Source organism: Melanerpes formicivorus, unplaced genomic scaffold (genome assembly GCF_026170545.1).
Source record: "Melanerpes formicivorus ecotype bairdi unplaced genomic scaffold, bMelFor1.0.p_v2 SCAF_1, whole genome shotgun sequence".
Taxonomy (NCBI): Eukaryota; Metazoa; Chordata; class Aves; order Piciformes; family Picidae; genus Melanerpes; species Melanerpes formicivorus.
In genome coordinates, this window is record NW_027142353.1 from 59,318,652 (window position 1) to 59,462,830 (window position 144,179).

Here is a 144,179-nt window from a genome sequence, read left to right on the forward strand (position 1 = left end):
CAGAAACCTAGAGAATAATTTCTCATGGTAGACTAAAACAAGCAAACAAAACCCCACAAAAATCTAAACCACAACAACAAACCCAACCCCAAACAACAACAAAACACCAACCAAACAAAAAACCCACACCAAACCAAACAAAACTTTATATCCACAGAGGACAACTGCTTTCTGGTAAGAACTACCTGTAGATTGCTACATTCTTCAGTCCTAACCCTCATATCAGGCAAATCTTGAAAGCAGGACGGTAATTGTCTCCTGTTGTTAGGAAGGGGGACTGAATTTATTTATTTACTGGGTTTTCCAGAGCCCTTTATTGCAAGGCTGCATTCTCCTGATTCTGGACATTCACTATGGGCTAAGGTTAGCACTAGCAATCCAGGTAGCCACTTGCATTCTAGGATATTTCATGTACCCCACAAATGTTAGATGTTATTTTTGGTAAGTTTTGAGGTTGTTGCTTTACAACCTATATGCCACTCCTCAGACACACAGCAGGGCTGAAATCCAAAGACATGGATAATTATCATAGCTGAAAATCCGTCAGTTGCACAGACAAGACCGTTGAATGATATATCAACAACATTAATGAAAGGACTTTATTATTAGTTTGATTTCTTTATTCATATAAAACAATTAATACAGTTAAAAAATACAGGATTTTTGATGATGTGATCCAAACTTCCTGTGTCAGCAATATACATGCCTTATATCTTTTTGTCTCAGAGCTATAAAGTTAAACAATCTACACAACAGACTGATGCTTTGATACATTTGCAAATGTTTTGCGTATATAAAATGCATTCAATTCTAAATCTGCAGACTTATCAAGGATAAGAACCCCCCAGCAGTATCTAATACATATACACCCTCCTGGATACTCTCCTTTGTACTTGCATCTCTCCTTTGTACTTGTGCATAGTGCACAAGCCCTATGAGGAGAGGTTGTGGGAGCTGGGATTGTTTAGCCTGGAGAAGAGGAGGCTCAGGGGAGACCTTATTGCTGTCTACAACTACCTGAAGGGAGGTTGTAGCCAGGCAGGGGTTGGTCTCTTCTCCCAGGCAACCAGCACCAGAACAAGAGGACACAGTCTTAAGCTGCACCAGGGGAGGTTTAGGCTGGATGTTAGGAAGAAATTCTTCATAGAGAGAGTGGTTGGCCATTGGAAAGTGCTGCCCAGGGATGTGGTGGAGTCACCATCACTGGAGGTGTTTAGGAGGAGACTTGATGGGATGTTTGGTGACATGGTTTAGTTTATTAGATAGTGTTGGATGATATGTTGGACACGATGATCTCAAAGGTCTCTTCCAACTTGGTTTGTTCTGTTCTATTCTATTCTATTCTATTCTATTCTATTCTATTCTATTCTATTCTATTCTATTCTATTCTATTCTATTCTATTCTATTCCATTCCATTCCATTCCATTCCATTCCATTCCATTCCATTCCATTCCATTCCATTCTCCATTCTATTCTATTTTCCATTCTATTCTATCTTCTTGTTAACCAAATAATTTATTGTGAAGTGCCATTTGTTTGGGAGCTCAGCAATAGTTCCATGTAAATCTGTCACTGAAATTGATCAAACAGTCTGCTGGAAGGAACACAGTTTTGAAACACAGATGAAACACTGAATTAGAAGCAATTACAATGCAGCTGATCTGAACAGACAGCACATCTACAGAAGAAAAAATAAAATCAGAGTAAATAATTTCTATTCAGCTTGTGACTGATGTTTCCTTTTTCGCTGTCAATCTAGCACACCAAGGCAAACTTCTGAAAAATGAGTATTTAGAAGAAATTGTTGAATAATCCAAAAACTTTTTAGAAGCCAAAGTCAAGTTGTCAAAGCAAGTGTCACCACCATCTTGGATGATTGTTGTAGTGTGGTTTAGCCCAACCACACCAACAAAAAGCTCAGCAGAACTCAGCCAGAGAAGCGAATGAATGCTGTATTTTACAAGCAATAATGAAATATAATGAATGTATACAAAATATGCACTGTTTACAATATTATATAAGAATTTACAGGAAAGTAACAACACAAAAATCCCCCTTAGAGGAAGATCCCACCTTGGATTTCCCTGAAAGCTCTCTCTCCCTCCCCTTTCCCTCTAGTGAGGAGAGGTTCGGAGAGGAGAGGAGAGGAGAGGTTCGGAGAGGAGAGGTTCGGAGAGGAGAGGAGAGGAGAGGTTCGGAGAGGAGAGGAGAGGAGAGGTTCGGAGAGGAGAGGAGAGGTTCGGAGAGGAGAGGAGAGGTTCGGAGAGGAGAGGTTCGGAGAGGAGAGGTTCGGAGAGGAGAGGTTCGGAGAGGTTCGGAGAGGAGAGGAGAGGAGAGGAGAGGAGAGGAGAGGAGAGGAGAGGAGAGGAGAGGAGAGGAGAGGAGAGGAGAGGAGAGGAGAGGAGAGGAGAGGAGAGGAGAGGAGAGGAGAGGAGAGGAGAGGAGAGGAGAGGAGAGGAGAGGAGAGGAGAGGAGAGGAGAGGAGAGGAGAGGAGAGACCTTCAAGATCATCACATCCAGCCTATCATCCAACACCACCTAATCAACTAAACCATGCAACCAAGCACCCTATCAAGTCTCCTCCTAAACACCTCCAATGATGGTGACTCCACCACCTCCGTGGGCAGCCCATTCCAATGGGCAATCACTCCCTCTGTGTAGTTAATTAGAAGAAAAGAGAAGAGCAGGGGAAAAAAGATGTTAGGAGAATTTCAGGTAGCTCAAAGCAGTTGTTAAGAAGTTAGTTTTTCTTATCTGAAGGTTCACTAGATAAAAGGCCTTTCTGTCCAAGGTTGGCATGCATTCCAGCCAAGAGAAAAGACAGAAGCTGGAGTGAGAACAGAATGTAAGATCGTAAAACTACATCCCACTCATCTACCTATGCAATTAGTTTAGAATTGTCTTCCTTTTGTTTTCCTTTTTACACCCAAACATTCATCTAGAGAATTCTGCAGCTATCCTTTCTTAAAGGCACAGCCTAAACTATCACAACAATTTGAAGGCTATGTTTACACATGACCCCATTCATAGTGTCTCTAGACATTTGGAGCTATCCAGGGCAGATACCCAGGTACCAGATGTGAATCAGAATAGGTCAAGACACAGAGCTATTGCTTTGCTTGTGGGCAGGATTACACTAAGCATACATTTAAGTTTGAAAGCAAATTAGTTTCAAGATTATGCTTTGCCATGTGAATTGATGAACTTAGGGCTTTATTAATTCATTACCCTCCAAATCAGACTCCATTTCAGATCTGTAGGCACACACTAGATGCAAAAATGCACAATGCCATAGGAAAATGTCCTACTCTTTTATAGCAGTCTCCAAAAGGAAATTTGCCACTGTATCTGTATGCGTCTGCTTCTAATTGTAAGCTTGCTACTTACAAATGTTTTTAACAGAAAACAAAACAAAACCAAACCCAAACCAACAAACAGAACTTTTTTCACCTCATTTCCAGCTGTGGTGAGTCACTGTAGCGCAGCACACAGCCCACTGCACAAGAATGAAAGACATTTTTTCTATTTTTCAATAGACCTGATTGGGTGACTAAGGAAAGTAATTTTATGTGCATATGCCTTAGCTTATTTATTTATGAATAGAATAGAATAGAATAGAATAGAATAGAATAGAATAGAATAGAATAGAATAGACCAGACCAGGTTGGAAAATACCGTTGAGATCATCAAGTCCAACCTATCACCCAACACCATCTAATCAACTAAACCATGGCAACAAGTGCCTCATCCAGTCCCCTTTTAAACACCCCCAGTGATGGTGACTCCACCACCTCCCTGGGCAGACCATTCCAATGGCCAATCACTCTTTCTGTGAAGAACTTCTTCCTAACATCCAACCTAAACCTCCCCTGGTGGAGCTTGAGACTGTGTCCTCTTGTTCTGGTGCTGGTTGCCTGGGAGAAGACACCAACCTGCACCTGGCTACAACCTCCCTAGGCAGCAATAAGGTCTCCCCTGAGCCTCCTCTTCTCCAGGCTAAGCAACCCCAGCTCCCTCAGCCTCTCCTCATACAGCTTGTGCTCCAAAATTGTTGTTTGTTTGTTTCTCTATAATACAGTGCTTTGATTTAAATATCTCTTTTTTACGTTGTGCTTATCCTTTGGCATATTTATGCATGGGCCTCTCAGTTTCTCTCAGTGAAGCTTTCCTCTCCCTTTGGCACTGCCAAGAGATGACCACAGGGGAAGAACACCAGAGGAAGTCTCACAAATGCCACCATAAGCATTAATACTTCTCACAAAAGTCATTAACATTTCTCTACCTCCACTGAGCTTCAGTCTGCAGGGAGAAAGACTAGTAGCCTCTGCTGGAAACACCTCTCCCAGCATTCCTTAGGAACAACTTTACTTTTTTCTCAGAAATCACAGAAACATTCAGGTTGGAAAAGACCCACATGATCACCAAATCTAACTGATAGCCCTGCTCTACAAGGTTCACTCCTAAACCATATCCCCAAGCACCACATCCAAATGATCCAAATACATCCAGGGTTAGTGACTCAACCACCTCCCTGGGCAGCACATTCCAATGCCTGACCACTCTTCCCAGGAAGAATTTTCCCTAATGTCCAGTCTAAACCTACCCAGTTGTAGCTTGAGGCCATTCCCTTTTGTTCTATCACCAATTACCTAGGAGAGGAGACCAGCACCAGCCTCTCTACAATGTCTTTTCAGGTAGTTATAGACAGCAATGAGGTCTCCCCCTTAGCCTCCTCTTTTTCAAATTAAACAGCCTCAGCTCTTTCAGTCACTCTTCATAAGATTTATTCTCCCTTCACCAGTTCTGTTGCCCTCCTCTGCACTCACTCCAGCACCTCCACATCTCTCTTGTATTGAGGGGCCCAAAACTGAACACAATACTCAATGTGTGGCCTCACCAGAGCTGAGTACCTACTGCTCCATGGTAGCTCCAAGGATACCTGTGCTCACATAGCACCATTTCTCTGCCTTTTTCATCTGTAGCTGATTAATTCCTTATTAGCCAAGAAAGCCTTGATAGGAGTCCTTTAGCACAGGACCTTTCATTTTCATACACCATTAAATTTAACCCCGCTTCCATCAGTGCGCTCTTCAACATGCTGCTGTTCTTCCTGACCGGTATTCATGCTATCAGAAAGTTTTATCATCACATACTCACTTTTGAGCGATGATGATTAATGAAAATATTCATGTGAATTAATAAGTGAATCTTAGAAGCAATTTTTGAGGACCTTCATTTTTACTTTTCTCTGGTGGCTTACCTTCTGGAAAACACCATTTGCAGTTTCTTTTCTTGAAGTTCCCTGCCTACCTTACCTTAGCTGCATTTACCATTTACCCACATTACATGTAGTTCTCTTATTCTTCACCCTCACCACAATTTTCTTACTCTAAAGTGCCTACTGTATTTAATTTCAGATATAATTTTCTTTTTCAAAGAAAAGTCATTATTGCTTGACAGAACCAAACCTTGACAACAATGTTACCTTTTTCTGTTTACTTCTGTGCTGTTTGTAATTTTTTTTCCCTTCAAAATCTGTTTCAAAGCCATAAAGTCTAATCCATCCTTCAGATTTAAACACTTGACTTAAACTTCGAAATTTTAAGTGCCCAATGAATCAGTTCCCCTAAAACTACCTAAAACAACTACATACAAGAGAGAAAAGGTACTTTAGAAAGTCTTCAGAGGAAAAGCCTGCCTGCTTTAATATGGTGTTAAAACACAGGCCCTCTAAAAGGCTTCAAATACCATGTAAAATAGTAAGAAAAGCTTTTATGTAATTTTATATCATTAACTTGTTTTTCCTCTTTTCATGGGTCTTAAATCTGTATTTCTTTAATTGTTTCCCCCCCATAATTTCCCCCCATATGACATTGAAATTCAACTCAATCTTAATTGTCCAAAATATATGTGCCTAGTAGAAGGCAGTGATCCCAACAGTGAAAAGAGGGACTAGAGCTTCTCAAAACCAGCCTACTCTAATTGTTCAAGATAGGTGAGATGTATTTGATTTTGGCTATAATATATTTCTGTCCACTGGCTACACAGGCGGATGATGGTCTCTTCTCCCAGGCACCCAGTACCAGAACAAGAGGACACAGTCTCAGGCTGCACCAGGGGAGGTTCAGGTTGGATGTTAGGAAGAAGTTCTATACAGAAAGAGTGATTGCCCATTGGAATGGGCTGCCCAAGGAGGTGGTGGAGTCACCATCATTGGAGGTGTTTAGGAGACTTGATGGGGTGCTTGGTGCCATGGGTTAGCTGTTTGGGTGGGTTGGATTGGTTGATGGGTTGGACACGATGATCTTGAAGGTTCCAACCTGGTTTGGTTTATTCTAATTTTATTCTAATTTCAAAATTAGCTTGAAATTAGATGCTTAAATGATTGAAGTTTTAAATGGTTTAAATGGGTGAAAATAGACAAGATGAATTCTACCCTAAAAGGTCATTTTGTTTTATCAAATCACAGAATCAATAAGATTGGAAGAGACCTCAAAGATCATCAAGTCCAACCTGTCACCACAGACCTCATGACTAAACCATGGCACGAAGTGCAACATCCCCTTCTGTTTGTTTGGTTTTTTTTCATACTACCACACATGTGTCCTAAGTTGTTTTGTGTTAGTTCTGTGTCCTTCCTGCTGTCATATCGTTATTCTATTTACTGTTATTCAGGTAGATGTTATTTACCCATGCTTTTACATTACTATGGATAAAAGGAGTAACTCTAATGTTAACACTTGTATTCATAGAATCATAGAATCAATAAGGTTGGAAGAGACCTCAAAGATCATCAAGTCCAACCTGTCACCCAACACCTCATGACTACTAAACCATGGCACCAAGTGCCACATCCAATCCCCTCTTGAACCCCTCCAGGGATGGTGACTCCACCACCTCCCTGGGTAGCCCATTCCAATGGCTAACAACTCTCTCGGTGAAGAACTTTCTCCTCACCTTCAGCCTAAACTTCCCCTGGTACAGCTTGAGACTGTGTCCTCTTGTTCTGCTGCTGGTTGCCTGGAAGCAGAGACTAACCCCTTCCTGGCTACAACCTCCCTTCAGGTAGTTGTAGAGAACAATGAGGTCTCCCCTGAACCTCCTCTTCTCCAGGCTAAACAACCCCAGCTCCCTCAGCCTCTCCTCATAGGACTTGTGCTCGAGGCCTCTCCCCAGCCTTGTTGCTCTTCTCTGGACACGTTCAAGAGTCTCAATGTCCTTCTTAAAATGAGGGACCCAGAACTGGACACAGGACTCAAGGTGTGGCGTAACCAGTGCAGAGTACCAGGGCACAATGACTTCCTTGCTCCTGCTGGCCACACAATTAGTCTACCTGTCTTCATATAGGCCCTTTCCTTGTTCTTTTCTTTGACTGACTTTCAGTTTTCTTTTCAAGAAATGTGCATTATTTATGTGCAAGGAGATTTGAGTGGTTTAGCACATTTCAGCTACTCTCCATGGCTGTAGCTGTGGCTTCTGTCAGAATTACAAAAAAGATCAGATCAATAGGGAAGTACTGAAAGTATTCAAATTCAGCATCAAGGCTCATAAAATCGGCCAGTTCCCATTTGAACTGAAGAGATTAATAACTACACGGTCTGGAATCAATTTTCCTCGTGTTTTTTAAGTCTTTGAAAATTGCAATCCAATACATTTTCTCCACAAGGTTATAGAAAATGTGAAATATTCATAAATGTCAAAAAGAGAGATAAAGTCAGTGGAGAAGCTACAGAATAGCACAACTTCCAAAACTAAAGTTTTAAATATAATTTCATCTTAAAACACTGAGTCATGGCAACAATGCTTGAGAATATTGCTGCTTCTTAGTTTTCCCTAACTCCTTTTCTGGATGACAGTGTTTTCAAATAATCCTTAACACAGTTCTAAGAGCTCTTAAAATCTCCATTAATGCAATTCTGGTTGGTTTATGGCATACTACATTTCAGAACACCTTAGTCCAACTGCTAGATTTTCTCCCCCAAATAATCCTGTATTCAGTTCTATTCTGAAGTAAATCTGTGCTGCTGAGCTTGAGGTCTACATGTCTCCTAGTGAGTTTGACACAATGACACCCCCCTCTGAGGATCCCATTGAAGGTTCAGAGCTTCATGTAATTTTCATATATGCCTCAGTCTGCTAAACCTTTTCACGATGCTCGAAGAACCAATGTATCCAGGCTGGGTAATAAGGGAAGCCTTACTAAATTCCCTTTAAGAGTCTGTCCTAATCTAGGTGATTGTTAAGAAAAGAAAAGTTCAAGAACAACAAAACATCGTTTGAAAAATAAGATACAATGATGGGCTCTCTATGGATGTAAGAAAAAACATAGGCTGACAGGTAAGTTAATAGGCACACATCTGTTTAGACAGACCCACAGGGATGGATCAGCCTGGCAGTCCCCCTACACTTCTGAACTGGTCCTTCATTAGAGATGTTAGTTATTATTATCTATTTGTGCTACACAGCACTAGGAGACTCCTGCTGAGACTTCAGTACCATTGTCATAAGTATGAGCACATCGCAAAGAGTAGAATAGAATCATAGAATCAATAAGGTTGGAAGAGACCTCAAAGATCATCAAGTCCAACCTATCGCCCAACAACTCACGACTACTAAACCGTGGCACCAAGTGCCATGTCCAATCCCCTGTTGAACACCTCCAGGGATGGTGACTCCACCACCTCCCTGGGCAACACATTCCAGCAGCTAACAACTCTCTCTGTGAAGAACTTTCTCCTCACCAGGAGCCACCTTGAGGAATGATCCCCTCAACACATTTCTAGTTTCAGTGATCAGAGGAAAGCAAATCATTCTATTTATCCTGGTGTGGGCAGGAAGTGGAGGCACCCAAAGATGAAAGAATTTGCTCTGCATTTTTTCAAGTGTCTGCAGTGGAGCTCAGCTTGGAGTCACTGCTTAGGATGTATTCATCTGCCAGGCAGACAGTCCCCCTGCAAGTTACATAAACCTAGAGTTCAGCTTTTTCCTTCTTTTTTTCAAGTTATTCAATACTACACAGGGACATAGGTGTGTTTGCCCTTGGAGAGTTAAATCTGTGTATCAGAGGAAGGACAAATGCTGTAAGCTGAGTATGGTGCATCAGGGAAGAACCATGCTAAGGTAGCTGCACAGCTGCTGATAGCCAAGCCAGCTCATAACGTTGCAGCAGTGCCATGCTGTAGTTCTGTCGTTGGAGTTTCAAAGACTCTCCAATAAGAGAGATCATTTCCATGACTTTTCTGAGTTGAATATCTGAAGAATGTGGTGTAGGCAGCAACTGTGCCTGGAATAGACATCTCAAAGTTTCAGCTCATGGAAAAACCTAATTGTCTTTCTCTTTGGCATTTCACTTATATTTGTATCTCCTTTTAGCCTGTTGTTAGAGACTTCTGGAGAAAAGAAATGCTTCCCAAAGAAAGATAAATGAGGTAAGTTACCAAATTAGTTCATTTCAGATGCTTTTGTTCAAGTGACAGCTCAAAAGGACAGCAGGCTAAGTGACTCAGAAGCGTGAGAAGAATTTGAGTGTGATTTATTATCTTGACACCCATTATATAATCTTTGTTTTGTGCTGTACTTCAGAAACTGCCTCATTAATTAAATTTCCAAACATTTCATTATTGTTTAAAACTTAAATCTATTTTTGAGCTATATTTTCAACTTGTAAAGATTCTGGGTTTTTTTTTCCTTTTTGTTACAGACATTTGAGGACAGTTGACAGGGTTTTCATACAGGTTTTTATCATATGCTGCATACACAGCAGAGGCACCCGTTTCAGAATTGCAGGTTTAATAGTTTTTGTCAAGTTTTGACCCCTGTCTTTTTTCAGATTCAAGCTCTGCTAACAAGTTCATATGCATTGGATTCTCTCTCATCTTTCAATTCAGGTTATCCCAGTCTGGTCACTGGCATCATTTTCAGTTTTCCTTTTCTCTCCTTGTCAAGGTCAGTTTTTGGGAGCTGAACTGGAAGACCTGAACAGCAGCATGCACTTTGCCTGTGCTTCTGTAGGTTGCATGGGGTGCAGGCAGAAAAAAGCCTACCAGAGCTGTGTATGAATGACAGGTCTGAGACTCTTGACTTGAGTGGTGGTGAATGGTGCCACATCCAGCTGGCGGTCAGTCACCAGTGGCATCCCCCAGGGATCAGTGCTGGGGCCCATCCTCTTTAACATCTTCATTGATGACCTGGATGAGGGGGTCGAGTCAGTCATCAGCAAGTTTGCAGATGACACCGAGTTAGGAGCAGATGTTAGTCAGTTAGAGGGTAGAAAGGCTCTGCAGAGGGACCTCGACCAACTGGACAGATGGGCAGAATCCAATGGGCATTCAACAAATCCAAGTGCCGAGTGCTGCACTTTGGCTACGGCAATCCCATGCAGAGCTACAGGCTGGGGTCGGAGTGGCTGGAGAGCTCCCAAGCAGAGAGGGACCTGGGGGTGCTGATTGACAGCCGCCTGAATATGAGCCAGCAGTGTGCCCAGGTGGCCAAGAGGGCCAATGGCATCCTGGCCTGCATTAGGAATAGTGTGGCCAGCAGGAGCAGGGAGGTCATTGTGCCCCTGGACTCTGCATTGGTTAGGCCACACCTTGAGTACTGTGTCCAGTTCTGGGCCCCTCAGTTTAAGAAGGACATTGAAACACTTGAAGATGTCCAGAGAAGGGCAACAAGGCTGGTGAGAGGTCTGGAACACAAGCCCCATGAGGAGAGGCTGAGGGAGCTGGAATTGTTTAGCCTGGAGAAGAGGAGGCTCAGGGGTGACCTCATTGCCCCCTACAACTACCTAAAAGGTGGCTGTAGCCAGGAAGGGGTTGGTCTCTTCTCCCAGGCAACCAGCACCAGAACAAGGGGACACAGTCTCAAGCTGCGCCAGGGGAGGTTTAGACTCGAGGTGAGGAGAAAGTTCTTCACTGAGTCATTCGTCATTGGAATGTGCTGCCCAGGGAGGTGGTGGAGTCACCGTCCCTGGAGGCATTCAAGAGGGGATTGGACGTGGCACTTGGTGCCATGGTCTAGTCATGGGTCTGTGTTGACAGGTTGGACTCGATGATCCTCGAGGTCTCTTCCAACCTTAGTTATACTGTGATACTGTGATACTGTGACTTCTTTTATCTGCGCTGTTTGAAGTGAATCAGGCTGGGCATCAACTTTATCCATAATTAAACAAGAAGCTGAACTTAATAAGAGAACATATGGAAACTGCAGTGATTGCCTAGCATAAAAAGTTGTAGAATAAGACATTACAAATCTTGACAAAGGCACAGAGACCAGGAGGTTAAATATCCTAATGGTCTATACCTTTAACCGCACAAAAGTCTATTCTGTTGCCTGTGTTTCCTTTTCAGTCTAGCTTATTTCACCACTGTTAAAAAGATCATGGAAAAGAAAAGTAGAGCATATGCAATAATACAGCTGGTACTTTGCCATTTATCGGGTGAGCATGTTTTTGCTTATCTTACATGAGAATGGCTACACTGGGTCAAACCACCTGCCTTCCAGGAGCGGTCAAAAAGCTTGGAGCACTGTATGGGAACAAACATACACTGTATTTTTCTGATGATTCGCAGAGCTTAGTACTATTCACAGCTCAGCCACTTCCTGAACTGGGGATAGTTTCTATTAAATCAGCAGTTCTTGGTGTACTCTTCAGTCCAGCTAAGTGCTGTTTGTTTTGAGCCTAATTTCTAGCACTCACTTGTACCTACCTCTATAATGTGTCTTGAGGAGCTACTCCGTTATAGAATGCAGCATTTTGTAGGAGGCTGTAAGCATTGTAGTCAGGTCCCAAGTGAGAACAGGTGAGCAAGCTGGAGCTCCATCTCATCATTAAAATATCTGAAGAACTTGAAAGTGCATCTCTGCTATTGAAAGGAAGGAGATTTGCCTACAGTGATCAGAACAGTTATAGTTAAATATAACTCTAACACCTCTTCAGTGTGCCTCTAGTCTCATAGTTTGGGAAAACAGATACTGCAAGTATTGTTACATTTAAATAAACACCTTAATACCTGTAATAATGCTGCAGCTGTGTCATAACCAGAAAAGACTAATTTTAATGATTTAAGAATAAAACAAGCAGAACAAAAGATTTAATGCTTAAATATAACTTTGCATGGACAAAAAAAGCAGAAGTGCTACATATCAGGCTTTGACAATCCATTGATGCCAGCAAAATGTAGCAGCATATCTCAAACTCAGTTCTCCAAACACCTGCTTAAGAAAATATCTGCCCAAACTCTTGAGTCTCTTCTTGCTTATTGATTTTGCGCATCCTCTTCTGACAAACTTTGTTTTTTTGCAGTCATTCCAGTGCATTGCAATAAATAAGGCACTGGTGAAAACACCAGTAGTCATGCTTGTTAACTGTCTCCATAAGAAACTGGTTTCCCTTTCTTCCTTTTCTTTCAGACTTCCCATTTTCTGTTGCAGGGAGATGACCAACATGAGGGAAAAGCTAACGATGAGCAAATGAATGTAAGGAATTGAGTTTTAATGTACCACATCAGGGACTGACAGCAAGATGAGAGATACCTTTGGGATCTTTAGTAGTCAAATCATTATTCTATTATCCTGCAGGCTTCCATGATTTGCTATGCATAATTGCAGACAACTAGATCTTTCTAAAGGTTAAGAACCTACTAGTGTGTTAACAACATATTGAAACAGCTCAGTCCTCATTGGCCACTATGAAATTGCAGATATCTCACTGCTCTTGTTACTGTAGTAAGTAATAAATTTTCTGGAATAGTTCTTGAAAGGTAGTGATTAAAAGAAATGAAAGTCAAAAGGTAAACTGGAAGTTTCTCCAGGACTTCAGTTTTATTGCCAGACAGTGGTATTGGAGAGCAAAGCACTTCCTAATGGTGAACATTCACTAACTGCATGGTACTTAAAAATGAATGCTGAGAAGTTCAAAATGCCAAAGGATTTCAGACAGTCAATTTTCTATGAAATTACTGGGTTGTCTGTCAAAGGAAATGTGAAAACCTCCACCACAGAGGTTATTGTCCATGTGGATTTTCAGATTGTAATGAGAACCAGAAGGAAATTGTAAAAAGAACTGAGGGAGGCATCACTAATACTGTTTTATGGAAATGCTGGAACAGAGTAATTGAAGTTCCAGCTACTAAAAGGACAGATTGTTTAGTGTGACACCCTGGAGAAGAGAGACTTACTCTGAATTCACTACTGTGAAGCGCAGCTTCCCAACAGACCATTGCGTCGGTGGTGGAGACCGCACCAGAAGCCTCGGGGAGTTGTCTGGGGGTTGGCTACCCTCCCTCTGGAAAACACTACCTTATTTATAGTCTGAATTTATCTTTCACTTTTCAGTCACTAGGTCTTGTTGTGCTTCATTCACTAGATTTCAAACGGGAACAGTGACCTCCTCCTTCCAAATCTTTCTGAAGCCACTCAGCACAAGTGCTGCTCCTCTGCCTCTGCCCATCCTGACATTCTTCTCATCCCAGATATTTATGGTTCCTCCTGCCCATTACTGTGGCCCCCATAGTAGATCTGGTGTAAGTGCTGGTCCTTTGCTCTCACAGAGCTAGCTAGCTAAATGTAAAAGGCAAAGCACCGCTGTTTAGGGCAAACATTTTAAACACAAAGCCTATACATTTCCATTCTTTTTCAGGGCTATTTCCCCTCCCATAATGCAGGCTGATGCTTCACTGCCATCATCAGGCTTTGAGAGAAAATTTTCATCAACCCATCCAAACTGGCCAAGGCAGACATGGCACTGTGGAGCCTTCCTGGCATTTTTCCCCCTGCATATCTCTTTGTGTTAACTCTAATTTAGATTATTTCATTCACAAAAACTTCAATTCCTCCATGAAGACAGGATCCAGACTGTCCACAGAGGCACATGTAATTCCTATTTGTCCTATAGAACAGTTTCTGAGTTACATTTAATATTTATCTACTTAATATTATGGAACCAATTATTCCCTGAGTTTCTACCATTCAGAATGCATATTCCCAAAGCTTTTACCCATGTGTTTCAATTCCCATTTCCTTAGTTTCCTTCTCATTGGTATGAAATGAATCAGAAAAGGATGTACTTCACCATTGGGAAGATTACTTCTTGTATCTTAACTGGAAAGCAAGAACTGCTGTTGTCCCAAAAGGAAAGCATGGGTGAATCATTGTGAAGGAAACAATAACTGGCCTGAATGGTAATGCAGACCTACTGAAGGGGCTGCAAAAACTAGGTTCAGAATGTGAGTTTGTACCTCTCTAGAAAAGTCCAAAAGCGTTGCCATGTAAAGGGATTAAATCACATCCAGCCCTCAAAGACAATCCTGCTTTATAGCACCAGCTAGATCTCCAGGGACATGAGGATCTCACTGACTTGCCTCTAGTGTTTGAGTTAACCATGAAATTAATGTGTGTGTCTGCTTAATAGCATTTAAAACAAGGGTGACAAAATCCCACCTTATATAAAGTCCATGTGACTCCCCAGGGAGAGCAGAGTATTTAGACACACTAACTTCATAACACTGCACTGCTTTAAACCCAGAACATTGTCAATCCACCTCCCTTATTATAATAACCTGATGCTTAATGCCTTGACTCCTCTTGTAATGCAGTAGAGTAACAGTTCAGCACGGGAGGCAGACTGACTCATCCATAACAAGCTCAACCAAGTAGGAAAGAGAAAAAAAAGGACTGTGACTTTCTCTGCTAATAATGCATGAACATTTCCTGGAAAACAAGATCTCAGCTCCTGGACCATCTTTATCTTGGCTGAGTACCTTCATTTGGAGATGACATTTGCCACTGACTTTGCTTTAGATGGCATCCTTGGCTCTGTAGCAGCACTTGACTTCTCTGCCGGTAGCGGTTTAGTTAATTCATCTAGATTGGCTTCTGGAGGCTTTCTGAGATGTCTGCCAGGATGTCTGGTGGGACACTCAGACTTTCTTCAAGCTCTCACACTTTGATATTGCAGTTCTTAATTCCAGGCTGGATGAGGCTCTGATCTAGTGTGGGGTGTCCCTGCCCATGGCAGGGGGGTTGGAACTAGACGATCCTTGTGGTCCCTTCCAACCCTGACTGATACTATGATACTATGCTGTTCTCTTGTCTAAGATAGTCCTAATTCAAGACAGCATCCAGCTGTGTTTGAGCACTTTATTGAACAGGTTTGAAAGCATGACTAAGCTGAGCCTTGTATTGGGATCTTTTTGGCACTGAGTCAAATTGAAAATCTGCGAAATAGAGCTCTAATTTTCATCAAAAATAGAGAAAGGTATTTTTCATTTTGCACTTTTCTCCTTCAGAGTGCTTTCAAAATATTAATTAGTTAATCCCACAGTGATTCTGGTATTCAAACCTTTCCTACAACAGTGATAAAAATTTCTGTAAATGTTAATGTGCCTCTGAACTTTGAAAAATGTAGAGAATATACTGTAAAAGGGATGTATTCTGTCAAAAAAAAACCCAGAAAGCTCTATCTGAAGCATAAAGGGTAAAGAATGAAAGATTATGCATAATAATGTTGTTCAGAGATATTTAAAGGTCAGACATAAATTTTGAAGCTTTCCCTTTCTGGGGAGAAAAGTGTCCCCCCTTTGAAGTGTTGTTATCAAACCCTTCTCAGGGCTTTCTATGATCCAGCCCTTCCATTTTATCTCATTGTGTTCAATGTCACCCAGTTCTAAAAATGAGTGTTCCTTATATTGATCCAAGCTCAGTGAAATCCTTCTGCAACAAGAAAAAGCAAAACAAACCAAAATAGACACTTCATCATTTCCAGATCAAGTTTAGTGTAATCAAAATGCTAACATGCTACTGGAACTTGTCCTAATCTTTGCTCTTTTTTTATCCACTGAATGGCCCACCCACCAAACCCATGCTGCACCAGCATGGAGACCGGGATGTGGTGCGGGACAGTGTCAAAGGCTTTGCTCAGGTCCAGGTAAATGACATCAGTTGCTTGGCATTCATCTATTAATGTTGTGACCTTGTCATAGAAGACCACCAGATTTGTCAGGCAGGATTTGCCCTTGGTGAAGCTGTGCTGATTGTACCAAATCACCTCTTCATTATTCTTCTGCCTCAGCAGTGCCTCCAGGAGGATCTGCTCCATGATCTTACTGGGCACAGAGGTGAGACTAAGTGGCCCATAGTTCCCTGGGTCAGCCCTCTTTCCCTTTTTGAAAATGGGAGTTATGTTTCCCCTTTTACAGTCAGTGGGGAGAGCCATGACTTTTGGAATATGATAGAGAGCAGTTTAGCAACCTCCTCTGCCAGTTCCCTCAGCACCCGTGGGTGTATCTCATTGGGTCCCATGGACCTGAACACTTGCACCTTCTTCAGGTGGTCACAAACCTGATCTTCACTCACAATGGGCAGTTACTTCTTCCAGTCCCTGCCATTATCTTCCTTTATTCTGGGAGGGTGGCTGGAGCCCTTGCCAGTGAAGACTGAGGTAAAGAAGTCATTGAGACCCTCAGCCTTCTCCATGTCACTCATCACCAGCTCACCTGTTCCCTTTCTGAGGGGGTCCACACCTTCCCTAGTCTTCTTTATACCATTAACATACCTGCAGATATTTTTACTGTTCCACTTGATCTCCCTGGCTAGATTTAATTCTAACTGACCTTTAGCTTTTCTAACCAGGTCTCTTGCTGCTTGGGCAGCTTCTTTATATGCCTCCCATTCCAGCTGTGCTTTCTTCCACTCCTTGTAGAGTTTCTTTTTGTGTGCCCACGTGTCCAGGAGCTCCTTGCTCATCTAGGCAGATCTCCTAGCATTCTTTCCTGCTTTCCTCTTTGTGGGTGTACTCTGCTCCTGGGCACAGAGAAGGTGATCCTTGAACACTGACCAACTGTCCTGGGGCCCTCTTCCCCAGAACTGAATGAACAGCTCACATATGGTTTCAATCACAGAATGGTAGGCTGGAAAGGACCTCTGGAGATGATCTACTCCTACCCCACAGCTAACACAGGTATACCTAGATCAGGTTGCACAAGTTTTGAAAGTCTCCAGAGGAGGAGACTCTACAAACTTTCAGGGCAGCCTGCTCTCTAGCTCTCAAAGTGAACAAGTTCAAGTGAGCCCCATCCTTGTGACCTCCACCTTTGAAGCATTTATATGCATTTATGATGACCTCCTCTCAGTCTTCTCCATGCTAAAGAGCTCCAAGTCTTTCAGCCTCTCATAGCAAGAGAGATGCTCCGGTCCCCTAAGCACCTTTGTAACCCTTCATTGTACACTTTCCACTAGTTTTCTGTGTCTCTTGAACTGAGGAGCCCAGAACTGGATGCAGTGCTCCAGATGTGGCCCTTCCAGGGCAGAGCAGAGGAGGAAGAGAACCTCCCTCAACCTGCTGGACACATTCTTCTTATGCATTCCAGAATACTGTTTGCCCTTTTGGCCACAAGAGCACATTGCTGGCTCATGGTGAACTTGCTGTGCACAAGCGCTCCCAGGTCTTTCTCTACCGAGATACTTTCCAGAAGGCCAATGCCTAACCTGTAGTAGTGCATGGATTATTCATCCTTAGGTGCAGAATTCTACTTGCAGCAGAGTCTTCTGGTGTCTCCAGCCACTCCTCCTAGTTTTGTAATGTCAGCAAACCTGCTGAGAATAGACTCTGCTCCTTCATCCAGGCTGTCGATGAATAGATTGAAAAAGACTGGACCCAGAACTGAATGCTGAGGAAGCCCACTAGTCACAGGCCTCTGTCCAGACCCTGCACTATTGATCACAAGCCTCTGCACTCTATCATTCAGTCAGTTCTCAGTTCACCTCACTATCCACTCATCTAACCAACACTTTCTGACCTTATCTATGAGGATGTTTTGGAAGGCAGTGTCAAAAGCCTTGCTGAAGTTGAGGTAGACAACATCCACTGCTCTCCCCTCATCTACCCAGAAGGCTATCAGAATGGTCAAGCATGATTTCCCCTTCATGAATCCACGCTGACTATTTCTGATAATCTTTTCCTTTACATGCTTAGAGATGATCTCCAGAATGAGCTCTTCCATTACCTTTCCAGGGCTGGAGATAAGACTGACTGGTCTGTAGTTTCCTGAGTCCTCCTTATTACCCTTTTTGAAGATATAAGTGACATTGACTTTCCTTCAATCCTCAGGTGCCTCCCCTGGTCTCCAAAACCTTTCAAAAATGATAGAGAATGGCTTAGCAATAACATTAGCAAGCTCTCTCAGCACTCGTGGGTGCATTCCATTGGGGCCCACGGATTTGTGGGTGTCCAGCTTACATAGGTAAGAAATAATCTCCTTCTGCTTTTGATTTAACTTCCTGAGGAAATATTTGCAGCTGGTGACCAATGGAAGATATTTTCTTAGGGATAAAAGAGGATTTTCTCTTAATAGGCTTACTGAAATTCTGCTGTGGCAAATTCCTGGAGATATGGGGACAAGGTAACCCAGCTTGCTCTAGAAGACAGACTGCAGACCGAAAAATGAGTTAGATCTGAAAGCAGAGCAAATGATGCAGTGTTATCCCTTGCAGAGATGTTGAATTATTTGCAGTGATTCCTTTTGATGAATTTAGATGTTTTTAATTTTTGCTGAATGGTTGTGAGCAGGTGGTGCCTTCAACTTTTTTTCAGGTTTATTTGATTCTATTTATTCAATAAATCCACTGGATTCATAGGAGCTGTGAAGTGCTGCTACAAGTCTGAAACATGTGCCATGCGACTGTCATCCAACCACACAACCACAGGAAAAGCCAAACACAACAGCAAAACTCCCAAACCCTATATTTTCTATATCTTTGGAGAACTGGCAGGAACTGGATGCCTTTAAAAAGGAACCACAAAGCAATCTGTCTTGCTCTAAACCATGACAGATTACTAGGGGAGAAGGGTCGTCATACAGATGATCTTCTTTAGAGTAATTTTTCCTGTGGGAATGAGGCAAGGATAGTATAGGATAGAATAGGATAGGATAGGATAGGATAGAATAGAATAGAATAGAATAGAATAGAATAGAATAGAATAGAATAGAATAGAATAGAATAGAATAGAATAGAATAGAATAGAATAGAATAGAATAGAATAGAATAGAATGGACCAGGTTGGAAGAGACCTTTGAGATCATCAAGTCCAACCCATCATCCAACACTATCTGATCAACTAAACCATGGCACGAAGCACCCCATCAAGTCTCTCCCTCTCAATCCCATCCTTTACAGCCTTGCAGGTGTCTGTAAGCCTCTGCAACAAAGCTCCAAAAGGTACATCTGATAGAGTGCAGCTGGCAGCATAGCTTGCACCATGCACTCATAGATTCCAGGGGAAAATCAAGGAGACTATTCAAGCACAACAAAGTGATCACTCTATGGTCATGCTGGATAAGTGGATGCATTACAGCTGGCCATTACAGGTCAGAGCAGTCTCTGATGCTGTGCCAGCAGATTAAAGCAGACATCATCCAAATTACCTCAGGAGGCCATGTTACAGCCCAGCATTCTGTGCTGAGCTCTTTGCTAATGAGTAATCTGGCTTTGATGACTGCTTGGACTTAACTACTTGCTAAAATTGCAGGTTTAGCATTCAGGCTTCCAAAAATGTAATTCAGAGCTGTGGTTCCCTGTGTTCTTAATCTTGCAGTGTATTATGTTCTTAACATTGCACAGATGTGGTACCAAGATTATGCCACGTTCCTTTGTCTGGCTTGATCTGTAACCACTCTTAGATGGGTACAAGTGCCACAGTGTTCCCATTGCCTATCAGTGCAAAGGGACAGTGTGTGTATTTGTACACCAAATTCTGCTGGCATGGAGCAGAGTGAGTCAGAGACCTTTTGAGGTTTTCCCTGATTGTGTCAGCTATCTTCATTATGGTCACCAGAAATGGGGGAAGAATTCATCCTCATGCAATAGAAGGTTATGCACTTTAACACACATTCCATTATGTGACCAAACTTCTGAAACTAGCCAGACACTGACTTGATAGTGCTGGTATTTTTCCCATAGTTTGAATTTTCAAGCATGGATTACCATTCTGGCAAGCCCAGTGGAGTCAAAAGGTAGCAATGTTAAGTGACATGCTGCTATTAAGCTACCACAGGAGTGAGAAGAGTCTTTTCAATACACAGATTGTCTCTCGGTGCTACAAGTCTTCACAGGCTCTCCCTGAAGCATGATTTGTAAGCAATTATCTTTTCTGTGTAAGAAACATTCTTGCAGCCTACAGGGTGTTTTGTTCTCTGTGAGGAAACAAGCTAATTCTGCAAAAGACAGGCATAGCACTTCTGATCCTGAGTTTATTATAAATAAGAAATTATTCACTGTCAGGGAAAAGCCTGATCAAATTTAAAGAGGTGAAAGTCAACAACAGTTAAAACTGCAGCGTCTCAGCCAAAGCAATACATGTTTTAAGGATAAACAAACTCAAATGGTTGAATTAAGCAGCTGTATCTATCTAATCCTCTTTGATCTTCAAACTGGTTTTCTTGGTGAGCTCCTAACACAACACTGAAATGCATTACTGGACTCCTTAATCTGGCAGTTAAGATCATAACAACGCACAATGGTGAAAAGTTGAGGCAAATGAAATTCAAACTGGAATACAGTGAACCTTTTAATAGTGATTGTCATATATTTTGGTCAGATTATGCCTCATAAATTATATATAGAAAAAAAAGTCCATTTAAGTTTTAAAATGTGAATTCCCTGATATCTTTTCCTCTCCAGAGGAGATCATGTCCCTAAAAAATGTGTTAAATGCATTAAATCAGTGGCCACTTGAGAAAGCAGTAGTTCTGTCACTGATAGAAAGCAATGATCTTATTGTTCACCTACTACTCAGTTCATTTCCCTGCTGCTGATATGTCCCTAAAGCAAATTGTCCATTGTCAGAAGTGTTCACCACATCTACCCATTCTGAAGTATGGCTTGGAGGTAGGAAAGGAACCACACATCTGGAGGCAGGGTATCTGTCTGTGCCGTGTCCTCATCTTGGTGAGCTGGAGACAAGCTCCATAAAGGTCCACAGCTCCAGTGGCAAAAGACAAAACAGACAAATGTATGGAGACACATGTGAAGAGAGAGGGAGAGGGAGAGGGAGAGGGAGAGGGAGAGGGAGAGGGAGAGGGAGAGGGAGAGGGAGAGGGAGAGGGAGAGGGAGAGGGAGAGGGAGAGGGAGAGGGAGAGGGAGAGGGAGAGGGAGAGGGAGAGGGAGAGGGAGAGGGAGAGGGAGAGGGAGAGGGAGAGGGAGAGGAGTAATGCCAATTGGAAAGGGCCTGCAATGATTATCTAACTGCCTGACCAACTGCCTCACCAAATTGGAACTGTGCAACAGTGAAAGCATATTGTTGAATGCATTGTCCAAATACTTCTTAAACACTGATGTACGTGGGGCATTAACCCCCTGTCTTGGAAGCCTGTTCCTGTGTTTGACCACCCTGTTGGAAGAGAAATGCTTCCTAATGACCAGTGTAAATTCCCCCTGGCACAGGTTTGAAGCATTCCCACACATTCTATCCCTGGATACCGGGGAGAGGAGCTCAGCATCCCCCTTTCCACTTCCCCTCCTCAGGGAGCTGTAGAGAACAATGAGGTCATCCCTCAGTCTCGTTTTCTCTAAACTCAACAAACTCAAAGTCAGCTCAAATGTGTGAACTTCAGAAAATGTTCAGAATTCAGAAGTTTGGACCCTTTTTGTCTTCTGTAATGACTAGAAGTGTTTATCAGCAAGGAATCCTTATGGATTGACATACAATTAAGTCCTGATCTCGTTAGGATCCATCCAAGGGAGAAGATGTGATAGCAACCCACAGGTGATGATCATAGGTATGTGAACATAGGTAATGATAGGGGCAGAATTGCCTATTTTTATGGCTTCTTCAGGAGTTTTTTCAATAATAGACAGATAAATAATAGCACAGTTCTGTTTCCTAGGGAGCCCAACTGTTCAGCAAACTCATTCCCCTTGTCAAGGCCATCAGCAGCTCCCCATGTGCTCATTTTGCTGGGGAAATGGCATCACTCCTAAGAGTGCTTTCTATCTTCTTTATTTGCAGCACTTTATCCATTTCTACAAGACACAGTGACCACACCTATGAAGACTGGTTGCAATCTGATTGCAAAGTGGCCAGTTTACAATCTGTTTAACTGGTCCTGCTGAAGAGTTTTCATAATGGACTGTAGGCTTGCTGAATAATTTTCTTATTCCTGATAGAATCATAGAATGGTTTGGGTTGGAAGGGACCTTTAGAGATCATCTAGTTCAACTCCCTGCAGTAAGAAGGGACATCTTCAACTAGATCAGGTTGCTCAAAGTCCTGTCCAGCCTGACTTGGAATGTTACCAGGAATGGGGTGTCTACCATCCCTTTTGGCAACCTGGGCACCCTGAATCTAGGCTGTCTGTGTTCAGTCTGTTACACCACAGGGATTTTTTCAGACTGAAACAACAAGCGTATTGGAAAGATTTTTATGCAATGGCAGACAAACAATGGCCTGGATATTCCCTAGCAGATAATGAGTTGCATCCCTGTGATGAGTACATATGCTTAGCACCAGCAACTGCTAAGAGAGGAATATTTTCTTTTAGTAAACAGAGTGGAACATAGCCACACAGCAGTCATCTCTCTGTGACAAATGACGTGAGATGAGCAGACTTCTGCAGGTGAGTTGCAGATTGGAGAAGTATGTGAGCATGTGAAATCCAAGTTAAGCCACACAGCCCGCACTAAAGTGCAGTGCAAGCTTTAGTTTGGGACACGTTCCTAAAGGGTCAATGGTTGAGCTAGCTTCACACCAAAGAAGACTGGATGCAGCTCACACTTTGGAATTATATTTAAATGTTTGCACTGACTGCAAGTAGAAAGTTACTGACAGAAATTTTGCTGGACTCATTAGAAGAAGAGGCCATCCAGAGGGACCCTGACAGGCTGGAGAGATGGGCACAAGCCAACCTCATGAAGTTCAATAAGAGCAAGTGCAGGGTCCTGTGTCTGGGTCGAGGCAATCCCAGGCACAAATCCAGGCTGGGCAGTAACTGGCTGGAAAGTAGCCCTGAGAAGAGAGACTTGGGGGTGCTGGTGGACAAAAAGCTCAACATGAGCTCTCAGTGTGCACTTGCAGCCCACAAAGCCAATCAGATCCTGGGCTGCATCAGGAGAAGTGTGGCTAGCAGGTCGAGGGAGGTGATCCTCCCCCTCTACTCAGCCCTGGTGAGACCCCACCTGGAGTACTGTGTCCAGTTCTGGAGCCCCTATTACAAGAGGGATGTGGAGGTGCTGGAACGTGTCCAGAGAAGGGCCACAAGGATGATCAGAGGGCTGGAGCACCTCTCCTATGAGGACAGACTGAAGGAGTTGGGGCTGTTCAGTCTGCAGAAGAGAAGGCTCCGAGGTGACCTAATTGTGGCTTTCCAGTATCTGAAAGGGGCCTACAAGAAGGCTGGGGAAGGACTTCTCAGGATCTCAGGTAGTGATAGGACTAGGGGGAATGGAATGAAGCTGGAGGTGGGGAGATTCAGGCTAGATGTGAGGAGGAGGTTCTTCACCATGAGAGTGGTGAAACCCTGGAATGGGCTGTCCAGGGAGGTGATTGAGGCCCCGTCCCTGGAGGTGTTTAAGAGCAGGCTGGATGAGGCTGTGGCCAGCCTGATCTAGTGTGGGGTGTCCCTGCCCATGGCAGGGGGTTTGGAACTAGATGATCCTTGTGGTCCCTTCCAACCCTGAATGAAACTATGAAACTATGAAACCATTTTCTGTAGTGTTCAACCATTCTTATCACATCAGAATTTGTAGTAGGCCATTCCGGCAGACTAAGGCATCTGTTGTCTGTATTGATGATTTTCTGTGAGTAAAAAGGCAGTGGCTAATCAAAATGCAGAAGGTCAATGAGAATGGCAATAGAGAATGCATCAACATGTTGTTGACTTACCATCTTTTTACATCTTATTGTTTTGGTTTTCCAAAAGACCTTGCTATGACTAGACAGCTCTGCGGCAATGTTTTAATCTCTGAAAGCTGAGATGTATAACCTTTGCTAAACAGTACAAGTAATCAACAAAATTTATTTATAGTTGCTATATCTCTACTGAAACCTATCTGGACTGGTTATTAAAACAATCTCCACCTCTGTCATATCTGCTGGAGGGTGACTTGGTCCAGTATTCAAAGCTTACCAGGAGGGGATATCAGGAAACTGTTTGACTCGTTGCATATTGCTGGATAGCATAAGGAGCACAGAATGTCAAAGGTCTTTGAAAGTTTCCAGTCTCTGAAAGTATGAAATTGCTGCTAATACATGTTTTCACCTGGGTGTTCCAAAGGTGTCAGAGGCCTGACTGACTACACTCTTGTCCCTGTTTACCTGCTTAAATGGGTTTGGTCGCCTGTGTTCAAAGCCTGCCCTGATTCACTGTGGCTGTGTAACCTCAGATCAGACTTGTAGAAGAGCTGTAAGGTGCCTCTTCACTCAGGACCTATATTAATGAATCACACAGAATCACAGAATCATCAAGGTTGGAAGAAACCTCAAAGATCATCAAGTCCAACCTGTCACCACAGACCTCATGACTAAACCATGGCTTCAAGTGCCACATCCAATCCCCTCTTGAACACCTCCAGGGATGGTGACTCCACCACCTCCCTGGGCAGCACATTCCAATGGCCAATCACTCTTTCTGTGAAGAATTTCTTCCTAACATCCAGCCTAAACCTTGCCTGGTGCAGCTTGAGACTGTGTCCTCTCATTCTGTCACAGGTTGCCTGGAGAAGAGACCAACCCCTACCTGGCTACAACCTCCCTTCAGGTAGTTGTAAGGTCTCCCCTGAGCTCAGCCCTCCAGCCAGTTCCTAACCCAATGCAGAGTGCTGCTGTCCAAGCCACAAGCTGACAGCTTGGCCAAGAGTTTTCTGTGGAGTATGGTGTCAAAGGCCTTGCTGAAGCCCAGGTAGACTACATCCACAGCCTTCCCCACAGTGCGCCACCACTCCAGTGAGCCAAAACTGTTGAAAAATGATGGAAAGCGGCTTGGCCAGGTCTTCTGCCAGCTCTCTAAGTACCCTAGGATGGATCCCATCCAGTCCCATGGACTTGTGGGGATTCAAGTGGCTGAGCAGGTTTCTGATTTCTTCCTCCTGGATTACAGGGGAACTATACTGCTCCTTGACTCCATCTGCCAGCTCAGGAGTCCAGTTGTCCTGAAGACAACCTATCTTGCTATTGAAAATTAAGGCTAAGAAGGCATTAAGTACCTCTGCCTTTTCCTCATCTTTTGTTGCTATATTCCCCTCCATGTCCACTAAGGAGTGGAGGTTGTCCTTGCCCCTCCTCTTGCCATTAATATACTTATAAAAACATGTCTTATTGTCCTTCACAGCAGAGGCTAGTCTAAGCTCTAAATGGGCTTTTGCCTCTCTAATTTTTCTCCTACATTTGAAGTCCTCAGCTGAAGATTTCTTTTATCTTCAAATGAAGACTCTGATGTCTTCTGGCATAACACTATAGTTAAACACATCATGCTTTACTCAAATATAAGTTGCCTGCTCAAGATGAAGGTAAGTGGATAAAATTAAAGGAAGGACCCTGGGATTTAGAGGAGGCTAATTATGTACTGCACACTATTGAAAACTGTCAGAATGAGTTGAGATCTCTGAATTTAATGTTCTAGTGATACTTGCAATTTTGTTTTTCAGATACAAGCAGCCTAAAACATCAAGCCCAGCACCTTCTCACCCAGATTTTATAGCAGCATTTGGTTACTTCAGCCCTTCATACATTTGACAGCAAAACCTAGATAGAAGGGAGTAGGTGGTCTTTTGAGTCCCTGAACTGGGGTGCACGTGATGGTTCTACCATGGGAGGTGACCCTGAAATGTGAATCATAGTCTTCTCTTTTTCCCCCAACTTCTTGTTTTTACAGAAAAAAAGCCTTTGTGTGCTGAGGAATGGGAGAGAGAGTGTGTGCTTCAAAGATCCCCAGTCTAGGAAGCCAAAGAATCAGTATTGTGCGTACCACAATCCTTACTGTTGGTCACAACAACCCCATGCAGTGCTACAGAGTGGGGTTGGAGTGGCTGGAGAGCAACCAGGCAGAAAGGGACCTGGGGGTACTGGTTGATAGCCGACTGAACATGAGTCAGCAGGCAACCAGCACCAGTACAAAAGGACACAGTCTCAAACTGCACCAGGGGAAGTTTAGGCTTGAGGTGAGGAGAAAGTTCCTCACAGAACGAGCTATTGGCCATTGGAATGGTCTGCCCAGGGAGAATTGGACGTGGCACTTGAAGCCATGGATTAGTTAGTCATGAGGCCTTGGGTGACAGGTTGGACTTGATGTTCCTGCAGGTCTTTTCCAACCTTATTGATTCTAGAATTCTATGATAACTCTGAAGAGTGACTACAACTGACCAAGTATGTATGTGTTGGAAATTGCCTTGCACTTTGCCACATCAAAGGACTTTTATTGATTAACTTGAAAGATCACAATCTGAACTGCACAGTAGTAGAGATTCCAGCAGATCAGTGCTGGAATGTGCGAATAACATTGCCTTCATCTTTGCCCTGTGCCTGCTGTTTAAATAAACAAATGGTTTATTCTTTTCAAAATATCTTATCAAACTCTTTCTCTTGCTTTACTTTCCCTTGAACTGGAAAGTGCAGAGCTGGAGTAGGAATGTGAGATGTATTTACCATACGAATGAAGGGCTGGAGATCACTTACCATGGTTTGGACCCTGGGAGAGATGATCTGACTGATTTGACTGAACCATGAGTAAATTATAGTTTAAAACCTGATAATCTGCATATGCTGGTAACTAAAAGAGTATTAGGAATGTGTATTGTGTACATTGTCACATAAACTTGTAAATGCTGTGCCACTATGGTCCAGATACCTCTGCTCAAGGGCAATGGTTTCTGCTCAGAAATTCTTTCACCAGTGGCTCTTCAGTTTGGAAGCACACATGAATTTTGCTATATTCATGTCAAGCTTTATTTCAGATTCACTTTAAAACACCACTTTTCCTGGCTTATCTCTTCTGTACTGGTCCACACTGTGAAACTCACAGTGGTATAAAACACGTTGCCAGGAGGATTTCCATTCGAGACAGCATTGAACTCTGTAACAGCCTCCTGTGCACCCTGCACCCTGCAGCAAGGTAAGGACTGGGACACTATTTCTCATCAGAGGATGATTACAAGTTTAAGCCTATGTTGTGCAAGGAAAATTGATTCAGATTGCTGTTTTGAATAATTTTCATGGTCCACTGACTTAATATGAACAGTACAAACATGCTTGTACTTAGTTACATGATGAAAATAAGTGTGTTTCTGCTGGGATTTTGCTACAAACCCAAGAACAGCAGACATTCCAATCACATTTTAATTGACAAATGGATAGCTATCTGCCAGAGTCCTTTGAAAAGCCCTATCAAAATATGCCTTACTGGTGTTGTCACATTAGATTTGGGTTTTTTTCCCCTGCAAGAAGAACAAATTGTTTGTTTCTTTATGGAAAGTTACTGTACCAATGTACACAGAGCATAGAATCATAGAATCAATAAGGTTGGAAAAGACCTCAACCATCATCGAGTCCAACCTGTCACCCAACACCTCATGACTACTAAACCATGGCACCAAGTGCCACGTCCAATCCCTTTGTGAACACCTCCAGGGACGGTGACTCCACCACCTCCCTGGGTAGCACATTCCAACAGTGAACAACTCTCTCTGTGAAGAACTTTCTCTTCACCTGAAGCCTAAACTTCCCCTGGTGCAGCTTGAGACTGTGTCCTCTTGTTCTGTTGCTGGTTGCCTGGGAGAAGAGACCAACCTCCACCTGGCTACAACCTCCCTTCAGATAGCTATAGAGAGCAACCACTTAATGCAGGTATAACCTAGCCAGCTGCACTGCATTATAGAATTTTTCCTCTCTGCATAAATTCATTGACTGGACTGTAGCAGTTTTAGAATATCTACCCACCTTATGTCTACTTGGTATATTGTAGAGGCGATTTTTTTACATTTCATATGTGTTTTTCTGGAGTTGGTAGTATTCTGGTAAATTTGTAGTTGATGTTCTAAGAGAGCAGTTTGCATTAGCTGAGCAGAACGGTCTTGCATTGCTTCCATGAGCACCTGACAGTTTCAATGAAAAATTTACTTCTGCATACCCAAGCACCACTTCCCAGAGTACTCAGGGTTGACAGTGCTGATATGTCAAGCTGTTTCGCTAAGAAAGTTTCCCATTTCGAGCACTGGAATTAAAGCATAAATATACAAGAAGAAACCCTAAGCTTGTCATGCTGAACCTGAGCATTTCCTCTTTAACATTAAGGGGGAAAATGTGATAATCTCTGCTAAATATTATTTTTAGAATAGAATAGAATAGAATAGAATAGAATAGAATAGAATAGAATAGAATAGAATAGAATAGAATAGAATAGAATAGAATAGGTTGGAAGAGACCTTCAAGATCATCACATCCAACCCATCATCCAACACCATCTAATCAACTAAACCATGGCACCAAGCGCCCCATCCAGTCCAATCCCTTCTTCCTAAACACCTCCAGTGATGGTGACTCCACCACCTCCCTGGGCAGCACATTCCAATGGCCAATCACTCTCTCTATGAAGAATTTCTTCCTAACATTCAGCCTAAACCTCCTCTGGTGCAGCGTGAGACTGTGTTATATTGAATGTGTTTCATATCTGACTTATTAATATGTTCATACATTTGTGTTTCTACAACCCTGAGACACCAAATTGGAATCCAGATAGCCCTATTTAAATATATATATATATATATATATATATATATATATAAAATAATCTATTTGAAAGCATTAAAGCAAAATGTCATTGCTGAACTGTTTTATTTGCAACTTTCAAGCAAAAAGTGCTTGTTGGTTTTTCTTTAAAGCAAACCAAAATTTGTTTCAAAACTGAATTATGTCAAGATCGGCTAAACCTTTTGGTCTCACTGAAGTGGCACTTTCCAACAGAGAACTTTTTAACCAGAAAAACCCTTGACAGCCTCTAGCCTTGAAGCAGAGCTGGAGATACCTGCACAATGATGCTGGGCCTGCCTGGGCAGCACATCAGGATGTCCATTGCTGGGTATGTGAGGGAATCTACCTTTACTTCTTGCTGCAGCGTGTTTGCAGAGGCTCTACTGAGCTTAGTGTCAGCTGTGTCTTTAATGAAACACCCTCTTGCTTATTTTCATGGTCTGCTTCTCCTAACTTGCTACTCCCAAGGTCCCTTAACATATATTTGTGTATAGGGAACTGAGGCAACAAGCTTTTTCTGAGGCTATTTTCCATGAAAAACAACATGTATAAACTGCTAATAAAAGACACCTCCCTCAGTGGGGAAAGTATTTTCTCAGCATTATCCCATTTTCTGCTTATTCAGAGAGTGAAAATCTCAAGGTCAAACAAACAGAGGCCTCCCTCAAGGCACTGATAATGCCAGACTAGCTGTGCACTCCAAACTGCTGACCTAAAGGTTATGTATTACAGGCTTTAAATGTCAATATTCTTATATTGCTACTTTTTCATACTATTTACCATTCCCCTGCACTGCATCACTTTTATATCAGGCTCTGAAAAGTTTTTTCTCCTCCTATTACCTAAAATTTTCCAACTACTAGCTGCTGTTTCTAGGTGAAGAAGCAGATGACATATATGCTATGCACAATAAAAGCTGTGTTGAAGGAACTATCTCAGAAGGCTAAGGCATTTGAACAGAGCACTCAAGAAGTAGGAAGAGCAGTTCTAACTGTGCAGTTTTAACTTGTCCTCCTTATATGGAACTGAAGTAAGGGAAGTTTTTATCTCATGGGACCTGTCATTTATTATCATTTTTCTTCTGTTTAGCTTTAACTGAACCACATCTTGGATAACCTACAACAAGTAAATAATTTATATTGCCAAGGCAGCAGCACCCTTCCTTGGACCCAAACCACCTTGGGGGGTGGGAGGTGTGGTAATATAATTCATAGAATCGTAGAATAAGGTTGGAAGAGACCTCAAAGATCATCAAGTCCAACCTGCCACCCAACACCTCACGACTACTAAACCATGGCACCAAATGCCATGTCCAATCTCCTCTTCAACACCTCCAGGGATGGTGACTCCACCACCTCCCCAGGCAGCCCATTCCAGCAGCTAACAACTCTCTCTGTGAAGAACTTTCTCCTCATCTTCAGCCTAAACTTCCCCTGGTGCAGCTTGAGACTGTGTCCTCTTGTTCTGGTGCTGGTCACATGAGAGAAGAGATCAACCCCCTCCTGGCTACAACCTCCCTTCAGGTAGTTGTAGACAGCAAGAAGGTCTCCCCTGAGCCTCCTCCAGGCTAAACAATCCCAGCCCCCTCAGCCTCTCCTTGCAGGGCTTATGCTCGAGGCCTCTCACCAGCCTCATTGCCCTTCTCTCTCTCCCTTCTTCTGTTGCATGCACTTTATTCTGTTAATAAATAGCCTTGCTGTTGATATTTGTGCCTCTAACTTCATAACACAGGAATGTTGAAAAAGAATTGAGTCTCTTTCCTCCTCCAGACCAAGACAATGAGCTGCACAGTACTACATAGCAGGAGCCTGAACACAGTCCTCAACACACACATGGATCATCTTTTGTTATTTCACCCCTTGGAAACTTCATAGTGAACCCTTGCATTTGCTGTGCTGGTGTTCTATCAGTCACTGTTAATGCATAAGGGAAAAAAGCAGCATTTCCAACCCCGCTTCTTTTTTCCACTTTTTGTCTTTGGCTCAATGCTTGGATTGTGCTTCTGCAAAGGTGGTCTTTTTTTTCTACACATCTATGGCATTTAATTACTTGATGTTAATTAGTACATCAGCTTTTGCATGAAGATGTTGACTTGCTGGAACATGTCCAGAGAAGGGCAGCAAAGATGGCGAGGGGGTTGGAGATAAAATGACATTACATGTCTTGAAAAGAACACACAATTCTGAGTACTCTGTCCAGTTCTGGGGCCCTCAATTTAAGAAGGACATTGAGACACTTGAACATGTCCAGAGAAGGGCAACGAGGCTGGGGAGAGGCCTTGAGCACAAGCCCTATGAGGAGAGGCTGAGGGAGCTGGGATTGCTCAGCCTGGAGAAGAGGAGGCTCAGGGGAGACTTTATTGCTGTCTACAACTACCTGAAGGGAGGTTGTAGCCACATGGGGGTTGGTCTCATCTCCCAGGCAACCAGCACCAGAACAAGAGAACACAGTCTCAAACTGTGCCAGGGGAATTTTAGGCTGGATGTTAGGAAGAAATTCGTCATAGAAAGATTGATTGGCCATTGGAATGTGCTGCCCAGGGAGGTGGTGGAGTCACCATCATTGGAGGTGTATAAGAAGTGACTGAATGGGGTGCTTGGTTCTTTTCCAACCTGGTCTATTCTATTCTATTCTATTCTATTCTATTCTATTCTATTCTATTCCATTCCATTCCATTCCATTCCATTCCATTCCATTCCATTCCATTCCATTCCATTCCATTCCATTCCATTCCAACTTGGCTGCTGTGCTTGGGTCACTTGTTCATTTTCAGGTTGTTACTGAACTCAAGCAGCAGCAGGACTGTGTCTCCTGGCTTGTCTTTTAGGCACTGTGTCCCTGCTGACAACTACTCTTCTCCAGATGGTAAAATTCACACCCAAATGCACAGCTTTTCATACTGGTGATTTATTTTGGATATGTCATTGCATTTTTTTTTCTTACAATGTCGAAATGGTACTCAGAGCTACCCAGAAGCGTTTCTGATTTCAGAGCTGGCAGAAAGTGCTGCAGAATTTCTGTGCTGATTTAAGTGGCACAGCCATTCATTTGTCATACTACAAGTTGGAGAAGTTGTTTATAACTCAGCAAATTCAGCCAGTTTCTATCTCAGATACGTATCTATTTCCCATAAATTTTTACACATGATTTTTACACTATCAGGGGTAACCTTACTGCTGTCTAAAACTACCTGAAGGGAGGTTGTAGACAGGTGGATGTTAGTCTCTTCTCCCAGGCAGCCAGCATCAGAACAAGAGGACACAGTCTCAAGCTGTGCCAGCGGAGGTTTAGACTCGATGTTAAGAAGAAGTTCTATACAGAGAGAGTGATTGCCCATTGGAATGGGCTGCCTGGGGAGGTGGTGGAGTCACCATCACTGGAGGTGTTCAGGAGGAGACTTGATGGGGTGCTTGGTGCCATGGTTTAGTTGTTTAAGTGGGTTGGTTTGGTTGATGGGTTGGACACAATGATCTTGAAGGTCTCATTCAACCTGGTCTATTCTATTCTATTCTATTCTATTCTATTCTATTCTATTCTATTCTATTCTATTTCTATTTCTATTTCTATTTCTATTTCTATTCTTAATTGTGGTTTGGTTTTGTTGGGTTTGTTTCTGTTAATTTTTTTTACTTTCATTAATTAAATATCTTTTTTTTTGCAGTGACCTTTGCTTGTTCAGCAGGGGAAGAGCAATCATTTCTGAGCAAAAAGTAAATGTTTGAATTTTCTTGATCCTTCTTCTTTTGGCTTCTATTTTTGGCACTCTCAAATGCTAGTAATTCCTTTACCACTTGCTAGAAGTTGTCAATGATGTTCAAGTAATGGAAAATTCAAACAGCATACAGTACCTTCGATTTTTGATGGTACAGGTTGTAGCTAACAGCTCCCAAATAACCCCTGAGGAACAATTTTACTACACGCTCTATTTTAACAGCCTTTATTAACCTCTGCAATTACCTCTAAAAATGCTGGATTAGAGTGGTTTACTTAAAAAAAAAAATCCTCCACTATATCAGAATAAAATAATCACCTCTTATCTACTTCACACATTCATAGAAGTTTTTTTTTACCCAGTAGGTTTGGCTCTGTAAGGATCGAACTATAAAAAGCAATGAGTTTCCAAGCTCTCATTGTAGCTTGGGTCTGGGAAATGGAAGTAATTACATATGATGGCTTAAAATGGAATAGAAAGCAGATAAGTAAGATTTTTATGGAATAGTATCTCCATAGCAACACTTGGTCATTGGGTTTAATAGTGACTTACAACAATTTTAGCTATTTAGATAGCAGTTTTCCAAACAACGTTAGTAATTATTAATCTCCCGACCCTCCTGCTCCTCGCAAGTGCTGGTCTAAGACAAATCAAGTTACTGTTCTGCTTTCCTCTCATTTTTAGATAGACTTCTGAAATAAAGAAGAAGAATGTGTCCAGTTCTGGGGCCCTCAGTTTATGAAGGACATTGAGACTTTTGAACGTGTCCAGAGAAGGGCAACAAGGCTGGGCAGAGGCCTTGAGCACAAGCCCTATGAGGAGAGGCTGAGGGAGCTGGGATTGTTTAGCCTGGAGAAGAGGAGGCTCAGGGGAGACCTTATTGCTCCCTACAACTACCTGAAGGGTGGCTGTAGCCAGGAGGGGGTTGATCTCTTCTCCCAGGCAGTCAGCACCAGAACAAGAGGATACAGTCTCAATCTGCACCAGGGGAAGTTTAGGCTCGAGACGAGGATAAAGTTCTTCACATAGAGAGCTGTTAGCCATTGGAATGTGCTGCCTGGGAAGGTGGTGGAGTCACCATCACTGGAGGTGTTCAAGATGGGACTGGATGTGGCAATTGGTGCCATGGTTTAGTCATGAGGTCTGTGGTGACAGGTTGGACTTGATGATCTTAGAGGTCTCTTCCAGCTTTGGTGATTGTGTGATTCTGTAAATACTATAGTTTCTCTGAAGAAGATGGAAGACTTCTCAGTTGCAGACTCCTCAAAACAGCAGGGCTGGAGCAATTCCTGCCTCCTGTATGGTGTCTGCTCTGGAAACAGGCTGCAAAATAAACACCTGCTCTCTATGCCAGCACCAGTGCTGCATTCATGTTTAGCTGGGTGTAAGTTGTTATTCCTACCGAAGTCAGTGCATGCTTTCCAAAGCAATTGCTACTGACATTGATGGAATTATTCACATTCTTGAAGTAATTGTCTGAGCTGTCATCAGTGCAGCATTGTGCAAAGCAAAAAATGATATATTGCGTCTTAAAACACCAATGACAATATAATAACCTTCCATCCACTGCTCAAATTGTCTCTGAGGTGTTTTTTTATAAGGTACAATATGATAGGATAAATTTTAATGTGTTGCAGACCATTTTCAGCTAAAATTAATATTCAAATAACCATTTTCCCAATCTGTTGCTGATGTTGCAGCTTTTACACGTTCAAAATGCTGTGCAAGCTCTTATTCATGACTGCTCAAAGAGAAGCCCCTGCCCTTTTTAGGTAAGTCACTACTAAATTTTTTTTACCCAGAGGTTTGGTGAAGGCTGCTGAAGCCCAGGGAAGATATTGCTGTGCAACAGAGAAGTGGAGGCCACCTATGAGGTCTGGTTTCTCTGGAGAGCGCGAAAGGTGAAATGTAGAAAGGGACCTGGGAGTAGTGGTTGACAGCTGGCTGAACATGAGCCAGCAGTGTACCCAGGTGGCCAAGAAGGCCAATGGCATCCTGGTCTGCATCAGGAATAGTGTAGCCAGCAGGAGCAGGGTAGTCATTGTGCCCCTGTACTCAGCACTGGTTAGGCCTCACCTGGAGTACTGTGTCCACTTTTGAGAAGGTTATTGAGACACTTGAACATGTCCAGAGAAGGGCAACAAGGCTGGGGAGAGGCCTCGAGCACAAGCCCTATGAGGAGAGGCTGAGGGAGCTGGGGTTGTTCAGCCCGGAGAAGAGGAGGCTCAGGGGAGACCTTATTGCGCTCTACAACTACCTGAAGGGATGTTGTAGCCAGCACAGGATTGGTCTCTTTTCCCAGGCAACCAGCACCAGAACAAGAGGACACAGTCTCAAGCTGTGCCAGGGGAGATTTAGGCTCAAGGCAAGGAGAAAGTTCTTCACAGAAAGAGTTATTTGCCATTGGAATGGGCTGCCCAGGGAAGTGGTGGAGTCACCATCCCTGGAGGTGTTCAAGAAGGGATTGGACGTGGCACTTGGTGCCATGGTTTAGTTAGTCACGAGGTGTTAGGTAGTAGGTAATAGGTTGGACTTGATGAACTCAAAGGTCTTTTCCAACCTTGTTGATTCTATGATTCTAAGCCCTTACTCCATATGCGCCTTTCACTGCCACGCAACCTATCATCCAACACCTTCTAATCAACTAACCCATGGCATTAAGCGCCCCATCCAGTCTCTCCTTAAACACCTCCAGTGATGGTGACTCCACCACCTCCCTGGGCAGCAGCATAAGTGTATTAATGTGCTGAAGAAGTCCTTTCTTTTAAAGCAAAGAGAAGCAAACAGAATGAACATTCACTTATTCATCTTCATTTGTTGTTTCAGAATACATGAAAGTACTGGGCCTGTTCTAAAGGTCTGATAGAGATAACATTTAATGAAATCTTCAACATTTTTTAAACAAGCACCTCTAACAATCCGAACCCCCCCCCAAAAAAAAAAACAACCCTTATCTCTTTCTTACATTCATTGAAGTTTTATTTTAGAAAATGGTATTTTATCTGAAAGTTTACCAAAGCTTTCTTCCATGACCAACTGTGTGAGAGGAAATGACAGGCATACAGACAAACAGCAATGTTCTCATTTGCATTTAGATAAATATTATAAACACAGCTGAAGTAGTAGTGGTTCTCAGAATTTTTAAATGGCTTCTAGTGGTAGAAGCAATGCTCCACTTGGCTTAAATAGTCATTTTCTCTGCATCATTAGTTTTGCTGTAGACATCCTGTACTTCCCAAGGCCAGCCCTGAAAATGTCAGGCAAGGTGCGGGTTTTGAGTGGGATTGTGGTTTCCAGACTATTGTGTCAAACCATAAGCTGGTTTTAGCCTGCAAAGTTCTTTTCACTTGGGTAGAATGAAACTGATTTGAGCCTGCTAGCAATCTGTCCCCTGACTTTTATTAGTAGTATTTTTTTTTTTTAAAGGAAAAATAAAAGCAGTCAGGTTTACAAGTCCCCAGGTCAGGGAAGCAGCCCTAAAGCACAAAAGAGAATGATTTCCCCACAAAACTGTGACTATTAAATGGTACCTGATGTCAAGGAGACAGTAAAAACACAATTCATTCAAACTGATGCTTTGGCAATGTTTTAGCTGCTCCTACTTAACTCAAAATACCCAGATTTTTTAAAGGAGTTAAATGAGTATTGTCAGAAATCAGTCAGCTTAGAGGCACAGCACAGAAAGCTACGACCACAAACTCAATGGTTTAGCAAGTTTAAGGTAACAGCTCAGCTCATGAGCGTTCCTCTCTCGGCTGATGGAAACAGGCTAGAAGATTTTGACACAATGATACTTGAACATAAGATCTGACTTGAAAGTAAAATCAAATAACACGAGTTAAATAATACAGCATACAGCATTCTTACCCAGAGCGAGTGGATACAGCCCCTGACCTTCCCAGGCTTAGCTTCAGATCCTTTGGAACTCAAATTCCAGGACAGATCCCAGCACTCCCACTGGCAGCCTCTGAGTCTGACAGATCTTAGCAGCAGAGAAGGATCTGCCCATTCAGCTGTCTTAGCTGATCCAGGGTGTATCAGTCCTCATTTGCAAACATCGCAATTTGTAAGCTGCCTGGCAATAGTACCACAAATGTGTTCTCCCATGGGAATTTCAATAATAAATACATTGTAGAATTTAAAGGTAAATTTATATTGACATTTAGGATCATTTTAAAGGCTGCCCAGCCCAGGCTGAGCTGTGTGAACAGCTCCTGTTCTATTATCATCCTGCAAATTGTTTTAAATCCAAGAGTAAAATATGCACTATCAAAGTATTGACAGTTAGAGAAGATAAGGTCTGCTCAAACTTAAAGGACACAATTTTTGTAACAAACCAAAATCAGGGATACAAAATAAATCTAGAAGTAACCAGAAGCTTAGCATACAGAATAAAGAAAAGAAAGTGGGAAGAGCTTTCCTCAGGCAAGCATTCTCAAGTGCTATTTGACTTCTCTGACATTTTTATGACCACATCTGACATGAGGGAGAGGATAAGCCTGTGTGAGTCCAGCTGAAAAATTAGAACAGAATCTTAGGTTCAGTTTTAAAACTGTTTCTCCTTTTTGCAGCTGAAACAAGTCACAGAGGGTGTAAAAAAGAAGCTTATGAGTGATCTCTGGTTTATCATTCTTTGCTGGAGCTTTTCTGTGCCTGGAATCAAACAGGAAAGTCTCCTTTGCTCCCATATTACACTGCAGCTCACACACTTGAGACTCATTTTCTCCTGGCCCATCTGTCAATCACACACTGCTGTGCATGACCACAAGACACATTTAGCCACCAACTACGAAGTCTCTCCTACTTATTCCACATTGTTTTGCTTTCTCTGTCTGATTCTATAATTTCCTGAATTCAGGTAGGTGTAAGAACCTAACCACAGGCTAACCTGTGTGCTGCTCATTTAAATATAGGTCAGTAAAGCATCTGCAGAAATGGTCCAGCATTGATTGTCAATGTGAGCTCTTGTCCTCATGTGCATATCAAGTTTTCCAGATGTTCCTGCCTGCCTGACTGTGGCACTGCTCAGTGATTATTCAAACTCTAGCTTACTTTAGGAACAGGTAGGTGAGTCAGCTATCTTTGATAACAGACAAGCAATGGTAGACATCTCTTTTATGTGATTGAATGATCTCCCTAATTCCAGTGAGAGCTGGGGGTGAGCATGCTGCTTGATATCTAGCTCAGCCTTTGTCCAGTCAGTACCTGTGTCCCACCCTTGAAGGCAGAAGTGTGTTTATTCTAGATATAGCAGAATAAAGGGAAAGAAGCAGAGGGTAATCATACTCCTTTCATCTCACCTTCCCCAGATGGCAATGATGTGTTTTCTAGCAGACCCAGTGCATTCCAGTTGTTTTGTTTTCATCCTCTTTGTGGCAAAGTTCAGGTTTGCCTCTATCACTGGAGAGACCTTGAGTCACACTGCAGGGAGTCTGCAGTCTAGTTACCACTGTCTAGCTCACTAGTTACCACCATGTGACATAGTCTCTGCATAACACACTGGCCAACTTTCCCACAGTTCAGTAAAGACAAAGCTTATTAGATCACAAAAGCACAGAATATATCTGGTTGGAAGAGACCTCAAAGATCATCCAGTCCAACCTTCTACCCAGCACTGAAAGGTCAACAGTAAACCATGGCTGTAAGAACCAGGTCCATATACTGTTTGAACACACCTAGGGATGGTGACTCCAGCACTGCCCTGGGCAGATCATTCCAATGTTTGATAACCCTTTCAATGAAGTAATATTTCCTAATATCCAGCCTAAACCTCCCCTGGTGCAGCTTGTAACCATTTCCTGTAGTCTTGTTGCTTGTTATCAAGGAGAAGGTCACAAGCCCTGGTCCTCATGGGTGATTTCAACCACCCGGACATCTGCTGGAGGGACAACACAGCAAGGCACCAGCAATCCAGGATGTTCCTGGACTGCATAGAAGACAACTTCCTCCTCCAAATGGTGGAGGAACCAACAAGAAATGGTGCTATGCTGGACCTTGTTCTCACCAACAGGGAAGGGCTGGTAAGCAATGTGAGGCTCATAGACGGCCTTGGCTGCAGTGACCATGAAGCAGTTGAATTTAACATCCTCAGGGCAATCAGGAGGAAGTATTCCAAGCTCATGACCCTAGACTTTAGGCATGCAGATTTTGATCGCTTCAGGGATCTGCTAGCCAAAGTGTCATGGGACAAAGCCCTGGAGGGAAGAGGGACCCAGGACAGCTGGTCAGTATTCAAGGACCACCTCCTCTGTGTCCAGGAGCTCTGTGTACCAACAAAGAGAAAAGCAGGTAAGAATGCTAGGAGGCCTGCCTGGATGGGCAAGGAGCTACTGGACACACTATTACTTAAAAGGAAACTCTACAGGAAGTGGAGGGAAGGACAGGTAGAACAGGGGGAATACAAGGAAGCTGCCCGAGCAGCAAGAGTCCTGGTTAGGAAAGCCAAAGCAGAGTTTGAGTTGAATCTAGCCAGGGAGATTAAAGGGAATACTAAGAACTTTTACAGGTATATTAATGGGAAGAAGAAGACTAGGGAAGGTGTGGGCCCTCTCAGAAAGGAAAATGGTGACATGGTCACCTGTGATGAGGAAAAGGCTGAGGTACTTAATAACTTCTTTACCTCAGTCTTCACTGCAAGGGCCTCTAGCCACACTCCTGATGTTATGGAAGTCAAAGCCAGGGACGGGGAGGAAGAACTGCCCATTGTAAGTGCAGATCAGGTTCGTGATCATCTGAAGAACCTGAAAGTGTTCAAGTCCATGGGACCCGATGGGTTACACCCACGGGTACTGAGAGAACTGGCAGATGAGGTTGCTAAACCCCTCTCTATTATATTTCAAAAGTCCTGGCAGTCTGGTGAAGTCCCCACAGACTGGAAAAGGGGAAACATTGCCCCCATCTTCAAAAAGGGCAAGAAGGAGGAACCAGGGAACTACAGGCCAGTCAGTCTCACCTCTGTGCCTGGAAAGATCATGGAACAGATCCTCCTGGAGTCACTACTCGCTCAAAAGAATAGTGAAGAGGTGATTGGGAACAGTCAGCATGGCTTTGCCAAGGGCAAATCCTGCCTGACCAACCTGGTGGCCTTCTATGAGCAGGTGACAAAATTAATAGATGAGGGGCGAGCAACTGATGTCGTTTACCTGGACCTGAGCAAAGCCTTCGACACTGTCCCGCACCACATCCTGGTGTCCAAACTGGTGACACATGGGTTTGATTGGTGGACCACTAGATGGATAAGGAACTGGCTTGATGGCCGCACCCAAAGAGTGGCTGTCAATGGCTCCATGTCCCAGTGGAGGCCAGTGACGAGTGGAGTCCCTCAGGGATCAGTCCTGGGACCTGTCTTATTCAACATCTTTGTGGGGGACATGGACAGTGGCATTGAGTGCACCCTCAGCAAGTTTGCTGATGACACCAAGCTGTGTGGTGCAGCAGACACGCTGGAGGGAAGGGAGGCCATCCAGAGGGACCTTGACAGGCTGGAGAGGTGGCCACAGGCCAACCTCATGAAGTTCAATAAGAGCAAGTGCAGGGTCCTGCATCTGGGTCGAGGCAATCCCAGGCACAAATACAGGCTGGGCAGTGACTGGCTGGAGGATAGCCCTGAGGAGAGAGACTTGGGGGTGCTGGTGGACAAAAAGCTCAACATGAGCTCTCAGTGTGCACTTGCAGCCCGCAAAGCCAATCAGATCCTGGGCTGCATCAGGAGAAGTGTGGCTAGCAGGTCAAGGGAGGTGATCCTCCCCCTCTACTCAGCCCTGGTGAGACCCCACCTGGAGTACTGTGTCCAGTTCTGGAGCCCCTATTACAAGAGGGATGTGGAGGTGCTGGAACGTGTCCAGAGAAGGGCCACGAGGATGATCAGAGGGCTGGAGCACCTCTCCTATGAGGACAGACTGAAGGAGTTGGGGCTGTACAGTCTGCAGAAGAGAAGGCTCCGAGGTGACCTAATTGTCGCCTTCCAGTATCTGAAGGGGGCCTACAGGAAGGCTGGGGAAGGACTTCTCAGGATATCAGGTAGTGATAGGACTAGGGGGAATGGAATGAAGCTGGAGGTGGGGAGATTCAGGCTGGATGTGAGGAGGAGGTTCTTCACCATGAGAGTGGTGAAACCCTGGAATGGGTTGTCCAGGGAGGTGGTCGAGGCCCCGTCCCTGGGGGTGTTTAAGAGCAGGCTGGCTGAGGCTCTGTCCAGCCTGATCTAGTGTGGGGTGTCCCTGCCCATGGCAGGGGGGTTGGAACTAGATGATCCTTGTGGTCCCTTCCAACCCTGAATGAAACTATGAAACTATGAAACTATGAAACTATGAGAAGAGGCTGGGCCTCTCCTCACTCCAGCCTCCCTTCAGGCAGTTATAGAGAGCAGTAAAGTCTCCCCTCAGCCTCCTCTAGACTGACAACCCCAGCTCCCTCAGACATTCCTCATAGGCCATATGCTCTGGGTCCTTCATGAGCCTCACTGCCCTTCTCTGGACATGGCTCCAACACCTCAATGTCCTTCCTAGAGTGGGGGGCCCAGAACTGAACACAATACTCAAGGTGCATCCTCACCAGTGCTGAGTACAGGGGGATGATTGCTCCCTGTTCTTGATGGCCATGGTGTTTCTAATACAAGTCAGGATGCCACTGGCTTTCTTGGCCACTTGGGCACACTGCTGACTTCTATTCAGATGACTATCAACCAATATTCCCAATATTCCCTCTCCAAGTTGCAGCTCTCCAACCATCCATCCATCCATCCATCCATCCAACCATTCATCCATCCGTCCATCCATCCATCCATCCCCAAGTTTACCATGAGGTTGTTGTGACCCTAGTGCAAGACCTGGCACTTGGCCTTGAACTTCATACAATTAGCCTCAGCCCATTGATCTAACATGTCCAGATCCCACTGTAAAGCTTCCTTACCCTCTAGCAGATTGACACAGCTACCCAGCTTGGTGTCATTGCAAACTTACTGAGGGTCCTACCCTAGTCAAATACAACATTAAGAATAAAATACAGGGTAAATGTAATATAGACTTAAAATCATAATCCTGTTAAAGGTAGTGAGATTCAGCAGATGTCTAGCACACCCTGGGATGTTCTGTTTTCTGGTCTACAGATTCCCTTCACAGGCTTATACATCCAGCTTTTGAGCATTGCAGCTCTGAGAGGCATATCTCCTGAGATCTTTTGAATTTGCCCCAAGAAATGTCTGATAATGAAATACCTCATTGCTTATATCTAAATACCTCATACCTAGGTTCCTTCATTCCCATTCCCACAATCACAAACTTTTTCATTGCCTATGACTTCTATGTAGATGTTACACATCCAATGAAAGAGAAGTAGCACTTTGGTTATATATATCCTTAAGACTTTTGCTTTTGAAGTTAGAAATACTACTTTTAATTGTTTGATAACAGATTAATGCAAATCAGTTGCCAGAAAGTCAATACCCAGATACATAATCCTCTATCACAGATAACACACGGAACAAATTGGACCTAATAATTCTGCTGGACAAAGATAAAAGAAAAGCAAAGACTCAGTTTATGATTGCAGAGAATACTCTCATAGGGAAATAATAGAAAAAGTGTTATTTAGAACAGAACAGAACAGAACAGAACAGAATAGAATAGAATAGAATAGAATAGAATAGAATAGAATAGAATAGAATAGAATAGAATAGAATTAACCAGGTTGGAAAATACCTTTGAGGTCATCAAGTCCAACCTATCATCCAACATTATCTAATAAACTAAACCATGGCACCAAGTGCCACGTCCAATCCCCTCCTGAACACCTCCAGTGATGGTGACTCCACCATCTCCCTGGGCAGCACATTCCAATGGCAAATCACTCTTTCTATGCAGAACTTCTTCCTAACATTCAGCCTAAACCTCCCCTGGTGCAGCTTGAGACTGTGTCCTTTTGTTCTGCTGCTGGTTGCCTGGGAGAGGAGACCAACCCCCACCTGGCTACAACCTCCCTTCAGGTAGTTGTAGACAGCAATAAGGTCTCCCCTGAGCCTCCTCTTCTCCAGGCTAAGCAACCCCAGCTCCCTCAGCCTCTCCTCATTGGGCTTGTGCTCCAAAAACAATTAAATCCCAAGCATTTTAGTTTTTATGCATAATTAAACTAGTCACTCTTGTTGTTCTTGTAGTGTATACCATAAATCATTGATAAGCAATTGCAATATAAAACAACTTTTTGAAAGTATTAAGCTAACATAAAACTATTCATTTGTCACATTAAATGAATATTTATCCAAGTACTACAGCACAGTACTGTGCCCTCTAGCTATCTATAACATTTTGATGCCTCTGAGAGATTATTCTATTCTGACAAACTTCAAAATAGATTAAGAATAAAAATTACACATTTTTATGCTTCTCATGACAAATGATCTCATCAAAAGCTCCAGTTGCAATCAGATGGGTCACACATAACTTGGGAAACAGCTCTCTTTCTGACTAGCCACACCACTGGGGTTTCTGATTTTTTGAAGTCCTTTGTAAGGGTACCTGGTTTTTAGGGTCTTTTGGGTACTATGGGTGCTTGGTTGCATGGTTTAGTTGATTAGGTGGTGTTGGATGATAGGTTGGACTCGATGATCTTGAAGATCTCTTCCAACCTGGTCTGGTCTATTCTATTCTATTCTATTCTATTCTATTCTATTCTATTCTATTCTATTCTATTCTATTCTATTCTATTCTATTCTATTCCATTCCATTCCATTCCATTCCATTCCATTCCATTCCATTCCATTCTCGACTATCTCAATGAGGAGGCATAACTCTTGTATGTGATTTCACTCTTCCCATCAAGCTGCTAATCTGAACTTATTTTTTTTCTGACTTAATAGAATCATAGAATCAATAAGGTTGGAAAAGACCTCAAAGATCATCAAGTCCAACCTGTCACCCAACACCTGGAGTCAGGATGTGGCTCAGTTGGTAGCGCACACGACCCTTAATGGGAAGGTCGTGAGTTCAAGCCTGAAGTGGGCAGTAGTGTCCTCCTTACTCTAGTCATGAGGTGACAGGTTGGACTTAATGATCTTTGAGGTCTCTTCCAACCTTAGTGATACTGAATACCTCATGACTACTAAACCATGGCACCAAGTGCCATGCCCAATCCCTTTTTGAACACCTCCAGGGACAGTGATTCCATCACCTCCCTGGGCAGCACATTCCAATGGCTAACAAGTCTTTCTGTAAAGAACTTTCTCCTCACCTTGAGTCTAAACCTCCCCAGGCGCAGATTGAGACTGTGTCCTCTTGTTCTGGTGCTGGTTGCCTGGGAGAAGAGACCAACCCCCTCCTGGCTACAACCTCTCTTCAGGTAGTTGTAGACAGCAATAAGGTGTCTCCTCTTCTCCAGGCTAAGCAACCCCAGCTCCCTCAGCCTCTCCTCGTAGGGCTTGTGTTTGAGGCTTCTCACCAGCTTTGTTGCCCTTCTCTGGACATGTTCAAGAGTCTCAATGTCCTTCTTAAACTGAGTGGCCCAGAACAGGACACAATACTCAAGATGTGGATTTAATGCAAGACTGACTTTGATGTTATCTGTGATAGAAGTTACATTTTAAAAGTTGATCAATCCCAGGGACTGCCTTACAGCTAACTGTAAGAACTGCACACATGTAGATCTCCCTGAAGATGAGGCAGTACCACAACACACAATGGAGTGCTCACAGTGGCTGCATAGTTGACTCCTTGGCTCTACCTGGTTTGCTAGGGATAAAGAAAGCAGCAGACTGGCATCTAAATCCATTCAGGGATAACCCATAGCTAAAAGCTATTCTGCTGGCAGTGAAGATATGCAGATGCACTCAGGAACCTTCACAGTGGATTATGTTGATTTCTGCTTGAACATTAGGCTCTGAAATCCATTGATGTCTTTCCATCATATATGGACTTAACTGGAGTAACAAATTTTCAGTATTTTTCATTTCTGTAAAAGCTTGAATCCAAGGGCTTTAAGGCACTAAACAAAGCAAACCGCTGGATGATAGAAATGTGTCGCTGCATTTCATAAGTGAGAATGCAAATACATTATTGGCTTGCTGTAGGCCCCAAGTAAAGGGAGAAAAAGTCCAGTGTGATCCATGTCATGAAGGCATCCTATGGCCAGAATTATGCCCCAGATGTTGCCAAAACTTGTCCCAACACAGAATCCTAGAATCAGTAAGGTTGGAAAAGAGCTCAAAGATCAGCAAGTCCAACCTGTCACCCAAGACCTCAGGACTACTAAACCATGGCACCAAGTACCATGTCCAATCCCCTCTTGAACACCTCCAGGGATGGTGACTCCACCACCTCCCTGGGCAGCACATTCCAACAGCTAACAACTCTCTCTGTGAAGAACTTTCTCCTCACCTCGAAGCTAAACCTCCCCTGGTGCATCTTGAGACTGTGTCCTCTAATATTTGTCCATGTTTGGAAACATTCCTCCATCCCCCTGAAAGGTTCTTTTAAGTTGTATCGCCCTGACATTTTGCCTCTTCTAACTAGCTAGCAGCTGCCACCATCTTGTTGAGTCATCATCTGATGGACAAGTGGTGGAATTGCAGCCTTCAGTTCTCAACTGAGTAACTATTTATACATTCCTAATTGGGTTTAAAATGTTACTCTACCAGTGTATGGGCAATATTCTTATGCCCATGCAGTACAGGTTGGACTCGATGATCCTTGAGGTCTCTTCCAACCTTGGCAATACCGTGAATACTGTGAAAATCTGCATATCAATAATGATAAACAGTTATTAATTACTTTTGAATATTAGTAAACCTTTTCATATTTCATATGTTCATAAATCAGAATTAATAACCCTCTTCATTACATCCACACAACACAAACCCACACACCTTTCTTACTACAATATCAGGTCCTGCCTCACAATGATACTGCAAAGAGTTTTAATGAGCCAAAGCAGACAAATAACCCTGCTATGACTCTCCTGTTCAAAAAAGAGTGGACATGATCTCTGAAGAACCTGGATGAGTGTACTCCTGCCTGAGAAGAGGGTTATAGAGTAGGTTGAGCTCATCTAACTGGAGGCACCCTCCTCATGCCTGTAGCTAGCACATGCAACATGAAATCTAAAGGCTATGTAGGAGGACAGAACAATCTGGGAAGTAAATTGGGGATTTTTCTATCTGGAAAATTAGAAGGGACTTTAGATAGGAGAAGAGGAATGTGGATTAGGAGAAAAATAAAGAATAGATAAGGAGAAAAGGGGAATGATCTAAGTGGGGAAAAAATACAGAGACTCACATTGTGGGAATTCAATCACACTACTGGAAAATGCAATTCCATTGCACTGAGAGGCTTTGCAGACACTGAAAGAGGGACTCAGACTCAGTCCCCATACAGAAAAATTCAACTGAAAGGGGTAAAAACATAAACAGGAGGCAGAGAGTCCTGGAAGAGTGTTCTGTATTGTGCAGTATTTGTGATCTGGCTTTGGATGTAATCGGCATCACAAGAGACCTTAGTCTGCAGAAGACAAAAATACCTGGCCAAGAAGTTGTAGATTAAGCAGGAGAGCATGGTAAGCAGAGGCCATATACACTAAGCACAACTGAATTATCTTTTAGTTCATACATACACTGGCATTTAATGAAGTTATGATATTGTTTAGCCTTTGGCATACTGCCTGCTGTATAAACATTACTGGCAGAGATATTCTGTAATTCTATTACAGACTTATTCATTCAAATGGAATAGCAGGCAGAAGACAGCTAGAGATTTCAACTGAAACCCACCAATCACTTAGACAAACACAGCATGCCAGTGTGGAAGAGTCCAACATCAACATCTCCGCTCACAGGAGCCACCCGAGGTCTATGCCTGTTTCTTCAGTGCATTAGCATTCCAACAGCCAAGTGTGTCTTCTGTTAGCACAGTAACTCATGATCATTCCCCATGCAGAAGAACAGCACTGTCTGAGTCTGAAGGAGCTGCTGTTGGATTATTAGGTTTGTCATTGGTGGGATTCAATTATTCCTGCATTATTTGTGTAAGAGTAATGCAAAGAGGCTCCAGCTCAGACCAGGCCTCCATTTTACGAAGTACTGGGAGACAGTTTCTTGCTCCAAAGGAGCTTGCAGGTCCAGCTGATGATATGCAGACAGAGGGGAAACAGAGGCATCAAGATTTTATTATGGTTTCACTGAAATACAGCCAACAGGCAGAGATAAATTCTAACTGACACTTTTATATTAGGGAGTATCCAATTAAAACATAACCCCATGGCCTTGACTAAAATAGAAAGAAGGCCACTGTAGACCTGTAACATAAAGTCATATATAAAATTACAAGAAAATGTATGTTAGAGACAAAGAAATGCTGAAAGATGGAGGAAAGGAGAAAAACATTTTACCACAAGAATTGGAAGACTCCTTAATTCCTACCTCACAGCTGTGACATTGTCCTGTACCATTTCTAACTGAAAGTGCACGCTTGATTTTTATTAAGGAAAAAAAAAAAAGAGGCAGACTGGAGTCTTACTTTAGAATCTATAAACCTTACAACAATGGTCTTCATCATAAAAATAGCACTAGAAGCTGCTCTACATAGAATCAGGTTTTAGCATCCCTTGTACTTACCTTAAGAAGGAAAGCCACTTCTTACAAAGTCTTGTTTTATGCCACCTCAAGTGCTGGACAATTTTGTAGTTCTTGCTCTGCCTCAATTTTCTTACCAATTTTCCCTGGCTAATCAGAGCTCTCAGAGACTCCAGGATGGAAGCCCTGTGTACTGTAATTGATGGACATCTGATTCAGCATCCTGTGGTTGAAATCACATTCCTTAGATCCAGGGAATCAACTCAAGCAGGTGTAAAAAAGCTAACAGCACATTGTACAACCAGCTGAGACACAGGTTGAGAATAACGTGTCCAGTTCTGGGCCCCTCAGTTTAGGAAAGATGTTGAGTTGCTGGAACGTGTCCAGAGAAGGGCTACAAAGCTGGTGAGGGGTCTGGAGCACAAGCCCTATGAGGAGAGGCTGAGGGAGCTGGGGTTGCTTAGCCTGGAGGAGAGAAGGCTCAGAGACCTTATTGCTGTCTACAACTCCCTGAAGGGAGGTTGTAGCCAGGTGGGGGTTGATCTCTTCTCCCATGCAACCAGCAACAGAACAAGAGGACACAGTCTCAAGCTGCACCAGGGGAGGTTTAGGCTGGATGTTAGGAAGAAGTTCTTCACAGAGAGAGTTGTTGGCCATTGGAATGGGCTGCCCAGGGAGGTGGTAGAGCCTTCTATAGCTTTGGAAGGCTATGGAGATTTGCCTTTGTTCAAATTAGAGAAGGCTCTGTTTAGTCTTTGACTCAGAAAAGAATGTAAATATCCTGTAACTGAAGGAGAGAAATTAGGCAGAATTTGGTTGGATGTGTTAAAACATTGCTTTGTTATTTTGACCTGTTGTATGCCTTAGTTGCACACATGCCAGTAGAAAATAACCAACTGAGATGTGACACATGTGCCTTCTGATATACTATATAACTTTGCTGTATAACATAACAAACATTTTCAGCTGCTTACATTTTGTCCTGGAAGCTGTGCTCAGGGTGAATAGAACAACTATATTACAACACATGCTTTGTACTGTTATATGCAATTTGTACATAGCATTTCCATTTAAACTTTCTAATCATATCCAACCCTTTGTGTGAGTATTTTCCTTTTCCTCCTTTTGGAAGAGGTAAAAGAGCAATCTCGTCTCACTCATTAAACTATGACAATTATTCTTTTTCACATTGTTAATTCATGTATTTCTAATAGAAGCTTCCAACAGATTAAAAACCCAAAAAGTATGCTTTAATTTTCTCCTCCTGTTTGTTCAAGGAACTGATTTTAATTTCCCCACTGTAGGTCTTAATTGTCTCTTGCATCAGGCAAATGTATTTGTACCATTTGTGTTACTTGCTCGTAAAGCTCTTTCCTTCCAATTCCCAGTTACTGAGTGTGATAGGTTAACATCCATCCTGGAAGTGGAGGGGGGTAGGGGGGGGTGTGTGTGTGTGCTTGTAAAAGCATTGCTTTCCCTGCAGGGGGTTTTCCCCTTGGGAAACTAAATTACTCTGCTCCACTCCCCCTCCCTGCCCAGCAAGGCTATGACAAGGAGGATACTGCAGCCATCATTAGCTCTCTCGGCCCTGCCTTTGCTTGGATGAGGTCTGCCACTGGTTCCCCTGTTTCTCTGCCACGTGGTCCTCCCTGCTGCACCCACACCTTTGCAAAGGACTGGGTTTGTATTTTATGTTTCCTTTTTGCCATTCATCCTTGTTCCTTACCCTTGTGAACCCTGTCTGTTATTGTTACATATATATATATATGTATATATATATACTGTTTAAAGAAAATTCTTTACCTCTCTACTTCCAAGCCAAAGCCAAATTATTTCTTGGTGGATTTGCTTCTTTCCTCTCCACTGGGAAAAAGGAAGGGGGAGCGGGGGAGGAATTCTCAGCCTGGCCCCCATCTGAACTCTTAAGTCCCAGTTAAGGCTCAAACCACCACACTGAGTTAATAAAGATAGGTCTGGTTTCTATTCATTTCAAAGATCATTATGGGTATATCATATATATATATATATATATACACACATATGGTATACCCATAAAATAGTGTACAGGTATGCATGTGTGTTTCTATGCTTCATAGCTGTAGCTGCTCTCAGACACATCCACCAGTGATGAACACACTGTAGGCTGAGAGTGAATTAAAACACATTGTATGGCTGAAACATTTGCATTAAGACATGTAAATTTTACTGCAACTGCATTTTTATTTCCTTCTTAAAGGCCTGTTTATACAAACTCAACAACTCAAGCAATGCTGCACTCAAACTTCTGTCATGTCCAAAAAAAAAAGGGCAACAGAAAAATACCCAAACAAACCCCACAAATTCCATCTTACCACATTGTTTCAGAAGTCCTCAAATGGACTTTTGTGACTAAATCTGATGCATTTTAAAATTCCTGGCACATACAAGGTTTCCTCAGCGTTTCAGAAGCCGTGTATTCCCAGACAAATTATTGCCTTCATCTACCATTACTTTCTTTCCTCTATTATCTTCTGATCTCAGAAGATAAACTTATTTTCTGACTACTGAAAGCCATTTACATGACCAATGCTACATAAGCTTTCTGGGCAGCATACCCAAGCCAACTGAAAAGAGAAAGCTTCTACTGCAATGAGCAGTTTGCTTTGCTGCTCAATCTTTGGATCTTGAAAGGTGACCGGGAGATAATGATTTCTGCAAGCGGGAGCTTCCTGACTGCCCCAGTATAAATGCAAATAAATATTGTGCTGTGATTTAGTAAAAAACATTCTAAATTAGTAAGGTCAACCATCTAAAGATCCTAACAAGCAATTAGGCAGAAACAATGGTATCAGAAAGATGAGTCTTTTTGCAATGTGCTGTTTTCACTCACATGAGAATTTTAATTATGGTATAAGCAAGCACACAACTGAAGGGCATTTACCCACACAACTGTACTACACAAAATTATTCCAGTACATTTTCCTAATGTTGTACAGATAGCTAATTAGCTGTAGATCATGGTAACTTGTCACAAGATTAACAAAATGTTTTTATGTAGGTAGCAAACACTGCTTGCTACCACTCTATCCAGTAGGCAATGTTTGAAATTTATACATTCTGGGAAATTTCATTTCACTTACAAAGAGGCCAGTGGCCTCACTGAGTAAGTAGTTCACTATACCTTTCACAAAAGCCCTCCATGAAGACGAGCACATTGTACAACCAGATGAGACAGTATCACAGTATCACAGTATAACTAAGATTGGAATAGACCTTGAGGATCATCAAGTCCAACCTATCAACACTTACCCCATGACTAGACCATGGCACCAAGTGCCACGTCCAATCTCCTCTTTAACACCTCCAGGGATGCTGACTCCACCACCTCCCTTGGCAGCACATTCCAATGACGAACGACTCGGTGAAGAACTTTCTCCTCACCTCAAGTCTAAACCTCCCCTGGCACAGCTTGAGACTGTGTCCCCTTGTTCTGGTGCTGGTTGCCTGGGAGAAGAGACCAACCCCTTCCCGGCTACAACCACCTTTTAGGTAGTTGTAGAGGGCAATGAGGACACCTCTGAGCCTCCTCTTCTCCAAGAGACTGTTGAGAATACTGAGTCCAGTTCTGGGCCCGTCAGTTTAGGAAAGATGTTGAGTTGCTGGAACGTGTCCAGAGAAGGGGAACAAAGCTGGGGAGAGGTCTCGAGCACAAGCCCTATGAGGAGAGGTTGAGGGATCTGGGGTTGCTTAGCCTGGAGAAGAGGAGGTTCAGGGGAGACCTCATTGCTCTCTACAACTACCTGAAGGGAGGTTGTAGCCAGGTGGGGGTTGATCTCTTCTCCCAGGCAACCAGCAGCAGAACAAGAAGACACAGTCTCAAGCTGTTCCAGGGGAGGTTTAGGCTGGATGTTAGGAAGCAGTTCTTCACAGAAAGAGTGACTGGCCATTGGAATGTGCTGCCCAGGGAGGTGGTGGAGTCACCATCACTGGAGGTGTTTAGGAAGAGACTGGATAGGGAGCTTGGTGCCATGGTTTAGTTGATTAGTGTTGGGTGATAGGTTGGACTCGATGATCTCAAAGGTCTTTTCCAACCTGGTTAATTCTATTCTATTCTATTCTATTCTATTCTATTCTATTCTATTCTATTCTATTCTATTCTATTCTATTCTATTCTATTCTATTCTATTCTATTCTATTTATTCTCACTCAGTGATAAATTACAGAAAATGTTGCTGTTAAACCTGAGAAAATACAGCATGCTGATTTCAAAGCAAAATATTTCCTAGACAGTATTTTCAGCCTTTAACCTGTGTGCTGTTTCATATGCAAAGTCAAAGTAATTTTAAGAGGCAGCCATTTAAATCTTTCAAACACCTCTCTACAATGAAGAGTAATGCAGTGTGTATATATATGTGTTCCTGGGCATAAATACACAAGGCATTTCTAAAGTCACCCTAGAATATTTTTAATACATTTCACATACAATATGTATTATGCAATCAGATATTAAACCTACAATCACATTTATCAAGATAATTTATATGGTGGTTAGGTTTTTTTGCGCATTCCTTCTGTACTGGTATCTCAGCTTAAAGGAGGGGAGAGAAATAGTTTTACTACCAAAAGAAATAAAATGAAGATGCTCTCATTGAATTGGAGAGAAATACAGAGTTGTGCTCAAAAAAATATACAGGAAAATGCAGAATACATGAATCCTTAACACCCAATACATAGACAGGATACATGAAACCCCCCAAAATCTTCCCCCAACCAGACTAAATCATAACTTGCTTTCTCTCCCCCTGCTCCCTTTGCCTTAATAGGTCAAAATTGCACAGTAAAAATTGGTCAGGCCTTCAGCTGCACCCTGTCAAGCTCTTGCTTCTATTCATGTATTTTTATGAAAACACCTGAGACACATCATCCAGCTCCAGCCTCTGCCATCCCTTAGCACTGCTGCATCGATGGAAACGGCTACAAACACATCCTGCCTTTGGCAGCCAACAGCTCCTGCAGGCACAGAAGCTCCTGGATGCACAAGGGCATGTCTGAGCAGGGGAATGGGCAAGTGATTAAGCAATATATGAACTCAGGGGTAGTGCAAGCTCCTGCTTTCTGCTTCTGGTCAGAGATTCTGACAAAATGGATGTGATGGCTACTTGATTGCACTTCAGCCTATTTCAAGGTTAATGGAAAGCAATTTTTTAGGACACTGAACCAAAGCTGGAAATAGTAAACTACTGTGGCAAGAGAAGATAGCTGGAAAACCTTAAGAGGAACTTTGAAAATGTGTGATATGGATACTATTATTTAACCTTGAAGGGAAAAAACAAACAAGCCCCAAACCCACAAATTAAAGGATTGAAATAATTTCAGCTGCTTTGAGACCTTAGAGCAAAGCAGAACCAAGAATTTCTCTTTGGGAGTTGGAATCCAGCATTAACAGACTTTCAGCTTGTTTTTTCACATTTATTTTCCTTTGTTATTTGCAGTGCAGCGTTGAGTTCTTAACATACAACTGCTTTACTAGGGGGAAAAAAGCACCATTTTTTGGTAACAATGCCAAAACATTTTCTTTTGTTGTCTCAGGGAGACAATATGCCAGCAGAAATCTTTGGCACACTGAGACTGAGCCCATTACAAGCTGTTGCAGCAGAAATTATGTCAGGCAGGTGTGTTAGAGGGCTTGTGCTACTGAGGGCACAACAGAAACCATACAGGCACACGCAGAAACAGGATGGAATTAATGCACCAGCTTATTCAGGTGCTTTACAGAAAAGGCAAATTTGCCAACAGCAATCACACTGAGCTAAGCCCTCAAATCCTAACACAATCAAAATCTCAGTGCCCTTGTGGAATACCTGACTGGATTTGAATGTCTGAATAAATTAATGGGGTAATAATAAAATCCTAAGCAAGACATTCACGCTTCTCCAACTTAATTATCAAACCCTGAGAGTATGAAACTTGAAATGCCACCCCCAACTCCTTTAGAGCTTTGTTATTCATAGGAACATTACCATTTACTAAACCTCCATCACTCCTTCCAAGTTCTGGAATGGTATATTGGTACGGTGTTGCAGCTTGCTCATGCTGGGAACCATGGTGCTAGCTTTCTGCCCCAAGCCTGCACAGAATATTCAATAGGCACCTCTAAATCCCTAGGACATTCCTGACAAGCAGTCTAGCAAATCTTTTAAGTATACAGTGCAGTGTACAGAGCCCCTGTATACTGCACTGGTTAGGCCACACCTTGAGTACTGTGTCCAGTTCTGGGCCCCTCAGTTTAAGAAGGACATTGAGACACTTTAACTGGTCCAGAGAAGGGCAACAAGGTTGATAGCCTAAGAAGTCCCTCCCCAGCCTTCCTGTAGGCCCCCTTCAGATACTGGAAGGCCACAATGAGGTCACCTCGGAGCCCTCTCTTCTGCAGACTGAACAGCCCCAACTCCTTCAGTCTGTCCTCATAGGAGAGGTGCTCCAGCCCTCTGATCATCCTCATGGCCCTTCTCTGGACACCTTCCAGCACATCCATATCCCTCTTATAATAGGGACTCCAGAACTGGACGCAGTGGTGGTGGTGGTGGGGGGTGTCTCACCAGAGCTGAATAGAGGGGGAGAATCACCTCCCTTGACCTGCTGGCCACACTTCTCTCAATGCAGCCCAGGATCTGATTGGCTTTCCGGGCTGCAAGTGCACATTGAGAGCTCCTGTTGAGCTTCTCATCCATCAGCACCTCCAAGTCCCTCTCCTCAGGGCTGCTTTCCAGCCAGTCACTGCCCAGCCTGGATTTGTGCCTGGGATTGCCTCGACCCAGATGCAGGACCCTGCACTTGGTCTTGTTGAACCTCATGAGATTGGCTTGTGCCCACCTCTCCAGCCTGTCAAAGTCCCTCTGGATGGCCTCCCTTCCCTCCAGCCTGTCTGCTGCACCACACAGCTGGGTGTCATCAGCAAACTTGCTGAGGGTGCACTCAATGCCACTGTCTACGTCAACGACAAAGATATCCCATGTCTGGATCCAAAAAATAATGAAATTTTAAAAAAGAGCCATAAATAGACAACACAAAAACCAGAACACAGTCCCAAAATAACTTTTTATTTCAATGAAGAAATTAAACCAGGCAGAAACTGGAATCATACATTGCATCTGATCACAAAACGCAGTATGTACAGCAGGAAAACAGAACATACCACAAAAAGTGACTTCTCGAGAAAACAAACAAACACAAACAAACCCCACCACCACACACAGAAAAAAAAACACACCAAAAAACCCCAAACCAAATCACCAACACCAAAAAAAAACCACCAAAAAAACCCCCCACAACCCACAAATCAAAACAAACCACCACCCCCAAAAAAACCACCACCAAACAAACAACCCAACACAACAAGGTGAGCTGTTGCCTGAATGTTTCCATGAACATGAGCCAGCAGGGTGCCCAGGTGGCCAAGAAGGCCAACGGTATCCTGGCATGCATTAAGAGGAGTGTGGCCAGCAGAAGCAGGGAGGTCATTCTGCCCCTGTACTCAGCACTGGTTAGGCCACACCTTGAGTACTGTGTCCAGTCCTGGGCCCCTCAGTTTATGAAGGACATTGAGACTCTTGAACGTGTCCAGAGAAGGGCAACAAGGCTGGGGAGAGGCCTTGAGCACAAGCCCTACGAGGAGAGGCTGAGGGAGCTGGGGTTTTTAGCCTGGAGAAGAGGAGGCTCAGGGGAGACCTTATTGCTCTCTACAACTACCTGAAAAGTGGTTGTAGCCAGAAGGGGTTAGGTCTCTTCTCCAAGGCAACTAGCACCAGAACAAGAGGACACAGTCTCAAGCTGCACCAGTGGAAGTTTAGGCTTGAGGTGAGGGGAAAGTTCTTCACAGAGAGAGTTGTTACCCATTGGAATGTGCTGCCCAGGGAGGTGGTGGAGTCACCATCCCTGGAGGTGTTTAGGAAGAGACTGGATGGGGTGCTTGTTGCCATGGTTTAGCTGATTAGATAGTGTTGGATGATAGGTTGGGCTCGATGGTCTCAAAGGCCTCTTCCAACCTGGTTAATTCTATTCTATTCTACTCTAAAACACATGGCCTTCTCTGTATGCAATAAGGCATGGCTTCAATGGTTACACTACACAGATTCTCCTTTGGCGAGAATATAGGGTGCAGCCAAGTTGGACTGAAACACAAATTCACTGAAGATCTGTTTATATGTAGGACATAAATGAACACTTTTTAGGTGTAAAAATTCTCCTGTTCAGCATGATTCACTCTGCTCAGTATGTTTCCTAATGTATAAACAGACCATAATATATCTATGACTTCTTGAAAGGAAAGTGAGAGGTGATGGTAAAGAATAGGATTTGTTTTGAAAAGGAGTATGAAACATTCCACAGGTGCACTCAAGCTCTAAAGCAAATTCAGATTTCTGTAGATCTGCAAGACAATAAAATAGAATCTGTCTTCAGATATTGTGTGAGTGTTTGGAAAATGTAAATAGGGTCTCTTTTTGCTTTGTTTTGTTCCCTCTCCCTGCCCCTGACATGCCTTACTGTCTAGGAGAGTACAGATGAAATGCAAGTCTAGGAAATCTGAACTGCTGTTTAGCTCCTATCTTTTTTTGTATGCTTTTCCCCTCAGCAACAAAGCTGCTAAAATTCAAATCCCAAGTTACACAGAGGAAGCTTTAACTAACACAGATTGTAAACAAAGACAATGCTACAGGCTTGGGGGAGAGTGGCTGGAAAGCTGCCCATAAGAAAAGGGGTGCTGACAGTCACACAGAATCACCAAGGTTGGAAGAGACCTCAAAGATCATCAATTCCAACCTGTCACCACAGACCTCATGACTAAACCATGGCAGCAATGTACACAGGTGGCCAGTAAGACCAACAGCATCCTGGCCTGTGGCCAGCAGGAGTAGAGAAGAGATCATGCCCCTGTACTTGGCCCTGGTGAGGCTGCCCCTCGAATACTGCCTTCAGTTTTGGGCCCCTCACTACAAAAAGGGCATTGAGGTGCTGGAGCACATCCAGACAAGGACAGTGAAGCTGGTAAGGGGTCTCTGGAGAACAAGCTTATGAGGGAACTGGGAATGTTTAATCTGGAAAAGAGGAAGCTGATGGGAGACTTCATTGCTCTCTACAGCTACCTGAAAGGAGGCAGTATTGAGGTGTGGTGTTGGTCTTTTCTCCCTAGCACCATGACAGAACGAGAGGAAATGGCCTCAAATTGTACCAGGTTAACTCCCTGCCACAACTAAGTTTTGCATAGATATAGTTCCAAGACTACTAAGATTCAGCCTGCCATTACACAAAATACTGTACAACACACTTACATCATATAGCAACAGCCAAAGGATTTTGACCAATTATTCCAGCTCCATTCATCCAGCTGAAAATAAAACTATTATCCTTGTAGGAGAAAAGGCAGTTTCATAATTTAAACTTCAGCATAAGTGAAGTATGGAAACAGATTTTTACACATTAAACACTTGTTGATTAATCAACAGCATTACTGTAGCACTGCTCCCTGTTGCTAGTATGGGCAAGTGTTGAAAGTGCAGGAACCACAAGTATGGAGGAGCAAAAAAAGCAAGATCCCAGCTTGGAGACTGTTCACTGAGAGTTCCTTCAGTGAGGAAACATCCAACTTCCTTAAGATATTGATAAAGAATGTCAATTTAAAAAAGGGTGAAAATCAGATTGTTAAACAAGGAAAAAAATGGTTCAATTTACACACTTACTCCCACACTCTGAATTACATACAGTAACAGCATAAAAACTTCAACAATTTCCTTATAAGCATTTTGATCTTAAATGTGAACTCTGTTTCATTGGACTCTCCTGCTTAGAAGAAAAGTTATCCCAGTATGTAGAATCCTCAGGTGCAATTGGGATGCCAGATGCAACTAAGTCTTCAAAAGTCAGTACTGTAAACTGTGGCTGGTCAGGCTCCATGGAACATACCTAGGGAAAACACATACTAGTATTACATGAATCAATAAATCACAGTTTTCTTCCTGTAGTATATTCTGTCTGCTTTGAGCTACATATTGCTTACTGAAGAACAAAGTAAATACTCCAGTTGAGACCAGTATCACTGTCCCCAGTTTAGGCTATACAATCATAGTATCATAGTATCATTCAGGGTTGGAAGGGACCACAAGGATCATCTAGTTTCAACCCCCCTGCCATGGGCAGGGACACCCCACACTAGATCAGGCTGGACAGAGCCTCATCCAGCCTGGGCTTAAACACCTCCAGGGACGGGGCCTCGACCACCTCCCTGGACAACACATTCCAGGGTTTCACCACTCTCATGGTGAAGAACCTCCTCCTCACATCTAGCCTGAATCTCCCCACCTCCAGCTTCATTCCAACAGAAGCATGTACAGAAAAAACAAACAAAGCAAAACAAAAGAAACAAAGCAACCCCCACCAAAACAAGTTTAGCTTTGGCATTCAGTGAAGAAAACTGGAAGAATCAGTGTCAGAGAATGCTGCAGATACCACAGAATGAGTGGTTAATCCCAGAGAAAGGCAAGTAAAAAGAAATTTAAAAACAATATAATACAATCCATCACTAAACTGTAATTTATTCTCCAGCAGACATGATTATCTGAAATGTGTTAGGAACTGGCTAGAGGGCCGAGCCCAGAGAGTGGTGGTGAATGGTGCCACATCCAGCTGGCGGCCAGTCACCAGTGGCGTCCCCCAGGGATCAGTGCTGGGCCCCATCCTCTTTAACATCTTCATTGATGATCTGGATGAGGGGATTGAGTCAATCATCAGCAAATTTGCAGATGACACCAAGTTAGGAGCAGATGTTGGTCAGTTAGAGGGTAGGAAGGCTCTGCAGAGGGACCTCAAATGACTGGACAGATGGGCGGAGTCCAATGGGATGGCATTCAACAAGTCCAAGTGCCGAGTGCTGCACTTTGGCTACGGCAATCCCATGCAGAGCTACAGGCTGGGGTCAGAGTGGCTGGAGAGCTGCCAAACAGAGAGGGACCTGGGGGTGCTGATTGACAGCCACCTAAACATGAGGCAGCAGTGTGCCCAAGTGGCCAAGAGGGCCAATGGCATCCTGGCCTGCATTAGGAATAGTGTGGCCAGCAGGAGCAGGGAGGTCATTGTGCCCCTGTACTCTGCATTGGTTAGGCTGCACCTTGAGTCCTGTGTCCAGTTCTGGGCCCCTCAGTTTAAGAAGGACATCGAGACACTTGAACGTGTCCAGAGAAGGGCAACAAGGCTGGGGAGAGGCCTTGAGCACAAGCCCTATGAGGAGAGGCTGAGGGAGCTGGGATTGTTTAGCCTGGAGAAGAGGAGGCTCAGGGGTGACCTCATTGCTCTGTACAACTACCTGAAAGGTGGTTGTAGCCAGGAAGGGGTTGGTCTCTTCTCTCTAGCAACCAGCATCAGAACAAGAGGACACAGTCTCAAGCTGCACCAGGGGAAATTTAGACTCGAGGTGAGGAGAAAGTTCTTCACTGAGAGAGTAATTCGTCATTGGAATGGGCTGCCCAGGGAGGTGGTGGAGTCACCATCCCTGGAGGTGTTCAAGAGGGGACTGGACGTGGCACTTGGTGCCATGGTGTAGTCATGAGGTCTGTGGTGACAGGTTGGACTCGATGATACTCAAGGTCTCTTCCAACCTTAGTGATACTGTGATACTGTGAGGATTTATTCCCCTAGAAGCCTGCCTATTCATACTCTTTTTAACACCAGTGATCACTGAAGTTATGCTTCCCTCAGCCTCATGCTATTTAAGGACAAAAGTGATCACAATCACCCTACAATTCCCTATGTTAAATCCAGACTAAGTGCAGCCTGGGATACTGGAAATTCGAGTGTCCTGGTCTCTGCATTAGTTCCACCACTTCAAGAAAAGGAAAAAGAAAAATCACACTTCTAAGAAGAGGTTTGGGTTGTTCAGCATGCTGCTGTGCAAGCTGCTACGTGCCATCTGCAAGGGTAATACTTCCCAAAGAGCAGGACAAAAACTACAGTTGCATGAATGGGACAGGAATGTCAGGGACTCCTCCTACACATGGCATTTACACAAGCAACACATTCTTTACCTGTAGTATTTGATGGAATTCAGCAGCACTGGGTTACTCTGCATCAGACAAACTGGCACTTTTTTGATGTAGGTAAAGGTACTGTTAATTTACTGGGAGCAAATACTAATGTCTGGTAACCACAGAATGTTTGAGATCAGAAGGAAGCCCTGGAGGTCATCTAGTCTCACCGCTCTGCTCTAGCAAGGCCACCCAGAGCCAGCTGCCCAGGAACAGCTTACCTTGACCTGTTCTCTCTTGAATCCTAATTCATAAACTCTCAGCTGGTTCCTCATCTATTCCAAGGCAAACTTGATGCAGCCCAGCTGCTAACTCATATAAACTCCCATTCTGTACCCTCCCAGGATGTCTTCCCCAAAGAACCTGTACCCCTTGATCAGAACACTCCAGCTATGGGAACCAGTCCTCCATTTCTCCATGATCCCAACAAAATTGTAGCCTTGCAACTAGACACAGACCTCCAACTCCTTGTGTTTATTCCCCATATTGCATGCAGTAGTGTAACAGGCACTTCAGAAAGGTGTCCAGTGTGTGGAGACCCTTGAGACCATTTGGGGAATTTGTCCATAACAATGCCTTGTGGGTATCTGCTTGCTTAAATGCAAGTACTGGAGGTGACACTACCTAATGCCCATCTTATTGGGGTTTTTTTAATCCCTTCCTATAACCTTAATGAATGTAGGTCAGTAACAGGTAAAAGAGCAAAAATGTCTATTCTCTGTTTCAGTGTTGGAGCAGCAAGCTACTGTTTGGAATAAATGGCGAGACAACAAAAGATTGTAAGAGCACAGCAAAGTCGTCCAATGCAGACTGGAAGCATCAGTTAATTGAGCTGCCTGTTACTTTATATTCTCACCCAAGTGACATGGTATTGAGACATTCCTGTTCATCTGGCCTTTTGGGGTTGAGGTAAAGCTCCAGAAACAGTGCCTGGAGCCATGCAAGCCACATCACAGGTGCATGCCAAATATGAACTGAGCCTGGGAGCCGAGTGGATTGTTAACAGACCTAGTCTGAACTTCAGCACGTGCTTACCTGAAGGCAAGCAGGCTCTGACTGAATTCCCCACAAGTTCTGAGAAAGGCAGCAAGTGACAGACAAAAAGATTTTACAGACTGTACAGGAAATATAAAGAATTATAAACTCTGCCACCTTTTTTTGAGACCTAGATGTAGGTTAAGAGTGCAGACAAATGTTCTGTCCCTTCAAGCCTACAGCTCCCACTAGCAGGCATTTAAAGATCCTTGGCAGTAGTGAATTTACAGTGTAGTACTGTAAAGAAATAATTGGTTCTTGCTGTGAATTGCAAGTCCCTGCTATCAGGTTGTGAAGCAAGCTCACTGAAAGTTGGTTTTCTGCAAACAGGACATAAAACAAATTACTTCTGTGACAGAGAGGGAAGAGAAGCAAGCATTGACAACCCAAAGCAATTGCATAATGTCTACATACTCAATTTTTTCAAACCAAGAATACCTTTTCCTCTCAACACCCCTAGCAGTACATAGAATCTTTTCTTACAGTTCTGCTTGAAAGAGAAGGCCCCTTTCATTTCCTCCACACTACAGTCAGAAAGAGTCACAGTATCACAGTATCGCCAAGGTTGGAAGAGACCTTGAGTATCATCGAGTCCAACCTGTAACCACAGACCTCATGAATAGACCATGGTACCAAGTGCCACATCCAATCCCCTCTTGAACACCTCCAGGGATGGTGACTCCACCACCTCCCTGGGTAGCACATTCCAATGACGAATGACTCGCTCGCTGAAGAACTTTCTCCTCACCTCAAGCCTAAACTTCCCCTGGCGCTGCTTGAGACTGTGTCCTTTTGTTCTGGTGCTGGTTGCCTGGGAGAAGAGACCAACCCCTTCCTGGCTACAACCACCTTTCAGGTAGTTGTAGAGAGCAATGAGGTCACCTCTGAGCCTCCTCCTTTCCAGGCTAAACAATCCCAGCTCCCTCAGCCTCTCCTCATAGGGCTTGTGCTCAAGGCCTCTCCCCAGCCTTGTTGCCCTTCTCTGGACACGTTCAAGTGTCTCAACGTCCTTCTTAAACTGAGGGGCCCTGAACTGGACACAGGACTCAAGGTGCGGCCTAACCAATGCAGAGTACAGGGGCACAATGACCTCCCTGCTCCTGCTGGCCACACTATTCCTAATGCAGGCCAGGATGCTATTGGCCTTCTTGGCCACCTGGGCACACTGCTGGCTCATGTTTAGGCAGCTGTCGATCAGCAGGATCAGTCCTGAAAAGGCACAACACAATAGTACAGACATGTTGTTTCCATACTGGGGAGTCAGATTGCTCACTTGTCCTACTTAAAATGACCTTTTGTTTAGTGAACTGAGCTAATGAAATTTAGGTCAACGGATTTAGTCAGTGGAGAAGTATTCCTTTGAGACTCTCGATTCCAAGGCTTTCATCTTAACTCTTGATACCATGCCTATTCTCCCTATGCTAATTTTAAGGTGAGTGACAATGATGAAGAAGGTAAATACTTAAAAAGCCTGTGCTTTTTCCAGTGTAACTAGGTAATTGCCTTTAGAAATAATGGCAGCCTTCTTTTTACCTCAGACTGACATTTATCAGTATTACTGTAGGATGAATGATACGCAGCCTCAATAGGAACTTAACTGTGTCCTGTCAAACAGAATGCATGTATTTCCTTAGAGTATTTGAGCACTGATTTACCACAGTAAATCCTCAAGAATACCTCTTTTTCCAATCTAATACTTAGTTAAAAGCTCTGCTTCCCCATGTAATCCATTTACATTGGGACCATGATAGATGTGTGCATGACCACTTGCATCCTTTTATCCATTCATATACTAGTTATCTCTTTTTAGAGCTCCTGGAAGAATTTTGGTATCTGAATAACTGAAAACAACTAATCCATTTTCTTCTGAGCAACCAAACCACCACAGACAAACCTGGCAGTTTGCTACACTTTCCTTTGCTGATTGATATTATTTTGGCTACAACTTGCCAGTCTGCTTCAGATTTGACAGTAATTTGTTGTTTGAAAACGCTGCTTGTTTTCATGAGCCAGGTCTTTGTTAAATCACACAGAAAGCCCCCAAAAGCTTTTACATAGCTTTGTTCCTTCTCTCAAGAGAGGTAATGCATTCAACAAGTCCAAGTGCCAAGTGCTGCACTTTGGCCACGGCAACCCCATGCAGAGCTACAGGCTGGGGTCAGAGTGGCTGGAGAGCTGCCAAACAGAGAGGGACCTGGGGGTGCTGATTGACAGCCACCTAAACATGAGGCAGCAGTGTGCCCAGGTGGCCAAGAAGGGCAACAGCATCCTGGCTTGCATTAGGAATAGTGGGGCCAGCAGGAGCAGGGAAGTCCTTGTGCCCCTGTACTCAGTACTGGTGAGGTCACACCTTGAGTCCTGTTTTCAGTTCTGGGCCCCTCAGTTTAGGAAGGACATCAAGACACTTGAACGTGTCCAGAGAAGGGCAACATGGCTGATGAGAGGCCTTGAGCCCAAGCCCTATGAGGAGAGGCTGAGGGAGCTGGGATTGTTTAGCCTGGAAAGGAGGAGGCTCAGGCGTGACCTCATTGCTCTCTACAACTACCTGAAAGGTGGATGTAGCCAGGAAGGAGTTGGTCTCTTCTCTCTAGCAACCAGCACCAGAACAAGGGGACACAGTCTCAAGCTGCACTGGGGAAGTTTAGGCTCGAGGTGAGGAGAAAGTTCTTCATGGAGAGAGTCATTTGTCATTGGAATGTGCTGCCGAGGGAGGTGGTGGAGTCACCATCGCTAGAGGTGTTCAAGAGGGGATTGGACATGGCACTTGGTGCCATGGTCTAGTCATGAGGTCTGTGGTTACAGGTTGCACTAGATGATCTTTCGGGTCTCTTCCAACCTTGGGATACTGTGATACTGTGAATGCATAGAATGGAGTCTAAAACCGATGTTCTTCCCACCTGTGGGTGGTTGTTGCTTATCTTGTCACAGTGGTGTTTGGATCTGCTCTGGACCACACACACTGACAGTTCATCATTAAAATTAACTTGGTGAGGTGTCCTACTAGTTTACCAGTCCAGACTGTTTTACTGTCTCCACTTATCTTTGTGAAAACCATCTTTCCCAATTGTGTACTAGGCAGCTGTGACAATCATCACTTCATCTTCTCTCAAATGAACACACTGAACACTGTAACACATTCCAGATTTGAGAGGATCTGTGGACATCCTCTAAATTATTTCTCCTTTCCAGACCTTTCCTGTTGTAGGCACAACACAACTAGAGGTAACAGCTGAGTAAAAATTTCTCCTTGGCCCTACATCTGAGATAACAGAATTGTAGCTACACTATCAAAGTTCATGTTGAAGTGATTTGTATCAAGATAAGAAAATGTTTCATAATTTCTTACATAAGAATGCTTCTGTCCAAATCCCTCCTGCTTCCCAAGAGCCACTGCAACATGATGATGGTCATCTAATCGGGTTTCCTAGTAAAGATGAGAAACAGCAATGTAAATGCATTTTCTTCAGTGCTTCCATCAAAGACTACATAAACATTAAGGATATGGTTCAGAAAACCAGCAGAACATTACTTAGAATAAGTTAAAACAGGGGCATCCAAGAAGCAATAGTACTTTTTAGTGGTTTTGTTGGAGAGTTCAAGGATGTAGATACCTTAAAAACACAGTGGGGATGAACTGACTACTACAGGCTACCATCACCTCATTCATTTGCAGATGAATAGAATAGAATAGAATAGAATAGAATAGAATAGAATAGAATAGAATAGAATAGAATAGAATAGAATAGAATAGAATAGAATAGAACTACCACACCTACTAAATCTGACAGGATAGTGTTACAGTGATTAAGTCTCCATAATTTGCAAGAAGGATAAACAAAGATTGAGCGTAAATGAATGTTCCAATGAAGCAAAGGCAAGTTTCTTGCATGTCTCCATTGCCACAGACTGCAGCCAATCAGCATGCTGTGACTCCAAACTGACAAAAACATTTCAAGCAGGTTGCATGTCAAGAAGAAACAACCCAAAGTAGATGAAGGCATCTCCTCCACTACAAACATTCAATATGACCAATAACTAATGGAATTAGTTATTCCCTAGTCCCATTCTTGACCAACTGATGAAGAGCTTCAAAATCACTGTTCAGACACTGTTCAGAAGTCAAGTCTTATTCATGAGGTCATAAGCCTGCTGTGGGCAGTAGTATCCTCCCTACTCTAGTCATGAGGTCTGTGGTGACAGATTGGACTTGATCATCTTTGAGGTCTCTTCCAACCTTAGTGAAACTGAAATACTGAATTTCACATAGCACAAGCAATATACTCCAGGAAAAAAAATAAATACATTAAAAGTCATTATAATGAATCTCTCTCTCTGGGGTGTATTTGCAAACATCAGAAACACTTCAAAATGCTGCAGATCTGTATCCTAAATTCTGATTGACATAAATTTTCAATGTGGTTACACAGCATAAAGGGGTGAATTTGCAATTCAAAAAATAATTAAAGGTGCAATGAAGCCTTAGATTGCTGAGACTGTTTAGCATTACTGAAAAAAAATACATTTGAATATTTTAGCACTGGAAAAAAAGACATTTGAACATTTCTTACCTCAAATGTCCACTCTTCTTCTTTATCGCCATCCAGAAGCATTTTGGTCTCCTTGTACACCTTCCCTACTTCCAGTTGCAATGGGGACACATTAAATTCAATTCTTTGCAAATTAAAACCAATTCCAACCCCAAGAGCCTTTAAGAAGCTTTCCTTCAAGGCCTAAAACACAGAATAAGTACATTTTATTCACATTAGCCGCTTTCAAATTGTTCTATAAATATTACTTCTGAGCAGACACTGTAGAGCAAATAAATTTCAGACTTGTAGTACTATAAATGTGAAGGCAGATTGATAAAATTACCAAGAGAAAAAGTTATGAGGGTTGTTAATACCTATCTTAAATTTGTTGCAGTACAATGAACATACATCTGGAATTTCTGAGTGGCACATATGGATAGGGACGCTTTACTTTGTTCTGGTTACGTGTTTAAAACCAGTCATATCCCAGGTGGCCAAGAAGACCAATGGCATCCTGACCTGCATCAGAAAGAGTGTGGCCAGCAGGAGCAGGGAAGTCATTCTGCCCCTGTACTCAGCACTGGTTAGACCACACCTTGAGTACTGTGTCCAGTTCTGGGCCCCTCAATTTAAAGAAGGATATTGAGACACTTGAACATGTCCAGAGAAGGGCAACAAAACTGGTGAGAGGTCTTGAGCACAAGCCCGATGAGGAGAGGCTGAGGGAGCTGGGGTTGCTTAGCCCGGAGAAGAGGAAGCTCGGGGGAGACCTTACTGCTCTCTACAACTACCTGAAAGGAGGTTGTAGGCAGGTGGGGGTTGGTCTCTTTTCCCTGGAAACCAGCACCAGAACAAGAGGACACAGTCTCAAGCTGTGCCAGAGGAAGTTTAGGCTTGAGGTGAGGAGAAAGTTCTTCACAGCAAGAGTAACTGGCCATTGGAATGGGCTCGCCAGGGAGGTGGTGGAGTTACCATCCCGGGAGGTGTTCAAAAGAGGATTGGATGCGGCACTTGAAGCCATGGCTTAGTTAGTCATGAGGTGTTGGGTGATAGGTTGGACTTGATGATCTCTGAGGTCTTTTCCAACCATATTAATTGTATGATTCTATGATACATCTTTCTAGCAATGTGAGCCGGCATTAAAAAAAACCAAACAACTAAACACAGATCAAACTCAAATATGAATCTCATTGAAATATTAACTCCACATCAATATCTGAGTATAAAAAAGTATCTAATTTGACCATCATGAAAATAATTGCAAAAGAGGTAAAAAGAGCACATGTAGGTTCTAGCATTGCAGTCTTTAAACAATAATACAATTATGTATTACCCAGTGCCGATGAAACATATCCAGCTGCATCCATTCATTACCCACAGACCTGATGACACCCCACTCTGTTTCAGTGAACTGTCTCTTCATGATGCGAAAGAAATTTGGGATTGAGCTACTACCTATAAATTAGAAAGAGATATTTACAGAGATTTTAATAGAGTTGTAACGAGAAAATGGATCTCCTCGTGGCATTGCTTTAGCAAAAAAACACACGAGAAACAAAAAGTATGAACCAACTCTACAACCTTGTGATAGTTTCGGGCTGTGCTTTTGAGGAAAGGAAAAGCAAAGATTGTTCTAAACTAATTTCATTGGTCAGATGTGAGATATACCATAGCAGAATCTCACATTCTTCTCTCATTCCATTCTCTTCGTTCTGGCTGCTGGCATGTCTGCTTTGCAAAGGAGGAGTTAACTAAGGACCCTGAGATAAGCGTTACTGAGGGAAGGGAAGGGAAGGGAAGGGAAGGGAAGGGAAGGGAAGGGAAGGGAAGGGAAGGGAAGGGAAGGGAAGGGAAGGGAAGGGAAGGGAAGGGAAGGGAAGGGAAGGGAAGGGAAGGGAAGGGAAGGGAAGGGAAGGGAAGGGAAGGGAAGGGAAGGGAAGGGAAGGGAAGGGAAGGGAAGGGAAGGGAAGGGAAGGGAAGGGAAGGGAAGGGAAGGGAAGGGAAGGGAAGGGAAGGGAAGGGAAGGGAAGGGAAGGGAAGGGAAGGGAAGGGAAGGGAAGGGAAGGGAAGGGAAGGGACCTTCAAGATCATTGCATCCAACCCATCAACCAATCTAACCCACCTAAACAACTAAACCATGGCACCAAGCACTCCATCAAGTCTCCTCCTAAATACCTCCAATGATGGTGACTCCACCACCTCCCCGGGCAGCCCATTCCAATGGGCAATCACTCTCTCTGTGTAGAACTTCTTCGTAACATCCAACCTAAACCTCCCCTGGTGCAGCCTGAGACTGTGTCCTCTTGTTCTGGTGCTGGTTGCCTGGAAGGAGAGACCAACAATCCACCTGGCTACAACCTCCTTTCAGGTAGTTGTAGAGAGCAATAAGGTCACCCCTGAGTCTCCTCTTCTCCAGGCTAAGCAACCCCAGCTCCCTCAGCCTCTCCTCATAGGGCTTGTGCTCCAAACCCCTCACCAACTTTGTTGCCCTTCTAATGACACTTTTGAACTTATTGAAATTTCCCTAACATCTCCCCTTTTCTCTTTTCTTCTAATTAACCAGAGAGAAACGGGAGGGAGAGGTTGGGGGGAAGTGGGGCAGCGTCGTCCTGCCCAAGGAGGATTTCTGTGCTGTCTTCTCATTGTAAATACCTGTATAATATTGTAAATACTGCATACTCTGTACATATTCATTGCATTCCATTATTGCTTGTAAAATAGACCTTTCCATTTTGCTTCCCAGACTGAGCTCAGCTGAGCTTCTGTTGATGTGGCTGGGTTAAACCATCACAAATCTGAATGTATATTAGCCTTGAAGCAGTGATGCTGCTGATTGTTCATAACAGTGTGAAAAACTCTCATTCCCACAGAAGAGTAACTGCATTAAAATTGTGCAAGTCATATAGAAAGAGTCATTGGCCATTGGAATGGGCTGCCCAGGGAGGTGGTGGAGTCACCATCACTGGAGGTGTTTAGATAGAGACTGGAGGGGGTGCTCAGTGCCATGGTTCAGTTGATTAGTGTTGGATGATAGGTTGGACTCAATGATCTCAAAGGTCTCTTCCAACCTGGTTTATTCTATTCTAAACATGTATTTTTGGCATTCTCTAAAAAGGAAAGTATTTAACCAGTGCTGATTTTGCAATTAAACAAAACAACCAACACCACAAAACCCACAAAAACCCCACCATATGTATACCTATTTCTATATGTATGTACGTATATGCACACCCTATTACAAAAGCAGCTGTTCTGATTTTGCTGGGACAGAATCCCTTACCAGCCATGGAATGTTGGCTATTAGCCCTTTCATGTCAGCCAGGGCAGCATACCTGAGTTGACTCCCAGGTGTACCCCCATATAACAAATGTAATGCTTGTTACAAAGGAGGAAGTTTGCAGAGGGACAGGGGCTCCTCCTGCTCCATTCTATCCCTGGAGGAGCTTACATATCATTCTGCTCCTGAGGCCTCCCTCACTTTATTTGAGACCACTGTACATTCACTGCACCAAGTGCAACTTTTATACTTTATATTGGTGTCAGTTTTGCTGTTTCATTAAATTAGTTTTCATTTCAACCCAGGGTCTCCTCTCTTCTTCCTAAATCCCCCATCTCAGCTGGGAAGAGTCAATGGGTAATAGAGCATCTGTTATAGTTTAGCCTCACATACAGGCTAAATGTAGACAGCAGCATATACAGTTTTTGACATTTGACAGCTTGACCTAGTAACATTCATAAAACAGCATGCTCTTTGTCAGAATTCATCAAGTTATTCTGCCTCCTGCTCTTGGATGCTGGGATACAAAAGTAATGCTTTAAGCCCATGTGAAAACACAATCTCCCTAATTTATCGCATACATGGTAAATCTTCTGGATTTATTCTGTAAGAAAAATGAGGGTAGGGAGAGGCCCATAGTCACACTAAGAAAGGTGTCAAGGAGACAAAAAGCCCACAAGGAGTAAGTCTCCAGATCCCTAGATTACATTTAAGCCTCCTCTAAAAATAAGCACAGATGCTCAGCACTGCAGCAGTTCTTCAGGGGCTACACCGCTTTCCCCTACTAGTCTAAATTTACTTTGCAAAAGACTAAAGACTGTGTTGTTATATTGATCAATAGCATTTCTATAATACACTGGAAACTATGGACCTCATTACATGCTTGGCTAATCACCCCCAGTCTGTATCATTAATCAGCATACCATGCAATCTGCCCAACAGGGCTCACAGCTGGCTAAACAGACAATGGCAGAAAGCAATCTATTTTCTTGTAGGGATAATAAAAATGGGCATAGAGACAACTCCATATACAGAGAAATTCTCATAAAGTTACTCAGTGCTCTTACAAGAAAGAAAATGTTAGTTCTATTTAATCCACATCCCCTCCCAATACTATGTCACTGGAGGTGCTCAAAAAGGGATTGGACGTGGCACTTGGTGCCATGGTCTAGTAGTCATGAGGTATTGGGTGACAGGTTGGACTTGATGATCTCTGAGGTCTTTTCCAACCTTATGGATTCTATGATTCTATGCTACTCCTAAGAGCCCATCTCTAATAACTGCTTAACAAATACACATATTCTAACCATAGCTTTGGCCCTGATTCTGTGAGTGACAAGCAGGGAACTTTCCTTCGCTAAACTAATGCTCCCCATCTTAAATTAGAGAGAAGAGTATTAACCCATTGCTATAAAGTGGTTGTCTGGTATCTAAGCACTATATAAAAACAGGAACTGGAAGTGCTAACAATTGAACTGAACAAACTATTACCACACTAAAGCACAAACTCAGGTTTTCTGACAATGTCCAGATCATGCTGCAAACTGTAAATGTGACATGCACCTTACACAAGACACAGCACTGACTTTTCAGACATGTCCTCGATTAATTTTCAGACTGAAGTGAAGAAAACATCTTAAGACAGAAATTTTATTGACAGATGCAGTAGTCAGCTAATGGAGTGATCTAGAACAATCTAAGGACAGAACTAACTGCACTAAAAAAACCCACAAACAAACCACAAACCACAATGTCAAGCACATTTTGATGAATTACTATGGCAAATGAAATACCCATCTACCTAGAAAATCTAACTTCCCTGAAGCAGGGCCTTATTAAGCAAAGTTTTTCACCCCTCTTCTGGGCAACTTATTGCAGTGTTCCACTGTTCTCATAGTATAGAATTCTTCTGTTGAGACAGAATTACCCCTGAAGAATAAAACAGAATAGAATTAACCAGGTTGGAAAAGACCTTTGAGATCAAGTCCAACGTATCATCCATCACTATCTAATCGACTAAACCATGGCACCAAGTGCCCCATCCAATCTCTTCCTAAACACCTCCGCTGATGCTGACTCCATCACCTCCCTGGGCAGCCCATTCCAATGGCCAATCACTCCTTCTATGAAGAACTACTTCCTAACATCCAGCCTAAACAACCAAACCTGCTGCATTTGTCCTGGTCCTGTGCACCTTCATGAAGACAGCCACCTACATCTTCTCTACAATGACCTAGGAGGATGATTAAGGGATTGGGACATCTGTGTTATGAGGCAAGGCTGAGACCTGGGGCTGTTTAGTCTAGAAAAGAGAAGACTGAGATCTTATTAGTGTTTACAAATGTCTGAAGGTTGGGTGTCAAGAAGAAGGTACTAGTCTCTTTTCAGTGGTGTCCTATGATAGGACAAGAGGCAATGGATAAGGGGCAATGGATACAAACCAGAACACAGGAAGTTCCACCTCAACATAATGAAAAGCTTCCTTACAATAAGGGTAATGGAGTGTTAGAACAGGCTGTCCAGAGAGGTTGTAGAGTTTCCTTCTCTAGAGACTTTCAAGACCTGCCTGGATGTGTTTCTGTGTGACCTACCTTAGGTGATCCTGCTTTGGCAGGGGAGCTGGACTCAATCCTCAGAGCTCCCTTCCAGCCCTACCATTCTATGATTCCCTTCCTCAGAACTCTCCCCTCTTCAGGTTAAACAAACCCAGTCCTGCCAACATTTTCACACAGGTAAGCTCCCCCACCCTCTAATCACCTTGTTGGTCCTTTCCTAAACCCTCTACAGTGTTCCCATCTCTCATCCCCTGGCTCATGAGAAGGGAAAAAAAACTGGAAGCAGCATTAAGTTTTATTTTTAATGATACCTTTTTTGTTTCTCAGAAGGAAAAACAAAACAACAACAACAACAACAACAAAGCCTGAAACATAGTTACCACCATTTAAAAAAGCCTTCCTTTCAAAGAATGGGAACAAATCCCATACAGCAATTGCTTGGTTGAAAATTTGCATTTCTAAATTACCTCCCATTTGCCAACTTGTTTCAGGAATAAACTTATCAACAACTGTACAAACACTTGGACTTATTTCTGTGACCATTTCCATTCATTAGTCATCCAAGTCCTAGTTTACAAAATAATTCAATTTCATTAAAAAAAAATACAACAAAATGCTTTCATGACAATTATTCCATTATGTTTCCAAAATAGCTGTTAGCTCTAATGTTTACAATTTTGAATTAGACACAGTATCACAGTATCATAGATAATCATTTCAGCCACTGAGAAAGACAGAGCACCAGAGTCCTTCACTGAACAACTTGAGCTTCCTGTTCTGCTGAGAATTTTTGAAGCATTTTTCCTCCTGTGTTTATTGCCTATAGGGCAAAGTGCTAAATATTTTTGTTAATCTCAAAGCCTACACTGTAAAATAGAAGCAAAGAAAGAAATAAAGTGCTTCAGAATTTTAATCATCTTCATGAAGCCACAATGTTTTCTGCAGGGAAAAATACAAAGATCATGTTAACAGAATACAAAAGAGAATACAATAGAGTAGAGTAGAGTAGAGTAGAGTAGAATAGAATAGAATAGACAAGGTTGGAAAAGACCTTCGAGATCACTGAGTCCAACCTATCACCCAACACTAACCAACTAAACCATGGCTCCTCTTAAACACCTCCAGTGATGGTGACTCCACCACTTCCCTGAGCAGCCCATTCCAATAGCAAATCACTCTTCCTGTGAAGAACTTCTTCCTAACATCCAGCCTAAACCTCCCCTGGTGCAGCTTGAGACTGTGTCCCCTTGTTCTGTTGCTGGTTGCCTGGGAGAAGAGACCAACCCCCCACATGGCTACAACCTCCCTTCAGGTAGTTGTAGGGAGCAATAAGGTTTGCCCTGAGCCTCCTCTTCTCCAGGCTAAGCAGCCCCAGCTCCCTCAGCCTCTCCTCACAGGGCTTGTGCTACAACCCCTCACATAAATGCCCTGGAATGCAGCTTGGAAATGTAATAGGAAATAAAGGAAAGACAAGAAGTATTTGTAAGTGTTATCAACAAGAAATAATAAATTATTCTTAACAGCGCATTTAAAAGTTTCAGAACATATCCCTTAAGACTTGCAAAGCATTCACTACAAAAACGACATTATAAACATTCTCATACATGTAGTCACATTTTGGCTTTACCTTCAGACTTTTACAAACAGTGTGAATTTAGTATCTCCACTGTGCACTGGCTGCTGCTTCTCAGCACGATGAAACTATTTTTCTATGAGAAATGTGGCTGCAGTGTGCATGTATGTATTTATGCAGATGAAATTCAAGTACATAGATACTCTAAAATCCTGAATGCATGCAAACTTTAGTACTTTTCCAAGAGTAAACTCTAAGAAATGGCAAGAAAATTTTCTAAAAGAGACCTATGAACTGAAGAAGCATGGCAAAAATGAATCAACAGCAAAAAGTTGAGGGAAAAACCCATTCTCTGAATGAACAAATGCTTTCACTGCAATGCACACAAATCATACAAGTTATTTCCAGAAATATTTTGTCTTAATATCACCAAGAATTAATAATAAGGACACTTATTATCATCACTTGTTGGAACGAGTCCAGAGAAGGGCAACGAAGTTGGTGAGGGGCTTGGAACACAAGCCCTATGAGGAGAGACTGAGGGAGCTGGGGCTGCTTAGCCTGGAGAAGAGGAGGCTCAGGGGAGACCTTATTGCTCTCTACAACTACCTGAAGGGGGGTTGTAAACAGGCAGAGGTTGGTCTCTTCTCCCAGGCAGCCAGCACCAGAACAAGAGGACACAATCTCAGGCTGTGCCAGGCGAAGTTCAGGCTGGAGGTCAGGAGGAAGTTTTACACAGAGAGGGTGATTGCCCATTGGAATGGGCTGCCTGGGGAGGTGGCGGAGTTGCCGTCACTGGAGGTATTCAGGAGGAGACTTGACAGGGTGCTTGGTTACATGGGTTAGTTGATTAGGTGGTGTTGGATGATAGGTTGGACGCAATGATCTTGAAGGTCTCTTCCAACCTGGTCTATTCTATTCTATTCTATTCTATTCTATTCTATTCTATTCTATTCTATTCTATTCTATTCTATTCTATTCTATTCTACCATTTCTTATTTAAGTTCCAGCAGGAAGGAAAGAAAAGATTCCTTTAAGATCTGCTCATTCAGGTTGTTGAAAACTGCACACTTTCTGTGCTTCTAAACATCCATATGTGAACAATCTCAAGAGCAGATGCTACACAGCTGGGTTTGCACAGGACTGAGCCTTTGCTCATACAAACCAGCACTCTTCCCTACATTCCAAGTTATTAAAAAACACCACTTGCAAACCTTGAGCCAAAAAGTAACCTGGGGATACAACTATGCTGAAAAATTTAATTGAAATGCTCAAAACTGCATTTCAAATGTTCTTTCCTGTAAGTCCTACTTGCAGCTTCTGAAGAACTGGAATTTAGATTCCAATAAATCCAATATACCCACAGTAATTTTGCCCATTTCAGTGGCAAAGTGAGATTCCTGTAACACACAATGTGTGCACTTCAGACAAAAACATTTATGTATGTAAATTACTTATTTAATTTGGTGAGCATGAGGAAACTGTACAATACTTATTGGTCAATCATCTGACTAGGTGGAGGATCATCACTGAAATAGAATAAACTCAATTATGTGATTTTTAAAGGAGAGAAGATGTGTTCTCATTAACAGGAAAATTGATTCACAGTGTCACAGTATCACAAAGGTTGGAAGAGACCTCGAGAATCATCGAGTCCAACCTGTCACCACAGACCTCATGACTAGACCATGGCACCAAGTGCCACGTCCAATCTGCTCTTGAACACCTCCAGGGATGGTGACTCCACCACCTCCCTGGGCAGCACATTCCAATGATGAATGACTCTCTCGGTGAAGAACTTTCTCCTCACGTTGAGCCTAAACTTCCCCTGGTGCAGCTTGAGACTGTGTCCTCTTGTTCTGGTGCTGGTTGCCTGGGAGAAGAGACCAACCCCTTCCTGGCTACAACCACCTTTCAGGTAGTTGTACAGAGCAATGAGGTCACCCCTGAGCCTCCTCTTCTCCAGGCTAAACAATCCCAGCTCCCTCAGCCTCTCCTCACAGGGCTTGTGCTCAAGGCCTCTCATCAGCCTTGTTGCCCTTCTCTTGACATGTTCAAGTGTCTCGATGTCCTTCCTAAACTGAGGGGCCCAGAACTGGACACAGGACTCAAGGTGTGGCCTAACCAGTGCAGAGTACAGGGGCACAATGACTTCCCTGCTGCTGCTGGCCACACTATTCCTAATGCAGGCCAGGATGACATTGGCCTTCTTGGCCACCTGGGAACACTGCTGGCTCATGTTTAGGCCGCTGTCAATCAGCACCCCCAGGTCCCTCTCTGTCTGGGAGCTCTGCAGCCACTCTGACCCCAGCCTGTAGCTCTGCATGGGGATGCCATGGCCAAAGTGCAGCATCCGGCACTTGGACTTGTTAAATGCCATCCCATTGGACTCCACCCATCTGTGTATATCCCCATCCAACTACTAAAACATCTTGGAAGAGTAGTCTTTCGCATATTGCTGGTTTTCTTTAAAAGAATAAAAATTGTGATAGAAGCAGATCTATGAAAAGACTGGATATAAGGTTTCACAAAAAAATGCTGATTTAGAGTCTAGGGAATTGAGAAAATGCATTTAAGCACAAAGGAGAACTGAACCAATAACATGAAAAGCACTAACATGACAAGGGGATGGAAGGGTAGGGATGTGATTTTTTTTTCACAATTAAACATGAAACCAAACTTGCCTGAGCAGAGGGGATGAACGAAAATAAGCTTCACTGTGACTCAGTTTTCTTGCTTTGAAATTTATCTTATTAACTACTGCAAGTATTCCACTAAAAACATAACAATGTAACAATTACCTTCGATACTAGTAGCTTTAAAATATTATTTTTACCTCAGAAGCACAATCATTAAAATGTTATTAAGGTGCTTTTTCTTCTCAGAAATTCCTATCTGTTCAGTCCTCAACCAAATAACTTCACTAAAAGGCTTATGAAAAAAATCTAAGTTAACAGCTATAAATTGTGACTGCGGTAATTCCTCACAACAAACTTTAAAACTATTTCCAGTGTTTTGTATAGACACTGCTTACTCCAGTTCTGGGCCCCTCAATTAAAGGAGGACGTTGAGACTCTTGAACGTGTCCAGAGAATGGCAACGAGGCTGGGGAGAGGCCTTGAGCACAAGCCCTATGGGGAGAGGCTGAGGGAGCTGGGGTTGTTTAGCCTGGAGAAGAGGAGGCTCAGGGGTGACCTCATTGCCCTCTCCAACTACCTGAAAGGTGGTTGTAGCCAGGAAGGGGTTGGTCTCTTCTCTCTAGCAACCAGCACCAGAACAAGAGGACACAGTCTCAAGCTGCACCAGGGGAAATTTAGACTCGAGGTGAGGAGAAAGTTCTTCACTGAGCGAGTCATTCGTCATTGGAATGGGCTGCCCAGGGAGGTGGTGGAGTCACCATCCCTGGAGGTGTTCAAGAGGGGATTGGACGTGGCACTTGGTGCCATGGTGTAGTCATGAGGTCTGTGTTGACAGGTTGAACTCGATGATACTCAAGGTCTCTTCCAACCTTAGTGATACTGTGATACTGTGAGGATTTATTCCCCTAGAAGCCTGCCTATTCATACTCTTTTTAACACCAGTGATCACTGAAGTTATGCTTCCCTCAGCCTCATGCTATTTAAGGACAAAAGTGATCACAATCACCCTACAATTCCCTATGTTAAATCCAGACTAAGTGCAGCCTGGGATACTGGAAATTAGAGTGTCCTGGTCTCCGCATTAGTTCCACCACTTCAAGAGAAAAAAAAAAAAAATCACACTTCTAAGAAGAGGTTTGGGTTGTTGAGCATGCTGCTGTGCAAGCTGCTACGTGCCATCTGCAAGGGTAATACTTCCCAAAGAGCAGGACAAAAACTACAGTTGCATGAATGGGACAGGAATGTCAGGGACTCCTCCTACACATGGCATTTACACAAGCAACACATTCTTTACCTGTAGTATTTGATGGAATTCAGCAGGGCTCTTGAACGTGTCCAGAGAAGGGCAACGAGGCTGGGGAGAGGCCTCAAGCACAAGCCCTATGAGGAGAGGCTGAGGGAGCTGGGGTTGTTTAGCCTGGAGAAGAGAAGGCTCAGGGGAGACCTTATTGCTCTCTGCAAGTACCTGAAGGGAGGTTGTAGCCAGGTGGGGGTTGGTCTCTTCTCCCAGGCAACCAGCACCAGAACAAGAGGACACAGTCTCAAGCTGCGCCAGGGGAAGCCCTAGTGCATCTTAATGCAGATCTAAAACCAGAGTATTTCACAGAAAACAATTAAATGCAAAATTAACAGAGCTGTGAAGGCAATGACTTTATTGCTTAGATATGGCTGTCATGCCCCCTTACAATTCTTCAAAGCACAACAGATCCCTAAAAATATAAACTGACTAAGCTTTCAAAAATTGTCTTCTATGCATTTCAAAAAATCCAACTGAAGCCCTAAGGTTCTTCATTCAGTTAAAAATACACAATACTCAGGAAACTGCAGGAAGATGAGAAGTGATACTAGAAAGTCTAATATGGCTCAGGGGAGACTTAATTGCTCTCTACAACTACCTGAAAGGAGGTTGTAGCCAGAAGGGGGTTAATCTCTTCTCCCAGGCAACCAGCACCAGAACAAGAGGACACAGTTTCAAACTGCACCAGGGGAAGTTTAGGCTGGATGTTAGGAAGAAGTTCTTCACAGAAAGAGTGATTGGCCATTGGAATGTGCTGCCCAGGGAGGTGGTGGAGTCACTGTCCCTGGAGGTGTTCAAGAGGGGATTGGACGTGGCACTTGGTGCCATGGTTTAGTAGTCCTGAGGTGTTGGGTGACAGGTTGGACTTGATGATCTTTGTGGTCTTTTCCAACCTTACTGATTCTATGAGTCCATGATTACATGAAAACATCAGATCTCTAAAAAAATAAGTTATTACATTTTATGAAATAATGTCCTAGAGGAGGGTCTTTCTACACAAGCAGAAAGATTTTATTGATTGAAACCTTTGACAATTAAACCTTTGCTTAAAAAATACTCTGAAGAAAAAACACTACCTACTATTTCCAGAAAACTGATAATCAAAAAACTGCTGCTGTGAGGACAGTCACCCAAGGTCAAAACTGATTTTCACACTTAAAACATCCCCATTTCTGTGAATACACTGCCCTTCTTCTTTTCCCCCCCTACACAAATCAACTTCTTCACATTTCCAGACCAGCCACTGCAGGAGCCATCTTCTATCCAGCCATCAGGATATAGAAGGAAAGATGCAAGATGTATGGCAACATGGCAAAAACTGAATATGGCCCAGAACTGCAAAACTGGTCACTTCATAGTATCATAGTTTCATAGTTTCATTCAGGGTTGGAAGGGACCACAAGGATCATCTAGTTCCAACCCCCCTGCCATGGGCAGGGACACCCCACACTAGATCAGGCTGGACAGAGCCTCATCCAGCCTGCTCTTAAACACCCCCAGGGACGGGGCCTCGACCACCTCCCTGGACAACCCATTCCAGGGTCTCACCACTGGAATGACTTCAGTGGTCCATTCCCCATAACAGCTGTATCTACTCTTGTAGATACCATCTCCAAGCGTTCACTTTGTTTTCAGTAAGTTAGTTTTGTGCTAGGATAAAAGGCAAGAAAACAGCAACTTACAGAAGTAGCAAAAGTCTCCTGATCATAAACTTTCCTGAAAACCTGACATTTCAATAGCAACCTGTCACTTTTCCTGAGGGAACAGAAAAACAGTTGCCTTGTTAAGAATCAAAATTTTGCTCAGAAAGGAAATATGTCAGGGCAATCTAGCTCAGGTGGTTGGTTTGGTTTGGTTTGGTTCTTTTGTTACTGAGGGGACATGGTAGAAATGTATCTCAAATATTTAACATTTCCTCTGTCAGTCTACAAATCTACAAATCTCTGTCAATCTACAAATCTGTCTCTAAAAACATCATGTCCCAACCTTGAAACTATTACGAGCTCCAAACTGTCATTTTTGCACAGACAACATCCAAAGCATTTTGTGACAGGACAGAAGAGACTGCTCCTATTTTCTAACTTTTGCAACAAATCTATTTATTTTCAGAGCTGAAGCTATTAAAAATGGGCAATGTAGGAAAGAAACTACCCAAAAAAGCAAATTCTTAATACCTACATAGCAATCACTTAACCTTGTTCTTGCTCCTGTCTTGTCTTTCTGATAGACACGCATAATTTGAGAGCCAAAACTAACTGTCGTAAATGCGGACTCAGATGTACTTTTAGCTCTGCTACAATAAATAAATAGCTAAATAACTAAATAATTTCTCTTTAGCCCCTCACTTTGAATGCGTAATTTCATTTCCCAAAAGACCAATTTAGGGATAGAATAGAATAGAATAGACCAGACCAGAAGAGACCTTCAAGATCATCACATCCAACCTACTATCCAACCCACCTAATCAACTAAACCATGCAACCAATCACCCTATCAAGTCTCCTCCTGAACACCTCCAATGATGGTGACTCCACCACCTCCTCAGGCAGCCCATATAGAGATTATTGTAAATTCAGTGTCCAGAAAGCTACCTAAAAATAAAACAAAACCAAACCAAAAACCCAGCACACAACTCAAAATCAGAGAACTATTCTTATAGTTTCTCTTTGTTTCACCTCCTATTATCCCTAAAAGCCCCTGGCTTTATGGTTTCTTTTGCTGTCTTAATTGCCAATTTATCCCTCAATTTAAACATATCTGTTCTCCACAAGTTCATTTTACCGTCAGTTTCAATTTGAATCCAAATGTGTTTATGTTTTCTGATTAAGAAATCATAAGGGATTATTTCATAGAATCATAGAATCAGTAAGGTTGGCAGAGACCTCAAGGATCATCAAGTCCAACCTGTCACCCACTGCACCAAGTACCACATCCAATCCCCTCTTGAACGCCTCCAGGGATGGTGACCCCACCACCTCCCTGGGCAGCACATTTGAATGGCTAACAACTCTCTCTGTGAAGAACTTCCTCCCCCCAGGGAAGTTTTCACTGAAGAAATTCGAATTCCTCTCTCAAAAAGCAATTTTCTTTACACCAATATCAAATTTTCCTGTCACAGTTTATCAGACATTGGTGCTTAATCAATTACCAGAATGTTCAAGGTTGTTTGTTGGTTTCTTGTTTTTTTTTACAAACATGTGAGTCAAGGTTAAAACAGTGTTTCAAACGTGACTAAATAAAGCTGAGTAATGAAAGCTGCTATATAACATGTATTCTTTAAGTGTATGCTTAAGATGACTCTTCACATTTTCAAATAGAGGAACAAAAACTCATCCTTCCTCAGTCAGTGTAAGGGCATATGACCACTAAGATTTGTTAGTTCAACTAGGAGAATAGAATAGAATAGAATAGAATAGAATAGAATAGAATAGAATAGAATAGAATAGAATAGAATAGAATAGAATAGAATAGAATAGAATAGAATAGAATAGACCAGACCAGACCAGACCAGACCAGACCGGAAGAGACCTTCAAGATCATCGCATCCAACCCATCAACCAATCCAACCCACCTCAACAACTAAACCATGGCACCAAGCACCCCATCAAGTCTCCTCCTGAACACCTCCAATGATGGTGACTCCACCACCTCCCGGGCAGCACATTCCAATGGGCAATCACTCTCCCTGTATAGAACTTCTTCCTAACCTCCAGCCTAAACCTCCCATGGTGCAGCCTGGGACTGTGTCCTCTTGTTCTAGTACTGGCTGCCTGGGAGAAGAGACCTTTTGGATGCTGCTTTACATCTAAAAATTATGTGTTTTCATATATATAAATTCTGACTTCTTTAATTAGAAGCAACATTTAACCTAAACCACTTTGTTAATTACTTCATCACAAACAGCACATTTAGGTATCTATAGCCATGCCATTAGCTAGTAATTTTGCAATTATGCCTTGTTGTTAAAGATTGGATGCTGATTGCTGCTATGAGATTAACTGAAACACAATAAAAACACAAAACAATTAAAACTTTGCTTAAGGTGAAGTTAAGGCACAGGAAGGCCAGAAGCACTTCAGAGAACAATCTGTTTCACTCTCCATCAAGAAATTCTTACTGCAAAGCCTGAAAAGCAGCAATTAAAAGGGCATTACAAGTTGAAAAACATGAACACAGCTGCTGCAAAAAATATATGCCAAATATCTTAAACCATGATGTGTGTGTGCCTAGCTCTCAAATGGCTAGCAAAAGAAATGGCAAAAAGTTTATGACCAGGTGGAGAAGGTCTAGGTGGTGTTGGATGACAGGTTGGACGCGATGATCTTGAAGGACTCTTCCAACCTGGTCTATTCTATTCTATTCTATTCTATTCTATTCTATTCTATTCTATTCTATTCTATTCTATTCTATTCTATTCTATTCCTCCACTAGCTGGACTGAAGCCTGGTATTTAGTTTCTTAGCATGGGACTTAAGATACCCTGATCCACATGTGACATAGCTCTGTTTTGAAGATCTCCATCATCTCTATCATGTCAATAATGAAATAATGAGTGTAAGAACAGAAAAATTAATTAAGTTCTGTTTGTATCTCTCTGCCTCAGAGGAACAGTTTCAACAACCAGGTGTTTGAACATAACAGCCCACTTTCTTCAAAAAAGGCTTTCAGGAAGTATTTTTAGATCAAATCACTTACACATAAAAGTTACACGAAAAAAAAAGTTATCATTTTGTGTCTTTTTAATAACCAAACCTAGCATCAAACTGCAAGACTAATGAAAAAAAAAAACCACCCCTGATTTTATTGCACGTGAAACATTCATTTCTGGAATTGCATTTACATTGGATGTCTACAATCTCACTTTAATGCAATAGGTAAGAAAGATTCTGGGCTGATTATGAAAGGTCAAGAGTGAATTGGTCATTTACGTTTGCAATTCCATCTCAACTAAAAAATTGCATTACTGCAATGAAATTCACTTGCACAGCAGGAGAACTCTTGAACCTAAGATCTAAATGTTTTTTTTAATGCTCAAAGCAACCTGCATTAAGCTACAATCATTGGAACACAAGCCTTATGAGGAGAGGCTGAGGGAGCTGGGATTGCTAAGCCTGGAGAAGAGGAGACTCAGGGGTGACCTTATTGCTGTCTACAACTACATGAAGGGAGGTTGTAGACAGGCGGATGTTGGTCTCTTCTTCCAGGCAGCCAGTACCAGAACAAGAGGACATAGTCTCAGGCTGCACCAGGGGAGGTTTAGGTTGGATGTTAGGAAGAAGTTCTATACAGACAGAGTGATTGCCCATTGGAATGGGCTGCTCAGGGAGGTGGTGGAGTCACCATCATTGGAGGTGTTCAGAAGGAGACTTGATGGGGTGCTTGGTGCCATGGTTTAGTTGTTTAGGTTGGTTGGATTGGTTGATGGGTTGGACATGATGATCTTGAAGGTCTCTTCCAACCTGGTTTACTCTATTCCATTCTATTCTATTCTACTCTATTCTATTCTATTCTAAACCACTCTACTTCACAAAGTTTATGCGACTGGTGAAACACCACTTAAACCAAGTGCAACCACTTGTTGCAACATTTCTTCTCCACATGTTTAAAAAAAATAATCAAATGCATTACAACAAGCAGGATTTCTCCACAGGAGTTTGTACTACTGTGAGAATCCTTCTGATTTCCAGTCACCGTCCCTGGAGGTGTTCAAGAGGGGACTGGACATGGCACTCGGTGCCATGGTTTAGTAGTCATGAGGTCTTGGGTGACAGGTTGGACTTGATGATCTTTGAGGTCTTTTCCAACCTTATTGATTCTATGATTCTAATTTCAGATGCATGACCTCTCTTGGCAAATAATGTCCTCAATTAATTCCATTAATAGGCTTATAGTACAGTGTGCATTTTCCTGACTGACTCAAGAGTTCAACTGATCAATAAGAGAAGAAAAAAAAATAATTTACCTAGGTAAATCTTCAAAACCCAACAAAGTAAATTGAGGGCCTGATTTAAACCTACAATGATAACCTGCCAGGTAATTAAAAGGCAACAGCACACAATCGCTGAAGAGGACATTTTCCTTTTCTACCAGTTCTTTGTTGCTTAGTTCAGTATTTAGAATAATCCTTTATTTAGAATAAACCAAACCAGGTTGGAAGAGACCTTCAAGATCATCGCGTCCAACCCATCAACCAATCCAACCCACCTAAACAACTAAACCATGGCACCAACCACCCCATCAAGTCTCCTCCTGAAAGCCTCCAATGATGGCGACTCCACCACCTCCCCAGGCAGCCCATTCCAATGGGCAATCACTCTGTCTGTATAGAACTTCTTCCTAACATCCAACCTAAACCTCCCCGGCGCAGCCTGAGACTGTGTCCTCTTGTTCTGGTACTGGCTGCCTGGGACAAGAGACCATCATCCGCCTGTCTACAACCTCCCTTCAGGTAGTTGTAGAGAGTGATAAGGTCACCCCTGAGTCTCCTCTTCTCCAGGTTTAGCAATCCCAGCTCCCTCAGTCTTTCCTCATAGGGCTTGTGTTCCAAACCCCTCACCAACTTCGTTGCCCTTCTCTGGACTCGTTCCAGCAAGTCAACATCCTTCCTAAACTGAGGGGCCCAGAACTGGACACAGGACTCGAGGTGTGACCTAACCAGTGCACTGTACAGGGGCAGAATGACCTCCCTGCTACTGCTGGCCACACACTTCCTGATGGAGGCCAGGATGCCATTGGCCCTCTTGGCTGCCTGGGCACACTGCAGGCTTATGTTCAGCCTACCATCGACCAGTACCCCCAGGTCCCTCTCTACCTGGCTGCTCTCCAGCCATTCTGACCCCAGCCTGTAGCTCTGCATGGGGTTGTTGTGGCCAATGTGCAGAACCCGGCACTTGGATGTGTTCAATCTCATGCCTTTGGACTCTGCCCATCTGTCCAGCTGGTCAAGGTCTCTCTGCAGAGCCTCTCTACCCTCCAGCAGATCAACTCCTGTATGCGACTACTGGAAAAATGGTGAACTGCTGCATACCTGTGGAACTTTTGTAGAACTGCCTCTATCTGCACTGCCTTCACCTTCAAAGAAAGCTGTATCTTGAAGGGATTTTAATTTTTCAGGTTTTAATAATGCATCAAGAGTACTGTGGCAAGAGGCAGCTTCCTATTGCTCGTAAGTAAAAGAGAAACACATAGCACAGCTTAGTAAGTGATACAAAATGCTTATGTGCACCAGGTCCCCTTGTTATACACTGCCACACAATTTGACATTCTATTTCCCAAAAGTTGCAGCAGCATAATACTCTTGTATATTTGTATGGTATTTCTTGGTCACTGGCCAAACAATAAAGGAATACAAGAGTTAGAATATTGGAGATCTCAGTCAAGATTCTGTTGGATAACATCAGAAGATGAAGCACTTTGTATTTAAATAAGTATTTGGGAAAAAAAACCACACCTACAGTAATATACTTTGTGCACAGGGAACTCTTTGTCCTTGTAGCTCTTTCAGAGAAAAACATTTATAGTGGCTTCACTCTCACAAAGATTATGTTCTCAGCAAATGCAGAGCAAGAGCACCACTCAGTGGAACTATCAGATAAAACAGTGCTGGTAAAAGTCCAAATATTCGTATCACAGCAGTAAAAACATTTCCAGGTAATTCTACTAAGAGAAAAAGTTTCTCAGAAAAATTTTAGGTGAAAAGGCTGCTAGCTTTAGTTCATATTACAGTGACTACAATTTAAAAGTCTATCCTCAGTAGTGCTTATTTGCTGGCTCACTTTCCCACACAGTTACTGCATTTTCATTACTACCTTATTTATTTTCCCAACAACACAAATTATAATTCCAAAAAAGGAAGACATATGGCCCCCAAGCCACCCATTCCTTTAACTTTGGAGCCTGAGATTTTTTAATTTAATTCACAAACATTTATATTGAGGGACAAATTGAGGGAGTTGGGGCTGCTCAGTCTGCAGAAGAGAAGGCTCTGAGGTGACCTAATTGTGGCCTTCCAATATCTGAAGGGGGCCTACAAGAAGGCTGGGGAGGGACTTCTCAGGCTATCAGATGGTGATAGGACTAGGGGGAATGGAATGAAGCTGGAGGTGGGGAGATTCAGGCTGGATGTGAGGAGGAAGTTCTTCATCATGAGAGTGGTGAAGCCCTGGAATGAGTTGTCCGGAGAGGTGGTTGGGGCGCTGTCCCTGGAGGTGTTTAAGAGAAGGCTGGATGAGGCTCTGGCCAGGCTGATCTAGTGTGGGGTGTCCCTGCCCATGGCAGGGGGGTTGGAACTAGATGATCCTTGTGGTCCCTTCCAATCCTGACTGATACTATGATACTGATACTATGATACAAAGTTACATAATTTAGAAAACAATTGCATTATCAGGTGCTGACACACAACACATTTCTTTATGCATAATAATGACAAGAATTGAAGTTTCTCTTGTTATCAAAAGAAAGAAAAGATGCATCCAAGCTTAATTACTTCAGCACAGACTATGTTAGCTGTGGCACTTCAGATCTTCAGAAAGGAAAACCAGAAAATCTGTAGAGATGCATTTTGTACTCCTCTATATACACTGTGAAGCTTGACACCATGAATTCAGATTGCAGATAGAGTGAAGAGCCCTAATAGCACCCTTTTCTGCTAATATACCCCAGATCTCTGACAAGAGGAAGAGACAGATAAAGGACCCGTGTTCAGGAATCTTAGGAAGATTGTTTCACATTGGTTACCCAAGATGCATAGCTCTTTAGTATTACTTTATTACAAAAGCATCAACTGAACTCCATTATTTAGTCTTTGGAACCATGAACACCTTCAAAATAACCACCATTTTTGTCTCTATGGGCAACCCCCTTGAAGCCTGTTTGTATCAGATTTCAAGGTGTTATTTAGTCTCACTCATTCACATTCACAAATTAAACCTACACAAATACCCAGTGCTGCAGCCCAGGGGAATGTGGCAAAATCCACTTTATGGTGAAAGGTCATGTTCCTTGCTATCAACAATTCTAGGACACATTGGCAGGAGGAGCCTCTCACTACTGAAGAAGTTAAGCGAATGCTGTATCTAAATTCTCCTTCAAACTAACTAAAACATGGAGTTTGGTTTCATCACTCTTCTTGCATTTCTGCTGGGATTAAATTCCTGAAACCAAATCCTCCTCTGAGCGTCAGTTTCATGGTGTTAGTTGGAAATCCTAGGATAAGCAATCAAAAAGCTACATGACAGAAGAATAGAAACCAAAATATCACCACTAGGAAGAACTCCAGGTATTTTTTTCCTGTATTTAGACTGCTAAAAATCAACATAACTAAGAGTAAGTGACAATATATACTGACAGCCTAACTTTGATGCTACATCACTTATGACAGCACTGACTAGGCACACTGAATGAAAAATACCCCAAAGTCTTGAATTGTTCTGATGCTGCTTGCAGAATGAGCACTACATCAACAGATATTGACTTATCCACTATTTAAGTGATTTACCATGAGGGGAAGAAATGAATAAATAGGTAAAAAACTGAAGAGAAAGAAGTGATATTTTTTAATAAGGTCAGCTTTTTCCTATTAACCTGGCCAAGCTGTCAGCCCATGGCTTGGATGGGAGCACACTGCACTGGGTTAGGAACTGGGTGGAGGGCCAAGCCCAGAGAGTGGTGGTGAATGGTGCCACATCCAGCTGGCAGCCAGCCACTAGTGGTGTGCCACAAGGATCAGTGCTGGGCCCTGTGCTCTTTAACATTTTTATTGATGATCTGGATGAGGGGATTGAGTCCATCATCAGTAAATTTGCTGACAACACCAAGCTGGGGGCAGGAATTGATCTGCTGGAGAGTAGAGAGGCTCTGCAGAGAGACCTTGACAGGCTGGACAGATGGGCAGAGTCCAACTGCATGAGATTGAACACATCCAAGTGCTGGGTTCTGCACATTGGCCACAACAACCCCATGCAGAGCTACAGGCTGGGGTCACAGTGGCTGGAGAGCGGCCAGGTAGAGAGGGACCTGGGGGTACTGGTCGATGGTAGGCTGAACATAAGCCTGCAGTGTGCCCAGGCAGCCAAGAAGGCCAATGGCATCCTGGCCTGCATCAGGAACAGTGTGGCCAGCAGGAACAGGGAGGTCATTCTGCCCCTGTACACTGCACTGGTTAGGCCACACCTCGAGTCCTGTGTCCAGTTCTGGGCCCCTCAGTTTAGGAAGGATGTTGAGTTGCTGGAACGAGTCCAGAGAAGGGCAACAAAGTTGGTGAGGGGTTTGGAACACAAGCCCTATGAGGAGAGACTGAGGGAGCTGGGGTTGCTTAGCCTGGAGAAGAGGAGACTCAGGGGTGATCTTATTGCTCTCTACAACTACCTGAAGGGAGGTTGTAAACAGGCAGATGATGGTCTCTTCTCCCAGGCAGCCGGTACCAGAACAAGAGGACACAGTCTCAGGCTGCACCAGGGGAGGTTCAGGTTGGATGTTAGGAAAAAGTTCTATACAGAGAGAGTGATTGCCCATTGGAATGGGCTGCCCAAGGAGGTGGTGGAGTCGCTGTCATTGGAGGCTTTCAGGAGGAGACTTGCTGGGGTGGCTTGGTGCCATGTGTTAGTTGTTTAGGTGGTTTGGATTGGTTGATGGGTTGGATGCTATGATCTTGAAGGTCTCTTCCAACCTGGTTTGGTTTATTCTATTCTAAATAGAACTAACAATATATTCCCTTAGAACGCAGCAGTAATTAGGTTTAGAGGTTTCTAAACCTAAATGTAAAATTAAGCCTCTACTTTTCACAACTGCTTCCTACTTTCAGAAGGAGAGTTGAACAAATTTTGTAAGACTTGTCAGCTTTAAAACATCAGCCAGATTTCCAGCTGTGTAAAACAACAAAGGATGCAAGGCATCCCTATCTCCATGTATGTCAACTGTGAGTAACTTGCAATTTTCCATTTTACAAGAAAATGATAAAATGTAAATAGTGAAAATAAAAATGTTCATATATTTAACTGCTGAGAAAAGCTTCTTAAAATGAGTATCACAGCAAGGCCTGTAACACAGCCAATCAAAATGTTTCTAAGAGTACTGGGTCTGGGTGTTATTTTTCTTTCACACCAGCCTTTAGAGCACTGTTTTAGACCTGTGCCTAAACAGTGTTGATACTACACCAGTATCAGCACTGTTCACACAGCATAAAGGTCTTCTCTGTCTCTCTGCCCCCCCAGGAAATAGAACAAGGCTGCGCAAGACATTGGGAGGGCATGTAGGCTGGGAGAGGTATAATAAAAGCACTAGCCTCTATCTTGACAGAAGTCCCTCCAGGGACTACCATGAGGGTCCTGGAACACTGGAACAGGTTGCCCAGGGAGGTAGCTGAGGTCCCATTGGAGGCTCAGGGGAGATCTTATTGCTGTCTACAACTATCTGAAGGGAGGTTGTAGCCAGGTGGGGGTTGGTCTCTTCTCCCAAGAAACCAGCACCAGAACAAGAGGACACAGTCTCAAGCTGCACCAGGGAAGGTTCAGGCTGGATGTCAGGAAGTTCTTCCCAGAAAGAATGACTGGCCATTGGAATGGGCTGCCCAGGGAGGTGGTGGAGTCACCATCACTGGAGGTGTTTAGGAAGAGACTGGATGGGGCGCTTGGTGCCATGGTTTAGTTGATTAGATGGTGTTGGGTGATAGGTTGAACTTGATGATCTTAAAGGTCTTTTCCAACCTGGTTAATTCTATTCTATTCTATACTCAAGGTCAGGCTCGACAGGGCTGTGGGCTACCTGATCTAGTTGTGCACATCCCTGCTTACTGCAGAGTGGGTTGGACTAGATGACCTTCGGCAGTCCCTATGGTTCTATGTACCTGTTCTTGTGCAGCTCTCCCCATTGGCCACAGGTCCCATCACGAAATATAAAACTGCTCTGGTGTGGGATTCTCCATGCACTAGACAGTGGCCTCATGCTGACCACTATCTTTAGAATTAGGCTCTGAAGTAGATGCAAGTGCATCAAAGAACAACTTCACTTTAGATTGCAACAAAGTTTCTGCTGATCTTAGCTAAACATGCCAATGCAAAAACATGCACTTATAATAATCATTAAAAAGGTGGAAAGTAATCAGGAATAAAGTTATCCCCTCAGCGTTTATTTGAATCTTTACAAATTATTTTGTATCACAAATGCTGGACAAAATGAAGATTGTGAAGAGGTACTAAGAACTTGGCTATTGCTTGTTATGTCTGGTTAAACTGCTGAGGGACTTTCTCAAAAACAAAAATTCCAGTAATTCATGAATCCCAGTAAGTTTCTTCTTTAACCCAGTCACACAGTGAGGAACATTTGTGAATTAAATGGACTACACAAAACCAGATTTAAAAATACACTTTGCTACAATTCTTACTTATAATTTGGGTCCTAAAGTTCACTAAGACAGCTGAGCCAGTTATAGTTATACAAATAAATAGGCCAAAAATTGAAGTTTTTAAAGCTTAGGGTTTTACCAGAGACACCTCAAATATTTCCTCCTTACAGTCCCTTCTCACTGAGGATTACTGCACATTCAGTGAATCTCTGATGCCACCTTGCTACAGTATTGGCCTGGTGCTGACACATGTAATGTCCATGCTTAAGTAATGAGGGAGCAATGCTTATGGTCTGTAAAGCTCTCACGAGGATGGATCCCGCTGTCCCTAGCTGAAAAGTTGCCCCTGATTCTACCTAGCAAGCAGCAACCCCTCAAGAAATATATCTGCAGGCGCTATTTCTGACAATATCATAGTAGAATTCATGACCTTATTTCTCCAGGGTTTTGTCTTTCTAAACTGGAACTATACCCATATATGGCGTAACAGCAAAGTCAAAATAAACAACGAGGACTGCAGTTAACAATTGAAAAAAAAGGCAAATACACAATACATTCACATACTCCCTCCTAAGTACACTTCATTTTTAAGACATAGATTGGTTCTTTGGAAAACATTAATATGTTCAGCACTTAATACACCACAAAATCATCATACTGCATTACCTGGTAAAGCAGTCTTCATAACATCAATGCCAACTTGAAGCTCAGGCTCAGCGGCAAGAACTGCATAATCTCCTTGATGAGAGACATTGAAGTTGTAATTAGGATAGATACTGACCACGTCATTTGCCAGGAAAGGTTTTCCTTTGGATGTCCTTTGCAAGCTTATTTCATTCCAAGGTATGCACAACTTTTCTGCAATTAATTTCCGCATCAGTAGGCGGCCAGCCTATGAAATAAAACAGAAGTGATTCATAGATTACTATGTACCAGATATCTGTGGTAGCTAGCACTACAATAGAATAGAATAGAGCAGAACAGAACTGAACTGAACGGAACCGAACCAGGCTGGAAAAGACCTTTCTAGCTTTATTGTTGCCAATATAAAGGAAAAGCCTATTTTAGCCAAACCTCTCCCTTTTACAAAAGCCTCTGTCAAGCAAATTTAAGCAAGAGCTCACCACACCAAAGTATAGTATATGTTTCTTATAGCTATTTACATGAAGACCAAATAAAAAGCAGTCTCATGCTAGAAGAATCACATAGCTCTTTCTCTACCTTTTTCACTTAAGGTACTTTATTGCAGACCTTTTGCACCACACAGAGCAGTAAAACTGTCTCAAGAGCTCAGTATATCTATTCAGTCACTTAGGCATCAAATGAAATAGTGAACAATTAAAGAGATGAGTAATTTCTTACAGATTGATTAGTACTACTACCACAGTGTTATGTGAGATTTAAAAGCAGAATGACACACAGCAACTTTGTTTTCTTACATCTACTACTGTCTTCATGCATAGTCTCCTAACACACATTGATTTTTGTCTCCTAAATGGACATCACAACACTTGCGAAGTCTTTTCAAAGCAAAAGCTGCTAGCGGACTGCCAACGTCCCTTCTTCCTCCAAAGCGAAAATGTAAATAGAGCTGGCAATAAATACTTTGAAATGTCCCTGATGTGCCTGTGCGTGGCGTATTTTCCTAAACGGAGAAGGAAATCGGGGCAATACAGAATGTACACAGAGACGATCGCGTCCCCACGGGAACCAGCGCGTCCCAGGTCCGCGAGCGGTGCCTCGGCAGAGCGGCCTCCACCCGCGGCACCGTGGAGAGGCAGGGCCCCTCCCGCAACGCCCACACTCGCCCGCAACAGCGGAGGAGACGGAGAGCTCCAGGCAAGGCGGTCGTTTGAGTCCCTCTAGACTCTGGGGGAGGGGAAGCCTCTGCTGCCGTGCCCGCCCCCCGCCAGCATGTACCAGGGCAGCTTTGGCATCGTGGGCAAAAACAAAGCGGCCGATGCGTTCCTTCTCCTCAGGCTGCACCAACCGCGCCGCTAGCAACCACTCGTGGCGGCAGGGGCGCCAGGCGGCACAGGGGAAGGCCCAGCGCACGCTCCCCATCGTCCCAGCGACACGCTGCAGGACCCACACGCGTCCACCGCCTCCGCCCTGCCGCAACCCAGCCGCACAACCCGTGCGTGCGCCCATTGGTAAGTAGGCGGGACAGATGCACTGTGGAGGCACAGTAACCAGTCAGGTATCAGAACGCCATGTGATTGACAAAGGAATGCGCCAGGTACTGACTTATCAGGGGAAAGGCGGTGCCTGCGGCTGAGCTACACCCGTGGTGTCGTCAGAGGGCCGACAGAGGAACCCGCTCGGGAGGATAGGCGGGCTTTCATCTGGATTGACGGCCGCTAGAACCACTCAGAGTGCAAGAAGTAGGAGAATGACACCGGAAGGAGCCAATGTGCTGGCGTTGCTGCTGCAGAGGGTGGGCCAGACTGGTCGGTGAGCTGCTGGTGTTGGCTGCAGGTGGGTGCGCGCTGTTCGGAGGGAGCGCTAAGGTGGGGAGTAGCTCTTTGTTGGTTGCGGAGAGGCAGCAGCGCTGGAGCCTGCCACATCCCGCGGCCGGGCCCCGCGGTCGCCCTGTGAGAGGAGGGGAAGCCCGTTAGCCTTATCCTGCCGGTCTCTCGGAATTAGTCCTCCCTTAGAATGAACGGAGCCGGCACACGGCGCACGCGCGGACCGCCTGGGCATGCTCAGTAGCGGTGCTGCCGGCGCTGCCCTGCCTCTGGCGGGCGGAGCGAGGGGCGGAGGCCGGCGTTTTTGAGGCTGGTGCCTGTACCGCTACCGCTATCGGTCGGCTTCGGGGTTGTATTAGGTTGGAGAGGTTAGGGGTGGCTGATAATTCTAGCAATGGCAAAAGGAACGTAGTTTCCCTGTAACTTCTGTCTGCTTTCAGCTTGTTTGAGACGGGACCGGATGTATCCGGTTGGGAACGGTGTCCTTTGTGGGGTTTTTCCGCTATCAGTTAACAGCAGGTGGTAACCCCAGTACCCCTGGCCCCCTCGTTGCCATTAGTACATCCATGCTCCAGCTGAACCGTCCCGCTGTCTGGTGGAGCTTACACATGCCCGGTAGCTGTAGCAGCGAGGGTGTCCCCTGCCTGCCCTGGGCTTGCTGCTTTTCGCTAACGAGGAAAGAGGAGACAATTGTTCACACGCCAGATGCAAAGTACTGCCTCACCCTAGTTTGTTTCTAGCCTCGAAAGAACATACCCAAACGAAAGCTTTTTATGTCCTGTGCTCATTGTTCTCGTAAGAACTGGGAGGGTTGTCAGGACTGTGTTCCATTGTACCCTCAGGTAGATGCCATCTGTTTGTTCACCCTCTGGTTTCAAAGATGGGCCGTGGCTGAAAATTTAGGTTCTGTTTGAGAATCTACTACCCGCTTTTCTATTGCTTGTCTTTAGAAATATTTATGCTTTTAAGCTGTCGACTATTGTGCTGTTGCACAAAGGATGCAAAAATAGTGAAAATAAAATAATTTCATGCATTTCTTAGAATCTTTCTTCTTTTTTTTTTTTTTTGGGGGGGGGGGAGGTTGTTTTTTTTAATTTGGTTTTGGTTTGTTTGGTGGTGGTGGTTGTTTGGATTTTGTTTGGCTATTGTTTAGCATTCCCAGCTCCCTGTTAATGTGAAAAAGTGCTGTCTACACAGCCTAGATGAACTGCTGTCTTCCTGCCTAAAATCAGTCATAGCTGAGCATAGGTCTTTGTAAAGCATTTTAAACACAGAAGTTAACATTGTGGGAAAAAAGACAAAGTTAACTGACAGCAGTGTAGGATTTAATATAGTAAAAAACCAAAACCAAACAACAACCAAGAAAATGCCACTCAACAATATCATGTGCACTGTATTCTCATTTTGAAGAGGAAATTGTGGCCAGATAGATACTTAGTTACTGATAATATGTACATATGATAATATGTACATATGTAATACGTTATAATGGATTTTAGATCTTCATTCATTCAAAAAAACCTCAGATTTGATGAATAGGTTTGTCTTGTCCCTGCTTCTACTTAGAGAGGTGTAAACATTTAGCATTTTTTTCACTAGTAGATTTATTGGTTAAAAAAAAAACAACAGAACAAGCACAACACAAAAAAAAAAAAACCAATAAATATCATGGGCAAGTGCAAACTGCGATTCAAGATGCACTTGAGAATAGGTAATGTAATTATGAACATGTTCAGTGTAAACCCTAATTTTTTGAATGAGTAAAACATGCTAATAATTTGTGATCTTTTATAAGTAACGGCATGAGATTTAACACATCCAAGTGCCGGGTTCTGCACATTGGCCACAACAACCCCATGCAGAGCTACAGGCTGGGGTCAGAGTGGCTGGATTGTAGCCAGGTGGAGAGGGACCTGGGGGTACTGGTCGATGGTAGGCTGAACATGAGCCTGCAGTGTGCCCAGGCAGCCAAGAGGGCCAATGGCATCCTGGCCTGCATCAGGAACAGTGTGGCCAGCAGGAGCAGGGAGGTCATTCTGCCCCTGGACACTGCACTGGTTAGGCCACACCTTGAGTACTGTGTCCAGTTCTGGGGCCCTCAGTTTAGGAAGGATGTTGAGTTGCTGGAATGAGTCCAGAGAAGGGCAACAAAGTTGGTGAGGGGTTTAGAACACATGCCCTATGAGGAAAGACTGAGGGAGCTGGGATTGCTCAGCCTGGAGAAGAGGAGACTCAGGGGTGACCTTATTACTCTCTACAACTACCTGAAGGGAGGTTGTAGACAGGTCTCTTCTCCCAGGCAGCTGGTACCAGAACAAGAGGATACAGTCTCAGGCTGCGCCAGGGGAGGTTTAGGTTGGATGTTAGGAAGAAGTTCTATACAGAGAGAATGATTGCCCATTGGAATGGGCTGCCCAAGGAGGTGGTGGAGTCACTATCATTGGAGGTGTTCAGGAGGAGACTTGATAGGGTGCTTGGTTGCATGGTTTAGTTGTTTAGGTGGGTTGGATTGGTTGAAAGGTTGGACGCGATGATCTTGAAGGTCTCTTCCAATCTGGTCTATTCTATTCTATTCTATTCTATTCTATGTATGCTCAATATTTGCATGTACGTTTTGGAAGCCACATTTTAGACAGAAACAGAAAGGACAGACTACAGAATTCAGTAAAAGGGATTTCTGATTTGCAGTTGTTACTGGGTTTGACAGAATTAGAAGTACAGTGTGGAATAGTACTACCTCTTCTTTTTATTTTTTCTGAAAATGGAAATTGCAGTTCTTGAATATTTTTACCTAAGAAAATAACTTCCAAAGGTGCTTGGTGAATTTGAGAAACTTAGGATAAAATCCAGTCAGTCTGAGTTCGTCTGAGTGATTATTTTCTTTGATGGATCAATGTGTTTGTGAGAGGCTGTGCAATTAAAGATCACTGCTTAGAAGAAAGGGAATCCTCCACTTTTGGAATGTCCCCAGGAATCAGTGCAGTTTCACTGCTTCCTCCTGGTACCATGCTGGGTTTTTTTCTGCACTAGGATTTGGGGCTTTTATTAGTCACTTCTAAAGCACCCAAAGCTTTAAAGCCTGTGTCGCCTTTCCTTCTTAGAATACCGTCTCAATGTGTATTATTAATAAATGCCACTTTTGTGGATTGAATGTCTCAGAATGTCACAGATATCTTTTTTTATTGTCTAAAAATGATTGACTGAATATTAATTTTCTTTGAAGTTCAGTTATTTATTAAAAAGCTACGAGACTCAGTTGCATTGAAATTTCCAGACAGGAACGTGAAATTCTGTTACTGTCTGTTTTCTATCTCAGCCAGTCAATGACAGTCAAAAAACTGATACAGTGTAAAAGTACAGAACTTTGTACTTGTTATTTATAATTTAATTTCAATCACTCTTATCATTTTGGTCAGCAATGTCACCAAATCCTTCAGCTACCTGTTCCGTGCTAACGTGTCCAGAGAAGGGCAACAAGGCTGGTGAGAGGCCTTGAACACAGGCCCTATGAGGAGAGGCTGAGGGAACTGGGATTGCTTAGTCTGGAGAAGAGGAGGCTCAGGGGTGACCTCATTGCACTCTACAACTACCTGAAAGGTGGTTGTAGCCAGGAAGGGGTTGGTCTCTTCTCCCAGGCAACCAGCACCAGAACAAGAGGACACAGTCTCAAGCTGCACCAGGGGAGGTTTAGACTCAAGGTGAGGAGGAAGTTCTTCACTGAGCGAGTCATTCGTCATTGGAACGGGCTGCCCAGGGAGGTGGTGGAGTCACCGTCCCTGGAGGTGTTCAAGAGGAGATTGGACGTGGCACTTGGTGCCATGGTCTAGTCATGGGGTCTGTGTTGATAAGTTGGACTCGATGATCCTCGAGGTCTCTTCCAACCTTAGTGATACTGTGATACTGTGATACTGTAAATTAGATGTGTAGTGGGGAGTGATGTCTTTAAAATTTGCTAGCAAAGTACTAATTCCTATCTAGTAAGACATGCTATCCAAGTTGGGAGAAGGCTAAGTGACAAAGGTAATGTTCTCTTCAAGATAAATTTGTTTCTCATAAGGTATCTGCAAAGAAGCATTAAGAAATAATTGGTTTGGATTGTTTTTAATTGATGGGAGAGCTCTGTAGCACAGCTATATTATGCTCTGAGATAAAGCAGATAGTTTTACAATTGTTTGTAAATAGTGAAGTACCAACCAAAGGTTTGAGTTGAGACTGGTTTTGCCAGCTGTGTTGGTAGGAAAAGAGAATGTTATTTGTACTGTCTGAATGTTGTCATGCCTCATGTACGATTGGTGTCCCATGTGCTGGGAACAGTCTTGGGCTTCAGTCATATTTACTGTTGGGCAGACATGGCCCTAACATGCTTTTTCTGGCAAACTACTAACATGTATGCTTGATATTTTCACAAAACAACATCTCCATGGCTATTATAGTAATTTTTATATAATTTCATCTTACTATTATAAATGAACCAAAGCATTTTGGTGTAAATCTTCTCCAGTGTCATTCAGAACCCTGTGTCCTCATCTGGGGACACATCTGCTCCATTCTTACTACACAGGCCCTTGACTTCCCTTGTTCAATGAGCTTTCTTCTGTTACTCAGAATTAATGGCACATCTTATACCATTCTTAACTTCATTAGCACATTTAAACTTCTGCAATGATTTTATCATTCAGCTGGAGCATCTAAGGCTATTTTGACTTTTGTTTTAGCAAAATCTTTTCAGCATGTTTATGAATATTTTATCCTAATAATAGTACTAATGTGCTTGTGTATCTCATATTTTGACTATGGACTTATCAGACTTCTCAGTATAGTTACCTGGAATCTGGGTCAATGAGCTCATTCTGTTCTAGGCAGCTCCAACCATCCATCCATCTTGAGAAAAGGGACAGTGTTGACACAGAGGAATCTTGTGAACAGTAGATCTAATGAGCTCTAGGCCATTATCAGTGGGCTTCAAGGAATCATAGAATGGTTTGGGTTGGAAGGGGCCTCCAAAGGTCATCTAGTCCAGCCCCTATGCAGTGATCAGGCTCATCCTTCATTGGATTAGGTTGCTCAGATCCTTATCGAGCCTGACATTGAATATCTCCAAGGATGGGGCCTCAACTACCTCCCTGGGCAACCTGTTCCAGTGTTCCACCACCCTTATGATAAAGAACTTGTTCCTAACATCCAATCTCTTCTCCAATTTGAAGCCATTGTCCCTCATCCTATCACCACAGGCCTTTGTAAACAGTCCCTCTCCATCCTTCCTGTAGGCCGCCTTCAGGTCCTGGAAGGCTGGTATTAGGTCTCCCTGGACCCTTCTCCAGGCTAAGCAACCCCAGCTGTTCCACACAGGAGAGGTGCACACAGGAGAGGTGTTCCAGTCCCCTGACTATCTTTGTGGCCCTCCTCTGGAGTCACTCCATCAGGTCCATGTTGAGGGCTCCAGGCCTGGATGCAGTACTCCAGGTGAGGTCTCACCAGAGCAGAGTAAAGTGGCAGAATCATTTCTCTGGATCTGCTGGCCACACATCTTTTGATGCAACCCAGGATGTGATTTGCCTTCTGGGCTGCAAGCTCACACTGCTTGTTCATGTCCATCAGCACCCCCAAGTCCTTATCTGCAGGGCTGCTTTCTAACACCTCATACCTCAGTCTGTATTGATAGTGAGGATTGTTCCAGCCTAGGTACTAGACACTGCACTTGCTCTTGTTGAACCTCATGAGGTTCATCTGGACCCATCTCTCCAGCTTCTCCAGGTCCCTCTGGATGACATCCTGTCCCTCTGGTGTATTGACAGCACGACTCAGCTTGGTGTCATCTGCAAACTTGCTGATGGGATGCTCGGTCCCACTGTTTGTATCATTATGACTGACCATAGGAATGTTTTTACCCTCAGACCAAAATTAGCTTACCACACTCAGCCTCCCATTCAACTGCTAGCTGCTTTGTGACTATTCATCAGCACGCCAGTCTTTGCCACTTAACTGTCAGGTGTGCAGAATGCCTTGCCCTTCAACTGAACATTTATACAGATGGCTTTGAGAGATACATGTATCTTCCTAAGCATATATTATGTGGCATTGACCTTAGTAACTTAGAGGTCTATCAGATTTCACTGTAATGGCCAGCAGGCCACTTGTGCAATGTGACTTCCATGCAGAAAAACAGGGCAAATGTTTAAGGGCATTTTGGTTTGGAGGCTTTTTCCTTGTTGTTGTTTTGTTTTTATAAAACCAGGCTAATAGCTAAGTAGGCATTTGTCAGTCTAAATGTGAAAAGGTTCAATATGTGAGCAGAGAAGTTTTATCAAGTGGTGGAGTAGTTTGAATTTGGTCACATCAGAGAACATATTTGATCTCACTACAGGCAATACCCAGTCATGTATGCCAGTACCTGGGGTCTGATGAATTATGTTACAGGAGATGCTGGAAGACTGTTGTGTAACAAGTACCTGGTGGGTCAGATGATGGAAGAGGGCTTTAGTATATAACCTTTGTCTGCCATGGTAAGAAGCTTAATGGCACACAGCAATATGTTAAGAAACAGAGGTAGGAGAGAGTTCTGATGAGCCATCAACTGGGGTTTGGTTCTTGGTAATGTGCATAAAGACAGACTTCATAGTTGGAATCTTGTGGGAGTAAAAAGAGCAAATACATGAAGACTTGATGTCCAGATTTCCTGAACTCTAGATTCTCCCAGTATATCTGGACCCCCTATGCTTCCTATCTTTTTGTCAGTAACTTGATCAAATATTTATAAATGTAACTATTGATTAATTCATATGGCTTTGTAGAATAATGCATGAAATAATTCCAAATGCTAGCTGCCCTTGTTTAACATAGAAAGTTTTAGCTGAAGTGTAATTTTGGACAGCTCTGAAATCATCAACAAATCCAGTGAAGTGGTAAATTAGTACCAAAATTATCACATACAGCAGGAATTGGCTACAAGGGAGATATGAATTAGAATTTTATAATATTTATTTTTCTAATGGAGTGCAGGGTGAATTAGGGTAAGCCATAATACAGTTTTCATTAGTATCTCCTTTAACGATGGACAAAAGCATCAGAGGTACACTGCTGAAATATGGTTTTAATAAAAAATAAGGAGACACTGCTGTTGCAGATCGGGGTGCACTGGATGAACTGCAAATTGCAGTAGTGAGACACTGATGAGATCTTAACCATAATGCTGTATGACAAATCTGACATCAGTGAAAGAAATACGAGTACAGATTGGAATGGATAAAGAGAAAACTGCAAGAAATAGTAAGGGAAACAGAAAATCAGTCTTACAAGTGGACCTTGGAAAGTTTGAGAATTGTTTGCTCTAATAAACTGAGAGAGGATATCAATAGTCTTGATAATTGTAAGAGTGAATAAATATAAATTAAATGGCAATTCTGACAGAAGAGCAAATAGATGTAACTATTAACACATTGACTTGTAATTACAAGAAGCTTTGCCAGCCTTGGGACCAATATACTGGGATAGTCTTTCTGAGGAAACAGTGGTGGTAAAAGAAAACTTTCTGAAACACAGAGTGGTTTTATGCAAGTGATTATATGATGGCTGCCTAAAATAGCAGGGATTGGCTTGATGACATTGGATGTTTCTGTGTTAATTATACAAAGATTAATATTAGTTAAGTTAGCAATTTTACCTGCAGAAAGCAAGCTGTAGGTTGGAGCTTGCTATAGAAATTACAGGTAAAACCAGAAAGGTCTCATTTATTATTGGTTCCTGAATTTTGTGAAAAGGTTTACATTTCCTTTAAAAGAAGTATTGCTTTACCTGATGCCAAATAAACCTTGAAATTCACTTGCTTTTAAGAAAATGTTTCATTCAAACATGGGAAACTAATTCTGCTGAAACAGCTCTGCTTTTGAAAAGTCAGTCTTTTGAGGAACAGGCTTTTTAATTCAGAAGAAAAGGGTATTCTAGAGAATTCTAACATATAAAAGATCTTTATGATTGATGGAAGTCAGGGTTTATGAGGCCATACATTATCAGAATAAATGGTGGTCTTGTTCTTCTGTATTTTCCTAGTTCCTCAGGCTTAGAATGGAAAGAGTGAATACGTGAAATTGTCTGGCCATGAGAAGGAGAAGATGCCTGCTCCAAGGGTGCCAGTGCTGGCAGCAAGATCAATGGATCTCTTCTATTCCAGGAGACATGGAGGTCTATTTGTGGTTGGAGCTACCTGACTAGATAAAAGTATAGATCAGTCTGCTATGAAATTATCTCTCATGAAGAAGACTGCCTGATGGCTTAATTTGCTCTGAATGTTTCACATTATCAGCTAAGACTTTTTGTGAAATTAAAACCCAAACCCAATGTTTTCTGGTTTCTGTATTTGGCTTGGAATTTGTTACTCCCTTCTTTGTCAATTCAGGTGGGCCATTATCTGTTGCTAATTTTAATTGGAATTGTGGAAGCAAAAGCCTGCAATAGAAATTAAAGTAGAGTATTTCCTTAGCCTTTAAAATAGGCAAGCTTGATCCAAATTTGCAGTAAGGGCAATTTATGCTTCTGGAGGTGTATAAATAGCTCTGTAAATAGGTGTAAAAAAAGTATACTCATTTTCAAAGTTTCTTTATGCTGGCAAAATGGAGTAAAATACATTGTACAAAAATTGTAGAAGCCAACTTACTATACACTTGGTGCACTTCAGTACAAGGGACTTTCACCAGAAAAATCTGACTGCTGAGAGAGAGATTGCACTGTCTTAAATAGGTTCTGAAGCCAGTTAATTTGTGCCACTGTAAGTGAAGATCACAGTGTGCATCATAGGCTGTAACCTTCCTAGCAGGATTAGACATACAAGGTAAAATCAGTATCAGTTGTCTAAATACTCAAAGCTGCACTGTTACCAAACTGTCTCTAAATGACCCAATTTGGTAAGCCATAGAAATCCTGAGATTAGGTCAGGCTGTTGGTGGTTGTTTTTGTAGTCTGTTATTTTAGTCCAGAGTGCCTAATGGATATTGACTTAGAAAGTAGTCTGGTAGCCTGGGAATCCCTTCCACTGTAAGCTCTAGAAAGACCATTGGTCTGCTTTGATCTGCATACAGATGAGCCTTTTGGAATCTAAAAATAACTTTTTCTTCTTGATCTTCATCTTACATGAAATTATAGAATTTGGGGGGGGGGGGGGGGAGGGTATTTGAGGGTACGCCTAGGACTACTTTTTCTCTTAAATGGCCATTAAACACCCTCTTTGGTGTGTTTTCTGTGGACTTCATTGAAAAGAATTCCTTCAGGTGGGTAATCTTCATAGAGTTGTTCTTTCATATAGATCAGGTTCAAAAGATGTAATGTATATGTATTTTGCCAAGGAGAAGTGTTGTTATCAACTCAGTTGTACAAGTCACAACACAAATTTATAACTGCACAGACTTAAATTCAATGCTGGGGTATTTAGTTTCTTTGTTTTATGGTACATTCTGGTTTGGGGGGTGTGTGTGTGTGTTTTGTTTTCAAACAGCAAACCTGTAGAATCAATGACTTATTTCTCCTTTTCAGTTTCAGGAATAGGTGGAAGAAACTATGGCAAACCAACGGGATTACATTAGCAGACCCATTTGCAATGGAATTTCTGTTCCTGAAAACAAAATCAATTCCCTAGTGGCTGAAGGTCATGGACAACAGATTCTAAAAGTGCTACAAAAGTTCAGAGAACAAAATATATTTTTTGACTTTAAAATTCTTGTGAAAGATGAAATAATTCCCTGTCATCGTTGTGTGCTGGCAGCGTGCAGTGATTTTTTCAGGTAAACCTAATTTTTGGCATGAGTTTGCAGGAAATGAATTGTAAGTTCTCTAGGATGGAGGGAGGGAATATAATTATCAAAAAAAAGAATAAATAATCACAACTTACATGTCTGCAGAGTTCTGAGCAAAGCATTCAAATGTCATATTAAAGGTAACAGAATAGAATAAAATATATTAGAATAGAATAGTATCATAGTATCAGTCAGGGTTGGAAGGGACCACAAGGATCATCTAGTTCCAACCCCCCTGCCATGGGCAGGGACACCCCACACTAGATCAGGCTGGCCAGAGCCTTGTCCAGCCTGGTCTTAAATACCTTCAGGGACGGCGCCCCAACCACCTCTCTGGACAACCCATTCCAGGGATAGGATAGAATAGAATAGAATAGAATAGAATAGAATAGAATAGAATAGAATAGAATAGAATAGAATAGAATAGAATAGAATAGAAAATGGAATAAAGAACCAAACCAAAACTACAGTGTTAGATGTCTAACCATACCCCAAATATATGTTTGTTCTCCCAAACTGCTATGAGGACTTTATGAATGAGAGATTCAGACAGCAGACTGTACTCTGAAATACAAATGTCAAACCGTAAGTGCATGGTTCTGCTGTTAAGTAGAATTGACACAAGTTTGGTACGTTTAAGACTTACCTGTTGCCTGTGTCTGTACTTAAAGTTCTGTTTGACTTTATATGATAGAATCAATAAGGTTGGAAGAGACCCCAAAGATCATCAAGTCCAACCTGTCACCCAGCACCTCATGACTACTAAACTATGGCTTCAAGTGCTACTTCCAGTCCCTTTTTGAACACATCCAGGGACAGTGACTAACCACCTCCCTGGGCAGCACATTCCAATGGCCAACAACTCTCTCTGTGAAGAACTTTCTCCTCACCTTGAGCTAGATTTTCTCTGGTGCAGCTTGAGACTGTGTCCTCTTGTTCTGGTGCTGGTTGCCTGGGAGAAGAGATCAACCCCCACCTGGCTACAACCTCCCTTTGGGTAGTTGCAGAGAGCAATGAGGTCTCCTCTGAGCCTCTTCTGCAAGCTAAACAATCCCAGCTCCCTCAGCCTCTCCTCACAGGGCTTGTGCTCAAGGCCTCTCCCCAGCCTTGTTGCCCTTCTCTGGACATGTTTGAGAGTCTCAATGTCCTTCTTAAATTGAGGGGCCCAGAACTGCAACAGTCTGTGTGCTTTGACACATTTATATTGGGAAACATAACAAGCTGGTTACAAATAGATCATGCACTGAGCAACTGTGGATGAATTGCATGGTTGTGGAATGGTGCTGGATTTTGTTTGTCTAAAATGTCAGTACAGTCTTCAGAGGTATTCAAACATTTTTTCTGAACTACAGGTTTCAACCTTCCAACATGAGGTGGATCTGTGATCTTCCTTCTGGGGCTTAGAGCTATGCATTCTTAAGGGACAGACAGACCATTCGCATACAGGATATTAATTTATGGAGAACCTTGTTAACCTTTTTATTAGTAAGGCTCAAACTTGCAATTCCATGATGGAAGTCTGTTTCCAAACACACTCTTTACTAAAACATAGCACTTAAGATGCTCTAACAATGAATAAAATGCTCCTGAAAATGAGTTAATGGCCTCAGTTCAGTTGGCCATTCATAGATGACAAGTATTACTTTCAAATAGCCTGGAGCATCCCATGATTTGTGGGAGTCTGCCATATATGACAGAGGATATAGGCTAGATGTGTTGGTAAGACTACTGCAAAAAGAAGAAGTGTCAGTGAAATAAGCTATTTCCTCTCTGCAGCAGCAGATTGGTTTTTTCTGACAATAAGAACTACTTGCACTTCATGTGCTTACTGCTTGACAGCACAGAGGTGCTCTGGTAGAAAGGAATATTAGGATGATACAGCTTCCAGTAGAAATTTTTTGAACTGATGTGGAGCACATGGTGCCACATCCAGCTGGCGGCCAGCCACTAGTGGTGTGCCCCAAGATCAGTGCTGGGCCCCATGCCATCTTTATTGATGATCTGGAGGAGGGCATTGAGTCGATCATCAGTAAATTTGCTGATGACACCAAGCTGGGGGCAGGAGTTGATCTGCTGGAGGGTGGAGAGGCTCTGCAGAGAGACCTCGACAGGCTGGACAGATGGGCAGAATCCAACGGCATGAGATTTAACACATCCAAGTGCCGGGTTCTGCACATTGGCCACAACAACCCCATGCAGTGCTACAGGCTGGGGTCAGAGTGGCTGGAGAGCGGCCAGGCAGAGAGGGACCTGGGGGTACTGGTTGATGGTAGGCTGAACATGAGCCTGCAGTGTGCCCAGGCAGCCAAGAGGGCCAATGGCATCCTGGCCTGTATCAGGAACAGTGTGGCCAGCAGGAGCAGGGAGGTGATTCTGCCCCTGTACACTGCACTGGTTAGGCCACACCTCGAGTACTGTGTCCAGTTCTGGGCCCCTCAGTTTAGGAAGGAGGTTGACTTGCTGGAACGAGTCCAGAGAAGGGCAACGAAGTTGGTAAGGGGTTTGGAACACAACTACCTGAAGGGAAGTTATAGACAGGCGGATGTTGGTCTCTTCTCCCAGGCAGCCAGTACCAGAACAAGAGGACACAGTCTCAGGCTGCACCAGGGGAGGTTTAGGTTGGATGTTAGGAAGAAGTTCTATACAGAGAGAGTGATTGCCCATTGGAATGGGCTGCCCAAGGAGGTGGTGGAGTCGCCGTCATTGGAGGTGTTCAGGAGGAGACTTGATGGGGTGCTTGATGCCATGGTTTAGTTGTTTAGGTGGGTTGGCTTGGTTGATGGGTTGGACACGATGATCTTGAAGGTCTCTTCCAACCTGTTTTTATTATTATTATTATTATTATTATTATTATTATTATTATTATTATTATTATTATTATTATTATTATTATTATTATTATTACATAGGTGTCCTTTTCACTACATACAGGCTCTTCTGGTTAAAATTTGCCAGGAGAGACCTCTCCCTGCAACAGCCATCCAATTTCTAAGCTATCTTGGAGTGCAAGGCCCATTTATTACCTTCAAGAAATAGAAAGTATCTAGGTATATTAGATAACATTTTAAAATTAAACACCTTTTGTCTTCCTTGGCCTTTGGACTTTTCTTTGTTTTGGTTTCTCTGTGTAAATTCAAGATTCAGCAACATTCTGCTCCTCACTTGTTAGCTTGATTGCTCTCCTCCGAGTATCAGTTGCCATTTTATGTTAGAATTTAGAGATTTAGATTTAGAGATTAGCTTTTGGGTTCATAAGGAAAGGAAAAATCATCATTTAGTATGCAAAAATTTCTTTGAGACATAAATGTCATGTTGTAATTTTATGTTCTTGTTCAGGAGGTCAGACAAGTTCCTGCTTTACCTGATATTCAATTCCCAAAGAGTATGTTATACACAGTGGTTTTAATTTTTCCCTTGGCTTCATGCAAGTATGGAATTTTCACATGCTATACAGATACTGTGTGGCTGAACTATGATATTACACTCTTCTTTAAATAGGAATTATCTGTGGTGCATTAATAATCCAGGTTATATATTTGATGATTTATCTAAATCTTTCACCACTATCATCTTTTGTCAGATTTAGAAGCTGTTGCTATCGCAGCTTGGGCTCTTCAAGGGTAGGGCAAGTGATGCTGCAGCACTGTTCTGTTGCCAGAATTTGCCAGCTTGAAGAATGTTGTTTATTTTGCCATGTTAGACTGTGCAAAATAGTTAAACGTTAGTACATACTTAGTAATAGTCAAAATTCTAGTAGAATTTGCACAACTCTACTGATCAACAGTTTGTTCCATATTTCCAACCATCATCTTCGTATTCAGTCACAATGTACCTTCTGCACAAGTTCCATCGTGTCATATAATCCTACCTCAAAACTTCCTTTTCTTTCCCCCCACTGACATCTGCCTGTACCTGTACATCTATCTGTCAATTCTAAAGCAAGAATTAATCTTCCTCATGGTTTTTCTCCTCTTCCATCCCTACTTTTATAAGTGGGGAATGCACCCATCATCCATCCTGCCATTTGCTCAGCCTGGAATTCAGAAGGCCTATTTTTTGGTTTAATTCTCTGTGTTCATCCCTGGTACATGACCTGAATTCTGTGGGCTTTTTTACTAAGTATTTTTTTTTAACAGCTTTCCTTTCTCAAGCTGTTGAAACTGATGCTGTCCCAAACGATTTCACACTTTCTCTCATACCGAGAACTACAGAGTTCATCACTCTCTCTGAAAATCCATACAAAGCACAGGTGCTGCTATCATTTTCATGAGCTGTCACTTTGAATGTATTCTTATCACCACTCCTTGTTTCTTCAACCATATCAAGCAAACGCATTGTTCTTACTTAGGAGAACCCTCCACATTTCAGACCTATACAGCCTACCCACATTATTACATGCCCCGATTGTCGCCTGCTTCTCACATCAGTGTTCTCTGCTGTTTGCTGGATCTTTAATTTGTCTGTGTATCTTCTATATTTTATTCACAGAGCCATGTTTGAAGTTAATATGAAAGAACGAGATGATGGCAATGTTACTATTAGTAATCTGTCACCAAAAGCGGTGAAAGCTTTCCTTGATTATGCTTACACAGGAAAAACAGAGATAACGAATGATAATGTGGAAATGCTCTTCCAACTGTCATCATTCCTTCAAGTGTCACTCCTTTCCAAAGCTTGCAGTGACTTTCTAATAAAAAGTATTGATCTTGTGAATTGCTTACAGTTGCTTTCTCTGTCAGAAAGTTACGGTTCTGTCCGCTTATTTGACCATGCGCTCGATTTTGTGCAGCACCACTTCTCCTTGCTGCTCAGATCAAGTGATTTTTTGGAGATGAATTTTGAGATACTACAAAAATGCCTGGAGTCTGACGAACTAAATGTCCCCGAGGAAGAGTCAGTGTTGAAAGCTGTCCTTCAGTGGACCAAACACAGTTTAGAAACACGACAGAAATATCTGCCTAATTTGATGAAGAAAGTGAGACTACACCAGTTACCTGAAAAGACTTTGCAGGACTTCCTGCATTCTGAAGAACCGTTACTTAAGAGTGCTAACTGCTCAGTAATAATCAATGATGCAGTCAAGAGTGTGCAAGACTTCAGTGGGCTGTTTCCAGATGCACGTCCTTCAACAACAGAAAAATACATATTTGTTCACAAAACTGATGAAGATGGAGAAAACAGACACACATTCTGCTACAACATCAAAACAGATACATGGAGAGAACTACCACACACACACATGATTGACCTTCCAGGGTCAAGTTTATCTAGCTATGGAGAAAAAATATTTATCACTGGAGGATGTAAAGGGAATTGTTACAGAACCGTCAGGCTTCATATTGCTGAACCATTTCATGATGCCACTGACCAAACCTGGTGCTACTGTCCAGTGAGCAATGAGTTCTCCATAGTATCTGCTATGAAGAAACCAAGGACAATGCACACGTCTGTTGTAACCTTAAATCAGCTGTTTGTAATAGGTGGAAAGACCAAAGGAGCTCAAGAAACCCGAAGTCTTTTGGATGTAGAATCCTATAATCCTTTCTCCAAAGACTGGAAATCTGTAAGTCAATTACCAAGAGGTATCTACTATCCAGAAGCAAGTGCATGTCAGAATATCATTTACGTCCTTGGCTCAGAAGTAGAGATTACTGATGCCTTTAATCCATCTCTTGACTGTTTCTTTAAGTACAATGCTATGACTGATCAGTGGTCTGAGCTTGTAGCAGAATTTGGGCAGTTTTTCCACGCGACTCTAATCAAAGCTGTTCCGGTGAACTGTACGTTGTACATATGTGATCTCTCCACGTACAAGGTCTACAGTTTCTGCCCAGAAACCTGTGTTTGGAAAGGGGAAGGATCTTTTGAATGTGCTGGCTTTAATGCAGGGGCAGTTGGCACTGAAGACAAAATTTATATATTGGGTGGTGATTATGCTCCAGAAGAAATCACAGATGAAGTTCAAGTCTACCATAGTAGTAGGTCTGAGTGGGAAGAAGTTTCACCAATGCCAAGAGCCTTAACTGAGTTTTACTGTCAGGTCATTCAGTTTAATAAATATAGGGACCCCTGGTCATCTGTACTGACAATTTGCTCTGGAGAATTTTGAAACTCCTGAGTCAAAAGAATCTATTCAAATGCACAACTTTTAGAACAGATTTGTAGGTATTAATTTATAGATGGGGAAGTATGTACTCTTTTGTTTAAATCTTCAGTTCAGATTGTATGCTAAAGAACTGCTTTTGGAAGAGTCCATTGCATTGTCATTCATGCCAGTCACTATAGAAAGTATCACTTAATTTTATATGCAAGTTTTATCTGTAATTATCTGATTAATCTGCAAAAATTATTACTTTTCAAACAAACACATAGCACTGAGGAATTCATTGTGTGATATATGCCATTACTTCTGTAATAGTCACAATTGTCCCAGTAGGTCAGTTGCTGAGTGAGAAAACTGACTGTGATACCATTTTCCCTGTGTAGCTGAAGTTGAAAAGGAATCTACATTAGTGTCACTTTATTTAGGCTTTTTATATTCATAAACCTTTAAGAGGAGTTCATTGTTAGCTTTATCTTATTAGACCTTAGCAAGGGCAACAGCCAAAGTGACCTTCACAGCATTAAACCCAGGTATCTAACTTGAAGAGACTGATAATTCCTATCATCTTACTTTGGCTCTTCAGTTTTACCAGATTTTCTCCATCCTTGTGCCTTAGTAGTAGCTGAAATTTCTGTTTTCATCCCATTAAGTGTGGCAAGATAAACGTTGATAACCTATTGCAGGGTGGGCAAGATTTCTACAGGTTGGATGATTCATGTGGTATCTTTGCTTCAGTCATGCTGTTAACTAAAGGAAATAACACTTCAGGATGTTTTCTAACAGAAGTCTTCCATCTCTGAAGTCTCCAGTGCTACCTACTAAGCAGCCACTAGGCTGCTTACAACAGCAAGCTGTAAAATGAACGTTAGTCATTACTTTGGTTAGCTATGGGAAATGTTTGTATCTCATCATACCTCAAATATAAAGTTGCAAAAACAAATCCCCATGTTTAGAGTCAAAGTAAATACTATTTTCTGAGGTGAAATAATCCTTTTTTATAACTTCTGTAGTAGTTTAAATGAGTAAAAGACATTAGCTTGTACTTTATGGCAGTTTTAAGTGATAAGATATTACATGGTAGATGTTACACAATATACTGCTTGATAAACAAGTAGTCATCTACTATAATGTTAACATTGTAATGGACTTGCAGTATTAATATTAGTCTAGGCATAAACTGTGAAGTAAATCTGATCTTCATGCATACAAAATAGGACCTGTGTGTGACAGGAGGACACTGAAATCATTTAGGTTTCATAACTTCATTTGCAATCTTGCACAGCCTGGACATTTTCTTTCTTAGCAAATTTTTGAATAAGATACTGAGAGGCTTAAATTGCATATAAGTATCATATAAGCAGTAAGCTTGTACATTCTGTTCAGAATGGTTCCGAACATCAAATCACATCTTGTTCCAAGCAGTTTGAAAAATGTACAAAATTTAGTGAGACATCTAAAATATCTTTTATAAGGCTTGAGATGACCGTGGTAAGTTCATTATCACATCAAATCACATCCTTTCCAAGCAGTTTGAAAATGAACAAAATTTAGTGAGACACCTAAAATACCTTTCATAAGGCTTGAGATGACCATGGTAAGTTCATTATCACATCACTAATGCATGTACTTGCTGCAAAGCTCAAGCTCAGTATTAAGGGTTAAAGCTCAATATTGCCAAGCAACACACTTCTGTTTTAAACAGTGAAAATAAGAAGTTACAATTCTGTGACCAACTCTGTAAGTCATTAGCAGATGCCTTTATAAATTTAGATAGCATTAACCATGAATATTTTCATAAGGATGCAAATGACAATTACACACATTTGGAGAAAACAATAAGTGGAACTTCCCCACTGAGTAATTTATTTGTATTAAATTTGTGTCAGGTCTCTAGAAGTAAATAGCTTCTTGTTACAGCACTTCAAGCAACTTCCACATTTATTTTGCCCTTATTATAAAGAGTCTCCAAATCATAACTACACTTAGCTAGGTAACCTTTACAATCACTATACTGAAATGCAAACATTTTTATACTGGAATACAACTACTTTTTGTCAGTGCAAAGCAAATGTATTAAATAGTTTAGGAAAGACGGAGAAAACTGTTCCTGCTTACTAAAAACACTAGAAGAAAATTATACAGGTGAACAGTAGTTTTAGCATTAATAAAGCTACTCAAGGTAGCATAGAAACATAATTAACCATTAATTATTGCAACTTTATCAAAGTGCAAGGCTGAATTCTCCTTTGCTTGTGTTTTTGTGTTGTTTTTATAACTGAGTAATATGAAATTTAGGCAATGAGAAAAGTCACATGCCCATAGTGCATGGGTATAAATAGCTATGCAAATTGGAAGAGAAGAGAGAATTGCGAGGGGCTTTTTAATTGCCACTGTCATGTCCAAGTTGCTGGGTCACATAAACAGCAAGTGAGTCAGTCAGTAATTCAGGTGATGCTCTTTCCTATAATTGTTTCCTTACAGCATAATTTTTTTTGGCAGTCTTCCACCCAGTCACTTGCTACATGCATACGCCTCTGCCATACGACATCAGACAGAGCAATGACGTATGTGGTAAATTACTTAGTATATATAGTGAACACTGAATGAAGCATAATTTGGAGCACAGGCATGCTTCTTTACAATTGTATGCTACATTTGCACAGGAATTAACGTCAGTTCCAGGTCTGACGAATCATGGATTTCAAATGGAGGTGAGCTCTCCTACACAGTGACCAGGAAATAATGTAGTAGCACTTACAGGAAAGTTGCAGTGAAATAGTTAATTTTCCTCAGTTATGTAGGTATGCCTGTACTACAAATCTCAGAATAAAAAAGCTAATTTCTCTTCCAATAGAATAGAAATAGAAAAGAAACAGAATAGAATAGAATAGAATAGAATAGAATAGAATAGAATAGAATAGAATAGAATAGAATAGAATAGAATAGACCAGGCCAGGCCAGGTTGGAAGAGACCTTCAAGACTATTGTGTCCAACCCATCATCCAACACCACACTCTACATACAGAGCATTAAATCTTACAGAATTGAGTGCAGAAGAAACTGTTAGAATCTCATGGTTAAACCCAAGGCTTTATGACAGAATTGAAGACCTGTGTTCCTAGTCTTGTGATTAATCACTAATATTGTAAGAAATCTCAGCAGAGGCAACTACACTACTCAGAAGAACGTGGATTACTTGCATGAGCAACTACTGTAGGTCTCGATTAAATAGATTTTTCAGTCTGCTCTATGCAGCTGTTATGCAATTTTAAAGTAGGCACAAAATTACTGCTCAGAGGTTTTTTTACATCTTTTCTGACTTTTCAAAGCTCACAGTACTTTATGAAAGAGTACCTTCCTCTAAAATAAGTCAAGCACCAGATTAATGATTACCTGTATTCTCACTGAAGTATAGTAAATGCTTAAAACAAATTGCATGTAAAACTATAATCTCCTATTTGCACTTAAACAATGTAACCAAAACATTTCTAATAGTATTCTAGTCGATGTCACAGAACACAGCATAAGCATGCCCAGTATAATATACATGAAGATAATAAATAGTGTATGTGGGATTTTAATATCCAGTAATGATTATATTGGATAATCTTTAATTTTTAAAGAATGCTACAAAAACATTATGGCACTTTGGTAATGTCATCATGCTGGTTTGTTTGTTACAATAACTATCGATTATTCAGGTGTTTATATTGATTATGTTTGCACAGACCTGATGATTATTATTTATGTACTGATGAATTTATTTTCTATATTCTGAATACATTTAATGTAAGTTTATTGCTGTTACAAATTCATTATATTCACAAAATGGAGTAGATTCACTGGGTCAGATTCAATTCTGGTACTACTCCATGAAAAAAAAAAGCTGTATACCTACTCTGATTAGCAGTAGGTAGTAAGTAAGGTACAGCATATAGAATGTGCTGTCTGCAGTACGTAATGTGGAGTCTCACTTCAGTCGCTTCTGTTTGTAGCTGACCAACAGGAGGCAGCACTAGATCTATTTTCATTAAAACAGACTGAAACCAGGGATATATTCGACAATATTTACAGCTGAACATTATGCTCGATTTACTTTCTTTTTCTCCCTTCTAACATCTAATAAAACACAGAGATCAGTAACAAATATTTTGCTGCTGCCTGGGTTCTGCTGATATGTGGGAAGTATGCTACTACGTGTTTGCTGAGATGTTAATTCTCTTGTGAAATAAAAGCACCATGCAACTGAACCATTTTCAGGTCTGATTTTTGCTTTCTTTTCAGTGACTTTCAACATACAGAGAATCTACGGTTTCTCATGAGGGTAACTACTTTTTGTTTCTTTTTTTCAAGTGGAGAGCATTTTGAATGCTAAAGCTATAATCAAGAATGCAGTTAGCATGCATGAAACCTTCAGTGGAGGGGTTTGGGGGGGGTGGGGTGTTAAATTGTCCTTGGAGCTTGTATTTGTATATCCTTTATATATCAATTTGCTGCTAAATTTGATTTAGCCTGCTGAAAAGTTTTTAAGTTCACCATTGTAAGGGGCTCATTTAAATTGGCATCTTTTTTATTGGATCCATCTAGCTCAGATTGAAATATAGGGGATTTAAACCATTTGTGTATTGCAAATCATTAGGTGTTTATGAAATGTGCTTCCATACTACTCAGAAAGGGCTTTAAATCAAGATATAAGCTATTTGGTCTAAAAGGTTGCAGAAGTGGTGTTAATACAAAGTGAGGGAGCACTGTGTGTTCCTTAGGTGATCTTCAAACCTCTGCATAGATAAAGTAGCAGCAATAAAAATTAACCTTCCAGCTTCTGCCACACAGCTAGCAAAAGCCAGACATCTACAAAGCATTCCAAGTGTTCAAAATGTTAAAAGCTTACACTGAGCAACTGACCAACTTTGAGAGCTGTAGTTTTGTAACCCTGTTTGCAATCAGAAGAACGTTGCCTGTATATGTTCTACAGATCCAAGGAATTCACCATGGATTGGCACAGTCTGTATCTGAAGCTATGGTGGGGCTTTACCCATTGTCATGAAAAGCAAGGAAGCAGAGTCTGGATTTAATGAATAAAATACACATAAATTATACAAATTCAAGATAAATTCAAGACACTTCACATGAATGAAGGAGGTCCAAGGATTTTTTGTTAGGAGGGTGGTGTATGCCAAGCTTTTTCACCTGTTATCACTAGCCTCTGTAACAGTGGAAAAACAGCAAGGGGAGAAAGTAAAGCTATTTAGAATTATGCACACAGCTACCCCAGGAAATCATACACTTCCTAGTTAAAATTAGTCTAATGGACACTAATCATATTTAGTGGTTTTGTGCTTCCCAATAAAAGAAGGATGCTCAATGAGGTATGATTAGCACTAATTATTTTTGCAGACTGGCAGAGGTTCAAACTGTTAATGACTTTCACTCTCTATCAATTTTCCACCTACTTGCACCTGAATCTAGTTGGAACTAGCTTGCAAGACCTTCAGGGCACACTTGCATCACATTTCTCAGCACTGTCAAAATAGTGGTAATGGTGTAAAGCAAAGCCTGATTCATATTTAGGCCTTAGAAAGAAGTATCCCTCCCTGCATATTGACATCAATGTGGCATAATCTTGCTGCCCTAGTCCTAACTATTTTCCTTTTAAAATTGTGCAGTACAAAACAGGCAAGTATGGAAGCAAAATAATTATCAACTGTAAGAAAGCTGATAAATGCACAACCTTTTCAATGTTGGATTTCTGTAACTATATTCAGGAAGTTCACTGACAAAATTTGTTGACTGAAAGTGGAAAATATAATTTTAAAGGAAATTAGAAGGTGAAAATGCTGAAGTGCAAATACCAAATCTAGCTCAGGACTTGCATTTGATTGAGCAAGTGATTGTTAAGAAACATGCAAGTTAATACATCAGTTTAGGCAGAAGAGGCAGGTAGCAAACTTCGGGGGGGGGGGGTGGGGGGGGGGGGGTGGTAAAATTAATTATCTACCTGCAAGTAGTGCTTTCAGCCTGCTCAAAGGTTATGTTACCAAGGCAACAGGATGTAATACAAAGAGCAAATGCCAGACACTTCATGTATGACTGAGAAAACCAAAAAAAGGAAGGGCTCAAGAACGGAGACCTCTGCAGAAGCGTTTTCGCACATCTGTTCAATTACTTCAATGACAAAGTGGCAAAAGATAATATATGCAATGTAATTTCACTATTTTAATCACAACAACAATAGTACACTCAAACAAGGCAGTTGAGGAAGAAATATACATTGCTATGCGATATTGTTAGCTCTGCCACTAAAAGGTTAGTGGCCACGCTGACTCCCGGCTGCCGCTTTCGGACTGCTTCTACCCGGCCGTAGAGGCTCACGGGGCAAACACCCGACCTCTGCCTGGGCCCTGCGTTCATGGCACACCGGGCAGCCGAGCTTCCCTCTCCCTCACAGACTGCCGCAGAGAGGCGCCAGCCCTCTCTCACCATCCCCAGTCAGATTACAGTGCCGCACCACCCCGTCACGCAGAGCAGGCAGGGCAGAGACACCAGAACCACCCTGTCTGGCTCTTCCATGACCCGGCAAGATCCCCGCCACCGGAAGCTCATTGAGAGGAGAGGCAGGCGTTGGAAGGCACTAGCCAATCACGGGCAGGCATCGGGAAGACAAGCAGGATCTGTAACCAATGCTGTCTGGGAGTTGATGTACGGCGGCAGTCCCTCTGGGAGAGGAGTTGCCGCGCTCGAAACCAATGTGGGGAATTCTGGCCCGTCTGGAACGTCAGGGTGGTGAGGAGGTGGGGCTGGGGGAAGTGTCGGACGTGGACTGCCAATAGGCGTGCGGGAGGGGCTGATAGGCACGCAGTTTGCCCAATGGGAGGGCGCTGGTTGTTAAAGGGCCGGCGACCCGAAGAGGCGAGTTGGGCGTAGGTGAGTAGTTCGTACGGCTCCCCGGGGAACTGGTGGGGTATGGGAGTGGAGCGGGGCTAGCTGTTGCAGATGTGAGGCAGCAGCTCCTCCCGTGAGGCTGTTGCCCATTCTGGGTGTAAGCAGCCCCCGGCCCCTTTGTAGGGGGAGAATGGTGGGGCTTCTCCGCCCTCGTCCCCTGAGAGCGGTGGCGCGGTTGTTCGCCGTCGTTCTCGGTGGCCTCGCTGCGAGGTCTTCCTCCTCATCCCACTAGAAGAGCCGGCCCCCGCCGGCCCCCGCCGGCCCGCCTGCGGGTCACTTGCTGAGGGAGCCCTTGCGCTGCGGCCCGGGCACCCACCTGTACCCCGTAGCTCAGCGCGGGGCTGGGCCCGCCGCGGACGAGGCGCAGCTGCTCTTGGGGAGCAGGCCCGGTGGGCCTCAGGCCCGTGCCGGCCGGGGCAGCCAGCCGTACCCCCACCTTTCTTTGTTGCCTTCAGTGGCCTCCCCGCAGGTCTTCGTGCGCCTCCTGGCGGGACCTAGCCGGCCCCGCTGGCCGGCGGCGAGGTCGCTGGCTGAGCCCTTTCGGGCGCCTTCATCCTTCCAAAACGCGCTCCCTGCTCCGCCGGGAGGTGTTCTGCGGTTCATGGCCATTGCTGCCTGAGAGGAAGGAGAACCTTTCAGCGATTAATCCGTATATTCAACGACCCGAATCCACAGCTGTTCCCCATCTTCGGCATCTCCTCCCTGCTTTTTAAATGACCGTTTCAAGTGTTGCTGGTTCCTTACAGCGCTTGTCTTTTCACATGTTCAACCTGCAGGCTCCTGCCCACTGGTGACCCTGGTGCGCCTGTAGTAAATCTGCTCCTAGTACAAAAGTCTTAAATTGTGGCAAGCTGAGGTAGTTTAAAGGATATTTTATTAAATCTTGTAGATTTAAAAAATATTTTCTATTGCCAGCATGCTCACATGCTGAGTATGAAACTGTGTTACTTGATAGGGAAAACTTTGCAAGTGAACCAGTCAATAGAACAGAGATGAAGAATGATGTCTACACTGTTAGGTGCATTATCCCCAAATAGAGAGGTTTTGTGTAATGTGCTGACATGTATGTTTTCACCAAATTTAGGAGACTAATGGGGGGAAAAAAAATAAATTAGTAACTTAAGAATTCTGTATACCTGGGGTCAGTTGTTTAAGGATTAAGTCCATTAGTCACTAGCAATCAAATATATAATCTGCAAGCCATTTGCTTCAGGTGGACAAAAAGTGTGTGCTAGGTTAATAGTAAGCAAACAGCAGCTTGACATTCTAAGTACAATAAATTGAATTGTTTGCCTACTAGATTTAAAGCCTCTTAAGCCAGTCTAAAGTAGTAGGTAACGTGGTCCAAAGTTCAAAATAAATCCTAAATTGGACCATTACCAAAGAGTCTGTGACCAAGAACCACTTTTTATTCTCAATTTCTGCTTTCAGTTTGAGGGTTTTTTTTCCTGGTTATATGGTCTAAGATACATTCATCTCACTACATTATTAGTCCCCTGTTTTTCCCTACTAAAATTTTACACTTTCTGTACAGAGTTGCACAGAGTCTTATCAGGTTTATTGTTCTCTCCAGCATCAGGCAAAAGACCTGAGAGTAGAGGGCTAGCCATCACATCTGACAGAGTTTGTAGTCTTCACCATGGGCACGTAGTGACTTATTCCTAAGTCTGTGTCCTCTTAAAACATCTCTAATGCACAGTGTTTATTTGAACTAAAAGTTAATTTCTGACATTCAGCAGAGTTGCTCCAGTTCTTTTTTGTTGTTCTAAAGATAAGTCAGAAAAGCCCCTAAAACTTCAGCTTTTCATACTGATGTCATTGGGGGGGGGTTGGGTTGGGTGGAAATAATGCCTCATTTTAAATGTTTCTCAAAAATTTCAGTCCTCTAAACAATTCTTGGGTTTGAAGTAGTGATACAACAAATTTAGCTGCTTTTGGAAGTAATTTAGCATTCAAACTGGAATGTGTATGTCAAATTTCAGCCTTAAGCAAATTCTGAGTAGCAAAACTCATAAGAGTGGAAGGAAAATCGTTTTTATTTTTTTAATGGAAGTATCAACAGTTTGTGAGTTGGATATGTTAATGAATTTGTCCTTCATATGAGATTAGAGAAGGTATCTTTAGCAACTTTATAGGCAGAGTTTAACAAAATGGTTACTTTTTAATTGAAAGAACAATGCATTCAAAACATGCATTCCTTAAATGATGACTTTGGAGTCGAGTTCATTAAATGAAAGTATACCTTGGAGATTTATGTTGTTTGTTCTTTTTCTCTTAGGAAGCCTGACAAATAAGAAAACACTGCAAAGTGAAGAGAAAACTCACAAGAATTGAGTTCTGCTTTCATTGGCCTTTAAATTTTATTTGTGTTAATAACTGAGTAGTGTCAGATCATCTCCGTGTCTGCTGTGGTGAAATTATTAGGTTAAAGCTGGAAAAAATGAAACAGCTAAAAAGAAAAAGAAAAAGCAATTTTAGTGTTCAGGAAACTCAAACTCTTCTTAAGGAAATCAGGAAAAGGAGAGAAGTACTCTTTTCAAAGCAACTTAATACAACAATTAATGAGATGAAACGGAAAGCTTGGGAGGAAATAGCAGAGTGTGTAAACGCAGTAGGTGAAGGAGAGCAAAGGACAGGGACGGAGGTGAAAAGGCGATACCTTGACTGGAGAGCACTCATGAAGAGAAAACGTCTGAATGCAAACATCAAAGTCGTAGGTGCTGGGTTTCATCTTCCTTCATCCAATTTAGATGACTCTCTCAATGAAGACATGGATGAGAAAATGGGGTTTGCAATTGAATCTAGTTTTGAATGGCAAAATATCACTGACTTTAGAGAAGCTGGTGGATCTTTGACAGAAATCAAAGTAGAAGAGGAAGAGGAGGATCCTCAGAATTTTGAAGTGAGTGGTTGACATGTATTAGCTACATGCAGTATGTCCTTTGTCTCATTTCAGCATAAGGCTTTTTGTTTTTATCTTTGTAACATCTGTTTCTGATTTTTTTCTGAATGTGTGAATTGAAGAAACTGTAGAAAGAAATATGTTTCAAAGAGATGAGATTCAAATCTAGCAACTTGGAATTGTGTGCAAGGTCTTTGGGTGTTCATTATCAAAGTGATTTTCTTAAACTTTGAATATGTTTTTGCATGTGTTTTCCATTTGTATGTGCCAAAAATAAGAATTAGTTCAGTTGGTAGAATGACAAATATGCTGCTGAAGGAAACTGGTTATTTTAATACTTAGGCAAGATGGGTGGATGAACAGGGGAGAGAAATTCACCTCCTTAAGTTAAAGTACCTGCAGGTAGAGAAAGTAGAATAAAGAAACAGAATACTGTTTGTATTTCATAAAACAAACCTACAGGACTTGGAAGTATTGGAGTAAGTCAAGCAGCCATTCCTTTCTGTCAGAATTGTAATGTGTTTGACAAGCTGCTGTGGATCCTGTAGACACTCTGTTGCTCCTAGTAGTACTGTGTCTGTCCTGAGGTAGGCAGCTAGCAGGAGTGAAGTCAGATGTTTGGATAGTTTTGTTGTGCCTATACAAAAATATAGTTCTCGGTCCAAAACTGAGTATTTAAACAGTTTTGGTTTGAGGTGTGGTTTTTTTTTTGGGATGGGGAGGGAATAAGCTCCTGTCTCGGCTCAGTTGATGTGTGTGATGGGGAAAAAAATCAGCATAAGCTGTTAAATGGTAGTAAGAATGCTGTCTGACAACTGCTGAAGCGCAGTGTGTCTGTTCTGATGCTACAAGACTGGCAGTGCTCTCATTGCTATAAGACTTTTTGAACTTGCATATTCCTCAGTTTGCCTTACTTTTGCAGCATACTTTGTAGGAAACCGTTATCTCCTGTGTACTATGAATTTGTGGCATTTGAGGGCTGTAATGCTACACAAGTGGTCCTAAGTACCTAGTCATCTGCATCATAAATAGCTTTACAACAAACGTGATGACAATAGAAAATTGGTTAAACAATTCATGGCTATTGACCCACAATACAGTTTTAAGGGTTAGGAGCCTGTGAAAAATGTCAGTGTTGCATGTTTTTGAGAAATTGAATCCTCCAGTTAGTGAAACCTGGGTTAACTGACATGCCATGTAACCTGTAGATCCAACTGCTCTGATAATTGCTCACAATAAATTCCCAGTAGATTACATAAATGTCACTCACCTATATGAAAAATAAGAGCAATGTATGTTATTTCAGATCAAATTTTCTCTCAGTGGTTCTGAATGCTCTGTAATGCTCATTGCTCATGCTCATTGCCCTCTACAACTACCTGAAAGGTGGTTGTAGCCAGGAAGGGGTTGGTCTCTTCTCCCAGGCAACCAGCATCAGAACAAGGAGACACAGTCTCAAGCTGCGCCAGGGGAGGTTTAGACTCGAGGTGAGGAGAAAGTTCTTCACCGAGTGAGTTGTTAGCCATTGGAATGGGCTGCCCATGGAGGTGGTGGAGTCACCATCCCTGGAGGTGTTCAAGAGGGGATTGGATGTGGCAGTTGAAGCCATGATTTAGTCATAAGGTCTGTGGTGACAGGTTGGACTCGATGATCTTCGAGGTCTCTTCCAACCTTAGTGGTGCTGTGATACTGTAATATCTATCATGCAGTGTTTTCTGTCGGTTCTTGCACGTCCACCGACAAGCTGACTTTTCCATTCTGTGTCAAGGTAGAAAACAGTCTTTTGATCAGACATGGTTATTTCACAGCCTGAGATAGGCAGTTCTGAGAGGCTTTTATGACAAAAAGCCCAAATATGTTCTTTTCAGTGGAGCTGTGTGTAACAAATTTATTCTGGCATAAAGACTGGTCTGTAATTCATGTCTGTCACATTCCTGTCTGCAGTTTCCTATTGAGGAAGAAGAAGAAATTTTGTCATCAGTTTTGCCAGATTCAAAGAAGGAAAATGACCTCCCAGACTTCCCTCACATTGAAGAGTTTGGAAATCTGAGCTCTGCTCAAGCTAGGCTAGCCTATGAAGATTCTCACTTGCTTATAAATCTGGAGAAGCAAAAGGTGGAGCTGGAGAAGCAGCGGCTGGACATCGAAGCTGAAAGGTTGCAGGTAGAGAAGGAGCGGCTGCAAATCGAAAAGGAACGGTTGCGGCACGTCGACTTGGAGCGCGAGAGACTGCAGATTGAGAAGGAGCGGCTGCAGATCGAGTGGGAGAAGCTCAGGCTAGAGACTCTGCATGCCGAGAAACCTGCTGTGGAAAACGACCTCGCCCAAACAGAAAAACCCATCATGCAGCCTCTGGATCTAGAAACTGAGAAGTTAAAACTCGAAAAGGAACGTTTGCAGTTAGAGAAGGAGAGGCTGCAGTTCCTGAAGTTTGAGTCAGAGAAGCTGCAGATCGAGAAGGAGCGCTTGCAAGTGGAGAAGGAGCGCCTTCGAATTCAGAGGGAGGGTCACTTGCAGTGAGCTTCGTGACTGAAGCGTCAGCATTTAGTGTTTTGATGTTTGTAAAATAGAGGTAGTTCTTTTCTTAATGCTGAAACTGTCCTAGAGGCTTAACATTCTCCTGTTCAGAGTAGAATGTTGATGTTAAAACTAAAGGAGAAAAAAAAAAAGTAAGAAAAAAAGAATGGTGCTCAGTATGTCAGTGTGCCTACTTAAATGATCTTGTGTGAAATGCCTTTTCAGTGTATCAGAACTAAGTGTTATGTTCCCTTGTCTTCAGTATTGTGTTGTATTAGTTTGGTGTCCTCCTCTCATAGACACATTGAGAAGAATCAAGGCTGAAGCTTGTGCTTTCTTCACTGTACTAACAGTAAAGAATTAGAATAAATCAACATATGTTGTGAGGGCATGGTGCTAATGTTAGCCCACACAGTAAAGAAGTATAAATTAGACAGAACACAGTAACACAGAGTCATGAGGTGACTCACTACATTTAATTTCTCTCTTTGTTTTTTTTTTTTTTCTCCACTCCCACAATTGGGAAAAGAGTTCAAGAATTATCTGAAAGTTGAAGTACATACTTTAAGTTAAACTCACTCCAGTTTTGTTTACCATTGTTCCATTGCTTGAATTGAAGGGGGAGTGCAGAACACAGTGCATTTCCTTTTGCATGAAGTATTCATGCTGTAGATAAAGTTACACATCAGTCATACCTACTATAAGCTGAACTGTTGGTTGCACCAGGTCAGTAATGATGCTATCTGGAATATAGCACCTGTCTTGTTGTAGCATAGGGACTTGCCAGACACGCTGTCTGATGAGTCTGTGATGACCCCTTGAAATAAATTGCTAGACCTGGTTTGTTCCTTGAAAGAGAGTAGCTGGCGATGGGAGTCTCTGGTGTGAAGACACAACAGGCTGAGCACAAAGTAGCACTGATCTTGAACACTCTTGAGATTACGTCTCCCTGCCCAGCGCTGAGGTCATGTGAGGCAGCCAGAAGAGACTTCTATGGCTGAACCCATACAGTATGTTTTGAAGAGTTAAACAGAAATGATCAGTGCTGAATACTGTCAGTATTTTTCATAAGCAATGTATTAGTGTAAAATAATTTTTAAAACCCAGGAAACAAAAAAGCTTTCTATTATTTCATGTGTGTTTAAATCCCAGCTGAGCCAGACTTCACCTTTCTTGTGTTTCTGCCAGTAACTATCTTCTGTTCACTCCATTTGATACTTAGGACTGTGAGAATATGGAGTCTGAATATGTGTTGAGTGACTTACATGGATTCTTGTGCAAGTAAATATATTTATACCACTACAGGATTACTTTTATTCACAAAGAAAATGTTATTTTTTTATTGCCAAAACCAGTGTGCTTCTACAGTGGAAATAAATTTGACTACTACAATCCAAAATGCTTTTGAGACTGTATGTCTTCACAGTGAAACAGGGCTACACGTGGAATCTGGGTACTCAGCACTGCAGCACCCTAAAGTTACTGGTGCCTGTGTAGTTAATCAGAGAGAAGAGGAATGTCAGAGTAGAACTTAAACTAACCAGCACTTGCTTTAGAAAGGAAATGAAGGAAGGAGGCAAACCAGATGGATAGAAATGCCCCAGAGGATAGGGCTTCTGCAATTCTTCTCCCTGACTGTGGTGGATTGACCCTGGCTGGATGTCAGGTGCCTGCTGTTCTGTCGCTATCCTCTTCAGCCAGACAGGGGAGGGCAAATGGAATGAAAGCCTGCTGGCTCAAGGTAAAGACAAGGAGAGATCACTCAGCAATTGCTGTACAGGCAAACCAGGCTTGACTCAGGAAAATTAATTTAGTTTAATGCCAATCAAAATCAAGTAGGATAATGAGAAAGAAAGCCAAATCTTAAAACCAGCTGCCTTCTACCCCTCCCCTCTTCCCAGGCTCAGTTTTACTCCTGATATTCTCTACTTTCTCCCTGACAGCAGGGACAGTGAATGGGGGCGGTGGTCAGTTCATCACACATCTCTACCATTCCTTCCTCAGTGGGAGGACGCTTGACACTCTTCCCCTGCTTCAGCATGGGGTCCCTCCCACAGGAGCCAGTTCTCCACACATTTTTCCAGCATGAGGCCTTCCCACGGGCTACATTTCTTCAGAAGCTGCTCCTGTGTGGGTCTTTTCTACAGAGTGGTGTTCTTCAGGAACAAACTGCTCCATTGTGAGGCCCTGTGTGGTCACAAGTCCTGCCAGCAAACCTGCTCCGCAATGGTTTTCTCTCTCCATAGGCCCACAGTCCCTGCCAGAAGCCTGCTCCAGTGTGGGCTTTCCATGGGGTCATAATCTTCTTTGGGTGTTCACCTGCCCTGGCACAGGGCCCTTGAAGGGCTACAGGTAAATATCTCCTTCACTGTGGACTTCAATGAGTTGCAGGGTCACAGCTAGTGTCACCATGGTCTCTTCACCATGGGCTGCAGAGAAATCTGCTTCAGTGCCTGGAGCACCTCATTGACTGGTGTTGACAGAGTTGTTTCTCATATTCTCTTCTCTCTGGCTACAGTTATGGTTCTACAGGTTTGGTTGCTTTCCTTTCTTCAATATGCTATCCCAGAGGTTGATATCATCACTGATAGGCTTGGCCTTGTCCAGAGGTGAGTCTGTCTTGCAGCTGTCTGGTATTGGCTGTGTCAGAGTCAGGGGAAGCTTCCCAGAGATGGCATCTCTGTAGCGCCCCTCCACTAGCAAAACTTTGCCATGCAAACCAAATGCACCAAAATAAAGTGACAATTTTTCATCTCCTTGATACATATCAAGTGAATGGATATTAAACATAGCTTCAGAACAAGAGGACACAGTCTCAAGCTGTGCCAGGGGAGGTTTAGGCTGGATGTTAGGAAGAAGTTCTTCACAGAAAGAGAGATTGGCCGTTGGAATGGGCTGCCCAGGGAGGTGGTGGAGTCACCATCCCTGGAGGTGTTTAGGAAGAGACTGGATGGGATGCTTGGAGCCATGGTTTAATTGATTAGATGGTGTTGAATGCGATGATCTCAAAGGTCTTTTCCAACCTGGTTAATTCTATTCTATTCTAGGCTGCCCAGGGAGGTGGTGGAGTCACCATCACTGGGGGTGTTTAGGAGGAGATTTGATGGGATGCTTGGTGCCATGGTTTAATTGATTAGATGGTGTTGAATGCGATGATATCAAAGGTCTCTTCCAACGTGGTCTGGTCTATTCTATTCCTGAGATTTAGAGAAATTAGTTATCTTTCCCTTTTTAAACATGGTGTGTAGAGCATTTATTCAGACAGCAGGATAACTTGGGTTTCATGATTTCTGTATCCTGACATGACCAACCTTGCAGAAAACTACTAACTGCCAAATGAGGTGAAGTAGGATAAAGGGGCAACATAGCTGGATGTGGAAGAGGTAGTCATCAGAAGGCCCCAAGCCAGGACAGAGAACCTTCCTAGCGCTTTGCCTGCAAGAGGTGCTTGACTGAGAAGGAGCAACTATGGAATCCGGCTCCTGTTTCGACTCTGCTGCTTGATACCAGCACCTCTGTCTTAATTTTTGTTTTCCATTTGGATGACTTAACCATTAGGATAATGGTTTGTATTTTACACTGGCTATCTAGGGAATTGTGCCCCAAGAGCAACAAAGAGCTTGGGGGTAAAATACATAGAGAAATCTGAACCATTCCTGAATTCTGAACTGTTTCAGGAATGTGAACATTTCTCCAAATGTGAATAGAGCTGTATGTAAGCAATTATTTCTTCTAACAACTAGTCAGCCTCCCAGGGAAATTATGTATCCTTTGGTTATACAAAACCTTTTGGAAAATACTGAATGATGAAATTAAGTATCATCATAAATCATTGAAAAAAAAAACAGTTTAAACACAAACTTTAGAGAAAATGACAGAGTTTAATACATCAACTTTATAGCTGACTCTTTTTTTTTTCATACCAAAATTGCAGTCATTTTGTGGTAATTTGAATTTAAATGTCAATACTAATCTGCAATCTCTTAAACTTTAATTGCTTGGTTTACCAACCTGCAATCCTGACAGAAAAGCCTGAGGGCAAGATTTCGACCATGTAAATGTCACCAAAGTCAGGATGTATGCATGAATTCAGTTCCCCTGCCAGAGAGGAAGGGATTTTTTTCACTCCTGTTTAAATAAGAGCCTGTGACAGAACAAGAGGACACAGTCTCAAGCTGCACCAGGGGAGGTTTATACTCGAGGTGAGGAGAAAGTTCTTCTCTGGCCGAGTCATTCATCATTGGAATGGGCTGCCCAGGGAGGTGGTGAAGTCACCATCACTGGAGGTGTTTAGGAAGAGCCTGGATGAGGCACTTGGTGCCATGCTTTAGTTGATTAGATAGTGTTGGGTGATAGGTTGGACTTGATGATCTCAAAGGTCTTTTCCAACCTGGCTAATCCTATCCTATCCTGCCGTGAGTAGAATAGAATAGAATAGACCAGGTTGGAAGAGACCTTCAAGATCATCGCGTCCAACCTATCACCCAACACCACCTAATCAACTAACCCATGTAACCAAGCACCCTGTCAAGTCTCCTCCTGAACACCTCCAGTGACAGTGACTCCACCACCTCCCCGGGCAGTCCATTCCAATGGGCAATCACTCTCTCTGTGTAAAACTTCCTCCTGACCTCCAGCCTGAACTTCCCCTGGCGCAGCCTGAGACTGTGTCCTCTTGTTCTGGTGCTGGCTGCCTGGGAGAAGACACCAACCTCTGCCTGTTTACAACCCCCCTTCAGGTAGTTGTAGAGAGCAATAAGGTAGTGAGTAACACTGCCAGATGGAGAAGTGTTTTAATATATGAGGGAATCTATGTATATATGGAAAAAGTTGCAAGTATTTGAAGGAAAAAAAATGGAGGGGGATGAAGATCAAACATTTAGTAAGAGGGAAGGCAGGTGAAACTGGTGACAGATAAATCAGAATACTGGAAATATTCCCAGTGGTCATTTTGAACTGCTTTATTGAGTTTGTCTGCTGCACTGATGTCAGATCTTGTAGCTCTGTAGACTCCCATGGGAATGCATGAATGGGAAAGGTGAGGAGTAAAGCACAGCCTGAAGTGCAGCAATCAGCTCCACAGCCACTGCAGACTTCTGCACTCTGTGCATGCCACATAGTTTGCTGTGATGCAGCAGGAACGTGCACTAGGACCTTCATAAATGCCATTCAGTTCAGTACACTATGAAGGGGTTTCTAGCCAGTAATTTCAAGACCAGGAGGTCAGATAGCTTCTCACTGTCTATTATTAGTGATAAGTCCCACCAATTTGTGCCTGGTTAAGGCATTATGGAATAGATGCAGAATGCATCCTGCTCTGGCATGGGTGTTGGACTCAATGATCTCCGGACGTCCCTTCCAACCCCTAACATCCTGTGAACCTGCATCCAGGTCTTTTCACAATGCAGTTTGGAGACAGACTGGCTAATATGTAAGTGTCCTAACAGCTAGAAAAGGTCATAGGGTAAGGCTGTAGATGCAGTCCCCAAGAACAGCCTAGGATGGAAAGAAGCCACACTCCCATCAGGACACCCCTGAGAAAACATGGTAGGATTCAAAGGCAACTTCATTTCCTTGAGTAAGGCGACTTGGGTCATTTCTGAGTCATTTGGGCAATGGCATTAGTATCCTCATCACCTCAAGGTGTCTTTACCAGACTCCCAGGCATCAGCCAGAAGAGGAAAGTTTTACCATCCCCAAGGCTCCCCAGCATAACTGTTTGGTGGTGCTCAGTTGCCATCTTCTGAACGTTTCTTTTCCTCTCTCTTTTTTCTTTTCCATTTTGGTGTTTCATAATCTTTCCATGGTGGTAAATTTTTTCCCCCTTTAGATCCCTAAAGTACTTACCTCTCTCAACAACTCCACCTCCATCTGTACTGTACAGTAAAGTTTTACTTTATCTTGCTTGACTCTCCACTACAAACAACATCATGATTTTCCCATTAGCATGAACCAAAGTTAGGCAGCTGGGCTGTGCCCTGGATTAGAGACATGGAGGAGAAGCTACATGCTCACCTTTGACCCACTCAGTCTCCCTGATAGCAGTCCAGGAGATCTTAAATAGCAATGGTGCTAGTCAGACCAACCTGCAGTGAATGAAACAGTTCAGCACCCACTTGCAGAGTTAGGAACTGTGACACCAAATCTTGATGTCCTGGATGTTGCTTCTGTTGCTCTCTTCAGGATAACAGGACTGGGCAAAAAGAGGCAAAGCCAGTGTCATTATCCTTGTGATGTTTCAGGTGTTGAGAAAAACTTCTTGGTCAACTGTTCAAAATATCATGAAGAGTCCAAGAGGGAGAGAAAATTAAGTCTCAGGCTCCTGTGGCTTTTCCCAAGTAGAGCACAGGGGTTTCAGTTACATCAGGAAAGTCACCATTTGGCTGGGGGTGAAAGTTGTCACTGCTGCTCTGCCAGGCTTTTAGGTAATCCAGGACTGGTTGTTGTGTATATGCATCATCTTCAAATGGGCAGTAATCTGTTAGGTACTTGTCAAAAGGTACCTGAATTATGTTCAGGTTTTGTTTCCCCTCCCCCCCCAAAATAAGTTTCTACAATCCCCTTTGCAAGTGGGAGCAGAAGCTTATAACTCATGTTTCTTCACTTTTTCATAGAACCTTTGATCCAATTGCCACCAAAGAGCATCAGCAACATTACCTGTCTCTTCAGCTCACACCCCACCCCTCACCCCCAGAAGCTCCCCTCAGAAAGGCACAGTGTGTTCCAAGGAGACACAGTCAGATTCTAGACTGATATTTTACAAACACAAAAATACCCTCCAAAATCCTACTCTGTGTCAATCAGGAGCCTTGACAAAAGTGGTAAGTGGGAGAAGAGGGAGTAGAAAAGGCTGGGTTTTCTTTATTGTTGATGAAATCAACTACTGTATTTAAGCCAGAGGGTGTCAGAAAATGCCACCAAATTCAGTGGTCACTTTTCCCTCTTTCCCCGTTTTCCTTTTTCCTTCTTTTTCACTTTTCTTTCTTTTGCCTTCAAGTTAAACATGATAATCTTGCAATCTGATGAGTGGCAAAAGCCATATAATAATACAGAATATTGCTTAAGGCCCTGTGCAGGTTCCATTTGCACAGACTATTAATTCCTCCATGGCTGAGTTAGTACATTGGTTCCCTGTCTTCTTGCAAGTGTTGGTGACCCCAGCCATGCACTATGTTCTTCCTTCCCATGCTCAAAGCACTTTGAAAAGTGACCCAGCTCAGCTCAAACTCCCAGTGTCCCATTCAGGAGTGGAAGACAGTTTTGCCCCTTACCTCATTCTTCACAGGTCAGACAAGGACTACTTCTCCCTGCTCTACCCCTCCCCAAGCTGTCACCCTGATTCCCTGCATGTTCCCAGTATCTGCTTCGCTTTGTGTCTTGCACTTCTCTGCCTTCATTACCTCAGACATTTCTGGGGTGTTTGTCACTCTGATGCTCATACTTCCATATGGTGCTCATTTGCTCTCTATTCAGTTTTGATATCTAGCTATTCATGTGACACTGACTTGGCTGTCTATTAAAATGGAGCATGAGAAGGCAACAGTCCCTGGCCATTATCTGATCCACGCTGCCTTTCCAAATAGACCTGGTAGTGATATATTCTCCCTTTTCCCCATCTGTGGAGAAGTACAGATAAGACTCTCTCTTTAAATTCAGACTGAGCAAAAAGAATGACAGCTATTACAGCATCACTCAAACCAAGTTAAAGAACTGGGTTTGCCTAGTCAAGAAAAGAGGGACAGAGTGGAGATGTACCAGCCTTCAAATATGTGAAAACCTGTAGCAAACAGTCTGGGGTTTGTGCTGCCAGTAAGACATGAAAGAGCAAGCCTGGACTGGCCATGAGGAAAAAGGAAGGACCAGTCTAGAAGTCTGTATGGTCTCCACCACTTGGCAATTTTAAAAACAGGTTTTGCAAAGATGAAGAATAATGCAGATACTGCCTTCCACCAGTATTTTTCTACAATGCCATGAACAGGAGCAACAAAGCTATTCCCTTCTTTTCCTTCTTGTCTTTCCTATTGCCCTGTGCCATCAGGTTGGAGGCTGGCTTCCCCTGAATCATAGTATCATAGAATCAATAAGGTTGGAAAAGACCTGAAAGATCATCAAGTCCAACCTGTCACCCAGCACCTCATGACTACTAAACCATGGCACCAAGTGCCACATTCAGTCCCCTCTTGAACACCTCCAGGGATGGCGACTCCACCACCTCGCTGGGCAGCACATTCCAACGGCTAAAAGTTTCATCTTGTGAAAGACACGTTGGCTATGCAGTGTGGACACGAGATGCTACCTTTTCTTTTCTGATCTGCATTTATTTCCTAGGCTCAGCCAGCTCCAGTGCATTAATCATGGATGGGAAAGGCTGTTCCCTAGAGTCTGTGGAAGAGGCAGCATGGCCATTTGTCTCAGGGGCTCTGGCATTTTGTGCAAGAAGTCCTGCTCCTGATCAGCGCTGTGTGCGTGGCACAGGGTGGCACTTCAGCTCTGCCCCAGGCAGCTGCTTGCCTCTGTAAATATCCAGCAGCTCTTTCACAGCTTAGCATTTCTCTACCACATTTGTACCTTCTCCTGTGTTTGTGTGGTCATGAACTTCTAGGCTGGAAAAACTTCATCTTCAAGGTCACAAGCAGTCACATAAGCCCAGAACAGGCAGAAAGATGACTAGTCCTGGGACGGGTTGTCAGTAACACAGCATGTTCTACATGCTTTTCTACAGTGTTCAAACAACATGCTACAAGCTGTAGCCTGACATTCTTTTCCATCACTTTTGTTCGTCTGTGGTCTAAATCTTGGGCTTTTTGTTGTAATGTTTCTTCCCAAAGGCTAAAAGCGACGGACAAGGAGACACTCCAGTGTCATGACTATGTCAAGAGAGGGTTTCCAGTATGTGCATAGAACAGTGAGCTGCATGAGCTGGTGCTCCAGCTGTGGCTGCTCACCTGAAGAGCTTCTGCTGGTAGTAGTTGGCAAAATGGGCTTGATGGCCACCATGTTCTGTCATGGGAAAGGCTGGAGCCACTTGCTTTAGCTGTGTATTTGTCTGCACAAAGCTCTTATTTAGCATTAGGCTGCCAAATTGTGAAGAGCTGTGTTATCTAGTATCCCCGTTACCCAGACACCAGGGCAAGAGCCTTTGAGTAGTTCAAAGTGCTAAGGGGACAAGTAACTATGTATGAGGCAAATAAACCTGATTTTAAAAGCTAGCAGAGTGAGGGCAGCAAGAGCTAGAGCTTCTGACTTACCTGGGTGGATTTCACTGGAAGCCTAAATCCTTGCCATCACTCAGGCACTGTTGAAGTTCTCAGTTAACATTAAGATAAAATGGAAGTGGGCCAGACTGGCATGACTCAGAATGTTTGTAGCTGATACTAGGGCTACAGAAAGATTTTAATCTAGGCTTAAAAAAAATAAGAAAAAAGGTTGCATTTTAAAATAAATGCCCAACTTTTTTTGTTTCCAGGTAATTGACTTATTAGAATAGAATAGAATTAACCAGGTTAGAAAAGACCTTAGAGATCGAGTCCAACCTATCACCCAACACTATCTAATCAACTAAACCATGGCACCAAGTGCCTCATCCAGTGTCTTCCTAAACACACCTCCAGTGATGGTGACTCCAGCACCTCCCTGGGCAGCACATTCCAATGGCCAATCACTCTTCCTGTGAAGAACTTCTTCCTAACACCCAGCCTAAACCTCCCCTGGTGCAGCTTGAGACTGTGTCCTCTCATTCTGTCACAGTTGCCTGGGAGAAGAGACCAACCCCCACCTGGCTACAACCTCCCTCAAGTAGTAGTAGACGGCAATAAGGTCTCCCCTGAGCCTCCTCTTCTCCAGGCTAAGCAACCCCAGCTCCCTCAGCCTCTCCTCATAGGGCTTCTGCTCCAAACCCCTCCCCAGCTTTGTTGCCCTTCTCTGGACACGTGCTCCAGGCAAATAAAAGGAGGCTGGGAAGAATTCCTTCAGTACTGATTTAGGGCAACTTGTAGTACTTCACCATTTCCTCTCAATCTGTTTCTGGCTAATTTATATTGAAATGGTGACTTTTTCAAACTATCAGTTTTTCCACCAGTGCTTTTGTCTTGGTGTCACTGAGTCATCTTGCGGCACTTCTTGCCCCCAACTTAACATTTTTTCCTTTCTGTTCTTTTAAAGCATAATCTCCTGATGCTTTATCATGGTTACTATGCTAAGGAATGCAGCAGTTCTCAGTCATCAGAAAATATATTAGGAAAAAAATAGGTCACAAATAGGACATGAAACCAGAAGTCCTTTCCATGTGGTGCACACAGTCCTTCTAAACTTGACCTGCTGTAGAGGACACTGCCACCTTCTCCTTTTGCAGTTCATTAATAATACCATTGTTATTTTCTGTTACAGTTTTAGTGGTTTTAATTTCCCTACTTCACACTATCAGTAGTTTTATTCCACACATTAGCAGACCATGGAATACCTTGCCTTGTTTCTTCCATATTTTCTAATTGCAACACTCCATCATTAGTCAACTGGTTCATAATGTGGAAGGCAAAGTTGCTATTTCATTTCATGCTGTATAATACAATGCTTCTGGTTCAGTAATTACATTGTGCCAGACTTGTGATCAATCCCGAGATAGCTCACTCTTGATGGATAGCCCCATCACAGGGTGTATAAGATTTAAAGGAAGAAGCAAATTTTTAATTTTGCCTCTCTGACAATTTAGCTACTTGAGCAGTGCTTCTCAGACCAATATTTATCTCCCTGAGATAGGAAGAGATTACAGAAATGAGAACTTAAAAGAGAGAACTGAAGTTTGGAAAGCATTTTCCGAAGTTTTGGGTTGCGAAACGGGAAAGATACAAATGAGACATTCTTCCACAGAAAGCTATTGTGGATTACTCTCTTAATGGAGTGCAAATCTTTTAGTCACCTGTTTAATGTTCTGGAGAAAACCATTACCTGCTTCTCATAACCATTCCAAGGGTTATGCGAAATGAGCTGATGATCTCACATACTGATACTGCTTAGTACTAGGCCTGTGGAAAAAAAATGATTCCCAAAGGTTTTGTGTTCAGTCATAGAAGTATTCATGAGTTAATTGTCTGAAGTGGTAGCCATAGGATATAGGAAGTGCCTTTTCCTAGCAAGTGTGAGGGCTGAGTGCAACACAGATCACAAGAACAGCCAGAAAAGGCGTGCCAAGTGAGTAAGAGTGGAGAGGGCTGTAGTTTTTGTGGACCAAAGACATCTTAGTGTCCAGGGCTTACAGCAAAGGAAAGTTTGATTCCAGTCAGGCATTCAGTTTAGGAAAGATGTTGAGTTGTTGGAACGTGTCCAGAGAAGGGCAACCAAGCTGGGGAGGGGTCTGGAGCACAGCCCTGTGAGGAGAGGCTGAGGGAGCTGGGGTTGCTTAGCCTGGAGAAGAGGAGGCTCAGGGGAGACCTTATTGCTGTCTACAATTACCTGAAAGGAGGTTGCAGATAAGTGGGGGTTGGTCTCCTTTCCCAGGCAACCAGCACCAGAACAAGAGGACACAGTCTCAAGCTGCGCCAGGGGATGTTTAGGCTGGATGTTAGGAAGAAATTCTTCATAGAAAGAGTTACTGGCCATTGGAATGTGCTGCCCGGGGAGGTGGTGGAGTCACCATCACTGGAGGTGTGTAAGAAGAGACTGCATTCCAGCAACTCAACATCTCTCCTTAAATGAGGGGCCCAGAACTGGACACAGTGCACTAATGGCTTCCTAAATCACTCAGAGCAGACTATACATAAATGAACTAGCATAGTTTCTTTTACAACTCAGGGCTGGAGAGATCTTTTGGCTCAGAAATATAGAGGAGAAATGATGGGCTAATCCAGAATGGCACCCAGAAAAGCTCTTGCTCTTAATGGACAAGCTCAGAGTTATCACTGACATCTGTGCTGTTTGAGATTGAAAGAAAGCAGCATTTCTGTCAAGGCAAATAGACATTATCACATACTTTTCCAAGAACTGCTTTGTATTTGACCTTGTATATAAAGATCTAGAGAATCTAAATTTTTAGCTGTAGGCCATGTTGATAGATAAAATATTTTCTGGAAGCAATCCTTTCAGAGACAGAAACAAGCATAGATACTTGCCCTACTTAATTTTTTTTTTGCCACAACAGGACCCTTCCTGTGGATCAAAGTGCACATGCCAGCTCCTCCTCCTTCCTGGAGCCTACCAACTTCCCTTCCTTCAAATTGTTTTCCCATCTGCAGTATTTATAATAATTGCAATGTTTCTGCAAGAAGAAGACAGGGCTGTTTATTTAGCAGGATGTTACTCAGAAGCTTGTCAGTTTAGCTGGACTGTTTGCTAGGAAAGAAAATTCAGTCTATTGGGAGATGCCAGCTTTTAGTCAGGATGAGCAAACCCATTCATAAAAGAAGTCCCTCATGCCCTCTTCACACTGTCCCTTTTGATATATGAACATTGTTAAGTCTGAGTAGTTCATATGTTTGTCCCTTTTGTAGAAAAGAGTTATTTCCTGTTATTTCTCTTTGTGGGAAAGAAAGAAATCAGGCTCTGTGAGCTTCGGTTCACAGCTCTTCATTCAAGAGTTCAGAAGGAGGTTAGGGGAGACACAAACCCAGTGCAAACAGAACAAACTTCGGAAGAACCTCCTTCTGAATCCCTTCTGCTACTGCAAAAGGGGACAGAGCAACTTCCAGACAGACTTTATCTGCCACCATCCCTTGGGGTCAGCAGGACCTTCTACATGGCACACATGGTGGCAGGGACACTCATCCTCAGTCTGACCTCATTACCAGGGAAGGTTATATGGAACAGATCATCTCAAGGACTATTACACACCATATAGAGTACAACTAGAGGATCAGGTCAGTCAGCATGGGTTTATGAAGGACAGGCCCTGCCTGATAAACCTGATCTCCTTCTATGACAGGATGACCCGACTGTTGGATGAGGGAAAGGCTGTGGATATTGTCTACCTAGACTTTCAAAAAACCTCTGACACTGTTTCCCACAGAATTCTCATGGGAATACTGGCTGCTCATGGCTTGGATGAGTACACACTCTGCTGGATAAGGCACTGGCTGGGCAAACAGGGGACAGACTGAGAGAGTTGGGGTTTTTCAGCTTGGAGAAGAGAGGGCTCTGGAGAGACCTTGGAGCAGCCTTTCAGTGTTTGGGGGAGACTGCAGGGGAGCTGGAGGGGGACATTTTACAGAGGAAGGTAGGACAGGACAAGGCTTTGAACTGGAAAAAGTTGGTTTTAAGATTTTAGATCAGACATTAGGAAGACCAGGGAGACCTAATAGTGGCTTTGCAGTACTTGAAGGGGGCATACAAGAAGGCTGGAGAGGGACTGCTTACAAAGGCCTGTAAGACATAGGACAAGGCACAATGGTTTTAAATTAGAGAAGTGTAGGTTTGGGTTGGAAATTAGGAGAAGGTTCTTTACTATGAGGTTAGTGGAACACTGGAACAGGTTGCCCAGAGAGATAGTTGAGGCCCCATCCTTGGAGATATTCAAGGTCAGGCTCAACAGGGCTCTGGGCAACCTGATCTAATGGAGGACATTCATCCTCACGGATGGGAGGGGTTGGACTAGATGACTTTTGGAGGTCTCTTCCAACCCAAACCATTCTATAATTCTAATTCTAAGCCAAAAATTTTGTCCTTCTTTATTTATTTCTTTAATTTTTGTGTATGTGTGGGTATGTAGGAAATCATCCAAAAGAACTCAAAACGCATCACCGATTATCAGATATACATAATCTTTTCTGTCTGAAATACCAATTCAGAGGACATAGTCACCTACTCATCACATTCCCCACTGAAATTAACAGAATAATGTAGGCTTGCAAGGAGTAGGCAGGGAAAAAGCCACCACATGTTCACTGCAGCATGTGATAATAACTCACTGCAGAGTGTGGTCGGGCTCCCATCCCACCTTGTCCTCCTTCCAACAGTCTATGGCTGCCATGGATTTGGGTGGTAATGTTGCTCCAGGATCAGCTGTGGGGAGAAACTCTGTCTCAGGAGTCTTGGGTGTGAACTTGGCTTCATCCTTCTCTTTCCTGAGAGCTCATCTAAGGCTAGTGGCCACAGTAGGGTGCTTAGTACTGGTTAGGCCACACCTTGAGTCCTGTGTCCAGTTCTGGGCCACTCAGTTTAGGAAAGATGTTGAGTTGCTGGAACGTGTCCAGAGAAGGGCAACAGAGCTGGTGAGGGGTTTAGAGCACAAGCCCTATGGCAAGAGGCTGAGGGAGCTGGGGTTGCTTAGCCTGGAGAAGAGGAGGCTCAGGGGAGACCTTATTGCTCTCTACAACTCCCTGAAGGGAGGTTGTAGCCAGGTGGGGCTTGGTCTCTTCTCCCAGGCAACCAGCAGCAGAACAAGAGGACACAGTCTCAAGCTGCACCAGGGCAGGTTTAGGCTGGATGTTAGGAAGAAGTTCTTCACAGAAAGAGCGATTGCCCATTGGAATAGGCTGCTCAGGGAGGTGGTGGAGTCACCATCACTGGAGGTGTTTAAGAAGAGACTGGATGAGGCACTTGGTGCCATGGTTTAGTTGATTAAATAGTGTTGGGTGATAGACTGGACTTGATCTCAATGGTCTTTTCCAACCTGGTTTATTCTATTCTATTCACTGACTACTTCCTGAGGGAAAGTTAGTGGCAGATGGGAGCATCCCTCCCTTTGGGCTACAGCTGGGACAGCAAACCTGCCATGTCTCTCAAAGAGAGAAACTGAGAGATCTACAACTGAATAAAGGCATGGCAGCATAGTTATGTGCCTTCATCTGAATAGATCTTTCAAGGCTGTGGTGAAGTTTCTCACCTTTGTGCCAAAGTGGTCTTAGCTTGATGAAACTTTCAGGAGTATGAAATACGACTAAAGCATAGGGCTGACACAGCCCAAGGATGCTGGGACCAAGAGTGACTCCAGGCTGGAAAATGCTTCTGTACAGTGTGATATTTAAATAATGAATCAATTTAATGTATCTGAGAGAACAGGTCATGATGACATAGCTTCATTAAGGTCTAGAAATATCTATATGGGAGATTTACAATGTTAGAGCAGATAAAGGCAAAACAACATAATCAAATTCCTGGATGCAGAAAACAGCTGTGCTTAACCTTGAAAAAAAAGACACTTTTTACCCCTGAGAGTTTGCAACAAAACACTTAGGCATCTAGGTTTTGTCTCACTCAACATCTTTAAGTCAGTTATTGCATGGCATTTGAAAACCCAGAACCAGTGTAGGAAGTGCTGTAGTTCATCATGTTTGTGCCCTCTGATGAGATGCTTGTAATTTTTCCTTCTGGACTTTGAGAGGCCTGAGACACTGAAAAAAGGAAGGGATTGTCCAAACTGTCTGTGCTAATCACTGATCACAGCCTGAGCCAGAGAAATAGCCCAGGTGTTAGGTGGGTACTGTGAGAGGGGAATCAGCATGCACCACACAAAGATTAGCTTGTAAAACCAAATGACCAGCTCACATGCCACTGTGAGTGTACCCATTACCATCAGTGTCTTCTCATTCATCTCTACATGATACAGGTACTATCTTTTGCTGGTAGATATTCCTTATTTCCTTGTAATCTTGCTAAGTTTTAGTCTTTTTCCAAAATGAACACCAGAAGCCAGCAAATCCTTAGGCTTCATGTTTTAGTGGTGGTCTTGGCAGCATTAGGTTTACAGTTTGACTTCATGATCTTAAAGGTCTTTTCCAACCTAAATGATTTGAGCATAAGCCCTATGAGGAGAGGCTGAGGGAGCTGGAATTGTTTGGCCTGGAGAAGAGGAGGCTCAGGGGAGACCTTATTGCTGTCTACAACTACCTGAAGGGTGATTGTAGCCAAAGGGGGTTGGTTTGTGTCTCTATTCCATGGGATCATTCTTCTTTCCATCCCAGCTGGCTTTCTTTCCCACCCCCTCAGTTTCTCTCCCCTCTTCCCTTTCTCAGGGCAGAGGGGTTCATGGTGAGCCTCTGACAGCTCCTCTGGTGGCCAGAGCAGCCCTGCCTTTTGGGAATGGGGAGGCTGTGAAGACCTGGTTACATCCATTCCTCAGCTTTTCCAAAATCCTCATTAAAAGCAAAAAAAAGAGAAAAGGAAAATAAAAGACAAGGATCACTGGTACCTTTCCCACCACTACAGCTCTCATGGCTCTTATTTACAGTCATTGCCTTCAGAGTAGTAATTAAAGAGCTGCTCAGGAAGAAGAATGGGTTTGCCCTTTCATGGATCCTTTAAATGGCTGTGCTCAAAGCTAACTCCCAATGCACCTGAATGCTTTTAGTGTGTGTGCGAGAGGAACCCTCTGATCACAGCTCTCTGCAGCCATCTCCATTTCTCAATCCCCTTTCAGAACTTGGATACCAAAACTGGACCCACCCTTACAATAAGCACCCACTGTTGCTGGGGGGTTTTCAAGAGACATGTAGGCATGACACTTTGGGCCATGGTGGTCTTAGGCTGATGGTTGGACTTGATGATCTTAGAGGTCTTTTCCAACTGAAACAATTCTATCTTTCTATCATTCTATGAATCTGTTCTCTAACAGGTCTCAGAAAGGTGATGTCTGGAGGCCCTCTCCATACAGCAGCAAGCAGGTGACTGCCCAGGCAGTAAAGCTTCAGTGAATGGTGGGAGTTGGAAGTGACCTCTGGAAATTTGTGGGTCTTGGTTGTTCACTCCTTTCTCAGGAAGTGCCTGGTCACAGCATTTGGGATGTTGTTCATCTGCCATGTGTCTAGTAGAGCATGGAGTCATAGAACCATAGAACCACCAGAGGCAGAAATGGCCTCTAAAGGTCATCTAGCTTAACCCTCCTGCCTCCCTCCACCCCCCCACTTCATATTCCCAAGGCAGCTCCTGCTCCCTCTTAACACCATCCTCCACCCTGCCTAAACAGCTCCTGCTCCACCACCACCATTTTTGCACCCATCCCAGAGCCAGGGGTGAGATCCTCTGTGGTGCTTTTAGGCTATGCCTTCAAGATTTTGTTAGAGATTTTGAGCAGAGAAGTAGAAAACATAAATCAGTCACTCTTAGAGGTAAAAAGGAAAACCCAAGATAGTTCTGAACAGCTTCCACTTGCTTCATACTGAGCTGGTCTGGCAAAGTTAACTCAGGGGGAAATTTCAACCCATCACACCCTCAACCAGCCAAAATAGCACCCAGAGGAGCTCAGCCCCAGCAAGGAGCCCCAGCCAGCACCCATGGAGGATATTGGAGTAGTCATCAATCACTGCCCTAACAACCGGGGGGCCACCAGGCCCCCCGGCCTTTGTTGTCACCACCACCATCACCCAGTGTGCAGCAGGGGCACTCACCAGAGATGAGAGGAGGATCCTCAGCCCAGATGGGCTCAGCTTGGGGCTGCTGCCTTTCCTGGTGGGGATTAAATAGGGGAGTGGGTGGGGAGAGCAAAGTGGCCACACATGGGATGGGAGGAGACTCCAATAGAGCCCAGGTGCTCTGGGTTTGAGGGAGAAAAGGGGGAAAATGAAGTGGGTGGAGTGGAAAAGGGGCAGACTCTAAAACCAGTGTTGTTGAGAAAGAATGGAGATTAAAATGATATCCAAGTAGGAATTATTGACTTTTAGTGATTGTTAGATGCTTAATCTGGCTACTTTCAGGATGTTCCCCTCCTCTTGGATATTAGATAATTTATTGACAAACCCAAACATGATTTTGATAGGCTGATATTAAGTTCAACAAACAAACAAAAAAAAAACCCCACACCTTCTGCTAAGGTAATTGTATAGCTACCATCTCAGCAAACTCTTGATCTCAGCCCAGAGGGGGTTTTCTGGGGGTTGTTTTCCCACCCATCTGTGTGTGTGGGGGGGCTTACTTCTGAGAGCAGGCTGTGTGAAGCCAGGACACTGCTGGGCTGAAGAGGAGCCAGTAGATTTAGCTGGCACAGTTGAACTCACCTACAGCTAAGCAGGAGCAGTCCATGCCACAATGAGCCCTGTGGTCTCTCCTGTGTGAGTATGGAGACACTAGGAGTGTAAGGTGGAAACCCTTTGTTCTCCAGACACAAGTGCATGAGTTACAAAGTACAGTAAAGAGAAGAGAGAGTTCTTCCAGCAGGAGAGCTGCACTGCTCTGCCATGAGTGGTTCTCTGGGCAGCAGATCCAAATCTGAGTAGGGAAAGATCTGGAGGAGGCATTCAGTGCCATGGTTTAGTTGATTAGATGGTGTGGGGTGATAGGTTGGACTTAGTGATCTCAAAGGTCCTTTCCAACCTTGATCCTGTGAATTCTGTGAATTCTGTGAATTCTGATCTCTTCTCCCAGGCTACCAGCACCAGAACAAGAGGACACAGTCTCAATCTAGCCAGGGGAAGTTTAGGCTCAGGGTGAGGACAAAGTTCTTCACTGAGAGAGCTGTTAGCCATTGGAATGTGCTGCCCAGGGAGGTGGTGGGATCACCATCCCTGGAGGTGTTCAAGAGGGGATTGGACGTGGCACTTGGTGCCATGGTTTAGTAGTCATGAGGTGTTGGGTGACAGGTTGGACTTGATGATCTTTGAGGTCTCTTCCAACCTTATTGATGCTATGATTCTGTGATTCTTAAATCAGCCCTACCATGTCACCACTAAACCACGACCCTTAGCACCACATCTACATGGTTTTTGAATACATCCAGGGATGATGACTTCATCACTTCCCTGGGCAGTCTGTTCCAATTCTTTACTGTCATTTTGGTGAAGAAAGTTTCTTAATATCCAACCTAAACCTCCCCTCATGTAACCTGAGGCCAATTCCTCTTGTGCTATCACTTGTTATTTGGGAGAAGGGACTGACACCCACCTCTCTACAGTCCCCTCTCAGGTGGTTGTAAAGAGCAATAACCTCTCCTCTCAACCTCCTCTTCTCCAAGCTAAAAAAATTCCAGTTCCTTCAGACATTTCTCATAAGCCTTGTGGTCTAGGCCTCTCACCAGCTTCAGCACCCTTCTTTGGCCATGCTCCAAGCATCATTTTCCTTCTTGTAGTGAGAAACCCAAAACTGAGCACAGTATTCAAGGTGTGGCCTCACCAGTGATTGGTACAGAGGCACACTATTTCTGATAGAGGCCAGGATGCTGTTGGCCTTCTTGGCCACCTGGGCACACTGCTGGCTCATATTTAGCCGGCTGTCAACCAATACCCCAGGGTTCTTTTCTGGCAAGTAGCTTTTCAGCCACATTTCCCCAAGCTTGTAGCATTGCATGGGGTGGCTGTGACCCAAGTGCAGGACTCAGCACATGGTCTTGTTGAACCTCATACCGTTGGCTTTGGCCCATTGATCCAGCCTGTCCAGATCCCACTGTAGAGCCTCTTTACCTTCAAACAGATCAACACTCCTGCCTAATTTGGAACAGATTGCATTTATTCTGCTACCGGTGTTCACTCTCAGCAGCACGGATAACCACCCTTAGCACTGCCTTTATCCACACTTACTTTTCTCCACAGAGACTTTGCTTCACTGCTTTCCACATTATTTTGGCTCTATCTTTTTTGCTAGAATCTTTTCAATAGAGGAAAGCTTTCCTATTTCATGTATAGAGGCATCTCTGTGCCTACAGACAGTAGAAGTTCAAGCAACTATATATGGGCCTCGTGAAGTGGGGAGTTTCCAAGTGGAGAGGATTTGGGGTATGTGTAGTACCTGGTCATGAAAGAAGCCAAGGGGTGTGCAGGTGAGTGTTACATTTGGTGCATGGTCAGCACTTTAAATTAGAATAGAATAGAATAGAATAGAATAGAATAGAAAAAACCAGGTTGGAAGAGACCTTCAAGATCATCGCGTCCAACCTATCATCCAACACCACCTAATCAACTAACCCATGTAACCAAGCACCCTGTCAAGTCTCCTCCTGAACACCTCCAGTGACGGCGACTCCACCACCTCCCCAGGCAGCCCATTCCAATGGGCAATCACTCTCTCTGTGCAAAACTTCCTCCTGACCTCCAGCCTGAACTTCCCCTGGCACAGCCTGAGACTGTGTCCTCTTGTTCTGGTGCTGGCTGCCTGGGAGAAGAGACCAACCTCTGCCTGTTTACAACCCCCCTTCAGGTAGTTGTAGAGAGCAAGAAGGTCACCCTTGAGTCTCCTCCTCTCCAGGCTAAGCAACCCCAGCTCCCTCAGTCTTTCCTCATAGGGCTTGTGTTCCAAGCCCCTCACCAACTTCGTTGCCCTTCTCTGGACTCATTCCAGCAAGTCAACATCCTTCCTAAACTGAGGGGCCCAGAACTGGACACAGTACTCGAGGTGTGGCCTAACCATTGCAGTGTACAGGGGCAGAATGACCTCCCTGCTCCTGCTGGCCACACTGTTCTTAATGCAGGCCAGGATGCCATTGGCCCTCTTGGCCGCCTGGGCACACTGCAGGCTCATGTTCATCCTACCATCAACCAGCACCCCCAGGTTCCTCTGCACCCCCAGGTCCCTCTCTGCCTGGCCACTCTCCAGCCACTCTGACCCCAGCCTGTAGCACTGCATGGGGTTGTTGTGGCTGATGTGCAGAACCCGGCACTTGGATGCGTTAAATCTCATGCTGTTGGACTCTGCCCATCTGTCCAGCCTGTCGAGGTCTCTCTGCAGAGCCTCTCCACCCTCCAGCAGATCAACTCCTGTCCCCAGCTTGGTGTCATCAGCAAATTTACTGATGATAGACTCAATGCCCTCATCCAGATCATCAATAAAGATGTTAAAGAGGATGGGGCCCAGCACTGATCCCTGGGGGATGCCACTACTCACTGGCCGCCAGCTGGATGTGACACCATTCACCACCACTCTCTGGGTGCGGCCATCCAGCCAGTTCCTAACCGAGCTCAGAGTGCTGCTGTCCAAGCCATGGGCTGACAGCTTGGCCAGCAGTTTGCTATGGGGGACGGTGTCAAAGGCCTTGCTGAAGTCCAGGTAAACTACATCCACAGGCCTCCCCACATCCACCAGGCGGGTCACCTGCTTGTAGAAGGAGATCAGGTTGGGTTCAGGCAGGACCTGCCCTTCCTAAATCCATGCTGGCTGGGCCTGATCCCTTGGCCATCCTCTAAGTGCTGTGTTATTGCACTCAGGATGACCTGTTCCATGATCTTGCCTGGCACTGAGGTCACGCTGACAGGCCTGTAATTCCCTGGCTCATCCAACCGGCCCTTCTTGTGGATGGGCACCACGTTGGCCAGCTTCCAGTCCTCTGGGACATCTCAATTACATCATCTCCCAGCACTCACCATTGAACTACATGCTTAGTATGAACCTCCTGCTCAGCAACCTGTTCCATCTGTCCCAGGGAACTTACTTCCCTCATCTTTCTGACTCATTGATGTCAAAAGGTTTGAAAGCCAGATGTTTGGAGCTGGCACTTTAGCCCAGTTTCTACTTCCAAAATAAGACCAGGAATTTTCCAGTGACTTTGAGTAGAAGGTAAGTAGAGTTAGGGGTTTGACACAGAAGAATAATAACTGCTAGGTTTATATCATCCCATTTGTTTTCTGGATAGCTTATATTTGGTTGCACAGACATTCTCTCACTTTTTGCTGCTTCTCTCTGTGCAGTTTTTTCCTTGCATGGCTTTCTGCCTTAGCTCCCTTTTGAACTACTGCTGGCTCACCTGACTGCTACTGTGAAGGTCAGGGAAGGGAGGGGGGAGGAGGCTGCAAGCAGTCCCTCTGGGCTGCCTAGGAGGTTGCAGATCTGTATAAGGGGGTCCTTGTATTGTTGATAAGTTGTAAATATATGAATATATATTTTGCACATCTCTTATCACCTTATATAATTTCATGTTTCCCTCACATTTTGTACATATAGCTACATTTGGTTGGAAAAGACCTTTGAGATCATCAAGTCCAATCTATCATCCAACACCATCTAATCAACTAAACCATGGCACCAAGTGCCCCAATCCAGTCTCTTCCTAAATACCTCCAGTGATGGTGACTCCACCACCTCCCTGGGCAGCACATTCCAATGGCCAATCACTCTTTCTGTGAAGAATTTCTTCCTCACCTCCAGCCTAAACTTCCCCTGGCACAGCTTGAGACTGTGTCCTCTTGTTCTGGTGCTGGTTGCCTGGGAGAAGAGACCAAACCCCACCTGGCTACAACCTCCTTTCAGGTAGCTGTAGAGAGCAATAAGGTCTGCCCTGAGCCTCCTCTTCTGCAGGCTAAGCAACCCCAGTTTCCTCAGCCTCTCCTCACGGGCTGTGCTCCAAACTCCTCACCAGCTTTGTTGCCCTTCTCTGGACACGTTCCAGCACCTCAACATCTTTCCTAAACTGAGGGTCCCAGACCTGGACACAGTAGTAGAGTTGGGGCGTTTCTATCTCGTTCCAAAGGCTTTCTCCAAGTGCTGTCCACTCTTGTGAACACTGCTGGAGTAGTTTCTTTGTTTCTGTTTCGTTTGTGCATCTTTCTTGTTTGACATTAATGGTAGCTGGTGCTGTGGGGTTTGGCATTTTGTCAGTATTTTTATTGTGAGCTGACACCAGTCTTCAAACTGACTGAAATGTTGCTTGGTGGCATTTATTCATGTGCTGATGGCCTGTGTAAATTTTCAACAACAGCACAGTTGGAAAATGTACAAATCCTTTTCTTTCCTCTGACAAAAAAAAAAACCCACAACCTTAAAAAAGGGTATTCTAGAAAGGGACATCTTTTATGTTGCATCATTTTACTGAACAGATTTTTATTTCCAGTTAATTTTAGCATTTATCCAAGAGGGTTGATGCTAACCCAGGAGATTTTTCTGGTTGATGGCTTCATAGCTAACCAAAAAGAAACATAAAAGAAGAAATGTGTTCCCCAGACCAGAAATTACTTTTGCTTTCCACCTACTGGGAAACCCTTTAAGATACATCACCTTTGCTGAACTGTGGTGTTTATCCCATATTCCACACTTAATGTATGGGTATAAAGCTTATTTGCCTAATGGATATTAATGCTGATTGGCCTGAGGAAGTACTGTTGAAATATTTATGCCCTTTCAGCTGTAGATTTAGTCAGAGGGAAGTTAGGGTATTTGGCATTTTGTACACAGAGAAGAATTAGATTTACAAATCTTCATCTGTCTTTATTCTTCAGAGCCAGGCTCATCGAGCAACTGTTCCCAAACTGTCACCATAATGTCACTCACTTCCATGAAGTCATCACAGCGCTCCCGTCACTATAACAACCTAACCCTGCCTGTTGCTAATGGCACAAAAGCATTACATTACTATCATTCTGAAAACAACTCTGAACTGATGACTTTAAACACAGCCTCTCTGCAATACATTTTGCAGGAAATCAGCATTTTAGCAAGAAAACTTCTGAAAATCCAATCAGCTGTATTGAATATTAATCATGTTTCACCTTGGAATTAGTAATAGGGAAATGCTTCTCACTCTTAAAATATGTTCTCTCCTTCCTTTCCCCCTTATTCTTTTCTATAGAGTATGAGCTGTTGAAAAGTTTTATATGAAGCTAATACATTGGATATAATAGAGGGAAAAATGAATGCAGTTTAAGATGGGCAATTGTGAAAATGCATACTTAAACAGGAGTAATCTACAGGAGTAATCAATGCTGGGCCCCGTCCTCTTTAATATCTTCATTGATGATCTGGATGAGGGGGTCGAGTCAGTCATCAGCAAGTTTGCAGATGACACCAAGTTAGGAGTGGATGTTAGTCAGTTAGAGGGTAGAAAGGCTCTGCAGAGGGACCTCGACAGACTGGACAGATGGGCAGAGTCCAATGGGATGGCATTCAACAAGTCCAAGTGCCAAGTGCTGCACTTTGGCCACGGCAACCCCATGCAGAGCTACAGACTGGGGTCAGAGTGGCTGGAGAGCTCCCAAACAGAGAGGGACCTGGGGGTGCTGATTGACAGCCACCTAAACATGAGCCAGAAGTGTGCCCAGGTGGCCAAGAGGGCCAATGGCATCTTGGCCTGCATTAGGAATAGTGTGGCCAGCAGGAGCAGGGAAGTCATATTGCCCCTGTACTCTGTATTGGTTAGGCCACACCTTGAGTCCTGTGTCCAGTCCTGGGCCCCTCAGTTTAAGAAGGACATCAAAACACTTGAACATGTCCAGAGAAGGGCAACAAGGCTGGTGAGAGGCCTTGAGCACAAGCCCTATGAGGAGAGGCTGAGGGAGCTGGGGTTACTTATCCTGGAGAACAGGAGGCTCAAGGGAGACCTTATTGCTCCCTACAACTACCGGAAAGGTGGTTGTAGCCAGGAGGGGGTTGGGCTCTTCTTCCAGGCAACCAGGACCAGAACAAGAGGACACAGTCTCAAGCTGTGCCAGGGGAAGTTTAGACTCAAGGTGAGGACAAAGTTCTTCACTAAGAGAGTCATTAGCCATTGGAATGGGCTGGCTGGGGAGGTGGTGGAGTCACCATCCCTGGAGGTGTTCAAGAGGGGATGGGACATGGCGCTTGGTGCCATGGTTTAGTCATGGGGCCTTGGGTGACAGGTTGGACTTGATGATCTTTGAGGTCTCTTCCAACCTTGGTGATTCACTGATTCTGTGAGTGGCTCTGCAGATTGACTGTGGAAAAAATCAGGAAGAAAATGCACCAATATCCTCATACTCCTGCAGACAAAATAAATGCCAAATTTAGGAATACTGCAAGCAATGCACATGAAGGAATCCTTGTGCTTTAATTGTGACCACTCATCAGACCTGAGCTGGAGCTGGGTTTCAATATGGGACTTCATGATGGGTGTGGTTTAGCTGGGAGAAGTATTGGGGAAATTAATGTAACCAGTCTGGGGTTTAGAATCTAGTCTGAAGTTAGCTGTCATGAAGGACTGCAGATACTACATTGCTTTGAGACATTCATCTGGGTGGTGACAAGATCACAACTTTCATTAGGGATGAATCAACACACAAAAAGCTGGGAGGAGCCCCAGTAAGTGAGAGACAGCCTTGATGTTTGGTGTATATGAGCAAAGGTGGAGAAACTCGAGGCAAGGAGGGAAAATGATGATCAAGGAGTTATCCAGGCTTTGATGGAGGAAATTCTGGCACAAAAATGCCAGAGATCAGAGCTGTTGTGGGGACTGAAGTAAAAACAAGAGAGATGAGAGGTTGTACATGACATCAGGAGAGCTGCAAGGAGAAAACACAACCAGAGAGCAACCATCAGGACAGGTCCACAACCTCCCCATTGAAATTTCCGTTTTCCTCTGTGCTATAGCTCACTGAT

General features: G+C 43.2%; 3 protein-coding genes across 4 annotated transcripts; 2 read left to right on the top strand and 1 right to left on the bottom strand.

The window, feature by feature from the left end:
• Nucleotides 1-54,055: 54,055 nt before the first annotated feature.
• Nucleotides 54,056-90,502, bottom strand: AASDHPPT (aminoadipate-semialdehyde dehydrogenase-phosphopantetheinyl transferase). Its single transcript, XM_068144882.1, has 6 exons — nucleotides 90,216-90,502; nucleotides 88,962-89,187; nucleotides 65,948-66,069; nucleotides 64,654-64,815; nucleotides 63,432-63,509; nucleotides 54,056-56,936 (listed from the first exon to the last, which is right to left on the bottom strand). The coding sequence occupies exons 1-6, from the start codon at nucleotides 90,444-90,446 to the stop codon at nucleotides 56,766-56,768; spliced, it is 990 nt and encodes a 329-aa protein (XP_068000983.1). The 5' UTR covers nucleotides 90,447-90,502; the 3' UTR covers nucleotides 54,056-56,765.
• KBTBD3 (kelch repeat and BTB domain containing 3) lies at nucleotides 90,186-110,898 on the top strand. Of its 2 annotated transcripts, XM_068144869.1 has the most exons (4): nucleotides 90,186-90,773; nucleotides 98,810-99,155; nucleotides 100,286-100,533; nucleotides 105,034-110,898. In XM_068144869.1, the coding sequence occupies exons 3-4, from the start codon at nucleotides 100,310-100,312 to the stop codon at nucleotides 106,652-106,654; spliced, it is 1,845 nt and encodes a 614-aa protein (XP_068000970.1). In that variant the 5' UTR covers nucleotides 90,186-90,773; nucleotides 98,810-99,155; nucleotides 100,286-100,309; the 3' UTR covers nucleotides 106,655-110,898. The 2 variants fall into 2 exon arrangements, with proteins under 2 accessions (XP_068000970.1, XP_068000961.1); XM_068144860.1 differs by lacking the exon at nucleotides 98,810-99,155.
• A 2,505-nt stretch (nucleotides 110,899-113,403) lies between these two features.
• Nucleotides 113,404-120,408, top strand: MSANTD4 (Myb/SANT DNA binding domain containing 4 with coiled-coils). The gene is made up of 3 exons (XM_068144897.1): nucleotides 113,404-113,572; nucleotides 115,869-116,492; nucleotides 118,437-120,408. Exons 2-3 carry the CDS (start codon nucleotides 116,031-116,033, stop codon nucleotides 119,010-119,012), a joined length of 1,038 nt encoding a protein of 345 aa, XP_068000998.1. The 5' UTR covers nucleotides 113,404-113,572; nucleotides 115,869-116,030; the 3' UTR covers nucleotides 119,013-120,408.
• Nucleotides 120,409-144,179: the final 23,771 nt, after the last annotated feature.

Coding starts and splice junctions, on each gene's coding strand:
- MSANTD4 (XM_068144897.1), top strand. CDS start 116,031: ATGAAACAGCTAAAAAGAAAAAGAAAAAGCAATTTTAGTGTTCAGGAA. Junction 116,493..118,436: donor AGGATCCTCAGAATTTTGAA/GTGAGTGGTTGA, acceptor TCCTGTCTGCAG/TTTCCTATTGAGGAAGAAGA.
- KBTBD3 (XM_068144869.1), top strand. CDS start 100,310: ATGGCAAACCAACGGGATTACATTAGCAGACCCATTTGCAATGGAATT. Junction 100,534..105,033: donor GCGTGCAGTGATTTTTTCAG/GTAAACCTAATT, acceptor TTTTATTCACAG/AGCCATGTTTGAAGTTAATA.
- AASDHPPT (XM_068144882.1), bottom strand. CDS start 90,446: ATGGGCGCACGCACGGGTTGTGCGGCTGGGTTGCGGCAGGGCGGAGGC. Junction 66,070..88,961: donor TATGAAGACTGCTTTACCAG/GTAATGCAGTAT, acceptor TCTAATTTATAG/GTAGTAGCTCAATCCCAAAT. Junction 63,510..64,653: donor AAGAAGAGTGGACATTTGAG/GTAAGAAATGTT, acceptor CATCTTTACTAG/GAAACCCGATTAGATGACCA.